This window comes from Haliotis cracherodii, unplaced genomic scaffold, assembly GCF_022045235.1.
Source record: "Haliotis cracherodii isolate W230 unplaced genomic scaffold, xgHalCrac1.p SCAF_6, whole genome shotgun sequence".
Taxonomy (NCBI): Eukaryota; Metazoa; Mollusca; class Gastropoda; order Lepetellida; family Haliotidae; genus Haliotis; species Haliotis cracherodii.
Genome location: NW_027266319.1, coordinates 31,845,777 through 31,956,653, shown reverse-complemented (window position 1 = coordinate 31,956,653; position 110,877 = coordinate 31,845,777). Strand labels below are relative to the sequence as shown.

Below are 110,877 nucleotides of genomic sequence, written 5' to 3'. Positions count from 1 at the left end.
CGGTCAGAAAAATTCCATCCCGTTCGATATGGCTGTGGTTAATATAATATTCATAAAAACAACATCTGAGTAATGCAAATGATATTGATATTTTTTATTAAAAATACATGTTTTGCGTATGCAAGCTCTATGTGACATATCTGAAGTCAATTCTAAAAATTGAAGGCCATAAATAAATAAATAAATAAATAAATAAATAAATAAATAAATAAATAAATAAATAAATAAATAAATAAATAAATTTAATTATTAATCATAAACATTATTAATCATAAAAACAACAATACGAACTCAATGATATGGTCGACACAGACGCTTAACAGTTTGATGACCATTAAGGCAAAAAATACTGTGTTTGAAGTGTCTTGTATCTTGCAGCACAGGTTCAAATAAATAACAACATTGCGAACAATGGCGTACTAAAGTGTATGTTTATATTGTTCCCAATGTGATATAATCACTTTCAAAATTCCTGATATATGCTGTTTGACATAAGTGTTTGCCTCAAGAACATGGCGATTTTTTGGACGCATATACAGTAAGTTACGGTTATAACGAACTCAAAGGGACCACTAATTCTAGTTCGTAATAACCGTGGTTAGTTATAAGCATATATACAACATATATACAGCTTATATACAACAAATGGCCGGGACTAAAAAATAAGTTCGTTATATCGGTCAGTTCGTTATAAGCGTGTTCGTTATAAACGTAGTTTACTGTATATACAACCATTTCCGTAATCATAAGAACTTCGGCAAACAGCAGAGGACATTTTGCGTTTCCGACTGTATCATAAGTATGGGTTTATGAATCACTAACAACTGGCAATGATATCAGGTTTCCGCGAATCCTGCCCAAATAGCGGCACCCGTCACAAGCACATGCAAAGGCAAGTCAAATATTCGCCTTAAAACAAACGGGAACATATGGCACGGGTAAAGAAGGGGAATTGCATTAAAAGGGCCTTGAATGATAAAACAACATTCGAGCAAAAGTCGTATGAACCTTGGAGCATGCTCCTTCACAGGCTTAAGTGTCTGGAATATTGCACAGGAGAAAGTTGAAGTCATCCATCTTGTCATACATTCTTGCGGATAGTCTTTTGTCACTCTGAATCTGTATGCATAGACCTAAATATGAAACACATTTTGTGGTTTCACTGGCCTCTGTTATTTCCAATTCAGGTTGGTAAATCAGTGGCTATCCGACCATTATTGAATGCTATGAGTTCATCGATATACCTGAAGGTTAATAAGTTAAACGTCTTTAATAAATTCCCTTGTTTTGCGTTTGATAATCCTGAGAAGAACTTCGGACTCGTATGTATAAGGAAACAGATAAGCAAGGTGTGGGAGCACACAGGTGCCCATGTGGATGTCTCCTTGTTTTCTATGATGAAGCACAACATTTCATACATTGTTTTCTCAGTAAACGTCAGATGACATGTGCTTTCTTGCGGTCGGGTTGCCTAGTGGTTAAAGCGTTCGCTCGTCACGCGGAAGACCTGGGTTCGATTCCCGACATGGGTACAATGTGTGAAGCCTTTTCTGGTGTCCCCCCGCCGTGATATTCCTGGAGTATTGCTAAAAGCGGCGTAAAACTCACTCACTCACTCACTCAGTTTTGACAAATTGTCTTCAACTTTTGCAGATAAAGATGTATCAATATGGCTACAACGTTGAGCGTCACATGTCCGATGGATCAAAGAATATAGATTTCGGCCTCTGGGATAGTGGTGTACAAAGTTAAAAAAAATAAAAAAAATGGCATTAAAATGAAGCTTTTAGAGTCAAGCCAACAGTTGATAACATTGATTTGGGTGATTTCTTACTCAGTTAACAAATGGGTGAGTCAGAGTGAGTTGTGTTTTACGCCGCTTTTAACACTATTCCAGTTATATCGCGGCGTGTCAGCTTAATGTGGGAGGAAAGCCCGAAGTGATGCAGGTCTCAGACGTTTACCACTTCGATGAAACCCACGAGCACGGGTATGGTGCTGACAAACCTAGAAACATAATCGGGGCGAACCGGGATTCGAACCCACAATCATAGGTTTCTGGCGTGCCCAAGGGACGCAACTCTGCACAGCGAATCGCGGCACCTCAGACGCCAGGGCCATCCGTGCCCCCCTCTGCAATAGAGACGTAACGTTTTATTATGTAACTATGAGGTTGGTACCAGTATGATGTGTCTTAGAGGCCACAAGTAGCCGAATTTCCATCATGAGCTGCCAAGTCCAAACTCTGAAACACATTCCTAAAACTGAACAATTTGGATGAGATAGTGTATTATAGGAGAATGAAACTGTTGGCAGTCCTTGAATTAATATTGGGAGCCATTTGTTTTTGTCTGCGAATGTTACTTAATATCTTACTATTAATTCTCTTTTTGCACATTTAAATCCAGGATGAATTGGTCTTTTTCTGATTTTTATGCAGTCTGTTTCTGGTTTGGCCGAACGTGTCAAGCAATATCAAGAACTATACCATCTTGTTGATACTGTGGTAGGGTAAATCTTCGAGTTTCATTTCGGAAATCAACTCGTAACAATATAACCAAAAGCCCATCTTCATCTCTTGACACAAGAGGCCGTATCTTTCTGCCTATGACACTATATGGATGGTATATCACATGTTAAAGAGGGCTAGGCTCAACAAGCCGGCACGACTAACAAGTTTGTGTCAAGTGCTTCAAACGGTGCTTTTTTCTGTGGATAAAAGCGACAAAACCCTTTCCACAGTCATAAGAAATCTCTGCCAAACGCAACGTGTACGATTAACTCAAATCTGTATGTAAATTTAGTAAGCCTAATCGGGTAAACCTTAACTAAACATGAACATCGGGCCATAGCCCGTAATCTCTCTATAATGAGTGAGTAAGTATGCTCTAACTGGTTCTGAAGCCGCTTTAAAAAGTATTTCATTTATCTCACGGCGTGTCAGCTAAACGTGGAGGAAGCCTGAATGATGCAGGTCTCAGACGTTTACGATTTTGGTGAAACACCCCTCTTTAAGTTACTGAAGACAGTCAGGGGGGTTGATAAACTTCTTTGTATTGCAATGACGCTTCGGCGTAGAGTCTAACACCGTCTTCAAGTGATAGAAACTGAGCATATACACACAGGAAGCGGTATTTGCAATAGACAAGGACATCATCACCTGGAGTGGGATCCACAGAAGATATTGATTTTCAGTGATCCATTCACCGAGATTCCATCGCAGTTTTGCCCTTTGTTCTCAACGGAATCTGTTTCGGCGTTGGATTTCTGACAAGAAATGATGAAATATGATTTCGTGTTAAAATGTTATTGCATTTTGCTGTACAACGTTTCTTCACGATACAGTTACAGTCAGATGTGTATATACCCAACGTCAGTTATATATATATATATATATATATCACAGAAGGACAGGTCATCAGACATGCAGTATGTCAGACATGCAGTAGATGTCAGATATGTTTTTGCATGCAAATTAACACTTGAGTTCTGTATTACATGCCAGCCATACATTCGTAACTTTTATTTCTTACATGTTTGTGATATATCAAATACATCTTCGTAATTAGTTATCACATGTTTGTTTTCTCTTCTTTAAAAAATTAGGGGTTACTAGGAGACAACTTAAAACTTCCGAAATTGTAAAGATATGAACGAATTGGGAGCACATTACAGCCGGTAGTGAGTGAGTATTGTTTCACGCCGCTTTTAGCAATATTCCAGCAATATCACGGCGGGGGACACCAGAAATGGGCTTCACACATTGTGCCCATGTCGGGAATCGAACCCGGGTCTTAGGCGTGACGAACTAACGCTTTAACCACTAGGCTACCCGACCGCCCCCCGGTAGTGAAGTATGACAGTAGATGTTATGATGCCAACGATCTTAAAAACGATAGGAATGAGATGGGAAATGTCGACGTTCTTGGATAGGTAGTGCGTAAAACCGACGGGATTTGTCAAACATTAATTCACGTGATGAGACATACTGCGTATGAGTCTGCCATGTCTGTTTGAGGGAGTTTGTCCCACTCCTTTTGCAGCGCCTGGACACGTGCAGCCAACGTGACCGGAGGCATACGACGATACAGTGTGTTCAGCCAATAAGGTTCATTCCCACGACGCCAACATAGTAAATATGCTTGTCGACGAAGAGCGACGATAACGAAAATAATGAACATATGTATTTTTCTAAAGGCCAGATCCAAATGAATGGTTATTGTATTGTATCAGCCACTCTTCTAAAGACCACACGTGTGACTGAGCTGAAAACGAAACATAGCATAGCGCGAGCGCAGACCCCACCCATCAAAACCCACCACCCTCACACGTAACACAAATAATCTAGGCCTCGACCTGACACTTATGAAACTACATTCGCGCAATGAGGTCAGAGTGAGCACTCCCCAAATCTCCTTGTCTGTGTTTCAATCCCAACCCGTTAACAACACTCAACACGGCCTTATTACTGGGGTACTTTCAACATATATATACAAGAAGCACCATGCGTCAGGAGACCACTGTGTATGGGAGGTCGCCTTCTGCATCAACAATTCCGGTTGATCTGTCCTTCTTTGGAACTCATGCGTGTGAATTAGGTACACATACTATCTATTGGGATTTTAGAATTGACTGGAATTTTGTGTAGCCATCTGCCGAGATTATTGGCGTACCCTGATGGTATGCACTTTATTTTGTATGTTTAGACCGTAAATGTGTTTAGATAGAACCCACCAAATGTATATTCCGTTCAGGATTTAAACACAAATAATGAGCGGTAATCCTTTGTTCTGGTTTTATTTGCCTGGTACCGGGAGCGCTGTATCCCGTGTCTGAGTCCTTCATAGTCCCGGGAACGCCACTGGGAATTTTCCTCTTGAATACCAACTTTGTCGTCCCCGGGCCGACACCAGGCGGACTAAGAGTAAAGTACACTACAACGGCGATGAGGATTAACTATGGGGATTAACGTCTTATAAGTAAAGGCAATTAAGTGTTTCAATGAAAACAAAACCTTTTTATGGATAACAACTTCTTTATTCTTTGTGGTGATAGGCGGACATTGTCCGTTTCTATATCACCTACACAAATCAATTTGGGCGGCGGATTATTAAACATTATTCTCTCCAGACTTGGTTGGTTGGTTGGTGTGTTGCTTAAAGCCGCACTCAGCAATATTCCAGCTATATGACAGCGGTCTGGACAAGACAATCCAGTGATTAATATAATGAGCATCGATCCACGCAATTGGGATCGATGACATGTATCAAGTCAGTGAGCCTGGCCAACCGATTCCGTTACTCGCCCTATACGACAGGCATAGTCGCCTTTTACGGAGAATGTCTTCTTCTTCCTGATTTTATTACTAAACCTTTATTATATCTTAAAACCAGTAATCATAAACTACCAAAATAAACAGGCCGGTGGGAAAAAGATCCACGTTAGCAAAGAATATGTGCGGTTAATTAATGACGCATTTCACTATCGGATGTAATTCACTTCCAATCTTATAAACTGACACCCCACATTTTTCATGGACTTGAATCAAAAAGATTACGATTTATATTGAAATTATTTGAAAATCTATAAGCTTAAAAATAAATAAAACTCTCATTTATCATGCCCTACCCACCCTTAATCTCTCCTCCCATTCCCCCTCCATCGAACCACAAGAAATGACTAGCCCCTTATTGTTTTTTTTGTTATTTTAGTCATATGTACTATGTTTGGTATAAAAGGATTCCTAACGCTCCTGTAACTAAACATTAGCCTCGAAGGTGCTCCATGGCATATGTTTGACAATACAGTGTTCTTTTCAAACGTATGAATTAATATGTGTCAATGTATTTTATATATGTAGAGTTCATCCTACATCTTGCTTTGGATTGCTAAATTTCATATGTTTAGCTTGAGCAGATGCATTGAGGAGTTATTTCGCAATAGTGAGACAGCAAGTGAGGTGATTTGGACGGCTCTTTAACAACATTCACACTCTATCCAGCAAATACCATTCATTCCAGCTATGGTTATGATAGAGTTACCCGGCTGGGTCCACAAATTCGACCAAAGTAATTAGTTTGAAGTTACATATACATGCAAAATATTATGCAAGATTAATTTGCCAGAGTTACATGGTACTTTGTAATAATTTCCAAGTACTATTATAGACATGTATTGTTATTTTATCATTACGTATGTACATGTACACATGTGTTATCAAATACATATATTTTCATTCACTTTTCATAAGTTTTTTTCAGTTTTCATTTTCATCTCAAAACACACTTGGGAGATCTCAGCGTAGACCAATATCATTCCATCATTGTAGGCGGCCCGAACGTTAACGTTGAAATTGCACAAGGCGTCCCAACCGGACCCGTTTTAATCTCATTGAGGGTACTCCCCTCTGGAAGATTTTTCCAGTAGAACTATATATTTTGTATGTACCTGTATACATTCAGACAACATGATTCAGTGAACTAAATAACAAATTGCTTTTGAATATATAACATGGATAGACCAACCAGGATCGATATCGATGACACCAGTTAAATTCACAGCACAATAGAAAATAGCGTTTGATAATACTGAGCACGTGATCATGTACATGTCCATTGCAGTATTGTACATACAAGTAAATTTGATCAATATAAATAGGCGACAATGTTAACATTGATATATCCTTACTTGTCATAGATATATTGACATTGGACAATGAAAGATAATTCGATATTCTAATTCTATAAAGAACTTCGTGAGGGGAATGTGCCAGAGTCAGTGGACTAACATTTAGTCCCAGAAATACAATTTTCGTAGTTAAAATTTAAAAGCTACTAAATAGAATCCAAATGGAGGGCAAAACAATGCTTGATTTCAGGGCCAGGACTGAGGGAATCTTGACTTGCCAAATCAGTCTTGACTTTAGTTGGAGTCCTTTTCAAATTTATCATCAAGGGTCTGGGAGACAGACTACGGTGTGAGTAACGCATGGAGAACTGACAAGTGGAGGAAATCCCGCTTGGGTCAGCCTGGGCCAGTGTAATCGGTATTCTCCCCTCAGCAACACGTCCCATTTGTCACACACCTTAAAACAACATGGTGGCTGAAGGCACTGACTGGTCTACCCTATGTTACCTAAGTATTAGAATGGAGAGATCCAAGAAAAGTAGAAAAGTAATCTTGTACTTTATGTTCTTATGTACTTTCACGAATGCTACACACACACACACACACACACACACACACACACACACACACACTCACACACACTAAATATATATATATATATATATATATATATACTGTAGAAAAGTAAACTTGTACTTTATTTATGTGAAGTATTTACACAAAGACATAACATGTTATAAATATATATAAACATTCTTTGTTAGCACTGGTAGTAGCACTGTTTAATTAATCATCGAACCCTGCATAGAAGCCTGCAGCAAAGTCGGTGAAGAACATGTTCCCTTCAAACAGACAGAGGCATATTTTGTATTTCAAACATGGTATATTAACATGGTCTCAGCTGGCAAACACGAGTTTTAAGAACTTAGTGTTTTGGCCTAACTTCATATATTCATCTGTGGCAACAACTTTTTTGTGCAAACAACTGCGTCATCACTGATTTTCAGTTATCCATTAAGATATTTTACGGCTATTGTTAACGTTAACGCAAAATGGAATTTGTTTCGTTGGAAAATTGAAATTGGTTATTCTCTAGCATTGATGTTTCATATTTCTATGGTTGTTTACAACATGAGTATTGGTTGAGAACAACACCTAGTTTGAAGACTCCCCAAGACTGCAGCCTTTTGCATTACACAGATTGTCAAAAGAGCTGTGTTCCTGGTAGCAAACCCGGGTACTCTCCCAATGTCGAGGACAATGCACCGAGGACAATGGTGAGTTGGACAACTTGGATGCAGGCGTGACTTTTCCAAAGCGAGGTCTACATATTTACCATGCTTTTCCTGAATCTTGTAAATCACACTGGTGTCAAAAGGGACAGAAAATTCAATAATATAAATGATTTCATTGGATTTATCAAAAAGGACAAGATCGGGTTTGTTGGCCTGGACACGTCTGAGGCTGTATACAGGCCTTTTCCAAAGAATTTTGTGTAATTTACCATGAGGCCCTCTACTTATTCTGGGACGTACCATGGATGAACCTCTGTGTAAAAACCACAAGCATGGCGAAGACGGTAATAGAATGATCGAGCCATTCCATCATGCCGCTTAAGAGACTGTGTTTGTGCCAAAGCTGGGCATTCACTCACAATGTGTTGGACAGCCTCATTGAATTCATTACATAATCTACATTTCATATTTTATAACATTTTGATGCAAAATCACACATTGACGGTTCTGAGTGGGAAGTGACTGGTCCTGAGCAGCAAACAGAAAGCCTTCTATTCCACTTTTCAGGCATGTCGACTTCAGGGTTGCTGATCTTCTCAACACACTGCACATAAACTCGATGCAGTAGTCCCTCAGATAGCCTCTCCTTAAAAAACTGAGTCTGAGCCGATTTGACATGGCACTTTGCTAATATCCAATCTTAAACAACGAAAAAGTTTACAATGGAAATATCTCTTTTCGGACTGATTTGACAGTGAGTAATTCAAAGACACATGCCTATGGTACATTCAGACTCTTCACTTAGCAGAGATTTCTTATGATTATGGAAAGGATTTTGTCGTTTACACAAAGTCATGTATTTTATTGTATAAAGACTTGTTGAATCATGAAAATTATGTTGTTTTGGTGTTATTTATTTTAGGTCGGCAATAAGTCGTTTCCGTTGCACCTCACAATGAAGCAAAACGGTATAATAAAACACCAAGAGAGTTGAGGATCTATAAAATATGTAATACTGGTTGTGTGGAAAATGAATTTATCACTTTTTATTAATTTATAAATAATATGTTAATTTTAGGCAACAATAAAAAGTATTATGTCCATTCTACACTAGATCAATTTAATATTTTAATGTGTGATTAATATATATGTGATCTCAAACTACAATTAAATATTGCAATGTATACTCCTCAAAAAGAAAAGGGGGCACGGGTGGCTCAGTCGTCTAAGGCGCCGCGATTCGCTGTGCAGAGTTGCGTCCCCTGGACACACAAGAAACCTATGATTGTGGGTTCGAATCCCGGTTCTCCCCGATTATGGTTCTAGGTTTGTCAACACCATACCCGTCCTCGTGGGTTTCATCGAAGTGGTAAACGTCTTAGACCTGCATCACTTTGGGCTTTCCTCCCACATTAAGCTGACACGCCGCGATATAACTGGAATACTGTTAAAAGCGGCGTTAAACCCAACTCACTCACTCAAAAAGAAAAGAAACGCAAAGCCTGATTTGTGTGAGGTAGGAAAATACATTTATACGAGGAGCCGTAAAAGGTATTGAGCCAAAATGTTGTGGAGAGAACACTTGGTGATTGTAGTCATCTCAGTTATCGGTACATAGGAAAGGTCCAAGGTGAAGGTCAGCTACCATCAGTAACGTGTAAGTCCCCCGTTGGAATCGATAGCGGCCTGACTCCTGTTCATGGAAGAGACGAGTATGCGAATAACATCCTGGGGAATGGTAGCCCACTCGGCCTGCAACGCCAACGCCAACTGCTGTAACGTCTGGGGTTGTGGTTGACGTCTGCGTAGCAGTCTATCCAATTAATCCCACAGTTGCTTTATCGGGATCAAATCCGGGGAGAACTTCACCGTTGTTGTTGTGTAGACAGGTTCTTGTGATCCGTGCTGTATGCGGTCGAGCGTTGTCCTGCTGGAATACACCGTTGCCGTTGGCTGCAATTGGGAGGATGTGTGGTAGGAGAATTTCGTTGATGTATCGTTGAGCCGTAAGATTGCCCTGGATATGGACCAAACCTGTCCTGCCATTTGAGAGATAGCCGCCCACATAACGCTGCCCAAATCAAACCTGTCAAATTCCTGTCCGCCGTTTAAGGGCGTAACGTTCTCCACGACGTCTGTAGACCCGTGCTCTTCCATCCCCTCGACGGAGGAGAAATCTTGATTCGTCGCTGAACCAGACATCTCTCCATTGCAGTTGAGGCCATACATGTGTTGACGACACCATTGCAGTCGTTGTTGACGATGTTTTCGACTCAATATGACGCGTAGAACAGGACGTCTTGCTTGTAGACCTGCTGCTCTTAAACCGTTTCTTATGGTCTGGTCGGAGATTCTGCGCAGTCCGGATATTTGGGATGCGTTTGAGGTGGATGTGGTCGTCCTTTCACGTAGGTGGCGCAATCGGATGTAGCGATCTTGGGCGGGAGTGGTTACTCTTGTTCGTCCCGAACTTGGCCGATCACGTGTTGACGCATGCTGTTGAAACCGATCCCACAGCCTTGTGATGGTGCTGGGAGCTACATTGAAAACCCTGGCTACAGCTGATTGGGATTCCCCTGGCTGCAAGCGGCTTATGACGTTGTTTCTTTGCACTTCTGTTAATCTTGGCTCGTTGTTCAACTGTCACTGTTCGATTGAGGTAGATGCCAGGCAATCAAAAAACCTGCATTTTAATACCGTCAATAGTGCTGCTGCACGTGTAGTATGTGCAGCTCCATGGCCTTTTTGTTAATGCACTGGGTGCGTTTTTCCGAATCGTACATGTTTCCCGACATATGGTTTGTATGTCCTTGTGATCATTTTGATCCAGGAAATTTGTCACTTATTTGTCACTTCATTTTGCACCTCTTGGTCCGCTAATGTTGCTTATATGGCCAAAAATATCCGTATTGCGTTTCTATTTTTGACGAGTATTATCGTGAATCTGCATTATATGCTGTGGACCGTTGATTGTACCATGGCCCGTTGGCCTACACATGTACGAATAAATAAAGACATGATAGCGGTGAGTCTGTAATGCCTGGGTTATGTTTGACATGGATATTTGATATTAACCGGGCCACACATTTCAGCAAGAGGTATGCTGGTGTAGTTTAAACAATTTAAATTTCATTCAGGAAACAATAGTTAAAATTAGTTACCTAAACAGAATAAATATTTATATCTCCCTTTAAAATACCATACGTTTTAATACACAAAAATGTTTAACAAACAAAAGTTGACGTTTACCGTTATACTTGTTTTCAGGACAGACGCGAATTTATTTTTTTAAATAGTCCATGTAGACGTAGTCTACATGTAAAATAGATAAATTTTGTGTTCAGTACTGTGTAGAATTGAATACGATATTGGTAGGGACGTTTCTAAACAATATGCAATATAAGGCGTTGAAGATCTTCTTTAGTAGACAACACAATAAAGTTGTGCACATACCGTTAGCTACATCAGAAATATTATATTTTATATTATATTGTTCTCTTTAAATACCAATATCGAAAATAAATCAACAGACACAAGACACACTTATAACTTCATAAGGAACTGTTTGTATTTGAATTATTTTATTTGAAACATGAATACTTTTCACAGATGATATTTGTAACCGTGAGACGGTGTTGGAAATAAGCGAAACGGGGATCAGCAGAAGATTGAAGCTAGAGACGGTACCGGGTCTTGGGTAAACACGACATACGTGTGTTGATTTTACGTGTGAAGAGTATCCAGTGTTTAATTATAATATCCTCTGATTTCTGATATTATGCCATCCAAATCAAATAATATATTCTCCTAAAGAAGGACCAGGAGAAACATAACATATTTTATTAAAGAAATAAACGACGAGTGGGAGTTGTTTAACGTACAATAAACACTGTAGGGAGAATAAACCATGAGGGGAGCATCTTTCTTATATGAAATGTCAACATTATTTAAAGCCCCATTTAGGATGATGGTAAAATGTACATTCAAGCTTTAAAAATATGTACCCGTATTTAAATAATGATGACTCCCTGAATACAATCCGAACTCGGCAATGTCGGACAAATCCACTTTATACAAAGGTGGTATTTCCCACATATTCTCACATTCCTCACGTCGATTACCTGTACGTTTCCGTCAAACACTGATTGTCATATCTCTCCCGCTTTTGGGTTCCGCGTTTATCTGCGTTGTCCAGCTTCATCAATGGGGAACAACTCACTCGACACCCCCCACTAAAAAATAACGTCGTCCAATATACGACGTTATCAAGTTGCGAGCGTATGTTCGAATCTCCAGAAATAACGTCATAATAGAACAATGTTTTATCGTGAAATAAACCCCACTTCGTTCTTCACTGTTATTTGCGATTTATCGTGTAGCCATCTTATATATAGGTATACACTGTTGATTTGAAAAAAAAAATATGAAAGTTTAATCAAAGTGGCTTATAACCTAACTGTTTGAGAAATCTAACACTTTTGGAGTAAAACATTCTTTTTCATATTGTACCGGGCGATTGATGTCACATGTTTATTTAACGCTACTATATATAAGATCACTTCGTCACAACTACCTACCTGATAATGTATGTTGACAATGGAACAATCAACAACTAACTGTTTAGGTAAGAAGCAGGTCTGATGAATGTCTGAAACCTTCAGAACTGTATGAGAGAACTGAATATGAGAAGTAGAATACTGACAGTGTTAACATGTAGGGGATTGATTTGAGCCGGAAACTTGCCCCACACATTTTATGATCGGGGGCACGGGTGGCTCAGCGTTTAAGGCACCGCGATTCGCTGTGCAGAGTTGCGTCCCTTGGGCACACCAGAAACTTATGATTGTGGGTTCGAATCCCGGTTCGCCCCGATTATGTTTCTAGGTTTGTCAGCACCATACCCGTGCTCGTGGGTTTCACCGAAGTGGTAAACGTCTGAGACCTGCATCACTTCGGGCTTTCCCCCCACATTAAGCTGACACACCGCGATATAACTGCAAAACTGTTAAAAGCGGCGTTAAACACAACTCACTCACTCTTACGTAAATCGGTGGAATAAAACTTTAGCGTAAGCATGTTGTTGTCATGTAGACTGACTCCTATAACTGGAAGTATATCTAAATATCCTTGCTTAATTTGTATCATCCGTTCTATTAACAGAGATGTTAAAAACAGAAAGGGGAAAAGTCACATACAAATTCTTTTCTCTATCTCTATTAAGGAAGTTAGGGGAAGGCAAGTGACTATATTATGTCGTAACGAAACCTGTCGGCCAAACAAGTACATTATTCCAACAAAGATTAGAAAGTCACCATTTTTAATCGGCGTAGCGAGTGTTCGATGAAGGACGTACACCCCCTCTCTGCCCAGATCTATATTTACTGAATAAACGCATTGACTTTTGTTCAGTGACAGAACTAATGCTGGTACATGGCTGCCCATGGCTTCGAGGAAATGTCCGGGCTTCCATCCACTGTGTTGTGTCGTGCACACTAAGATTATACACACTTACTTGAACATTAACATTATTACATGAATCTTACTGAGCCGTTAGTGTACATAATTTATATCCAATGTTGAAGCTGTTCACGTATGTATGTTACCGTATTATTGAGTTACACGAATTCATGACATAATGCGAACAAAGTCCTTGAAGCAATAATGTCATCAGTGACACTACTGTAACAAAGGTACAGTCACCCAAAACTACCTTTGAACCACATCTTCTATTCATGATATTGAGATTTAAGTGAATACAAAGGTGTAGCAATGATATTGACATTGATATTGAGATTTAAGTGAATACAAAGCTGTAGCAATGATATTGATATTGATATTGAGATTTAAGTGACTACAAAGCTGTAGCAATGATATTGACATTGATATTAAGATTTAAGTGAATACAAAGCTGTAGCAATGATATTGATATTGATATTGAGATTTAAGTGAATACAAAGCTGTAGCAATGATATTGGCATTGATATTGAGATTTAAGTGAATACAAAGCTGTAGCAATGATTATTGATATTGATATTGAGATTTAAGTGAATACAAAGCTGTAGCAATGATATTGACATTGATATTGAGATTGAAGTGAATACAAGGCTGTAGCAATAATATTGATATTGACATTGATATTTAAATGAATACAAAGCTGTAGCAATGATATTGACATTGATATTGAGATTTAAGTGAATACAAAACTGTAGCAATGATATTGATATTGATATTGAGATTTAAGTGAATACAAAGCTGTAGCAATGATATTGTCATTGATATTGAGATTTAAGTGAATACAAAGCTGTAGCAATGATATTGACATTGATATTGAGATTTAAGTGAATACAAAGCTGTAACAATGATATTGACATTGATATTGAGATTTAAATGAATACAAAGCTGTAGCAATGATATTGATATTTATATTGAGATTTAAGTGAATACAAAGCTGTAGCAATGATATTGATATTGAGATTGAAGTGAATACAAAGCTGTAGCAATGATATTGACATTGATATTGAGATTGAAGTGAATACAAAGCTGTAGCAATGATATTGACATTGATATTGAGATTGAAGTGAATACAAAGCTGTAGCAATAATATTGACATTGACATTGAGAATTATGTGAATACAAAGCTGTAGCAATGGTATTGATATTGAGATTTAAGTGAATACATAGCTGTAGCAATGATATTGATATTGAGATTTAAGTGAATACAAAGCTGTAGAAATGAACCCCCTTATCTGTCTGCCTTCATGTCACGCGAATGTTGTCACGTATAACAGGCATCGTGTATAGATGAGCAATGGTCCAAGCCAACGTGACATGAAATATCATCAGTTTAAATATTTCTAAAACAAAAACGCGAGTTTTGAGCAAAGGAAAATATTCTCGCCCAAGGGCCACTCTTCGCCCATGGACAGGCCCATGGGTAACATAATTTAAATTTTGAGCTTTCGAAACATTGTTTACATTTGTTCTTCTTTTGTATGTACCAATGAAAACAGTATGTTGAATTTTGGAAATACCTTTGACCGAGACTGGCCACAGCATGGAGAGTTTCTGGACAAATGGGTTTCCAGAATTACACTATTTATGTAAAATGTAATCAAACTCTATACTGGGTCTTTGCTTTGAAATCCCCACCCTGAAATACATTAACATCGCTTGGCTCTTGGCTTATACCAAGGAATGAGTCCTGAAATTACGTTTTCCACGCTAAGTGGGCTTTTGATTACACACTGAAGAACCTTCTCTGACGCATGTGCCTCGTTACTGCACAACTAGATATGCTCTGAGACAATTTGAGGATGATTAATTTCCATCATTGTTTCCCGTTGATAATGACTTTTCCGAAGTGCAATTGAAATTCAATATTTCTAATTTTACATAATACTTTTGGAAGAAGATTAGTGGGTGATTATGGTTTTACGCCGCTGTATTCCAGAAATATCACGGCTGGGGACACCAGAAATGGGCTTCACATATTGTACCCATATTGGGAATCGAACCCGGGTGTTCGGCGTGACGAGCGAACGCTTTAACCTCTAGGCTACCCGACCGCCCCGAAAGACGATTAATACAGGTATGATCCAATGTATACATGCATATACATCATCATTTTCATTACATCGCCGAGGAGGTTGTGACCTCGAAGTGTGTGTTATATACCAATTACTAAAGTCATCAATAGACGTCGTTGTATTTTTCTCGCCCCCAAAATGGACATATAACTGCCGTTAATATTAGGACCTGTTGATTAGTATTGTTGATGTATCATGCTTTTCCGTGACGCCCCCACTGTGGTGTTACAAATATGTGGGCATGTACAAGAGCTAGAATTGTAAGCAATCATGGTTCGTTGCAGGAGGCTGTGTCCTGTCCATGTTTGCGGACCTGCCTTGTCACGCCACGGTCACATTCAACAAGACAAAATGGAAAATATTTCAAGACAGCGACTTTTTCGAATCAGTGTTACTGACAAATAAATCGATTGATAGTTTTTGTTCCCCTAAACAATGCGTATTGTTGCACAGAATGCAAAGAAATATAGACTAGGCGTTGGAATAGATGAGAGTTGGGCTAACGCCACTTTGAAAGTCATGGTCAATGCTGCCATCTTACAGTGTGGAAATTGTCGTAAAGGGCGACTATGCTTGTCGTAAAAGGCGAGTAGCTGGATCGGGTGGTCAGGCTCGCTGACTTGGTTGATGCATGTCATGGTATCCCAAATTGCATGGATCGATGCTCATGATGTCAATCACTGGATTGTTTGGTCCAGACTCGATTATTGACAGACCGCCGTCATATAGCTGGAATATTGCTAAAACCATACTCACTCACTCACTCACTGTATTATTATATCGTTCACGACGATTTGTTCAGTCACAGAACATTGTGTAAAGCTATGAATTACCCATGAAAACATCAACTTGTAGCAAAAAAACTGTCCCTCAACTTAAAACTAGAATTAATAACGTTACACTTACTTCGGGCTCGCCCATCGAATATTTTTTCGTTTCAGACAGAATACTTTTGTCAGTCTGCGTTTCAAGCCCTAGAATTTCTTATTGAATGATTTCCCTTAAACATGTTTACAGGTGATATTTCTTCTTACAAGCTAGCGTGCGCCCTCTAGTTGGGATTCATGATTTATCTCAACTGAATTAACTGGGCACGTGACGGAAACTGGTTATATAATCCCAAGCGTAAGTCTTAATCATAACCATTAACGATGGCGCCAGCAAATATATCGCCGATAGTGGCAACTGAACTTGTTTTGTTCCATATTCCTAAAGTCTGTGAAATTGGGTTTAACGTCGCGTCCAAGGTTATTGACATGCATGCATGCGTGTGTGTGTGTGTGTGTGTGTGTGTGTGTGTGTGTGTGTGTGTGTGTGTGTGTGTGTGTGTGTGTGTGTGCGCGTGCGCGCGTGTGTGGTGCTAGATCAATGAGATACCATGCCGCAGTTTAAAATGAATACTTATGAATACTGGAATAAGGTTTGAAATAGTAAACTGTCCAACCTATTTGAAATACCATACGCACACGTGTAATTGTCTTTAATTTGGCATTGTGTCAGCACCACCTGGTGGTGAATATAGGGAATAACACACCCGCCAGGGACATTTAATTTTTTGTTTGTTTATTTGTTGTTTAACGCCGCACTCGGCAGTGTTCCAGCTTTATGACGGCGGCCTGTAAATAATCGAGTCTGGACCAGACAATCCAGTGACTGACATTATGAGCATCCACGCAATAGGGATACGATGACATGCATCAACCAAGTTAGCGAGCCTGACCACCCGATCCCGTTAGTCGCCTTTTTCGGCAAGCATGGGTTTCCGAGGACCTGTTCTAAACCGGATCTTCACGGGTCTTAAGGGATGTTGATGCTGATGTAACTGGTGCATTCCCCAAGTAGACACGTATGTAAATATAATCAAATGATTTAAAATACTTGGAAACATGTGCATTTACATTAATGTCAACACTTCCTGACGTCAGGAGATGAGTTTTTTCGTGGCAGTCTGTCAGTAGAGGTTGATAATACAAGGAGACTGCAGTGTAAACACGTTAATTAAATCGTTTATCATTTCCACAGAAATTATGTGTTCTCCCGACGGTCCGCCTGTGAAACAGGTGATGTGATGAGATCAGCTCAAACACGCGAGTTAGTGTGAGTCATCGCCTGGAGGTTTAGGAACATCATTCGGCTATTTGGAATAAATGATTGGATATTTTGTAACTATGGTAAATATGACAAAATAATATTAACGTATAAAGGAAAAGGCAAACAGGGTGTTCTTTTAGTGTTCGTGTTATCCTTTCCACAGATGGTCCTACTATTTATTCCGGGCGTTTCATAGCATTTGACGCGTTTAAGTGAGTGAACTTGTGTGTGAGCGAGTTAGTGAGTGAGTGAGTAAGTGAGTGAGCGAGTGAGTGACTGAGTGTAATCATTCAAAACATGAATCTTACGTAAGCCATGCAGTATTTTAAATGGCCTCATCTCTTTCTTCATTGTTTTCAATCTACATTAAACTACGTTTATAACGAAGTGACGGATATACCGAACTGTTTTTGGTCCCGTCCATTTGCTGTATATATGCTGAAAATGTGCTTATAACTAACTACGGTTATAACGAACTAAATGTAGTGGTCCCTTTGAGTTCGTTATAACCGTAGTTTACTGTAATTAAAATCAGATCTTAGTTCTCGCTATCGCTAAGCAAAGCTATCAGGGCACCCTATTACGGGTCACGTTAGAACGACCTTTTATAAAAGTCGTACAATGTTTTAAATGGTCTCATTTCTTTCTACATTCGGGGCGGTCAGGTAGCCTAGTGGCTAAATCGTTGACTCCTCACGCCGAAGATCCGGCTTCGATTCCCGACATGGGTACAATGTGTGAAGCCCATTTCCGGTGTCCCCCGCCGTGATATTGCTGGAATATTGCGGCGTAAAATTAAACTCACTCCCTTTCCTGTGAAGTCAGGAATTTAAATTTTGCAGATTGTCCGGCAATGGACGCGACCTGGAAGTATACTGCTCAAAAGAAGGTAAAGAACACATTCGACTGTAGTTAAGCTTGCATGGCCGTAGTCATATGGAAAGATCGCGTGTTCTTAAACTTCTTTTGAGTAGTATGTTTTGTGACTAAAAGTAGTTATAGTGAATACGACTTTTAACGAGCTGTAGCTTATAGTCAGTGTATTCCAATGTCAACGTAGCTACAATCTATGTGAAACCAAAGCACCATTCCTTTGTCTGGTTGCACGTACTACCTTAGACTAACATACCCGTGAAGATCCGGGGTAGAATAGGTCTTCAGCAACTCATGCTTGTCGTAAAAGGCGACTAACGGGATCGGGTGGTCAGGCTCGCTGACTTGGTTGATGCATGTCATCGATCCCAATCTCAACGTGTGCACTGTCACATCTCGTGAGGCCTCAACGTGGGTGGACTTTCACATCACGTGTGACCTCAATGTCTATACTTCCATATCTCGTGTGACCTCAACATGCGGGCCTCCATATTTCACGTGACCTCAACATGCGGACCTCCACAACACGTGCGAACCTCAACATATGGACCTACACATTACGTGTGATATCAGCATGCGGACCTCCACATCACCTGGATCTCAGCATGCGGACCTCCACATCACGTGCGAACCTCAACATATGGACCTCCACATCACGTGTGACCTCAGCATGCGAACCTCTACATAACGTGTGATCTCAGTGTGCGAACCTCCACATCACGTGTGGCCTCAAGATGCGGACCTCCATATCACATGTGACCTCAGCATGCGAACCTCTACATAACGTGTGATCTCAGTGTGCGAACCTCCACATCACGTGTGACCTCAAGATGCGGACCTCCATATCACATGTGACCTCAGCATGCGAACCTCCACATCACGTGTGATCTCAGCATGCGGACCTCCACATCACGTGTGATCTCAGCATGCGGACCTCCACATCACTTGTGACCTCAGCATGCAGACCTCCACATCACGTGTGATCTCAGCATGCAGACCTCCACATCACTTGTGACCTCAGCATGCGGACCTCCACATCACTTGTGACCTCAGCATGCAAACCTCCACATCACGTGTGACCTCAGCATGCGGACCTCCACATCACGTGTGATCTCAGCATGCAGACCTCCACATCACGTGTGATCTCAGCATGCGAACCTCCACATCACGTGTGACCTCAAGATGCGGACCTCCATATCACATGTGACCTCAACATGCGGACCTCCACATGACGTGTGACCTCAAGATGCGGACCTCCATATCACATGTGACCTCAAGATGCGGACCTCCACATAACGTGTGATCTCAGCATGCGAACCTCCACATCACTTGTAACTTCAGCATGCGGACCTCCACATCACTTGTGACCTCAGCATGCGGACCTCCACATAACGTGTGATCTCAGCATGCGGACCTCCACATCACGTGTGACCTCAAGATGCAGACCTCCATATCACATGTGACCTCAGCATGCGGACCTCCTCATAACGTGTGATCTCAGCATGCGAACCTCCACATCACGTGTGACCTCAAGATGCGGACCTCCATATCACATGTGATATGACGATGTGGACCGCCACACCACGTGTGACCTCAGCATGTGGGCCTCCATATTTCATGTGACCTCAGCATCAGGACCCACCTCGGCTGTAACATCAACATGTGGACCTCCACATGGTAATTCGCTCACAGCTTGAATCCATGGACATCTGGAGTGGTTTCTTTCACGACAACAGTAAATTCTCCAGTCAACATCAGTACAGATGTTTTGACTGAAAACTCCCAAGTTCATATCCAAAAAATAGCGAGTCTGGTTTAGAAGTGCGTCCATTACTGCTGATTGCTTGGCGTGTTTTCAACACAGCACAATCAGCCAACTGTTCAGCCCGTGAAAGGTGTGGGGGTCAATGCAGTAAAGAGTGTGTTTGCTCGCCTCTCAATCAGCAGTCCCTACCCACATGGATGTATGTTCCCATCGCTCCATACAGCCCAGTATCAATATGCGTATGGACAAATCGAACATTCTCCTCCCTACATGAACATCACCAACCAATCATAACATACCTACTTAATGAGTGAGTGGTTTGGATATAGCGCCGTCTCAACCCGAATTCCTATATCATGGCGTGTCATCTCCCTGTTACAACGTAAGCAAAAGTGACGCAAGTCGGATTGGGTGGGCCAGAGCTACCTCCCTTAGCTGGAAGGATTTGCTGGTCGAGGGTTCGAATCCCCAGTGTTTATTATTATGACCTATGGTCTATGCCATCATATACGTTTCGTTGGAGTGAGTGAGAAAATGGTTTAGCAATGTGTGCATTGAGTGAATGATGTTTTACACTACTTCCCAGAAATACTACGGCGTTTGAATACTGAGTCTGGAACAGACCATATAAACTAGTGATTGAGAGCTTGAGCAGAAATCCACGGAACCGGGCCACGGAGCTTAAGGCAACGCAGTTCACTGTGCTAGTGGGTTCGGATAATTTTATCGTGGGTTCGAATCCTGTTTATGTTCCTTGGTGAGTCAGAACCATACCCGTACTTCCGGGTTTCGCCAAGGTGAGTGAGTGAGTGAGTTGGGTTTAACACCGCTTTTAAAAGTATTCCAGTTATATCGCGGCGTGTCAGCTTAATGTGGGAGGAAAGCCCGATGTGATGCAGGTCTCAGACGTTTACCACTTCAGTGAAACCCACGAGCACAGGTATGGTGCTGACAAACCTAGAAACATAATCGGGGCGAACCGGGATTCGAACCCACAATCATAGGCTTCTGGCGTGCCCAAGGGACGAAATTCTGCACAGCGAATCGCGTCGCCTTAGACGACTGGGCCACCCGTGCCCGCCGCCAAGGTGAAAAACGTCACGTCAGAATTATCTCCCACATTAAACTGATAGCTGCGAAATAACTGAAATAATGTCCATAAAGTAACAAACAATTCACTCACTCATTATTCATTTAGCTCTCGTCTTTCTCTCTCTGGTCTCCAAAATAGAATAGATCTAAATAATGTGTTCATAGTTTGATTTCGTGCAGATCTTCCCATTCTTCCCACATGGTACTTTCTGTATCTCCATCCATCTTTTCTGTCATTTGCTCCCCAGGTCCTGCCGCCAGTCTCCCCCCACCTATTCATCTTCTCTTTCTTTCCTTTCACGAACAGGGGCGGTCGTGTAGCCTAGTGGTTAAAGCGTTCGCTCGTCACGCCGAAGACCCGGGTTCGATTCCCGACATGGGTACAATGTGTGAAGCCCATTTCTGGTGTTCCCCGATATTGCTGGGATGTTGCTAAAAGCGGCGTCAAACCATACTCACTCACTCACTCACTTTCACGAACAGCTGGTGTCATCACGGATCTTCAGTTATCCATTCATTATCATATACGTTTCGTCACTGTTTAGCCTTCAATGCCCAATGGAATCTGTTTGGGCGGATAATTGATACTGATTATTCTCTGTCGTTGACGTTTTATATTTACCCAACCATACCTCTTCTGCTGGCATCACACTGCTTCCATATCTGTTTACTCCTTGGCCTTTGCCAGACGAGGTCTCTCATGGCTTCCGTCCCTGGCGAATCCTTAATTCTAGGCTTTTGGTCAGCTGACAACTTCCATTCCCGCGTGCCATCGATTCTCTTCCTTCAAATTACAAAATCGATCAAACTATCTCCGTGCTAGGTCTTTAGTTCTTTAGGAAATACCGAGATCATTTGAAGATTAAAAACCTCACTGTCGACATACAAACTCAGAGGCGGCCATCCTCAATTTCGTCCCCACGTGCATTCTCCCCGTCTCGTGCTCTATGACTTTCCTGGACAAGCTGTCCGATCGATGGAAGAGCAGGCGATGGTAGCAGACGACCGGAGCAGACGATACTTCTCCTGCAGGGAGAGTTGAGTCCTCGTTCCTAAGTATGGCAACAACAACACCGTCAACGTGGAATACTGCATTCTGTTTGAGTATCGGTGAGTACATAACATAACATGTAGCCCTGCCGCAGTTATATATATTCGTGATACCGTGCTTAATGTGATTTGCTGTGGAAACCGTGCTGCCGTTTTCTGGCATAGCCAAACGTCTGTGAGATCCCGCTTCATATTTATGATACCAATGTCGAAAGCGGGATACGCTATTTTATCAGCAATGTCCTCGTCTGTTGTGAAAGCGGCATGGAAAAACTGAACTTGCATGCCAATTGCAGTCACGACGGTCCGACTGACTCCATTCCTATTGCAATTTCAGGATTTCGTTTTTTGTTTTTATATTTTGTTGATATTATTAGATGTAATTATAAATATCCATTTGGCCCACCTCAGGGCAAAGGATTTGAGGTCGCTGTGATCCAATGTTCAAATATCTCCTGAAACGTGTTTGGACCCTTCGTATTCCCGTCAGCTTGGCGACCTCGTTAACCTTTTAATGTGATTATGTGAATGGTTTGATATGGCAATGTCACCACATGTATTGATGTAGAATTATGTGATGCTATGACTAAGCAGTATCATTAATTGACGTTAAAACTGAATAGAATGGTCTAGTATCCAATGGTCGTCTTCCCGGGGAATTATAAACTGGGTTCCTAGTACCCAATACGTGCCTTTTGGAGAGATTCTTAGGTAGTATGATCCTGTATCCAATGCTCGTCTTCCCAAGGATTCCGTGGAACAAAAGGTTCCTTGTACCCAACACCTGCCGTTCCGAGAGATTCTTGGGTAGTATGATCCTGTATCCAATGCTCGTCTTCCCACGAGATTATGTGACAGAAGTGGTTCCTAGTACTCTAGAAACGTCATCCAGAGAGTTTCTGTGGCAGAATAGGTTCCAAGAGAATGATATACATTTCCCCCGATACACTCTGTGCAGAAGAAGTGCTTGTCTAAGCACCAAATTATAAGAAAAAGGGGATTACCGTGTGTGTCAGACTAGATGTTTGTCTTTTAAAGATCGATGCTCATCGATGCTCATAAACTGACCTAAAACCACATTCAGTCAATCAGTTTAATGATTATAAGCATTTCTATAAAAAAAATATTCTCCTCACACATATTTAATTGCAATTCATAATTTTTACTTCACCATGCATTGCATGAACAACTTGAGACCGATCTTTGTTTCATAAGGCTGACATTCTATCGACCATATGATTTCACTGGTAAAATAATTGGCGTTTGAGGACTTAAAGTATTAAAGATTCGTCTTTAAACTTTTATGGCAGGACAATAACAGAAGAGTCAATATATTTCCTAATTTGTTTACTTGATTACAACGTTAGAAGGTGAATATATACATGCTTCAACCCTTGATTGTGCAAATTTATAGTTATTATTCAATAAAAGGGAGTTCTTCCTTTCTCATTTTAATAATAATATTACAGTAAACTACGGTTATAACGAACGCCAAGGGCCCACAAAGTTAAGTTCGTTATAATCGTAGTTCGGCATACATACAGCATATATACAGCAAATAGTCGGGGCCAAAAGTCCAATTCGTTACATATGTCAGTTCGTTATATGCGTGTTCGTTATAAACGTAGTTTACTGTATCTGAACAATTCATCTTTAGCCTTCTTTCGGGGGCTTGGTCTGACATTAATACAGCGCAAGTTATGCTGTAACGTTTCTGAAAAATGTTCTTCTGTTTTGTATTCAGCGCAAGCTTTACAGTCAGTATTCAATAGCGCGCAAATTGTATACGTAACATTATGCCGTATTCAAATATGTGACGTCATCGCAAAATATATTTTGCCGTTGTTTAATCTAAAAGAACGGGTTTAATTCATTGTACGGTCGCGGCCCATCATATCATCGTTACCATTTCTCACACGAATATCTCATCTCTCACTATCCCCATTACCGCCAGGGTCTTCCTCCAGACGCCAAGCCGGTATTAGTTGACGACTTTGAACTGTACTTTCGAGGAACCTTGACTAAACATTCGTGTCTTTCATTAATTTCATCGTAAATATGAATTATGATTTATTGACATATTTGCATACCTTGCGTTGTTATTCCCATTTTTCTCTTGGCAATTTTGACGTTAACGACATACGAAGCATTTGGATAACTCGCCTACTAATGACTATGTCTTCCAGAGTAGGAGAGCAATCCACTTGTCAAGGCACAAAAATGGTATCGTTAATGGAAATGGGTCTCAGATTACAGAGCCGAATGTGAGGTACACTGTACCTAGTGGAATGCAACGTATGAAATAATAATATAGCGTCTGATAAGGTGTGTGTTAAATGTTGATGTTTTCTGATTTTACCCTCATAGTCAATTCTACATTCTTTTTCACGACGCCGTTAAATGATATAAATCGGGAGAACGTAGCACCTTGTTTTGAATCTGGTTAGTCTGCTTGTCTCGGTGATTGTTTGGTCCAACATAATGATACCTCGCGGGGAATCCGGTTAGAATACGTCCCCAGCTAACTATGCATGTCGAAAGAGGCGACACAATTAATTCAGTGGTCAGGACTTGGTTCATCGTGTGGCATGGCACCCCGGCCGCGTAGTACGGGAGTGAATGAGGGGATATGGCGTGACACGATATGCCGAGGGTAGTGCAGCATGGATAGATAGATATATTGTTTTTATTTTCTCCAGTATTGAAGATATATTATATAAGATAGATACGTAGAGGTTATCACGCGAGTGTGTTTGGGGATGGTAAATATCCTGCATTAGGAATAAACATTGTATTTAGCGAGCCTTTATCATATAATGTCATTCTTTAATTCTGTGCTTAAAAATCGCTTTCCCCCTCTCACAAACATAAATGAAACATTGCGAGTTTTCCTGCAATGAGCGCATTAATATTTATTACGTCAGAGGGTAAGTGACGTGTCAGTCGGACAGTGACAGTAGCCAATATAGTTCCAACTGAAATCTGTTTCTTATACAATGGCGAAGCAACATAAACGCAAAACAACAATTGTTTTTAATTGCCCTTTGCGGCAATCCATCGGTCTGTTCGCTGGAGTAACTGCCCTTTGTCAAAGGGAAGCTACTCTAACCCTGTCTCTGAAACGTCACGGCCATGGTCAGACCTTGTTGACAGTCGGTCCGTCCTGTCATAACGTTAAGAAGTGTAGTCAGATGTACACACAGCGACCAAACGCAACAAGGTAACAATTCACATACATTTCGGCCAAATCCAACTATTTTAATTTGTGGAGAATGTTTCAAGCCGCAGAGGTCTACAAGCACAGATATGGCTACTGATCCCGCTTGGCTAGGCCTCGTGCCCTCGCAAAATTGTTTCGAAATTTATATCTCCAAAGTTAGCAAAACTTATAAAATGCCTTAACTACGTCACAGTCAGACACTGATTTTCAGTATACAAGACTGTTCTTAATAATGATAGCAATTATCCCTGTAGTTTATCCAGATTGCTGATGGTTAATTCTGACTCGATCCCCGAATGACGAGGGTGACGCCATGTTTGTTTATAAACAGTGAAAGTAGTCCATACTTGACCTTTGATGTTTGCATCTCTATCCGCATATGACCCCAACGGATATCGTTTTTATCCGTTGGCTTTATCCTGCCGAGAAACCTACCCATTATATGAAAAATGAATATAAATGAAAACTAAACAAAGTAGTTGCATGTCCTAGTGAAAGTGGTATGGACACATGCTGCAACCTGTTAACATAATGAGAGACTAGTAACATAGTTGCGCCCCATATATCAAGGTCAAGGTTTTTCATGCAATCAGGCAGTCCGCCTAGGAGGAAAGACATGATAACATCATCATCATCATCATCATTCGGCCAAAGGTCAACAAAGCAATTTGCAGATTTAATATAAAACATATTTTCGAACATTTATTTTTCTTATTGTATGTTAATAGTACATGACATAAAAATGTGTTTGACTATGTCATGGGGTACTGTTCCGCAATGACATTCTCGCGATTCTATCTTAGGGCATCGAATTTTGACCATATTAGACAGAACATAAAACTGTGAAGGAAAACGTACAGAAAGTTGCCAAATGCTACTTTCATCACAACAGGCTAACCCTGACTGTGATCTTGCACGGATGGTCAGTCGTTCCTAAGGTGTCATAAACCTTTGTGGCTTTGAATCCCGGTTTGCCCCGATTATTTTCTAGGTTTTTCAGCACCATATCCGTTCTCTGGGTTTCACTAAAGTGGTAAACGTCTAAGACCTGCATCACTTCGGGATTTCCTCCCACATTAAGCTAACACGCCGACCACCCGATCCCGTTAGTCGCCTCTTACAACAAGCATAGTCGCCTTTTACGGCAAGCATGGGTTGCTGAAGACCTATTCTAACCCGGATCACGGGTCTCGTGGGATGTGGTCAGCTGGCATTATGGACACTGTTCCAACAAACTTATGCCCTGTTGTTTGGAAAGATGCCATCAGACGAGGAATGTCAGTAAATGTATGTGATATTCATAAAGACGCCATAGTATCTGACGATATAGCTATTTTTATAATGAAACACATCGAACTGATATTCCTTTCCGAAAATATAAGACTCCTGCAAGAAGTTAACATTCCTAGTCACTCATAAAGCGGATATAGTTTGTAATAATGATATAGAATTATTCAGACTTGTTCCAATGGTTGACAGGTAGCATTTCCGTTCTTCTACGTTCAAGTAAAAGTTGAACTCTGAGCAAGTGAGCCAAGATGAATGTTTAACCGTGTTTTTGCATGTCTTTATCTACATGCCCTTAGAGACTAAGGGGGCACGGATGGCCCAGTCGTCTAAGGCGACGCGATTCGCTGTGCAGAGTTGCGTCCCTTGGGTACGCCAGAAACCAATGATTGTGGGTTCGAACCCCGGTTCGCCCAGATTATGTTTCTAGGTTTGTCAGCACCATTCCCGTGCTCGTGGGTTTCACCGAAGTGGTAAACGTCTGAGACCTGCATCACTTCGGACTTTTCTCCCACATTAAGCTGACACGCCGTGATATAACTGGAAAACTGTTAAAAGCGGCGTTAAACCAAACTCACTCACTCACTTAAAGACTAAGCTTATGTAACGCTCGAGTCTACATGAACACATCTGCAACCAGCATTTTGACACATTTTATCTTAGCGTAGTTCAAGTGATACTCCAAGACCTCAACAAGTGAACAAAGTCTTGTTCTCATTCACAGAACATATGTGACTTTCATAACAATTTCAAAATGTATTTGCTCATTTCTTAAATTATTATTATTATTTTATTTTTTTGCCGCATATGATGGCGGTCTGTAATTAATCGGGTCTGGACAAGACAATCCATTGACTGACATCATGAGCATCGATCCACGTAATTGGGATACGATGACATGCATCAGCCAAGTCAGCGAGCCTGACCACCCGATCGCGTTAGTCGCCTCTTACGAAAGCATAGTCGCCTTTTACGACAAGCATGGGTTGCTGATGACAAATTCTACGCCGGATCTTCCCGGGTCATTTGGTAAATTAAGCAGAACGTAGACCATAAGGGCCCTTTTAATACCTTTTGAATACGATTTCTAAGATTTATTTCAACATATATGCACATAAGCCTTGGCCATAACACAGTAATCAATTATTCATCTAGAATTCCAATACCCTATGTTCAACAAGAAGATTATACTCCAAGTGTAAGCAGTACTTCCTGGTGGGTTTCCTGGCTGATGCTAACAGAAGCATGTTAAGGACGAAACCCAACATTTAGTTTTTACTTCCTACATCTCTGATGCGTACCTGCTGCGCAAATGCACTCACCAGTTGTGTCCTTAAGCCGAAAAGCATGACTGTCGTGGATGATTGAACAACATGGCAGTAGGTATGTCGTGTGTGCTTTTGTGTCGAAGTAAATAATTAATCTTAGTATAAATCTAGAAGTCTCATTCTGTGCAATCTGTAGTATGTCTTTGACGGAATACTGTATTAGTCAACAACTCTGGGAACAATAAAAACGTTTTAAAAAAATCTAGAAGTCTCAAGACAACTTGAGTAGCTCTATTGCACACAGAGAGCTGACACATTAGAATTGTCCAAGGTTAACATATTGTAGATACTGGAATTTCGGGTGGAGGCATAAGTGTTGACGTCGAAGGTGGGCGTGGCTGTGTGACTGAAGTCGTGGTTACTGTGGAAAACATTGTCACCCCAAGGTAAATGAGTGCAGACAGAATCAATAGACAAAAAGATTCCCATCATGGGAATTTTTAAAACTAGGCAGACCTGATATGGATTGATTGCATTTCTTAGTTTATGACATCTTGTACATACATGGTGGTTATGTGGGCACATATAAGTGAGATAGTTTGTGTGGGTGGGGGTGTGGGGGAGTTGGCGAGTGAGTGGTTGACAGACCCCAAAGACCGAAGACCGTATCTCGTTGGCATTGATGTCCGAGTTACCTGACACTCTCACTAAAACACTCCTCACAATGTAAAGCAATATTTTGCAAATCTAGAACCACTCCTCACAATGAATTTTTTTTTATCTTGCAACATCTACTCTTGAACCACTCCTCACAATGTAAAGCTATATCTTGAAACATCTAGAACCACTCCACACAATGTAAAGCTAAATCTTGAAACATCTAGAACCACTCCTCACAATGTAAAGCTAAATCTTGAAACATCTAAAACCACTCATCACAATGTAAAGCTGTATGTTGCAACATCTAGCACCACTCCTCACAATGTAATATTGTGCAACTTCTAGAGCCACTCCTCCCAATGTTAAGAAATATTTTGCAACATCTAGTACCACTCCTCACAATGTAAAGCTATATCTTGAAACATCTAGAACCACTCCTCGCAATGTAAAGCTATATCTTGCAACATCTAGAACCACTCCTCACAATGTAAAGCTGTATGTTGCAACATCTAGCACCACTCCTCACAATGTAATATTGTGCAACTTCTAGAGCCACTCCTCCCAATGTTAAGAAATATTTTGCAACATCTAGTACCACTCCTCACAATGTAAAGCTATATCTTGCAACATCTAGAACCACTCCTCGCAATGTAAAGCTATATCTTGCAACATCTAGAACCACTCCTCACAATGTAAAGCTATATCTTGCAACATCTAGAACCACTCCTCACAATGTAAAGCTATATTTTGTAACATCTAGAACCACTCACTCTTACTGAAGACATTTATCTTACAACATCTTGACCGCGCATCCCATCTCTTCAGAACGAAAAATGCATCTATGATAATTTCAAATGCTGCAGTTTATAGCAGTTTGCAGCATTGATTCTTCATGAGCGCTGGCTTCAGCTAAGTCCACACGATTGACTGAAATACGAAAGACAATCAAATCAGAGCTCTGATAACTTGATCGAGCAATTTCGATTTGCCATGGCAACGGTGTATTTTATCTTTCATGTTTAACCATAGAACGCACCATACGACTAAGCTCCAAATGGCCATCTCAGTATTTTTCTTTGATTTATCAGCAATCAAGAGGATTTCTTTCTGTACAGAGGCCGCGGCGTTAAACCCAAGTCTTGATTATACAACAGTTCACTCAGTCACAATATCCCATGTGATCAAGTCAGATTGCCAGCAATCAGTACGTGGTCATAGGACAAGCGATTATGTGTGCGCGATATATACTTTAACCCCTTGTCAATGGGATGTATGTTTAACATGGCGGATGGGCATTGTACTGTCTGAAGTACATATATAATTTAACCCTAAGTCAAAGGGATGTTTGTTCCGCATAGGCATTAAGGTGAGGTGAGGCGTATTCTTGTATCGCTCCTCAGTAGGATACATCGCCATTGCGCTTCCAGAAGGACCATACATATTTTTACAACCCTAAGTACTATATTATAGTACTATATATAATGTAACCCTCTTCAATAGGATATATGTTTCACATATCCAGGGGCGGTCGAGTAGCCTAGTGGTTATAGCGTTCGCTCGTCACGCCCGGGTTCGATTCCCGACATGGGTACAATGTGTGAAGCCCATTTCTTATGTCCCCCGCAGTGATATTGGTGGAATATTGCTAAAAGCGGCGTAAAACCATATTCACACACTCACATATCCACATTGCACTACCTGAAACACGATATACAATTTTACAACCCATTTTCATTAGATGTATCATTCACATATCGACATTGCGCTGCGCGAAGTGCTATATATTATTTAACCCTTCTGGAAAGGATACATGTTTCACGTATCTACATTTCGCTGCACGGTATATAATTTAACCCCATGTCAATAGCATGTATGTTTCACATAGATATGTAATGTATGAGCTAAGAGTGTTATTTAAGAACTCGCAGATGTTTGATAAGAGGTCTTGAAGCCATGTTGCCAACAGTCACTTCCTACCGAGACGTAATTACCGCGAGTACATTCCAAATGACAGAAATCAGAAGAGCCAGGCCATTTACAGGGTGATCAACTTCAACAGCCAGGGATCTAGATTAACTTGACAAGCGCAACCGGAGCGGATCTTAAAGCTATGACTAAATTGTAGATAAGAGTAAGGCCGTCAAATAATAAGATCCTATTTCACTTGCTCTCCTGTATGTACATTCATATGTACACTACAGTGTACGTACAATTGTAGATAACTTTTCATACCCAGTTGTCTTTGACGTGAAAAACGTATTTTAAAAATCTGAAGATATTTCCTCTACAATGAATGAATGAATGAATGAATGAATGAATGAATGAATGAATGAATGTCAAAACTGTCATCATTTGGCTGACCCAATGACTACAGAGTGAGCCTTGCCTTCAGTGAGAAATAAACAAGACTAGTTTGGTGTTTAAACCTTTATTCATTGCACAGTTTCAACAATAGCATCACAAGAAGTCCAATCTTCCAAAGGATCCATGTATAGAATTGTTTTAAACGATTGTTGACAACACCCCAACAATACATTAATACTGACAACAGATGGAGACGTTTGGCGAATTCTTTTTAAGTTCATAATTTACCAAATGAAACAGGCAGATGGAGGAATATACCATAAACTGAAAGAGAATGACCTCTCTACCGATTATAAGACAAAGGAGATGATTTTCACTCCTTCTTTATCTGTCCTTCATTTGAAATAGTGACTGCTCGGAAAAGGTGTTTATGACATATTGTTGTATGTACAAGTATAACTAAAGTTCACTTAGTTCATCTCTGGCTGCTAATAGTGTCAGATACAATTCCCTATTTGACTTGTGTCATATGTTCCCGTGTGATTTTAGGTGAACAATTGATTTGCCTTTGCATGTGTTTGTGACGGGTGCCCCCGGTGGGGCAGCATACGCTCTCCTTTTCGCGAACACTTGGGACATGTATTATCACTATTTGATAGTGATTCATAAACACATGCTCATGATGTAGTCGGAATCGTACAATCCACTCTCGATTTTTTTATGAATATGGAAATGGTTTTTCTCTTCGCTTTTATACGAGTAGAAGATAGACAAAATCAGTTTATTTGTAATTAAAACATCAGAGAAGATGGATTAAAATAGGTTAATCTCGTTCCATTCTCTCTTTGAAAGTAAGCTATGCTGTTGTTGTTTTTCTCGCTTTTCATCTCTCTGGCTGTTCAAAGGTAACTGACAAACACTTACATACTTTTTAAAATGAAAAACAAATATGTCAGTCATGTTGTTTTCAAAATATAAGCGAAGACGAGATTACAATATATTTGAGACACACTCGGTTTCCGGTTGCTATTGAAGCTGATAAAAGCTCTAAAGACATGAAAGATTTATGGATAGTAACGACGTTTCATGGCTAGTCCTTGTTCCTTCATCAGGCGTATGTGATGAAAGGGACAAGAAGTGGCTCTGAAACATTACAAGCAAGAAAGACATTGTCATCCATGAAGGTTCCCGGTCTTCATGTTCTTTCAAATTTAAGCTACTTCAAAATGCCTCTTAAAGACAGTGGGATAGCCAAGTGGATAAAACGTTCCCTCGTCACACCGAAGGCCCGGGTTCGATTCCAAAATGAATACAATGTGCAAAGCCTATTTCTTGTGTCCACTGTCGTGATATTGCTGAACTAGTGCCAACAGCACCGTGAAACCATACTCACTCACTCTCAAAGACGTAATACAAACGAGTATAAGATGGATCTAAGCACACACACTACTTAATACTTAGATACAAACAAGGGCTTATTCGAACCTATTTTAGAAAATCAACTCTGGCAATACAACTTGCTTTTATATGAATCTGTGCTGGCATTACAGAAACTCCTCCCAGTACTTAGATTCTTTGAATAGTCCAGTTCATTTTCGTGTAAACGGGATGGTGTTGGTCTTATGCACTGAAGATGTATAACACTGTAGACAAAGGGAGAATGTACCGTTACCATTTTTAGGTGACGTGGTGGGTTCTTATCGGCTCCCTGTCTACTGAGTGCATGTGTCATAGAGTATTAGGCGCTGAAATTGGAAGCGCTCACACCCGAAATAGAAATTACCTAGCACAATCAAATTGAGTGAGTGAGTGAGTTAGGTTTAACGCCGCTTTTAACAGTAGTCCAGTTATATCGCGGCGTGTCAGCTTAATGTGGGAGGAAAGCCCGAAGTGATGCAGGTCTCAGACGTTTACCACTTCGGTGAAACCCATGAGCACGGGTATGGTGCTCACAAACCTAGAAACATAATCGGGGCGAACCGGGATTCAAACCCACAATCATAGGTTTCTGGCGTGTCCAAGGGACGCAACTCCTCACAGCGAATCGCGTCGCCTTAGACGACTTGGCCACCCGTGCCCCCAGCACAATCTAAAGGAACATTCGTAGAGGAAACAGATTAAAATGTCATACCATAATTTTGCAGCTGGTGACATTTACATTGAGTGGGAATTTCCGTTGAAGTGTATGATCCAACACTTAAAACAATGGGTTGGTTATGACAGGCACCTGATGCCGTCTTCAGAACAGCGAAAGGAATCCCGGTAATGGATTTGTAACATTAATATTTACGATATCCTGTCTGACAACTTCTGTATCACCAGTCAATACACCTGCGTTCAAACAGCTCCCCCATATGGAACAATTCATCATTGGCTTCTTCTATTGACTGGCCTTCAACAATAATTACTATGTGAAAGGTTCGTTCCATTTCATACTGTAAATCATACGCTTGTGGTGGCATTTAGTTAGTTATCATCTTGACTGTTGTGATGTGTGCCATTATTCAATAAAGTGATTGAGCACTGTTGGCCACATTTGGTATGTCTGGACAATGTCATCATATATGTCAATGCCTACGTTAACATGTTCATCAATGGCCTTTCAAGAGTGAGTGTGTGAGTGAGTGAGTGAGTGAGTGAGTGAGTGAGTGAGTGAGTGAGTGAGTGAGTGAGTGGATGTGTGAGTGAGTGAGTGAGTGGATGTGTGAGTGAGTGAGTGAGTGGATGTGTGAGTGAGTGAGTGGATGTGTGAATGAGTGAGTGGATGTGTGAGTGAGTGGATGTGTGAGTGAGTGAGTGAGTGGATGTGTGAGTGAGTGAGTGGGTGGATGTGTGAGTGGGTGGATGTGTGAGTGAGTGAGTGAGTTAAGGATATTAAGGACGGAAACTCAACATTTAGTTTTTACTTCTCACATCTCTGATGCGTACCTGCTGCGCAAATGCACTCACCAGTTGTGTCCTTAAGCCAAAAAGCATGACCGTCGTGGATGATTGAACAACATGGCAGTAGGTATGTCGTGTGTGCTTTTGTGTCTGTATTAATCTACAACTCTGGGAAAAATAAAAACGTTTTAAAAAAATTAAAAAATCTACAAGCCTCAAGACAACTTGAGTAGCTCTATTGCACACAGAGAGCTGACACATTAGAATTGTCCAAGGTCAGCATATTGTAGCTACTGGAATTTCGGGTGGAGGCATAAGTGTTGACGTCGAAGGTGGGCGTGGCTGTGTGACTGAAGTCGTGGTTACTGTGGACAACATTGTCACCCCAAGGTAAATGAGTGCAGACAGAATCAACAGACAAAAAGATTCCCAACAAGGAAATTTTTAAAACTAGGCAGACCTGATATGGATTGATTGCATTTCTTAGTTTATGACATCTTGTACATACATGGTGGTTATGTGGGCACATATAAGTGAGATAGTTTTTTTGGGTGGGGGTGGGGGTGGGGGTGGGGGTGGGGGTAGGGGTGTGGGGGTTGGGGAGTAGGCGAGTGAGTGGTTGACAGACCCCAAAGTCCGAAGACCGTATCTTCATAGATCGTTGGCATTGATATACGAGTTACCTGACACTCTCACTAAAACATGAGTGAGTGAGTGAGTGAGGGTGAGTGAGTGAGTGAGTGAGGTTCCCGCCATATCATGGCGAATTAGGCTTCACACGAGGGAAATCGAACCCTGGCTTTCGAACGAATGCTTTAACCACCAGGCATATTTATAATAATCATACCTTCAACCAGGTTAAGCGTTGGCGGTGGGGGTAGTCTAGTTGTTAAAGCCGTGATATTGCTGGAATATTGCTAAAAGCGTCGTAAGACCATACTCACTCATTCAATGAGGTTGGCGAAGTACATAAACTTCCACTGCAAATAACATGGCTTGTCTGTAAAACTAAACGATCGACATTGCAAGCACCTTTGTGTTTGGTTTGACTATGTCAGGTTACACCCATGGCAACAGTCAATGTTCTACACAATCAATCCTTGTGTTATTTTCTACGATGAACCGGGCCAAATTGAAAGGGACACATGCAGAAGTATTACGTAAACCAAGCTCACTAAAACCTGACCAGCATCTTCAAGAGAAACCTCTCGGGAATACATAACGTTGAAGAACCAGATAACTAGGGACACAATCGTAATTGCAATTTACTCAAGGGCAAACACAAAATAAAAAAGCCAATTTGCTCGGAAACCCAATGAGAGGATGCGCAATGGGTCTTCGGGCAAGACGTGGTCGTGATCTTCCGGTAATTATAAGACGTCAACGCAAGAGAATCACCAGTCTGGAATTTCCGCGGAAACAGATTACACTGGGCGTAAAGGTAAAATAGCTGTGAATAATATATGAATGGATCCCTGAAAATCAGTGATGTTACCATGTGTTCGCGAAAAGGGTAAGCATGTCCTGCCCTACCGGTAGCACCCACTCACCCAATTTGCAAGTGTGTGTTGCCCGATGCCTCACTGCAACACACCAACAGCCTTAATCCTAAACCATTAAGGCTAAAATACAGTCATTTTGCCAATTTCGGCCAAGCATATGATACTGTAAACGGACCTTGTCTGTGGCATAAATCATTGGTGGAAAATAGTGAATGCTATTCCATAATCAAATATCCCACACACTTTAACGTTTCTTTATGTGAACCTTCGTGTAAGAAATGCATTGTTTCATTGCTTCTTGTCTGAGGCAGTCCAGAATTTTTTAGCCATGTGACGGCTGTCTCTTGAGAGAACAGACATTCAAGTGATCGACAAGAAAATGCAGTGACACGATAGCGCATTAACTGATATTGATGAAACTAAAAGCCCTGGGACTTGAGTCCACAAGCAGACACGCCTATAGTCTACAAGCAGAAACATCGACCCAGTTCAGGAAAACATAAAACTTCAACGCCAGATGATAACTACGTGCCCTGTTGAAGGTAGGATTGAGCTCTGGATTTCATTTTATTTATTGGATTCGAAATACTTATAGGTATCGGCACGCATAAGGGACGCAACTCTCCACGACGAATTGCAGCACCTGGGGCGACGTGGTCTCTGGTGTCCACGTCACTTAAAGACATTGTGCCCCTTCATTCGTCGATCCATATAAGCGTTGGGCGTCAACTCTCTTGTTTAACCTATGAGTGAGTGAGTGAGTGAGTGAGTTGGGTTTAACGCCGCTTTTAACAGTAGTCCAGTTATATCACGGCGTGTCAGCTTAATGTGGGAGGAAAGCCCGAAGTGATGCAGGTCTCAGACGTTTACCACTTCGGTGAAACCCACGAGCACGGGTATGGTGCTGACAAACCTAGAAACATAATCGGGGCGAACCGGTTTAACCTATGAATTCACATGTTAACATCAGAGGGTTCTTTGGGCCATTCTTGACAAAAGGCCATGCATTTTTCTCGTAGTAGCAGTAAAAGTAGTCGAAGAAGAAAAGTAGTAGTAGTAGTAGTAGTAGTAGTAGTAGTAGTAGTAGTTGTTGTTGTTGTTGTTCTGTCAGTTTGTTTGTTTGAGGCAGATCCAGCAATATTCCAGCTATATGACGGCGGTCTGTATATAACCACGTCCGGACCAGACAATCCAGTGATTGACATCATGAGCATCTATCCACACAATCGGGATACGATGACATGCATCAACCAAGTCATCGAGTCGCACCTTCCGATCCCGTTAGTCGCCTCTTACGACACGCGTGTGTTGCTGAAGACCAATTCAAACTCGGATCTTCATGGTTGGTAGCAGCAGTGGTAGTGGTGGTAGTAGCAGTCACAGCAATAGTAGTAGCTAAGTAGGTTGTCATGTGTGTTGGCTTATTGGGCTTCACACACAATATTGTGCGGTATGTTTGGTTCCAATGTGAGGATGGCAATCCAAAAACCATGGACACCTCAATTCGGGAGTCATCATTTTGTTTGCTCTTCAATTGCCAATTCGTCGAATATTCTCCAAGAAACTTCATTAGTATGCATCATTTCAACGATCTAGGAATATTGCATTGCAACGACGTACCAAAGAATCACAAAACATGGTAAGCCACCATTTACGAATATTCATCTACGTGCATTTCACCACGTAATTATGCCGCCTATGATAGGAGTGAATAGCAATGAAAGAGGTGGCATAAAGAATATATTGTGTGAATGTTGTTTTAGAAAGAACCGCCTTCTCATTTGTAAAGGATTCATTTCCCGAGGCATCGATTCAAAGAGCTCATTAAAATTCTGAATTCAGTGTTGATGGCTAAGGCGTCACATTTTATTAAACGTTTGGAACTGAATTGATACTTGTGAACCCAATTATTCAACGCAAACTTGAAATTTTAAACCAGGCAATGCGGCAGTGAGAGAGAATGCCTCATGAATGAGTTCTATTGATCTTTCATATACTGTAGGACTGAGAGTATTGTATAGCAGCGTTCAATGTAATTTAGACTGGTATCGAGAAGAGGACTATTTGTCATATGGCATCCGAAAATCGTTTTAGCATTTTTCTCTAGATATATTTTCAACTGATCGGAAAAGAATATTATTTACCGTTTTCTAACATGGACTTTCGGACATGGTAGTCAGTAAAACCATATAGTAGTCAGTTTAGTGACAAAATATTGAGTAAACAAATGAAAGCATTTCGAAGTGAACAATTGGCATATGCATCGAAACGTGAAGGGTGTCCGAATTACGTTCGTGAGTAATTTCTTGAGTTGGAGTTGGAGCTTTTCAATACACTTTTCATATTGATAGTGAAGCTTTTCAATTCCAGTCAGGATGAAGTTTTCTGAACCCACCCTGAAAAACCCATCCACGGCAACTTTGAGGTCATCGTTGTCGTCATAGTGCTTTCCACGAAGGTGTTCTTTCAGTTTAGGAAACAGGTGGAAATCACTTGGTGCCAGGTTTGGCGAGTATGGAGGGTGAGGAAACTCTTCCAACCCATATTTGCAAGTCGAGAGGTGTAAGAGGCATTGTCATGAAAAAGTAGAACTCCGGCAGGATCACACCCTTTGAATACAGTGGCCCTAACTCTCTTCACTGATCTTAAAGATTTGAATTATTTGGTGCCGGAGAAGTGGAATGGAGCCATTCCATGGATTGACGTTTTGACTTGGGATCATTGTGGTAGACCCGTCTTTCATCTCTTTTTTTAATTTGACGAAATCCTCCTCAATTTGCTTTAACTTTTCTCTGGCAATGTCAGTTCTTTTTACCTTAAGATCAGAATTCTGGCACCCAACGCGCAGATATCTTATTCATCTGTAATTCTTCATGAATAATACTTTCAGTGGATTCATGTCTTAGACTTGTGTCTTTCTCAAGTACAGCAATGGTATTACGTCTAACTGACAGTAGAAGTTTGTCCATCGCCTTGATTGAATCATCATTGCGGAACGTCCAGACCAATGGTCATCATTTAGGCTTGTTCTCCCAGCCTTAAACATAGCTGCTTAACAGTGGAATAGCTAGGGCACTTATCCCCATACACTTGTGACATGCGGTCACGAATTTCTTCGGGAGTACTTTTCTCTAAAGTCAAAAACTTGGATGACTGTTCGAGACTCGTACAAACAAACGGTCTCAACAGACCAAATACACTTGCAATGAACTGCTCAAATAATGTACTACTTTGACTAGTTCCCTTTGATATGGCCCATAGTAGAAAATTAGTCAGGCTTAGAACTTTTTACCAGGACTCGTATGTCCCCAATATTAGTCGGTGAATCAAGCATGGTGAAACAAAGTTTGAAGTGCTTACGTGGGTAACCCTGAAATTAATGTTTTGAAAGTTCAAGACCTTCCTTAGTAAGTGGATTATAGAATCCAAGACATGACTTACCCAGCCTACAGTGTCAACCATTAACATTTAACATGCTAGGCAGGGCCGTGCGTGGTAGACTGATGTGTTGCTCGCAGGGCAAGAATGGGCAAGGCGCATTGCGTGACTTCTTTGAAGAAAGTCAGAAAACAAACCTCCCGTTCGTGATGGTGTCGGTCGTTGTCTGAATGATTGAAACTCTTTGACGTCTTCTAACCACAAAACAACAGGGGAGGCGATTTAATTTTCAAGTGTCATTGTTAATTAAGGAGAATCTTGAACACTGACAATGAGAGTTTGTCGAATGTGTATGTTCAGAGTCTTAGGAGCGGCAGGATTCTGAGTCAATGAGTCACTGAATTTTAATAGGATTCGTGTTCTGTCATGCTATAGGTAATTGGCGCGACGCGTTGCGTGTTAAAGAAGGTTATGACATCGAAAGTTTCATTATTTTCAGTATGGAATAGATATTTCATCACAGGATTTGTGATTGACCTGACCTGACAAAGCTCACTTGTGTTTGAGCAGCTCGGATAATGTCAGCTTTGTCAAATCATTCGATGAGGTGAGGAGAAATCGGGTTTAACGTCGCATTCAAGTCTATGCACGTGTATGCTCGTGTGTCTGTGGCTGCTTATAATAATCTGGATTTATGCCGTTTTTTAGTGCTAGTCCATTGAGACACCACGCCGCAGTTTAACATGGATACCCCACTCACACACAGTATACTGACTCCGAGCCGACCAGTCCTTGTTTTAGCCATGTAATACCGAGCGCCGGAATGGTAACAACAAGTACCATCTTTTAACGTCGTTTGGTATGACGCGGCCAGGAAATCGAACCATAACCCCTTTCATGGCTGACGCCTTATCCACTTGATGAGATAACAATTCTATTTCAGAATAATATATTCTACAATATGACTGAAATATTGCTGATTATCAAGCATACATGTTGATGTGACATCACTTAAATATTGCTGACTACGATACGACTGAAATATTGCTGATTATCAAGCATACATGTTGATGTGACATCACTTAAATATTGCTGACTACGATACGACTGAAATATTGCTGATTATCAAGCATACATGTTGATGTGACATCACTTAAATATTACTGACTACGATATGACTGAAATATTGCTGATTATCAAGCATACATGTTGATGTGACATCACTTAAATATTGCTGACTACGATCTGACTGAAATATTGCTGACTATCAAGCATACATGTTGATGTGACATCACTTAAATATTGCTGACTACGATATGACTGAAATATTGCTGACTATCAAGCATACATGTTGATGTGACATCACTTAGATATTGCTGACTACGATATGACTGAAATATTGCTGACTATCAAGCATACATGTTGATGTGACAACACTTAAATATTGCTGACTACGATATGACTGAAATATTGCTGACTATCAAGCATACATGTTGATGTGACAACACTTAAATATTGCTGACTACGATATGACTGAAATATTGCTGACTATCAAGCATACACTACTGCCTAGAAGTTCATTCCCCTTACACGCATGGGCAACGCGTTACGCAACCAGTGTGCATCGGGTTGGTCACGCGTGTGATACCCGTGTGCAACGCGTTGCACACGGGTGTGCACCCCGTCCGCCACTCGTGTGCAACGCGTGACACACTCATTAGAGGGGGAACAAACTTTTGATCAAAGGAGGACCCGTCTTAAAGGGGCACTGATCTAACGCAATTCCCCGGGACTGGTTGTTGCCTTTGTTATTGTTTTTTCCCAGTGAGTACCCGGATGTAGAGCAGAAATCTAGACTAGCTCGCGACCTCTGTTGCGCCATTCGTAAGCGCATTAGTCACTTTTATGGATACCGGTAGTAATAAGAGCGTATGGTCACATTGATCAACAAAATGAAATACAGTTTTCGAGATAATAAGGAAATGTAGGTATTTTTGTGGGTAGCATCGGTAATGGTGGCGAAGTTTTGATATGTCACTTGCTTGGTAATTTTGCGATTTTCGTTTACACTATTTTGACTTGCAACACAAAGTAAATATTTCATCTGAGCATTGCTTTTTTTATAGTGTGTATATTTTTTTACTGTCAAAATGTGTAACACATTTATTAAACGTATAAATATTCAGTTATTTTACAAAGTGACTGAAAAACATTTCCATCTGTATTATTATGATAACGAATTCCAATCATTTTGATGTTTAATGTCATCACCAAGAGACTGAAAATGTTACGTTGAAAAGTACATGTCTATGTTGTTTGGCTTCTAATCCTACATAATAATCTGTTGTGATGTTTGTAGGCCCTTTTGATCGTCTTAATCAATCTGGACAGATCTTTTAGTCAAAATGACTGAAATATTTACACATTTTATAAATTGCCTGAGAGAATCACATTTTACAAATTGACGGTAATCTATACAAGCTTACAAAGGAAATGACCTGTGAAAACAACGTCTATCGCGCATTGAAGAATTTCCCAACCAAGACGTAGAGAAACAAGAACGAATCGGTTCAAATGAAGGAAAACAAAATGCAAATACCATAATTACAACTTACCAAATTTATGTGTATAAATAGGCAGCTTCCTTGTTCGAGGAATGTATCCGTGAATATCCACACAAAGGAATAATGTCCCACTCATCTGCAGCTATACAAAATAACTTATTCGATGTCACGTGTCTCTGTAACTATCAAATATTCTAAAAGATATATATCGTTTCGGGATATTATAACCCGTGTTCGTTTCTCAACTGATCACTTGGATTGTTTCCAAGGGTTGGCTGAGAAAGGCCACGTGACAACTATTTTCATAACGTCCACGGTTCTTAAAAAATCCACTGAGTTTGATAACAATGAGCAACCAATCAACGTATTATCAGTTAACCCTTTGAACAAAGTATGTTGTTTTTACATCGGCACTTCACGCCATGATATGAGTGTATTCCCTTTGTTTTAGTAAACCTAGACATGTAAACACTCACTTTTGACATATCCACTGTGCAAGATAACAGTGATTAATCAATCAACGTTCTTTTCTGTTAATCCTTTGATGACTAGGAACGATCCGTTGATTTACCTAAAAAAGTAAATCAACTGATCATTCATCTCTTGCTGGGCTGCCACGTGCATATTACATAACGCACATTTCACCTCACTTCAAACCTGGATATAGATTGAATAATTACCCCAGACACAATAAATGCCAAATGAGAACCTTTGTCAGGTAATCTAAGTGGTGCTACCACTAATTGTACCTGTAATAAATTCATTAACTGAGCATCAAGTGAATGACGACAAATACACAAGTGTAGGGTTATACGAGAAAACGTTGATGACAACAAGGGAGTAGTAATCGTATTATCGACGCAATCCGAAATCCGAAAATGCTTTCACTGCATGGATACCTTTTTTTTAGTATTAAACTATAACCATCTGGGGTATTTCCAAATGACGACTTCCGATGAGCTCCGCCGTTCTTTTTGTCTGTTTGTTTAGGCTGAAGAAATTAATTAACATGCGCCCTTTGTCGAATCTTTATAGATCACATTTAACTAATCAGTGTTTATTCAAAAATGCGTAAAACAAATATTGCCTCCAGCCTCCAAGTTTATTTAGCTGTCCTTGCAGACGGTAGCCCAGTCTCTGGTCACGCTCAGTTGCGTTGCGTATCATCCGGGTACTCACAGGGGAAAAAACAATAACAAAGGCAACAACCAATCCGGGAAATGGCGTTAGATCAGTGCCCCTTTAATGCGAATTCTGATTGGCAAGCGCTGGATGTTTCGACTCAAACCGTAATAAACGCGAGAATGCGAGATCGCGACACCTGACCAATGTTGGTATCTCGCGATCTCGCGTTCTTGTGCTTTTGTGTCAATTGCCTTTTCAGTCATATGCAACTATTTTCAAAAACGCGAGAACGTGAGATTGCGACCCTTGACCAATGTCGCGATATCGCGTTCTCGTGCTTTTTCTGCCAATTACCTTGACAGTGACCTAGTGGCTCAGTCCTCTGAGGCGTCACAATTCGCTGTGTACGTAAAGTTGCGTCCCTTGGGCGTGCCAGAAACCTATGATGGTGTGTTTCGTCCCATTTAAAGCTGACAAGCCAGGGAATAACTAAAATATAAATACTGTTCAAAGCGGTGTTGAGCCAAACTCACTCACTTATTCAGAGCCATGCCGGTCCCTCAGGCTGGATATTGGGGGTACTTACTCAGTATAAAGATGTTATTGTTTTCTTGTCGAACTATTTAAAGGGGCACTGATCTAACGCAATTCCCCGGGACTGGTTGTTGCCTTTGTTATTGTTTTATCCCAGTGAGTACCCGGATGTAAAGCAGAAATCTAAACTAGTTCGCGACCTCTGCTGCGCAATTCGTAAGCGCATCAGTCGCTTTTATTGGTAGTAATAAGGGCGTATGGTCACATTGATCAACAAAATGAAATACAGTTTTCGAGATAATAAGGAAATGTAGGTATCTTTGTGGGTAGCACCGGTACTGGTGACGAAGTTTTGATATGTCACTTGCTTGGTAATTTTGCGATTTTCGTTTACACTATTTTGACTTGAAACACAAAGTAAATATTTCACCTGAGCACTGCTTTTTTTTAAAGTGTGTATATTTGTTTACTGTCAAAATGTGTAACTTTTTCAAATTTATTAAAAGTCTAAATATTGAGTTATTTTACAAAGTGACTGAAAAAAACATTTCCATCTGTATTATTATGATAACGAATTCCAAACATTTTGATGTTTAATGTCATCACCAAGAGACTGAAAATGTTACGTTGAAAAGTACATGTCTATGTTGTTAGGCATCTAATCCTACATAATAATCTGTTGTGATGTTTGTAGGCCCTTTTGATCACCTTAATCAATCTGGACAGATTTTTTAGTCAATATGACTGAAATATTTACACATTTTATAAATTGCCTGAGAGAATCACATTTTACAAATTGACGGTAATATATACATGCTTACAAAGGAAAAGACCTGTGAAAACAACGTCTATCGCGCATTGAAGAATTTCTCAACCAAGACGTAGAGAAACAAGAACGAATCGGTTCAAATGAAGGAAATCAAAATGCAAATACCATAATTGCAACCTACCAAATTTCTGTGTATAAATTTTAGGAGCTTCCTTGTTCGAAGAATGTATCCGTGAATATCCACACAAAGGAACAATATCCCACTCGTCTGCAGCTGTACAAAGAAACTTATTCGATGTCACGTGTCTCTGTAACAATCAAATATTTTAAAAGATCTATATCGTTTCGGGATATTATAACCCGTGTTCGTTTCTCAACTGATCACTTGGATTGTTTCAGGTGTTTCACATAGGTGTCAAGTCTCAAGGGTCGGCTGAGAAAGCCCACGTGACAACTATTTTCATAACGTCCACGGTTCCTAAAAAATCCATTGAGTGATAGATAACAATGATCAATCAATCAACGTATTATCAGTTAACCCTTTGAACAAAGTATGTTGTTTTTACATCGGCACTTCACGCCATGACATGAGTGTATTCCCTTTGTTTTAGTAAACCTAGACATGTAAACACTCACTTTTGACATATCCACTGTGCAAGATAACAGTGATTAATCAATCAACATATTTTCTGTTAATCCTTTGATGACTAGGAACGATCCGTTTATTTACAAAAAAAGTAAATCAAGTGATCATTCACCTCTTGCTGGTCTGCCACGTGCATATTACATAAGACACATTTCACCTCACTTCAAACCTGGATTTAGATTGAATAATTACCCCAGACACAATAAATGCCAAATGAGAACCTTTGTCAGGTAATCTAAGTGGTGCTACCACTAATTGTACCTGTAATAAATTCATTAACTGAGCATCAAGTGAATGACGACAAATACACAAGTATAGGGTTATACGAGAAAACGTGGATGACAACAAGGGAGTAGTAATCGTATTATCGACGCAATCCGAAATTGCTTTCACTGCATAGATACTTTTTTTAGTATTAAACTATGACCATCTGGGGTATTTCCAAATGACGACATCCGATGAGCTCCGCCGTTCTTTTTGTCTGTTTGTTTAGGCTGAAGAAATTAATCAACATGCGCCCTTTGTCGAAATCTTTATAGATCACAGTTAACCAATCAGTGTTTATGCAAAAATTCGTAAAGCAAATATTGCCTCCAGCCTCCAAGTTTATTTAGCTGTCCTTGCAGACGGTAGCCCAGTCTCTGGTCACGCTCAGTTGCGTTGCGTATCATCCGGGTACTCAAGGGGGAAAAAACAATAACAAAGGCAACAACCAGTCCGGGGAATTGCGTTAGATCAGTGCCCCTTTAAGGCATCTGTGTACAATTGCTGTCGAAGGATGCGATTCACATGCAACATGCGTGTTCAGTGGGGCTACGTGCATGGAGTAGGAACACACATATTAGCGATATTTCTATTTCTAGGAAGTTTGAGGCAATAGAATAATGTAAGGCGGGATGTTTTGTAGTCAGGTGGGAAAGGATGATAATCTATTAATTAATTTTGAATGGCCTAAAGTAGCGACTATGGTGTCGTGTAAAAACATCTGACAATCTCATTTAGGCCGAATGCTACAAATTGGTCTTGGAGAATTTTGTTTAGATGAATAATAATGTGATTATTTCTGTAACTGTTACAGCAATACTGCTGATGTGGCTTTAAGCAATATTTACTCTATCACTGACAGTGATATATATTGTTTCCAGGTTCCTCACACTTTAATGTTTTCACTATCCATGAACATTCATGTACACAATTTCTTTTGTTAAATTATGTTTAGCATGTTGAGGGTTTTAATTTAAAGTACATAGAAAACAGCACCAAAGGGAGAGGAGTCTACTCTACTCTACATGGGTCTTTGTGTATGTAAATTACATGATAGCATTTTCAAGCTCAAGTCATACATTTTCTAAATGCTACTTGGAGAAAGAAGAGAATGATAGAAGCATGACCACTGTGCAGGACTACTAATGTGCGCATGCGCCTTGACCTTCTGATATCACGCATGCGCACGGACAGCGTCTAAAACACTAGAACACGAGAATGCGACATTTGGACATGATGCAAGGGGTTACTAACTCTGACTATTGTTTCCTGAATAAAATATTATTGACTTCAGATATACCTCTTATCTTTTGGTGTCATGTGACACCAGGTGTTGTTATCAACCAATACTCCTGTATAGAAATACGAAACATCAATGCTTGAGAATGCTAGTGAATAACCAATTTCGATTTGCCAACAAAACAAATTCCTGACAACGTTGACAATAGCGGTAAGAATATATTCATGGATCAGTGATGACCCAGTTGTTTGCAAAAAGAAGCTGTTGCCTCAGATGAATAGATGAAGTTATGCCAGCTGGGACCACGTCAATACATCATGTATGACTTTGCTGCAGGCTTCAATGCAGGGTTGGAGTACACAAAAACTATTCAGAGACAATCAATTCAATTCATTAATCAGTGTAACTACCAGTGCAAATGAAGAATGTTTATTATAATATGTCATTATTATTTTCCCAAAGATTAAAGCAGTTATCAAGATTTATTTTCCATATCTTTAGAAATACTTAATCGTTACATTGAAACTGCCATCATGATGTATTATTATTATGATTATGATTATGATTATGATTATTATTATTGATGTACATATGGTTCGCACCATATGAATATATATCAAGTTTCCTTTTGCAAGAACATATGCATGCTGTTGTGTTTTTTCAAGGTAATCTTCGTTCTCTCATTGATAACAATATCAAAAGAACAAGTATTATAAAATATGATACGGGAATATATTACACACGTTATTTACGCATCCGGTTGCTCATAATACAATGCTAGTAAACAATATTTTTGTTCCAGGGAGTGAATACCAATTAGACCAAGCCAGCTCAACGTCTCATTCACTTATAAAAGACAACTTCATCATAAACATAGTCATCATCGGAGTATTAACAGTTTTTATGTGTGACGCCACATTCCCCGCTATAGTGCAAGTATCCATGATAGAAAACGTATGATGTCTGGAAACGTAAGATCCGACGATTGAGTTATGAATAATAATAAAGGCATGTTTGATGCTGAACGCTCTGAACGAAAACAGGACAATCCGCCATTGTAGTCCGGCAACACAATGTTTTCGTAGTATTTTTAAAAAATAATCTTTGATAATATTTTGTAGATGATTTTTGCAAGGACTACCGTTTTACGAAACGCGATTTTCCGCGTTTCCGCCGATATTTCACATTATAACAATGTATATCTACAATGAAACCGACAGCTCAGAACAAACCAAATTCAACATTTTTAAGTAGTGATATCATAACTTGTTTGATAGGCATTACTTAGAAGTTGACGGATGACAAGATAGACACAATTTTTATGGATAACAACTTCTTTAATACTGTAAAAAGGCGACGTTTCGGTTTGGATCCTTATACCGTTGTCAAGCAAGACTGAATGAGGGACATAGTGCAGAATATATATAGCAAGTGGATGATTAACAATAGAGGATTAACAGCAACAACAAGGGCATACTTACTTACTTACTTACTTACTTACTTACTTACTTACTTACTTTGGAGATTTAACGTGCGCTTTCCGACTGATGCGTATTTCGCACACGGGCCCGGCCAGGCCATTTAATGTGTTTCCGAAAGGGGCGAGGGTGGTCTGTGCAACCCAAGAGGGGGCTTTAGGGGTTGCTTATAAAGAATTTGGGAATTTTGAGATTTGGAATAGATGCCGATGGGGTTGGGGAGGAGAACTAAGGGAGCTGGGTATGGTGGATGATTGTTTGTTTATGTGATTTTGATTTGGTAGGTTATTATGGTTTTAGATGCGTTTTATTAGTTCCGTTTTGATTAAGAATACGCCTCAGGCCTTGAAGTTTTCTAGTTTATTTTGTGGGTTTAGTATTGCTTCTAGAGTGAGAGCCTTGTTTAGATTGAGGGTGGTTTTTAATGCGGTTCGAGGTGTTAGGTAGTGTGTGCAGTGGATGAGTGCGTGTTCTGGGGTTTCTGGTTGTTTGCAGTGTGGGCAGTTACCTGTAGTGTGTTTTTTTAATTTTTTTAGGTGGTTATTTAGGTTGGTGTGTCCTGTTTGGAGTTTAGTGATTACTCTGTCGATTTTTTTTGATGGATTTTTTTGGTTTGGTTAGTGGTTTGCTGAGCACTCTTTTGATTTGGCTATTTGAGTTTAGATATAGGTTATGCCATTTTTTTGTGATTTTTTGTTTGTTTACACTTTTAATTTCTGATTTTGAGATGGGTAAGTTTAAGCTTATTTCTGGGATTTTGAGGGATAGTTTAGCTGCTTTATCGGCGTTTTCATTACCCTATATTCCTACGTGGGCGGGTATCCACAAGAAGGTTATTTGTTTGCCTGCCTTAGTTAGGTCGTTGGAGCTTTTAAGTATTTGATTTATTAATTTAGGTCGGTTTTTGGTATTTTTGTTTTGTAGGGCTTGTAGTCCACTTAGGGAGTCAGTAAGTATTAGGATTTTTTGGTGGTTTTTGGATTCTTGATTGTGGAGGGCTGAGGCCATGCCCATTAGTTCTGCCGTGAATATTGATTGGTTATTTGGGAGTCGGAAGGATTGTGTGGTTTTAGTTGGTTGTGTGGTATGGACTCCGAAACCCGTGTGTTTGGAGGTCGAATCTGAGGATCCGTCCGTGTAAATGTGACACCAATTTGGCCAATTTTTGTGTATGTATGCTAGTGTGGTAGTTTTAGCTATGTTTGGGTCGGTTTGTTTATTTATTTGGCTAGCTAGTGTTGTGTCTATTTTGGGTATTTTAAGTTTAGGGGTGAAGATATTTGATTGTTTGCAGTTTTGTTTAAGATTTTTAATTTGGTGTTCATTTAGGTAGTTTGTTATTCTTTGGGATATTGGGGTAAGTAAGGGGTGTTTACGAGCTAGAGCTTGGTTTTTAGGGCTGATGTTTTGGTTTATTAAGTTTTGGATGAGAGGGTTTGATTGGGACGCGGCCCAGAAATTTAAGCTTAGCTGTTCCCTGCGTAGACTTAGTGGCATTTCTCCTGTTAAGGCCTGAAGTGAGGTGTAGGAGGTGCCATGTTGGGTGCGTGTAATGAGTTTGAGAGCCTGATATTGTATTGAGTCAAGTTTTTTAGATAGAGAGTTGTTTAGGGTGTTGTATATGGCGCAGCCGTAGTCTAGTTTTGATCTAATTAGGGATATGTAGAGAGAGAGGAGAGTATCTTTGGAGGCTCCCCAGTTAGAGCCAGTTAGGCATCTTAGGGTGTTTAGGTCTTTACTGCATTTAGTTGTTAGGCTTTGGATGTGAGCATCCCAGGTGAGATGTTCATCGAAAATAAGTCCTAAGAATTTGGTTTGTTTTTTAAATTTGATTGTTTGATTGTTTAGCTGGAGGATTGGGGAGGCGGGTTTCATGTTTTTATATTTGAATACTATTCCTGTTGTTTTTTCTGAGTTAAGGGAGAAGCCCCATTTGTCAGCCCATTGTTGTATTTTATTAAGAGATTTTTGGAGTAGATTTTTGGCCATTTTCATGCTTTTAGTGCGGATCCAGATGGCTCCATCATCCGCGAATTTTGATGTGTTTACTTAGGGGATAGACCCTCGAATAGATCGTTTATCATTATATTGAAGAGGGTGGGGCTGAGGATACTGCCCTGTGGAGTGCCATTTTCTAGGGGACATTGGTCCGATAGAGTTTGGTCTATACCCACGGTTATTTTACGATTGTTTAGGAAGTCCTGGATGTAGTTTATTATCTGACCTTTGAGTCCTATTTTTTAAAGTTTTTGTATTACCCCATCGTGCCATACCATGTCGAAAGCTTTAGAGAAGTCTAAGAAGATGCCTGTGGTATATTGTTTATTTAGTTGTCCTGTCTTAATATCTTGTTCTAGTCGGGCGAGGTTATCTAGGGTTGAGCGGCCAGGAGTGAAACCGCTTAGGGCATACAAGAGTGGGATAACATAGGTAGGTGTGACAACAAAGGGATTATGCTGTCACAACACGATGGACAGAAAACACATAGCTAGAAGCCAATGGGGGCATGAAGCCAATAAACAGGTGATTATTGGTTGATGAGTTCATGGTAGGCGGATGGGATGAAATAGCCTTGATCTCTGTTGATTGATGGCTTGTGGCGGCGAATATGGACTGCTTCTGTTAGTTTTCTTTTGGTGAAGTCATGGAGGTTGTTTGCGAGGATTTGGACGTTGTCCCAGTTGATGATGTGATTGGGACAGTTGATGATATGGTCCGAGATGGCTGATTTGCTGTCGGATTTGATGGTGGAGGTTTTATGCTCTTTGATTCTGGTGTTGATTGGGCGGGATGTTTCACCTACGTAAGATTGCCCACAGTTGCAGTCAATTTTGTAGACTACACCTTTAGCCTCTTGGGGTTTAGATGTGTAGTCTACAAAATTGACTGCAACTGTGGGCAATCATTACAAGGCTATTTCATCCCATCCGCCTACCATGAACTCATCAACCAATAATCACCTGTTTATTGGCTTCATGCCCCCATTGGCTTCTAGCTATGTGTTTTCTATCCATCGTGTTGTGACAGCATAATCCCTTTGTTGTCACACCTACCTATGTTATCCCACTCTTGTATGCCCTTGTTGTTACTGTTAATCCTCTATTGTTAATCATCCACTTGCTATATATATTCTGCACTATGTCCCTCATTCAGTCTTGCTTGACAACGGTATAAGGATCTATACCGAAACGTCGCCTTTTTAAGTATTAAAGAAGTTGTTATCCATAAAAATTGTGTCTATCTAGTGATATCATAGTTTTCATCCTCTGTGCAATCCACTCTGTTGGCATATGAGCACGAGCATGTTACAAAACACATCGCGGCCTCCCCGTAAAACGAATCCAAGCTCAAACACTTTCAATACAGAAGTTACCGCCAATGCAATCGCCCCCGACAGCTAATCCTCTCTGTGCATTTGACCATAAAGTCTACTCACATACCAAGCACCGCGCCAGGAAAAGTACCAGACGCCTAAACCGCCCACCCGTCAATATCATTGCAAGGACAGTATGTACTCCGCTAACAGTGTGGAGTACTAATTAAACATTCCAGTAATGTTACCCGCCACTATATCAGTTTTTTGTAACTTGCTGATACTATTTTGCACATACAAAACAATTATAGAGCAATACATAGCAATTATCCTCCTTTACCAACATCTACAAAGAAACACAGTGCTTAACTTAAAACACTTCAATTTGCACATATATAATAATTATACACAAATACATAATAATTATCTCCCTTTACCAATATATACAAAGAAAACAAATTTGGATACACCATATATACAAATTTGTATATTTTTGTATATGTCGTATATACAAACTTGTATATTTTTGTATATATCATCATTCCAATCTTGTATATCCTTTGGAAATATTATCTTTCCAAAGGATATACAAGCTTGTATATATGGATTTTTTTTGCAGTGAATTAATGCTGCACTCAGCAATATTCCAGCTACACTACTGTCTAGAAGTTCATTCCCCTTACACGCATGGGCAATGCGTTACGCAACCAGTGTGCATCGGGTTGGTCACGCGTATGATACCCGTAGGCAACGCGATGCACACGGGTGTGCACCCCGTCCGCCACTCGTGTGCAACGCGTGACACACTCATTAGAGGGGGAACAAACTTTTGACCAAAGGAGGACCCGTGTTAAGCTGAACCTGGGGGTGGTAACAAGGAGAGAAAATTTTGTTATCCTGACGAAAAATGATGATACACATGTATTTGCTAATGTCTCCTTTCTTTATGTGATTTTGTGGGAATAACATGAATACTGTTGTGTTTAAATAGATCTGTCTTGTTTTATACGACCATTGCTTCTAAATCCGATGGTGTTAAGAGAATACATGGTCCTGGAACATGTTATTGCAATTGAAATGCTTTTATTGTGATTTGACATTAACCGTCTGTAGTACGACTTTCAGTGATAATATGAGGTTTGGCGGCGCATTGTTTTTATCGGACCCTAATTACTTTATGATGACTTGGACTCTTTACCTCAGCTTCATAGCCGTGAGGCTGGAAAAGAGCAGCATGTAATTAATGAGGGTGGGTTATATCATTGAGGATACACTTGAGGGAGAGAATACTAATTACCGTACTACAGGAAGAGACCTGTAGACGTAAGCGCGGGGTGGTGTTTTAGCTGGCCATTCGATAATGGCCGCCAGGAGAAGTGAGCTTTGACTGCGTCATCTAAAATAAATAATAAGATACAGCAGTGTTATTTTCACGGGTCTGTTGAATAAACTCCCAGCGCTACGGTCAATGTATCTTCTACTTGATCCTTGATACATCATTTTGGCATTCACAATATATTAGTATATCAACGTACTAAAGAGCACTGATCTAAAGCAATTCCGCGGGAGTAGTTGTTACCTGTGCATTACTGTATTTTCCCAGTGAGTACCCGGATGATATAGCAGAAATCTAGACTCGTAAGCGCATTTTTATTGAAAGTAGAAGGACGTATGGTCACATTGATCAACAAAAATGAAATACAGTTTTGGAAATGTAGGTATATTTGTGGGGAGCATCGGTAATGGTGATACAGTTTTGGTAAGTCACATGCTTGATAATTGTGCGATCTTTGTGTACACTATTTTGACTTGCAACACAAAGTAAATATTTCATCTGAACATTGCTTATTTTACCGTGTGTATATGTTTACATTCAAAATGTAAACAGATTTCACTAAGGAAATTTATTAAACGCCTAAATATTCAGTTTATTTTACAAATTAACTGAAAAATATGCCCATCTTTATTAATATGATAACGAATTCCAAATATTTGTTTATATTTAATATCATCACCAAGTACAGTTCTGTATTGTTTGGCTTCTTTTCTTAGCATAATTAATATATTGTGATGTGTTTAAGCTCTTTTGGTCGTCTTTATCATTTTTAGTCAGTCGGTTAAATAAATGAATGGATTATTCAGTCAATTTGTAAAATGACTGAAATATTTAGATATTTAATAAATTGCCTGAGTGAATCATATTTTACACATTGACTGTAACATATACATCTATTGGTAAATTGTATTAGTATCCACGTATCCTATTTTTATTATTTTTGTTAAATTGTACATAATAAAATTGTAGATAATTGTATGTCATGTTATTCTAAGAATAAATGAGTTTGAGTTTGAGTCCAACACCCGAGAAGAAGCCAGAGATTAGTGCCCCTTTTTGAATAGTTTACAATCATGTGTTTTAGGGTTAGCTGTGTTGGCTTAAACGTATTTTTATTTCAAAAGAAATCTGGATCGGTAAACAAGCAAAACTTGCTTATGTAATACCTCTCCAGGTAACAACTTAACAACAGCTGGATATATATAAGAGAGTGATGAACATAAACATACAAAATGCACAAATGAAATACACGAAGACAATACACTGAAGCAAGTGGTGTCTGTGAAATAAGGTAATGCAGTTTTCCTTTACTACATGCATAAAATTAAGCTACTCAAACCTTTTGCTATTGACAATGATGTCGTGAACTGATTTAAGAAGAGTCATGTTTGTAGAACTGCTTAACTACTGCCACGTAACATCATTTTTAGACCATACCCATGTGTGTAGAAATACACAGTGTTTCTGATATTAGCGTATTTTTTGACAGTCATAAAAAAATTAATTGCATCTTCAAGGTGATATCCACAAGTGCAGTCTGGTATGTCTGATACATGTCGTCTAAACTTATCAGCGTTTAAGTCACTGCAGCTGAGCCTAAGGCGACAGTGGGCAATTTGGCAATCTATGAAAATATTTGAAGTCAAAATTATTAGTAATTGCATCAGAACGATTAATTAATGATTTGATTTCTTTTAATGAGCGAGCATTAGTTACTTCATCGGATAGAGGGTTCCGCAGGTTGATAATATCCAGAAGAAATTATTATTAAGCATAGGTCTGTGTTCTACATTTGATTGTTTGTATGTTGAATCTATTTCTAAGGTTATATGTGCTGTTATCAGAGAATTGAATATACACTTTTCAAATATTTTGGCTAAGCAACTTGTGAGTGCTACAGGTCTATAATTTGAGCATTCATGTTCATCGCTGACACTGACACCGTATCAGCCCGGCAGTGGACTTGACACAGTTATTTGCGCACCGATTATATAACTCCTACAGACAGGGTGGGGGTGGTTGTTTAAAGCGAAACGGACGACCCCGTCTGTTATCTAATAAATGCTGTGCGGCGCCTTTGATCTTGCCTCAAAACATACACCTTATAGTAGTAAACGACGATCAGGATGGCCTGGAAATAAACACAATTCTGTCTGCCCAGTGTATCCACAATTAACTAGAATGCTTCATATCCACAAATATATATATAGAAAATAGATATTTGCCCACAGCAAATATTCATTTGCTTAATTGCATCAGTGTGGTTTATCAGAACATATACAATGCTTTCTTACGCTTGGTGAGGCAGACTGAAATTGAACATTAGGATAACGTCACCAGGGATAAAAGAGGTCATACCAAAGAACTTTATTTACTAGTGGAAAATTCAGACATTCCGATCAACCACTACAAGCCTCGGCCGGATCTCAAGGTTGACCAGATCAACACCCCAAAGGAACATCTCTACGCCAAACAAGGAGTCATGGTGCACAAGAAGGGGGGACAGGACATCGAGTACGACATCACAAACTACACATACTTGTACCACTTCTTCCAGAGTAGTGGCGTACCGACCTCAAACCACTTCGTCGCCAATACCGCCGCCCTCCTTGCCAAGAGCCTCTAACAGAATCCCGACCCCCAGGATGAGAAGCTGACCAAGAGACTACTAGAAGGATACCGCCGCTAGACTTCTAGCCACACATGCTCGCCAGCCGACGCCGTGCCTTCCCACGCTTGCCACCCCCAACCCCCCCCCCCCCCCCCCCACCCCCCCCCCCAGGCCCAAACTTTTCCATATTATTGAATATTCTTTTATCACCCACTCCCACCCAGCCAAACCCCAACCCCCTTAACTTTATTAGCAGAGGCTGTAAACTTATACATTTTTTGGGGGGGGTGCACTTCTTTATTTAATCATTACGCTTTTTTACCCTAATAGTATAAGTGCTTCCCCGTGTGCGAGATAGGCTTAAGTCGGAAAGCACACGTTAAATCTCCGAGGTACCTATCTACCAGAACTTTATTTGCTGTTCTGGTCATACATAAATATATGTAAGTTACGTACATGGAGAGGCTAGATTATTTACAGCTAACAGCAATATAGTGCAAATATTATGTTCAATAAAAGACAACGTTGATATATCTATAACACACTTTTTGTACTATTAAACAAACTGTGGACTTTTAAGACATTTTCGCTTATTGTAATAACATCTAGCTAACAAATCATGTCTATCTCTGAAATCCACAAGCATAGTTGCTGTCAAACCTAAAAAACATATTCAGGGAGGTCAGTTTTGACTTGCCAAGCACCTAAAGGTGAGTTTATTTTTAAACTGTCAAAAGCGATTGTCCCTTCAATGCTAGTATATGGCTGGAAGCTGTTTCTCGGACTGTTATGAGTTATGATGTATTTTATGATAGTACTTGGGAATGTTCAAATTAGTTACTGTCATTTAATCCAACGTTCTAACTGTCAACTGTCTCAACAGGACCATAGGTTTGGTTATATATCTCCTCCCTGTCTCTATGTCTTAAGTTGTTAATCGGTAACTGCGGTCCAAATGTATCAACTTATTCATCTATTGTTGCAAACTTGACTGATTTAAACATATCTAATTGATCATGAACTACTGTCAGTCAAGCACCTGTATCAGAAATGTAAAACCAGCCATGTTTCATGTAGTCCCAATATCATTGAAAAATGCCGATGAAACGTGACATATAAATTTACTCACAGACAATATATTTTTCGTGAGAGTGAAGCACAATTTTATTAAAGTTTTATTAACAATTTCATAAACTATAATAATATTAATATCAAAATTCATCATCACTTGCCAAGTTTATGAAAATGTCCCCATTTGGGAGATGTCACATATAAACAAGGATTCGAACTAAGTTTGATCGTCTTTGACACTGAGGTTTATCCCCACTTTGTTTATACAAGAAAAGATGTTACGCCAAAAACGCTCACAGTAGTTAGTGAGTAAACTCACGGCCTGTCATGACCTGGTTGAGTGACTTCCTCCAATCAACGTGAAAGGATTACCCACAGAGAAAGAAAAGGATTAATGTCACCCATAAATCTTATCCTAACGTAGTACTCCAACTTCTAAATGCCTCTCAAAGAAGGATTAAAATCCTAAAGATATCCTATCTACGTGGTATAGGTACTCACAACCTCTAATAATAAACTGTTACGTTTGGTATCCCCAGCAATACTCACTATGGTCATTGGGCAAATGTAAAAATCACAAAACCTAACGAGATTCTGTCTACATGGTCACACCCGGTGATTGTGAAGATCTCAAATTCTATCAACAGTCAGACAGCATGGCTGTTCATATTCATTTACAAAATCCTCTTATAATTAGTATAAAAGTGTCCCACACAAAACCTTCTTTTATTTATTCTTTCAAAATACAAAACAGAAAGTGGGGTGTGGGGAAATGGGACATATTTCTACGTGAAATAATGAGACATTAGTAGTGATGGCGGCTATATCATAATTGTACTGTCTAAAGCAATAATTTGGCGAACGAAAACGTTACATTTGCAATCAAATGGAATGACTCGTGAGGGCAAATGAATATGTTCGCAATCCACAAACAATCATTTTATTAATGGCGAACATTTACCAACCCGCGACAATCGTGTCAACACTCGGGGGGTTCCCCTAGCAATAAACTCGCATCTAAATTCACTACTGTTCTACTGTCGGCTAGCCACAATGGCTAGACGGGACCCTAGTGGAATGGTTCATGCCATAAAAGTCTAACAACCGAACACTAATTAAGACGGGCCAACCTTGTATTTACGGTCTAGTGAACACAGCTCAATGGCCGCTCATTAACTCAAATTTCACATCTCACTGTTTTGTTTTATCTCACTATTCATTTGATAATTTTGTCAACTTCAACTGGAACCCGGTCCCGTGTTACACGCGTGGCACACGCGTGTGCAACGGGTTGCACACGCGCTGCACACCCGTTGCACACCCGTGGCCAACGGGTGCTCACCCCGTGTGCAACCCGTTGAGCACCCGTGTCACATGCGTGTTACACGCGTTCTCAACGCGTGTTAGGGGAATGAACTTTTAGGCAGTAGTGTACATGTTGATGTGACATCACTTAAATGTTGCTGACTTTGATATGACTCAAATATTGCTGACTATCAAGCATACATGTTGATGTGACATCACTTAAATATTGCTGACTACGATATGACTGAAATATTGCTGACTATCAAGCATATTAGTTGATGTGACACAGGACACATGTCATAAAAACCCGCACCTTGTCGATCTTTTTCGACAGCGCAGTTTTAAAGGCATTGTAATAGTATGTGCCCGTTTTGTCCGGGGAAGCTCTCAATGCCAGAAACAGCACTCAGTCTTTCCTCTTCCTAGTTGGAATGAGGCCAGACCCATGGTCATGGGGCCACCAACAATTCGGGTGTTTCCGGACAAGCCACGACAATTTACGGAATTAGACGAACTGTACCGTACCACGAATGCAGATGGAAATTGATTATTCTGCTCTCCTGGCTTCCCACTGTTTTCAATTTGATATTGGGAATCTTTCCGAGTTTTGTCCCTAATCTAACAAGGTTGCAATTAGCATTTCAGGCAGTTCTTGACTCGAGTCTGGAAATAGTCTGGTGGAGGTGCCAGTCGATGAGGTCATTAGGTCGAGTAGGAATACAGACACATTGAACTGTATTAACGTCTGCTAAACTTGATTCTGTCTGCAAGACATAATTAACAGTTCCTGAACGCGGCTGGAGCCGTAGGGTTGGAGGATGAACGGAGGGTGGGAAGATGGTGTATTGAGGTGTTGGTAGCGTCGGGATAGTGGGTGATGGACGATATGGGGGAAAATATGGCTTTTGGAAAGGTTGTGGTCTGAAATTATAGATATTATCCGCGTCCCGTCTGGTCGATCGATACAATGTGCTCGGACACCGGTTTTTCAGTAATGCCACGCAGAGCAGCGACGTGCTTATTTTGAAGTCTGTGGCGTTCTGTGGTTTATTAACAACGATACTTCAGAGAGTGTAATATAATGTTCGCATATTTCCACTCGTGGAAACAGTGATCAGACGTTCAGGGTCAGTGAGTAAGTGAAATGTTGCGACAATTTAGTGAAGATGGAGATCCCAATAGACACCCAAGACTCATAATTCCTCCTTTTAGGTAGAAGGGGCGGTGGGATCGTCCAGTGGTTAAAGCGTTCGCTCTTCACGCCGAATAGCCGGGTTCGATTGCCCACATGGGTACAATGTGTTAAGCCCATTTCTGGTGTCTCCCTGGCATATTTCTAAAAGCGGCGTAAAACCATACTCACTCACTCACGTTTAGGTTGAATCGAGCTATTAAGAAATAATTATTAGGTTTTAAACGATCGGATGTGTATGTCATACAAACTTCTAAGTTCCACTTTAAGAATACACAGTATTATAATACTATTCTAATAGTTAACCTCGGTATTATAATACTACTTTTCAATGACAATAGACAATATTGCGATACATTTGTAATGTCCGATACAATTCCCTGTTTTGACTTACACCATATGTTACCGAGAGGTTTTTGGAAGCTGAACAACTGACTTGCCTTTGCATGTATTTGTGACGGATGTCACCGGTGAGGCAAGATACGTTCATATTTTAGCGAACACCTGGTATCATCACAATTTGATAGGGATTCATAAACACATGCTCATGATGTAGTCGGAGACGTGCAATCGACTCTGTTTGGGCAGAGATTTCTTACGGGTTTTATCACTATCATTATACTCAGTATTATGATACAATTGTCATGGTTATACAACGTGTTTTCTTCAATGGCTACAGTTCTATAATAGCAGGCTTGAATTTTCACAATATTTGTCAAATATGCTTAAAATAGGAGTATCCAATTTCCAGGTGGAATCAGATCCAGAAAAAAAACCATTTACATAATTACTCGCATCATCCGGCAAAACTGATTTATTCTGTATAATGGCAATAAATGAATTATTTTTTTAAAAAAACACCTGTCAGTGAATCATTACTCTTACATCATATAATTCATAGCAAGATGTCACAGCGGGGCCTTTCCTTTTAAAATCCTAGTTTCATGACTGGATGACGTCAACATTGTCAGATATGCATAAAGAGCCCATGCTGACTGCTATCAATATAATAGTTGTTATGCATGCTAACAACACGACAACACGACATGTTGTGAACGCCCAAGTGTCAAGGTCACATAAACAAGGGAAATATTTCTAATGTTTCTTATTTCAAAAGTCGATGTGTATTTTAAACACATGGACTTGCTGCAACCGCTCATTACTGTAAACTACGTGTGATTTTGCTAATTATATAAAGACATGTAATGGAAGTAGAAATGAGAGCAAAACAAGGGCCATAACTATGTTAATCAGGTTCTGATCAGTCCAATTTTCGATCACGATGTGTAATGAGTAGGAGAAAGGCGTCTGTCTAATAACAAAATAACCGTATAATAACATGTATACTAACATAACATGTATAATGAGCATGTTAAGATTTCAGAAAAGCAAATTATTATCCTATAATTTTAGTTTTCGAACTCCGTGCGTATTTTCTTTCCATTAATACACACACTGAAATGTTTTTACCACAAATAGTTATGTGTTTACAGGTATTTGAGCCAACGTGAGCGAGTGAGAGAGTTAGGTTTAACGCCGCTTTTAACAGTATTCCAGTTATATCACGGCGTGTCAGCTTAATGTGGGAGGAAAGCCCAAAGTGATGTAGGTATCAGACGTTAACCACTTCGGTGAAACCCACGAGCACGGGTATGGTGCTCACAAACCTAGAAACATAATCGGGGCGAACCAGGATTAGAACCCACAATCATAGGTTTCTGGCGTGCCCAAGGGACGCAACTCTGCACAGCGAATCGCGGCGCCTTAGACGACTGGACCACCCGTACCCCCGACACAATATGAAGTTTGACCAATATCTATCGACAACTTCAGGATTAGTCATCACAGAAGCACACGATGTCATTTCATTCCAGAGTGACAGTCATGTCTGTTTCAACTGTGAGAGTTCACGTAGGGAGTAATTACTAAGGAACATTACTGACAACTTTTGGATTTCAAAGTCATAATGATAATTATGTTTTCCGATTTGCGGGTGGTATTGAGTATTCAATGCCCAGAAATATTACTATTTGACACCTCCATCTAACATTGTGCATTTTAGAGTGGGATTATAAATTGAAAATTAACGCCTACATAATTATCTCTACATACAGAGACCACATGTTTATCAAAGTCATTCGGGACTTTCTGATCACACTTATTCGTAGCTGGGGACTTGATACCGTGCATAAGTCGACCAATGTTCTGTTCAGATGTCGCAAACGATACCCTTGCCAATACCTTGACTTCGGAATGATATAAATCTTGTAAGTAACAAATGACCTTATAAGGTTACACAAGTCTTCCTATTGTGTATTATTTGCATTAGTTCTGAGACGTTTTATGTTCAGACAGATGTTAGTGTTTGACTGTTAATTATGCATGCGCAGACACGCATTCTTGCATACATACGCGCCTGCTTGAACCATGACGTTTCCCAGGGGCTGTGATATCCAATTAAGACGGCAACAATGCGGCCTGTGATATCATTTATTGAACTGCATGCTACCTAAATGAAATGCATATATAAGCGCCCTTGCTGCGTTGCCATTGCTTCCTAACGTTCCGAGTGCAAATGTACAGTGTCACTTACATGTAATTACGCCTTATTGACTATCACGAACGTGAAACCACCTCGGTGCATGGTGTTAACTAATATGAATGATTTGAAAAGACACATGCCTAAATACATGGAATAAGGCATTTGATACAGACGAGTCGTGTCTAGCTGTATCGAGGAAAGCTTACGTGAGACATCAACGACAGATGTGTTTGACCTGGCATTACCCGTTCATTCCCATGAAGTAGATCCGGCGAGGGATGTAAATACATTGTGCCTGACCTGATTGAAATTATAGTATTTTGGTCCAAATTAACTCTAACAATAGTCGGGGGTACGGGTGGCCCAGTCGTCTCAGGCGCCGTGATTCGCAGTGCAGAGTTGTGTCCTTTGGATACGCCAGAAACCTTTGATTGTGGGTTCGAATCCCGGTTCGCCCCGATTATGTTTCTAGGTTTGTCAGCACCATACCCGTGTTCGTGGGTTTCATCGAAGTGTTAAACGTCTGAGACCTGCATCACTTCGGGCTTTTCGCCTAAATTAAGCTGACACGCCGCGATATAACTGGAATATTGTTAAAAGCGGCGTTAAACCCAACTCATTCACTCACTCCCTCACTATGTGTAACTTTTTGGGTGATATTTTTTCCACAAAATTACTGAATTTGAATCGCCAAATCACAAAATCACACCAGGCGGGCAATGAGATTATAAGCACTAGAGTGAATCCGAAATAAAGAAGGTTAAAAAACGAAATAGTATACATTTGCATTTAATTAAAATGGTCTTGCACGGTGACACAGACAGTACATTAGGATAATGCTACCCCAATATCATCGGCACATGGCATGAAATACAAACGAATATCGACCGTACATAGTAAAGTTGACAGATTTAACAATAAACAATTTTCTTTTCCTTTTCTCTCTCTTTTAAATATAACAGTTACTTAATAACATGTAAATCACATCACAACAACTGACTCGTTTCAACAGGGCAACTATTGCAATTTTCAGTTGATCTGAATACAAGAATATCTTCGCGAAAAGGTTAGCGTTTCCTGCGCGACCGGTGGCACCCGCCACAACACATGGCAATCCTCACACACGATAAAAACACTTTCGCCTGACTTACTGACATTAGTACATCCAGTTGGGTTAGAATAGGTCCCAGCACCCTATTGCTTGTTAGAAGAGGCAATGGTAATGCTCGGTGATTTGGTTGATCGTTTATAATCGCCCCCTGACGAAGCACGACGTTATTCAGTCATGATCACTTTTATATATACTCACACGCAAAAGCACTGCAAGTGGTTTTAAGCAAATAGGTAACAAACACGGAACCATAAATTGATACGAGTTTTAGCATGTAGTGAAGTCTGATGGTGTTATCAATATTTTTGGTTGCATTTTGGAAGCCCCGAGTAAAAACGCAACATAAAATACGAATCGCCAAAACGCACCATTTCAGTGAACTGTCACGAACTGTAGTGGGTATAAAACTGTGCCGATTCTTGGACCTACCACTCCTTGGTTAACAATGCCACGCCTAACTCAAATTCAGAGAAACAAGGCTGTCGGACGTTTGGAAGCTGGAGAGTCTGTCCAAGATGTTGCCCGTCATTTCAACGTTAACATAACCACAATTTAGCGTCTCCTGCATCGATACAATGCTACACAGACCACAGATGACCTTCATCGGAGCGGTCGTCCTAGGGTCACCACACCTCGACAAGATCGGCAGATTACCCGTCAACACCAGCGACATCCGTTCCTAACTGGAAGTGAAAGTGTTCGACAGACCATAGGAACACATAATCGACACATTAGCCGGGACACTGTGATCCGACGTCTCCGTTCCAACAACCTCAGATGTCGCCGACCAGCACGTCAGCACTTCAGTGGGCACAGGGTCATCACAATTTGCGTCATCGTGAGTGGAGGCGTGTCATCTTCTCTGATGAAAGTCGCTTTTGTGTCTCCCATGCAGACGGAAGAGTCAGAATTTGGCGGCGTCGAGGTGATCGTTTCGCTGACAGAAACGTTGTGGAAAGGGATCCATGGGGTTGACCTAGCGTCATGATATGGGCAGGTATTGGACTTAATGCGAGACTTGGACCCATGTGCTTTCTGAATGTTGGTCAAGGTCGGGGACACGGCGTCATTGCTCAGCGGTATATCGACCAAGTGATCAGACCCCACGTTGTTCCATTTCTTGCACAACATCAACAACACATTTTCCAGCAGGACAACGCTCGTCCCCATGTTGCCAGAGCTACCATGGCCTTTCTGCAACAACACAATATCCGTGTTCTACCGTGGCCAGCCCTCAGCCCTGATCTGAACCCCATCGAACACTTGTGGGATGAGGTTCAAAGGCGTCTGCACAATGTGCGCCCAGTCCCTAGAACTGCCGATGAACTACGCACAGCTGCTCTGGATGTGTGCAGGAGGATCCCTAGGGCCTCCACAAAACGTCTGAGCCACTCAATGTACAAGAGATATGTGGCAGTGATCAATGCTAATGGTGGTCACACCAGGTATTGACTGACATTTTGGGTATTGACCCGAAACTGTGTAAGCCCTTAACATTTGAAAAAAACACAATTATGCCATCTGCCTTTTAATCCATTAAACTGTCTTCAGTCAAATTTTTGTCAATCTTGCCCAATTGGCATTTCTTGTCTTGACTGTTGAAAATAAATAACATCTTTACTGCATACTCGACTTGCGTTTCTTTTTCGTGTGAGTATACATGCCTCCGTATAAGCCCTCCCTCATCCATGTAGGCTCATCCTCAGCATCTACACCCATCTTCATCCATCCTCGCCTATCTTCACCCACTTACGCCCTTTCTCGTCCATCTACGTCCAGCTTCATCCATGTACGCCCTTCCTCACCTATCTACGCCCTTTCTCCCCCATCCTCACTTATATACGCCCTTCCTCACTCATCTACACCCTTCCGCACTCATCGTCACCCATCTACGCCCTTCCGCACTCATCTTAACGCATCTACGCCCTTCCGCACTCATCTTCACCAATCTATGCCCTTTCGCACTCATCTTCGTCCATCTACGCACTTCTTCATCCATCCTCACTCAACCCGTGAAGATTCCGGGGTTAGAATAGGTCTTCAGCAACCCATGCTTGCCGTAAAAGGTGACTATCCTAGTCGTAAAAGGCGACTAACGGGATCGGGTGGTCAGGCTCGATGACATGGTTCATGTATGTCATCGATCCCTATAGCGTGGTTCGATGCTCATTATGTCAATCACTGGATTGTCTGGTCCAAACTCGATTATTTACAGACCGCCGTCATATAGCTGGAATATTGCTGAGTGCGGCGTTAAACAACCAACCAACCAACCATCCTCACTCGTCTTCGCCCATCTACGCCATTTTCACTCATATTCACCAATCTACGCCCTTCCTAACCCATCTACGTCCTTTGTCACTCATCATCACCCATTTACGCCCTTCTTCACCTATCTTCATGCATCTACACCCTTCTTCACTCATCTTCACCCATTTACGCCCTTCTTCACCCATCTACGTCCTTCTTCACTCATCATCACCCATCTACGCCCTTCTTCACCTATCTTCATGCATCTACGCCCTTCTTCACTCATCTTCACCCATTTACGCCCTTCTTCACCCATCTACGTCCTTCTTCACTCATCATCACCCATCTACGCCCTTCTTCACCTACCTTCATGCATCTACACCCTTCTTCACCCATTTACGCCCTTCTTCACCAATCTACGCCAATATTCATCCATACTCACTCATCTTCGTCCTTCTTCACTCGTCTTCACCCATCTGTGCTCTTCTTCACTCGTCTTCGCCCATCTACGCCATTTTCACCCATCTACGCCATTCTTCACTCGTCTTCGCCCATCTACGCCATTTTCACTCATCTTCACCAATCTACGCCCATGTTCATCCATCCTCACCTATCTTCACGCATCTACGCCCTTCCGCACTCATCTTCACGCATCTACGCCCTTCCGCACTCATCTTCACGCATCTACGCCCTTCCGCACTCATCTTTACGCATCTACGCCCTTCCGCACTCATCTTCACCCATCTACGCCCATATTCATCCATCCTCACCTATCATCTTTCTCGCCCATACTCACCCATCTACGCCCTTCTTCACTCATCTACTCCCTTCTTTGCTCATCTTCATCAATCTACGCCCTTCTTCACTCATCTTCGCCCATCTACGCCCTTCCTCTCCATTATCGCTCCATGGATAAGGAGGCAAGTACCACAAAAATGCAACAAAGCATTTGGTTTCAATTATGTCTGTGGGTATGCTGGGCATAAAGATTGATACTACTGTATCATGTCAATGCACTGGTGTAACCACCATGGCACTAAGAAGACCATTGCACCAAGTGGAAAAGTCAACGATCGACCTCGTTCAGGTCGGGTGAGAGTGTTTGGCCGCAGAGGAGATAGGTTTTGAAGTCAGAGAACGGGACCGGTTTCGATGTGGCTAAGGGCTGGTATGGGGATGCTCCAGTTTGAATCACAGAACCCCACTTTATCATGTCAATAGAAATCTGACAGGTATTCAATATAGGGACGAGATTCCTCAGCAACTTGTTCTCCCTGCGTTGACTGCTATTGGACCTGGTGCCACACTCCAGGAAGATAAGGCTCGGCCTCACCGTGTGGTTACTGACTTCATGCAGCGGCCTCCCTATTCCCCAGATCTGTCACCGATCGAACACCTGTGGGACGTACTGGGACGACGTTTGCATGCAAATCCCCCTCCTCTTGTCAACCTCGACCAGTGCCTGCAAGCTGATTGGCAAGCAATACCTTAGGACTATTGTAAGGTCCATGAGACAGCGGTGCAGAGACTGTGTCCATTCCAGTGATGGTCATTCACGTTATTCACACCCTGATCATTCTTGTGACTTTATGAAGTGCCAGTACTGGTTTAAAAGGTGGTATCTGGGTTACCTTGTTCATAGGTGTGACCACCCGACGTACAAACTTGATCGTTACTTGGTGAATTATATTAAAATCATCATTATCTGTCGATTGTATTTGTCTTACCGACCCCATGTACCCAAATACACCAAACCCTGGGTGTTTCCATACTTGTTTCCCCGGCTGCGTCATACCAGAAGATGTTAAGAGATGGTACTTGTTGTTACCCTGTCTGGCGCTCGGCATTAAGGGGCTAAAACAAGGACTGGTCGGCTCAGAGTCAGTATACTGTGTCTGAGTGGGGTATTCATGTTAAACTGCGGCATGGTATCTCAGTGAGCTTGCACTATAAATCGGCATCAGTCTGCACTAGTACAAGCAGCCACACACACACACACACACACACACACACACACACACACGTGCGTGCAATAATCTTGGAGGCGACGTTAAAACCAATTTCACCTCACCTTCCATACTTGTTTGAATGAGTATATAAAACCAAATGCTCTCCACGCAGTGCTAAGACTGTCAGTAAGTACTCGGATACAGATTTCCCGTCATATTTCCGTTAACGCATATCGATCAGTGTGAACACTGCTGTTAACAGTGCATCTGTGTTGTGATGGAGCTTTTGATTCCTGGAACGCATTCACAAGCGCCATTATTTACATCGTTGTCAGCTACAGCACTGACATAGACAAGCGTACGAAGCAGCATCAAGTATCACTTCTAAGATCCAAGAACGGGGTTTGGTAAGGGACACGTTGAGTATGAGAGACGGTGGCAAACTGGCCGCGCGAGTCGAACCCAGACCTCGGTGTATTTCGGTCGTTAATAAAGACTGAATATAGTGTGAGTCTAAATCGCAACATGTGAGCTGACACGAAGTAGCGAAATAGAAGTTATCTGGCCTTGTGTGTTGATGCGAGTTCTACATCATAGCTTCTCCATAGCGCCTTGGTGACTATTGCAGTTACCACGTCACAACGTTACGTTCTGGTTCAACGCCCTCTTTACACACCTCTGTTCACACCAGCCAAGGGAAGGTATGTGTATTTGAAACTGGTAATGCTTTGCTGAATGATTGTGTATTCGGAGATTAATTAGCTTAAGAGAACAAGTAGAGCTTTGAGCTTCATACGACCCGCAGCCAAGTGAGTGAGTGAGTGAGTTAATATTTAACGTCACATCGGCAATATTGCCGCCATATCGTGACGAGACAAAATTTGACTTTAATAATATATATGTAAACTGTATAAGATTCTGTCGACGAAGGACAGTAAAACAACTAGATTATCACAGATATATGTTTAAAGCTAGTACATAACCATAAAATATGACAATTCATAACATTACGGTAGATAAAATTGGGCTATATATCACCAGCAACTAAAGTGAGGTCACCATACTGAGGACCATGGGGACTTACAGTACCTTTGCTACCTGCATGGACCCCAGCAGGATTTACACCAACCCTTTAGTCACTGGCGACCATTGACAGGATTTAGCCGGAGATTTAACAAACAAATATTCTACGATTAAAACACTGGCAGATGTAAAATTACTTTGATTTATGTGGGCTTACATATCCTCTCCTAATTTTTCGCTACTTCAACCGGCAGCCAAGAGTTTGGTAATAACGTTATAGGCATCCTTCAAGACACTCCGCAATGTGTGACGGGTGCTGTTACTTCAGTAGTACACTTGTCAGTTCTGTCGGTGCCGGTGGAATGGCAGCAGAATTAGAAGTTTGAAAGTTAGTTGATGAAATCAGCCTCGATAGTGTCGGTCAGGCTGGTTGTATGTTCCCTTCAAACCATGGGTAATATATGGAATACTACAAGGGACATTGTCGCGTTGTCGCAATGTCGCGCTTTGGCTAATTTGGACAGTTTTTGCTTGTTTTTGCAAGGGCGACGCTGCGACAACGCTACAATGTCCCTTGTGGTATTCCATAGAAATGGCAGTGGCCCCGTGTAAGCCAGCCAACCTCGTAGTCAATCATGTACACTGTGCCAGGTCAAGATTACCTGCAACACGCACTCCCGGTCAGCTGTACAACGCAGGTTCAGAAAGTAACAAAGAGGTTCTAAGGTAAGGTGTGTTCAGAGAGATGGGTTGTAGCCGCTACGTATTGCTGGAGGTATCAATCTAGACATCCAGACACACTCTCCTTCCTTGTACTGATCATGCGCGCACCTAACGTCGCAATGCATTGTTGGTAATTTGACACTCAACACTGATTTGTTCTTTTCTATATTGTAAACATGTGAATACGTTTTGAATAGTCTTTGTAAAATTCGTGTGGAGTGGCCCTTAAATGTATTAATTTTTATAATGTAAGAACGTTGTAGTATATTGGATTTAAAATGAAATATCTGTTTGTGCAGGTCCAATGTGCGTCAAAGTCCGCCCCACATAATGATCAGTGACAAGCAGATATGCGAAACGGGTTGAGCTTTATAATCCAAAGTATGCATAAAGTCATATCGATTCATCTCCATCGAATTACGTCATATGAATATCATTTCAAAGATGCTGATCGTGACATTTCTCGAATAACGCGAAACAGAAAACGTTTGTTTTTTATTATAAACTGACTGAGCTGTGAGATATTTTGCTATTTAAGTACAAAGAAAATGTGGTCAGCTAATAAAGGATGTCGCTGGAATGGTGGACTGACGTTAAACACCATTCACTCACTCACTCACTCAACACGTTATTGTCGGCGTGATGTCGCTGGAATGGTGGACTGATGTTTAACACCATTCATTCACTCACTCAACACGCTATTGTCTCCGTGATGTCGCTGGAATGGTGGACTGACGTTTAACACCATTCACTCACTCACTCAACACGCTATTGTCGCCGTGATGTCGCTGGAATTGTTGACTGACGTTAAACACCATTAACTCACTCACTCAATATGCTTTTTCCGCCGTGATGTTGCTGGAATGGTGGACTGACGTTTAAGACCATTCACTCACTCACTCAATCAACCCGCTATTGATGTCGCTGGAATTGTGGACTGACGTTAAACAAATTGTTTGATAGGCATTACTTAGAAGTTGACGGATGACAAGATAGACACAATTCTTATGGATAACAACTTCTTTAATACTGTAAAAGGCGACGTTTCGGTATAAGGATCTATACCGAAACGTCGCCTTTTACAGTATTAAAGAAGTTGTTATCCATAAGAATTGTGTCTATCTGGACGTTAAACAAAATACACTCACACATTAACTCATTCCGCTACAACGTCTTTAGATATACTGTGTACGACTTGAATAGAATCTCTGCTTGGGGATTTCTTAACGTAATCATGCATGTATTTTGGGGACTTTAGCACACAGGCAGGTAGAGTCAGGCCTTAATCAATACAGTCCAAGACAATCTGGTTATAATGCACATTGGAGAATATGGCATTATATCAAGGTTGACATCATGACCATATTAGTGAAATAATGACCTAATTGGCATAATATAGAAAGGTATAAGAACCTAAACACATTCACTTCACACAACGTGATTTATCCAAGTTACATCTATACACACTGTACAATTCTGAATAATAATTTGGCTTGAAAAGGTCTTTGACTGAAGTTGGACTAGAGCCAGCAGATAACCTAGCTAGAGTTCCAAATATGTCTCAGCATTGCTTCCGGCTTGTCCTTAGGATTCAGTCTCACGACATCTCATGATTTCGAGCATATAGAATTTGCAGACAGGCACTGATGGCAGAGTACTAATTTGTTTGTTATGTTAGAAAAGTTAATGCATTTTAATGTTTCCCGGAAGAAAGAACTTAGTCGCCGCTACCTTTTTAACTGTTTGTAACTAGTTAACCACTGGACAACATTTCCTTTCACGGTTACAATTACTTTGTAATGAAATACAATACAAATATAATGTACCTAAGTGCTTATGACTTTGTAATTCTTTGATTTCTGTGCCATTCCTATACAAGTTAGGTTTCCGGCTAGGGTTCACATAATGGATAAATTGACTAGATTCAGTTTTTTTCGAGACTAGATTTAACTTGCATCTTGCATCCTATTCTGAAATTTTGTCTAAGTCATTACTGATATTACAAACGCCGCAATATAACTGGAATATTGTTAAAAGCGGCGTTAAACCCAACTCACTCACTCACTGATATTACAAGCAGCTTTATCCGGATCGTCTATGGTCAAATAGAAAGATGTGTCATCAGCAAAAAGTTTTATCATACTATTCATTCCTTCAATAATATCCCTGATACAAATAATAAACAATAACGGTCCTAAGACCGAGCCCTGTGGTACACCTACCAAGACTGCCTTTTACTCGAACTATAGCCATTCACAACTTAATGTCGATTTTCTAAGTAACTTTCAAACCATCTCAATAACTTTCCACTGATACCAAACAATTGTAGTTTATGAATTATTCCTTTGTGCCAAACTTTATCAACAGATTTACTCATATCACAAAATACAGCTCTAACTTCCCTACCTTCACTAAAGCCTTTGCAAGATAGTCTCTAAATATGTCAACTGATTTGAGATGGCATCCTGCATAAATCCACATTGTAGGTTATAGTACGTGTAACATTATTATTCATTAAATAGTTCTACACATATTTGGATATACATTTTTCAATTATATTTGCTGAACAAGTTTGGAGTTGTACCAAACAGTACAGTAAGGCAAAACATGTATTATTTCGTAAAAGGCTACGATTTAAATTCAATTCTAAATGGTAATTCAAATGTAACGACAGTAACAAATCTTGAAATTTTGAAATCGGTGCACAGTTTTATTCTATCGTCTTGCCGATTTAGAGATTGTGTCTGAGATGATGGCTTTGCTATATGATACTGCGATGTTGTTATGACGTAAATAATAATGTAACTGTAGTTATGGAAGATAATTCAGTAATTAAACACTTACAGAACAATACTTACCTTTAATGCCAATTATACAATGTATGCTATTGCTATGTCTCATGTTACTATCAATATATTGCTATTTGTATATGTATCATGTTTGGGAAAGTCATTCAGAAAAGCAAAATTTGCTTGTTTGCCAATCCCTCCACTTTTATAGAAATGAATATGTTTATATCACTTTGGAGCGCGACTAGTCTGTACATTGTATGTTCATTCACGCTATTTTGTTATGAATAGGAATGACAAGAGTTTCTTTCCATAGTGATGGTAATAGTGCGCGCTGCAGAGAAATTGAAATGTTTAGACAGGTTTAGAGCTGAAGAGTAAGCTGTACTTTTAAGTATACTGGTGGAAATGAATAAGGGATGATTAAGTATTAGACACAGTAAAATGATGTGCTTTCATGGGTTAGCAGGCATATCTACCAAATAGGCGTTGGAAACAATGCACACAAACACATCTCAACATTTGTTTCTGACATGTGTTGAATTTTTATGCTCGCTATTTCAAATGTACCAACAGTGAAGCTATTTCTCCTACATTTTTCACTGTTCACTTATTCGTTTCCGTCGGTATATTATATTTCCAATACCATCAGAGTTGCCTTTGCGGTGTCCACGGGCAGAGGTATATCCATAACTTCACCAAAATTACATTTACTTATAGATTTTCTTATTTAAGGGTGGGCGGTCCATGTCACGGTTACACATGCAGGATAGGTCCTCAAAGAAAGTTGTTTTTTATTTATTTTTCAACTTTTATTGTTCCCAGAGTTATAGATTAACACAGTATTCCGTCAAAAACATATTTTGGATTGTATAGAATGACACAATACACTCTTTAAAAAATCTCGATGAGAATAATAACTCACTATCAATTATCAGCAAGTCAGTGTTCAGACCATCTAGTTCTGCTGAGGAATAATGACACACGCTACGTTTAAAGGAATGACATTTAGGGATTATGTTTTTTATGGTTACAAATATTGGACAGTGGTCATTACAAACTGGATCAAGCACACCCGAGCACCGTGCACTATTAACGTCTGTCACAAAACAGTAAGTCTATCATCGTTGAAATGTTCGGGGATCCTCGTAGGCTCTCTAATAATTTGTGAAAGTCCATGCACCATTTGCAAATACAGTAAACTACGGTTATAACGAACTCAAAGGGACCACTAATTTTAGTTCGGTATAACCGTAGTTCGTTATAAGCATATATACAGCTTTAATGCAGCAAATTTTAGGGACAAAAAATAAGTTCGTTATATTCGTCACTTCGTTGTTGTTTTAAACATATTTTATTGACATATATGGTCAACGGGATTGGGCAAAAGTTATCCAACTTAGGTGGCCCTTTCCCTACTCTATATGTACAGACATTGATTATACATACATATACACATATACATACGTATAAAGAAATACAAACATATAAACATAATCATATATACACACAATCATACATACTCATACATACATACACATACTCAAATACATATGCACATATTACATTTATAGTAACAAAGAGAAATATATATACACAAGAACATAAACATAATGTTTGCAAGAATAACATAGACATGCATAAGAATTGCCTATAGACACAGTTTACTTGTATATACACATTAATCCAAAATACATGCAAGACTACATATATAATTACACAATCATACATACACTTATGTACATTTACATATATGCTTACATACACACACTACGTGTACATACATACACATATACCCTTGAATACGCATGCATACATATATATACATACACATACACATATTTACACACATACACCAGGATACATATACCCGTAAACATTATGTTTACAGAAGGAGGTAGAGATACACATGTATTCATATACATGCATGCAGTTTATTCACTGATGGCGTAATTAATAATAAATGGTCGCAGAGCGATATTCTGTATTAATGATAAAGGGTTACTCGAATCTATTAGTCGACAGTATATATTTTTGAACGCTGTTGAAGATGAGGTTATTTTGACTGTCAGATAGGGATACATCACCGTCAGTTCGTTATAAGCGTGTTCGTTATAAACGTAGTTTACTGTACTCCATTTCGGGATTATTCTCGAAGTATATCAATATTGAAATCTGCTGCAATTACAGTGTACATGTTCATATCAACTGCGTCCCCTGTCGATTGATCAGTTATATACGCTTCTTATCTGCACGATACACAATACCGATTAAGTAGTCGCGAGTTTTACATTTAACATGTATTCATATAGCCTCTAGCCCAGCTATAAGAAGCTAAATCATTTTTTGGGCACACATATTACCTCTAACTATATATTTACGCCTTCCCCTTGAGTTGTCCTGTCTTTTCTAAATGGAACCTTGAACCAGGAACAATTATCTCGCTTTCATGTATATCTGTGTGTAACCATGTTTGAGATATGCAAATTACATCATAATGTCTAACTCCACTTTCAAGGATACAGTAAAGTACGGTTATAACGAACTCAAGGGGACTACTAATTTTAGTTCGTCATAACCGTAGTTCGTTATAAGCATATATACTCGTACAGCATATCTACAGCAAATAGTCGGGACCAAAAGAGTATGTTCGTTATATCTGTCTGTTCGTTATAAGCCTGTTCGTTATAACCGTAGTTTACTGTATTTCGTTTGTCTTTCATACTGCGAATGTTTCAATACCTCACTTGGGACTGCCAGGAATCTAAGATAGTGGGTTCGAATCCTGCGAACATTCCTCACATGCTGACGTATTAAACTGAAATACTGTTGAAATCAATCGTCACCACTCGCCCATTTCCGTAGCCAGCAAGAAGACTCGCCCCCCTATCGATGAATGTTATGTGCAAAAATACGACAAACCAATCCGAATGCGAATATGACTTCGGTCAAAGAATCCCTCAGGAATAATTTTTGATTTTATATATGTCTTGCATTTAAAAATACACCCAAGATACAGTTACATGCGTTCAATCATCACGGGGGGCACGGGTGGCCCAGTCGTCTAAGGCGCCGCGATTCGCTGTGCAGAGTTGCGTCCCTTGGACACGCCAGAAACCTATGATTGTTGGTTCGAATCCCGGTTCGCCCCGATTATGTTTCTAGGTTTGTCAGCACCATACCCGAGCTCGTGGGTTTCACCGAACTGGTAAACGTCTGAGACCTGCATCACTTCGGGCTTTCCTCCCACATTAAGCTGACACGCCACGATATAACTGGAATACTGTTAAAAGCGGCGTTAAACCCAACTCACTCACTCACTCAATCATCACATATAAAACTGTTAGTCCCGATGTGTTTTCAATAGCATCTGGAATATTCGTGACATATGGGGAAATATACGTGAATCATTACGCAACGAGTTGACAATTCTTTTAGCTATGGGGGCGGTCGGGTAGTCTTATGGTTAAAGCGTTCGCTCGTCACGCCGAAGACCCATGTTCGATTACCGACATGGGTACAACGTGTGAAGCCCATTTCTGGTGTCCCCTGCCGTGTTATTGCTGGAATATTGCTAAAAGAGGCGTAGAACCATACCCACTCATTCATTGTAGCTATGCCCGTTTGCGCTTAGACGGAACCCAGTCTTAAAAATGGCCACAAGTGGGCACGAATCCCTGTTTCGCTTGTCCGGGAATAACACGAGTTGGTAACGAATACTGTTGAAATCGGTGTTACGCCCAACTCGTTGTGGTCATATCGTGGGGTTGTATCTTTTACGAGCGCTTCATTTTATATATATTTCTGCATTGCCTGCTTTGTCAGTGCACACACACAGGTTGTACCGACATTACTCGGAATGTCACGAAGGGATTAAATTGCACCTAGTGCGGAGTGCTTTTCAGTGCATCCAAGAAACATAATCTACACCTATTTGCTTACTCACAGTGAAGGCTGTGATAGCGAGCTACCCCGTCGTTTGTTATGGCTTTTTTTCGGGCCATGTATGTATTTACTGTTTTATTGTGTCTCATGAGCCTTGTGGCTGAGCGCTATGTTTAGATTATACGTTCATTTTCATTGTATACACAGCTAATGTACCGCGTCTCAAGGTGAACTGGTTGCCATCTGTTAACTGCGCCGTGTTGTAAATACAACTATGACTTCTTTTCAATGCGACTTTGCAGTATGCTCTAATGTAAGTAGGAGATACTAAGTCCTTCGTAGGAGATAGTAAGTCCTACGTAGGACATACAAAGTCCTACGTAGGAAATAGTAAGTCCTACGTAGGAGATAGTGATTCTAGGCCACACTAAGTCCTACGTAGGAAATAGTAAGTCCTACGTAGGAGATAGTAATTCTAGGACATACTAAGTCCTACGTAGGAGATAGTAATTCTAGGACATACTAAACCCTACGTAGGAGATGATAAGTCCTACGTAGGAGATATTAAGTCCTACGTAGGAGATAGTGATTCTAGGCCACACTAAGTCCTACGTAGGAAATAGTAAGTCCTACGTAGGAGATACTAAGTCATAGATACTAAGTCCTACGTAGGAGATACTAAGTCCTACGTAGGAGATGATAAGTCCTACGTAGGAGATATTAAGTCCTACGTAGGAGATAGTGATTCTAGGCCACACTAAGTCCTACGTAGGAAATAGTAAGTCCTACGTAGGAGATACTAAGTCATAGATACTAAGTCCTACGTAGGAGATACTAAGTCCTACGTAGGAGATAATAAGTCCTACGTAGGAGATACTTAGACAAAAAAAATCACCGTGGCCCTACTACGCTTCCGTACTAATGCGTTCAATCTGGCATGTGACGTGAAAGTTCAAGGCAGTGGCAATCGTTTATTTGATCACGGTCCCAGACAAGCCTGTGATTGTCATCATGAGCAACGACCTACGCAATTGGGATACCATGACATGCGTCAGCCAAGTCAGTGAGCCTGACACCCGATACCGTTAGTCTCCTCTTACGGCAACCATAGCTTCCTCTTGTTGGGTTGCTGAAACCTATTCTCACTCGGATCATACTGAGTGCGGCGTTAAACAACAAACAACATATAGCGCATGCGGTAAGGAACAGTCACTACGATTCGCACGTCATTTCAAATTACTATGTTCCACCGACTTACCCAACCGAAATCCTTTTTCCTGATCTATTGAATATATATATATATATGTCGTTGAGGAGCTGGCAAATGGATCACACATAATTAAACAGGAGGAAAAATGTGAATTCATCAACACGGAGACAGAAAATCAGTGTGTATATGTGTTGCATTTGCGTATATTTTTCTATGAGAGTTGCTTTACTGAAAGCCAAAAAAATCCCATTATTACATTGCTGACATAAAACATAAACCGCCATGAGGAGAAACGTGTAAAGGTCCAATCACTGACGGTTACGTCACGAATCTATTTGTCATGATGGTGTAGTAAAAATTATCGTTAAATATATGTAACCTCCATCAAAGATTTGCACATTTAATCCTATCGTGTCGGGCGAGAACACGAATCTCGTGAGACGAATGTCACGTGACTAAATGACCCATAATCCAAGGTTGGGGCTTCGCTTGCTGCAGGTGTTCTGTGTTTATCCGCGGCTGTTAATACCCGTTCGTTACCGGTAGAAGCAGGAGAGGCGATCTACAGGTAGGCTCTGTGTTGATTTATGCCGTCGTTATTTGGTCGCTTACCTTCTACCTGTTTAGGATCAATAACGGGTGGACCAAGTGTGGACGTCAATGATGACCAGAGACCGGCAAACTTACTATAGGCGTGTATATGTGTCTTTAACCACAAGTTGATAGTTTCACAGGGTCGAGTGATAAGCTTAGGCAATCGTGACATTTGCCTGTTCTCTGGACAGCGTACACGTTACTATGAAGCGTTAGAGGTGGACATAGATCTGCACTTGCTGTAAAGGCCTATTTGAGCTTTTTAGGGTGGAATTATCACTAATACATGATAGATCAACTTCTTAATTACAGGTGTAACGTTATGTCAGAGTTGTCAAATACAATGTAAAATATATATTCTGTTTGTTCGGGCTGAGAATTTCACAAGTCAATCATTTATTCCTCTAAATATATAATACTTCAATTTTTGTCTTAATATTTTCATGGAAACAAGCGTTATAGGACATAAGTATTAAGTATCATAAGGAAATTGTACTATAGTGTATACTATGGACTTGCATTTGAAACAGTGAAGTTCGTGTTTGTTCCCACAATACATTGCAATAACAGTACATGTAATAACGGTGCATTTGCCTTATGGCTGTTATAGTGATTGTAGTTTCCGACACTCTTGGATTTGGAGTTTGCTGATTAGAATCTGTCGACAGCTTGCATTCCATAGATTTATGAGACCGGTGGGAAGTGAATATAGAAGAGAGAAGAAGAATGATAGTTTATTTAAGTGTCACATGTTGTATATAAGCAGGTAAATTACATTTTATTCATATTAAAAAAACATACAACGTCCGACCAAAGAGGCCCACGAGACACACGTGTCACTAAGATAACAATAAAAATGCACAGAGTGCATGTAGTTAAATAATTGATAAAATCTTTAAGATTTAAACACATTTTATTAAGGATAAATGTTAACACATAATTTACGACGCTGAAACATTTGATATACTAGGGCAGATAGGATTTTACATAAATAACAATCACAAATTTGCATTAAATAAATATACTGTTATAGTGATTGTTGTAATAACAATGCGATAGAGTTGTGGTTTCCGACACTCTTGGATCTGTGGATTGGAGTTTGTTGATAAGAATCTGTCGACAGTCTGCATTTGATAGTTTTATGAGCCCAGAGAGAAGTGAATATAGATTTTGTTGTAGTGTACAGAGGACAAATTGAGCTGCATTGATTCCCTTACAATATTGCAATATAATAATACAGGTTAAATAAATCCAAAAAATATTTTACAAGCATATAGAAAGGCCTATCCAACAATTAACAAATGCCTTACATACAAGTCACAGCAACCTCCCTCTTTTGCATCCTCATCATTGTTGTTTGCTACATTATTCCCACACCGTCTGTGGTGGTAGCCGGGGATTTTTACTAATAATCACTTGATCATGCTCACAGTGTTGATATCCGTGAAGATCCAGGCTAGGCTTGGTCATGAGCAACCCTTGCTTGTCGTAAGAGACGAATAACGGGATCGTGTGGCCAGACTCTCTTACTTGGTCGATGCACGCATTGTACCCCAGACAGACAATAGTTTAATAACGTCTCACTTCTGTACATACATAAAACAGCTTTGTACAACTTGACATAGATAGAATGTACAGACCATTCAACAGAATTATGAGAGACAAATTATCATAAAATTTATACATAAATGATATAATGATGACATAGTAAAAAGTTATCCATATATAAGATGTTGTTTTAGGATTAAGAATTAAAAAACAGACTTTGGCAAGTATAAAACACACACTGGAGTCACTGAAAATTAAACAAAGTATGTCGATATCAGGTATATCTAAAACATTATAAGATTTAGCAATACATTCATTATAATGAGTTTTCCCATTTGCGTTGATCGATCGATGCTTGTGATGTCAATCACTGGATTAGAGATCGATGATGTATAGCTGGGCAATTGCTGAGTGTCATGGCGTTGACGTGGACTTCAGCCTCTGTATGCTTTGGGTACAATAACTGCTACCGGTACCTTTCTTAATCAAGTGAATAAAATATGTTAAAATCTGTCATGTAATCAATGTAAAAATAATACCGAGTTAAGATGTTAAGGGTTTCAAATGCCAATAACTTAACCATTATAATACTAATCATTACCGTGTCCAAACGCTTTGTAAGCCATTTAAAGTCATTTGTACGTTTAGATATACATGAATATCATGCTGAACGCTTCATCATCCACTGTGTGTTATTAATTGTAATTATAATACATTGTGTACAAAGTAGTTTTGTACGGGAGAGGTCTTCAGACATGACCGCCATTACGAATTTTGGCGAATCCTATTTTCAATATTTATTAAAAATAATATATTGTTTAAAACATGAGTCAACTCTGTCCCCATTGTTACTACAGCTTCTGAATGCCAGGGCAATAACTAAAATTGTTGAAAACACACCTCATCCGGGTTGTTTATGCAACCAAAGAATGTAGTTCATACAACCACACCCAGCTTTAGATTTTGTTGCTCAAATAACACGCTGTTCAAAGGTTAAACCCTGAACAGTGAGTTCTGCAACGTCTCGTGTACCTGCCGCATTAACAATTGCTGATTGTTGTGTAGGACCTGTTCACCCGTTGGAGTTATATAGTTGTTTCAGTAAATGGAGGTGGCCTTTTGTGCTTACCTGGGGTATTATTCAGTAACAATGCCATAATTAGAGACGGTGAACTGAATTGTTAGAATTAGATTCACTCTATGTTAACCTTGATATGTATAGTATAAACAATCTGGTATGCGTGAATGTATTATAAACGTGTTTTTAACATGATTTATGTTCTCATATTTTTTGATATTTTACAATATGTTACTGAATTAACTTTTTTGAGAAGTTGGAGTACTAAGTAAGGATATGATTTATGTATGAACAATTTCTTTATTACAATAAGAAGCGATAACGGTGTTAGAACCTACACCGAAACGTCGTGCCTAATTGTAATAAAGTTGTTCGTCCAAAAATCTTATCCTTAATTGTTACTGAAGTGTTTTAATGAAAAATGATTTTCCTCTTCTTGTTTAACTTCAATGACAGCTTAGGATATTTACACCTTAGTTATCTATAACCTGCTTATTCATGATAATTTAATAGGAACGCGGAAGCATGAATTTATAACATGCATGAACCTGTCGAACTCGACCTTAGTATATAACATGTAGATATCACACAATTTTCAAAGTCAAGGCTATAGACAACGATAAGCTAAATGATATCCAGTAGAAATTCTGGATATCTGCAAGATATAAATATTCCTAAGGATCCATATATAGAATTGTAAAAAATGATTGTTCAAATATTTATTAAAACTATTTATTAAATACAGATAGAAACGATTGGATAACTTAAGTTCAGAAAATCTAATCAGTATTATCATATAAAACCAAACAGTGCGACAAACACTGTGCCAATAGTTTTAAAAAACACTCATCGAACTTATAAGGTTGGACCCGTTGTATTACCTTATATTCACAAATACAAATATTTTATATTATTTGTTTCTGATTAGAAGCACATCGAACATGCCTCGTTCCGTCATATTGATGACGGTGATGATGATGATGATGATGATGATTATACCAAGTGAAACCTAGTAACGCTGCAGGACACTCAAAGATTCCCATATGACTTCCAATTTTTATTAGTTAAATAGGAGGTATGTTTTATCAAAATATTACAAAACATGACAAGTGTAAATTTGTCATGGTAATTTGTAAACATATTACATGGTAAAACAATATAATTATGTATGATTTTGTCATGGCCATGTCGTCACTAACGACATACACCTTGATGTCTTATAGATACAGTAGCATCACCATCCCGAACGCATTAAAAACTTGCTCACGCTGACATCATCAACATCGTATACTGTTTCATTAAAATAAAATTTAATTTAAACTCATCGAAAACATACTTTGAAATGAATTCCATTGAAAACAACACTGCAAGAAGACGATGTGGGTGGCTAAACACATCTTCCCGAGGCAAGAATTTCCACAGCCTTCATCACATTTCCACCAGCTCGGATATAGGGTCGTGGGCACTCTTACCTCGGAAAGATGGAGCTACAGTACTGTTCAGAACACACGTCCCCTCGATCGCGACCAGGGCGCGAAGGGAACATAGTTTTGCATAGTAGTGTACACGTGGTCCTTTTTTCTAATGAGGACCAGTCTAGTCTGAATAGAGATAGTACAATTACATGTTTGCATGTAATACCGAAAGACACGAATCTCTGTTGAGCGTGGAAATTAGCTATTCTTAATGACGGTCTGTATACTGTGATCCACAAGGTACTAAACCGGGGTTACCAAGGTAACAACACTACAACATATTTCCCGTTAGACACACACAAGGAAATATTACTTGGGATTTTCTGTTCATATGAAGTGGGGGCACGGAGTCTTCAGTTTTCTAAGGCGCCAAAATTTGTTGTGCAGAGTTGCGTCCCTTGTGCGTTCTATAAATGTAATTTTCGTGGGTTGAATCCAAAATGTGCCCTGAGTTTGTTTCTGGTTTGTCAGCACCATACCCGTGCTCGTTGGTTTCACCGAAGTGGTAAACGTCTGAGACCTGTATCACTTCGGGCTTTCCTCCCACAAGCTGTCACGCCGGGTTATAACTGGAATACTATTCAAAGGGGTGCTAAACTCACTTATTCAATAAAACCCGGTGAGTGAAACTGCCTTACGTTGTGTCGGTAAAGGACAATCAGATGAGAAGCGTTTCGAAATTTGACGTTGTCCCACTGTCAAGCGTATACCTCGTATTTAATTTGGAACCGGGCGCTTAAGCGCTTTCTCCTTTTGACTCGGTGTGTATTGGGGACCCAATGTGAAATATAGGAAATATCCATACGTTTTACAGTTCCTATGGGTGATCGATCGGCAACCATTTTTTAATGAATCGACATGTAGGCTATCGATGTATAATCATACGCACGTTATTGTGCGTGAAAAGCCTTAACATATTCAAAAAGGGTTTCCGTAGCAAGAAGGGAGAGCAATCTGAATCAAGAGTTCTTCAATGTCATGGTAGAATGAATTATAATGGCCCTTTTCAGCGACCAGAATGCACATATTGTAAGAAATCAACCAATCAGAGGACCGCCTTGTACCGGATCATCATATGTTTATATGAATAAGAGCTAGAAATTGTTCATTTCAACAATTGCATGTTTATGAGGATGAAATGTGTCACAAAGGCTGATTTTTTTAGTTTTTCGGGAAGCGTTGTTCTATTATATGAACGTGAGCAAGTCTTTGTTCCCAAGCTAATATTCTTACGAAACAAAACATTCATCGTAGCTCACCCCATAACTCATTATATTTTGTCATGAAGATGGGGAAAAAAACGGAAGAAAAAAGGGCTAGTCGTCAGCCGTTTAATCATTCCATAATTGTCAAACCATTTTGGTATATTTTTCCGCAACTTTAAAATTTGACATTTCGAATGAAAGGGACTCTTTTCCTTAAACGTACGGTCCCTTGCAGGTACAGCTATTCACGATATGAGCACAGGTGAGATTGCAAAGCGTTATTAGGGCAGGTAAACATTACAAAGATGCGTCAAGCACTCAGATGCTTCAGGATCCCGGCATGGCTTATCCAGGGTTCAAAGTACAGCGTGAAGGAAGATCTCGGATAGTTATCATAATATGAGCGAATCTTTCATTGCGACCTACGCCCAGCAGATCCTGGCACGATAAAGGGACGCAACTCTCCGAATTTTCAACGCGTTGCGGCGCTATGGACAAGTGTTACTCAGACACAAAGTAAATAAAGATCGGGCGTTAAGTTTTTGTCAAAACAATATATGTACTATTAATCTTGGCAGCGGATATAAACTAGTTTTTAGACCAACTTCTTCAATAATATATACGGGGTCACGAGTGGCCTAGTCGACTATGGCGCCGCAATTCGCTGTGCAGAGTTGCGTCCTTGACACGACAGAAACCTATGATCGTGGGTTCGAATCCCGGTTCGCTACAATTTGCTTCTCGATTTGTTAGCACCATACCCGTGGGTTAAACGTAAACGTCTAAGACCTCTATCACTTCGGGGTTGCCTCCCAGATCAAGCTCACACGCCGTAATATAAATGCATTACTGTTCAAAACGGCGTTAAACCCAACTCACTCACTCAATAATCTATACTACATGACACATGAAATCAGATAATACATTGCAATTGAGGTGATGACATCATTTCTCGAGTTATTAAAATAACGCAATAAGATATATAACATGTTAATTCACTCTGTCAGCTACGTTGGCCCATAAGGGACATGGAGTCTGTTTTTCCATATTTTGATATTTCACATACTTTTATCGTAACCTTTTGCAAATTAACACGATTTGTCTTACAAATATGTGATAAATCATGTGTAAAGAAGATATTGAATCGCTGAAAAGTGAAACGAAAATGTCAAAAACTAAAATGAAAACGTCAAAAGCCAAAACGAAAATGTCAAAACGATATAATATCTAAATATAACCTGCAATACAATGCTTAAAGACGGCCCGCAGTGTTATATTCGGATACAGACCGCTGGAAACAGTTTTGCACAAGGTAAACAAACTGATTATTGTTGGCTAAACTGAGAAAATTATGTACACATATATGTTGGGTATTGCTACGCCGGGGGTTATGACGTTTAGTATTTTACCATTCAGTGGTTTATGTAATAGATACACATAGGTCCAGTTTCAGTACTGGTACACGTTCTCTGTCTGTCTTAGCTTAGAGCACAGGTCAATACTCGAGTTTCACGAACTATATTTACACTGGTGATGGCACAAACTTCACCCTTGACATTCGATTACACGATTTTCAATATGTTTACGGTTCGTACAGTCAAATGCGTGTGGTTCAAGTCCTGTCATGCTGAATGTACGAGTTTCATGAAGCACGAGATTTTCATACCTATATACACTGAGTGAGTATGGTTTTACACCGCTTTTAACAATATTCCAGCTATGTCACGGCGGGCGACACCAGAAATGGGCTTCACACAGTGTACCCATGTCGGGAATCGAACCAGGGTCTTCGGCGTGACGAGCGAACGCTTTAACCACTAGGCTACCAGACCTCCCCCTATATATACACTGTATATCTTACAGCACTTTTTATCAGCCTATCAATGTATTCCATCTATCCGATGTAGTGAACACACAGTGGACGAAAATATTGACTATTTTGACTTGTGCCATATGTTCCCGTGTTTTTTAGTTGAACAATTGACTTGCCTTTGCATGTGTTTGTGACGGGTGTAGGTTTGGAATTCTTGTAAAACAATAAAGAACCAATGTAACAAATATAACTTTTGTTACATTTGCTCGACCCGTTAAGATCCGGGTTAGAATAGGTTTTCATGTAACCCATGCTTGCCGTAAGAGACGACTATGCTTGTCGTGAGAGGCGACTAACGGGATCGGGTGGTCAGGCTCGCTGACTTGGTTGATGAATGTCATCGTATCCCAATTGCGTGGATTGATGTTCGTGATGTCAATCACTGGATTGTCTGGTTCAGACTCGATTATTTTTAGAGACCGCCGTCGTATATATTGCTGAGTGCAGCGTTAAACAACAAACAAAATGTTAAATTTGACCTCTTTCTAAGTGGCATTGTGTGTTCACAAAAAAGAACCAAATTGTTAAATTGGAAGCGTTGCACATTTTAATTTTGATTATAATAGATGGCACTTGTTACTTGTATTTATTATAATGGTTATGTTTCTGATTAACTATATATAAGGAGTAGGTTTGTAAGGCCTACAGCAATCGTGTGTTTCAATTAGTATGGCACAACCCGATCAGCTCAAGATTTGAATGCATGTATTCTATTGTTAGTATACAAAGCAATCTGTTTAATCATAACAAACTTTGTTTAACTGGGTTTTAATGCAGATCACGGTGTCATATTACATGTGCCGTTAGAATGCAGAGATTGTCAAATGCAGTGGCGTGTATGTAGGTCAAGTTTAAGCCAGGTATTGCTTGCATATATCTTGGTATTAGTGAATAATTTTTATTATTATTATTTTATGTCAGTTTCAAACCAGAGTTATTCAGTTCATCTGATGCTGGGATCAGTTTTCGCAGAGACCATATACAGTAAACTACGGTTATAACGAACTTAAAGGGACTGCTAATTTTAGTTCGTTATAACCGTAGTTCGTTATAAGCATATATACAGCATAACTGCAGCAAATAGTAGGGACAAAAAAGTAAGTTCGTTATATCCGTCAGTTCGTTATAAGCGTGTTCGTTATAACCGTAGTTTACTGTATGCAGGAAAGACAATTAATGTGTTACTGAAATATGATCCGGTTGGAGCCAGCTGTAACATTTTTTATAACAGTATCCTTACTTTGATATCCTTAAAACTGACTACACGTATTATACCATGTATAGCTGCGTGTATGTTTAATCGACGGTTATCCATAGTGTGTGTCAATGCAAGGGAATAATCAGTCTGGATTACCCGCTGAAACGGATTCCGTTTAAGTAAATGATTGGATAGATATATATAGGTAGGTAAATAAAATAGATGGATACAACTACATGTGCAACAGTCATAACAATGCGAGACAGACGACGTGCACCCTGACCTATGACATATTATATTACTATTTTTTTGTCAAATGCTTTCTACGCTCAAACATCCGGTTCACCCGTGTTCAGGTAGTTGAACAAGGCCCTGCAGTCAAAACGGTCTCATATCAGAACGGCCTCATGTCAGAACGGCCTCAAAACTCAAAAGTCAAAACGGCCATAGAAACGTCATATAACGGACACATGTAAAAACTCAAATGTGTACAGGGTCCAAATTTACTACCCGGGTACCCACCACCCTATTACCCGACGATACCCGGCTACCCACTGTAGGTCTCGGGAGATTTCTCAAAATGTCCGATCGGGAACATTTTAGCATAGCCCTGGCAAAACGTATTAAGATTGTATTAAACAATCTGGTCATTCATACACTGAAGTGTTATTAAGTTACATATTTATTCAACCATATGAAAAATCAAAAGGAATGGGTGCATAATCAGAAAGAAATGCGAGGGTCTACTCAGTACCCACCCGATCCGGGTACCCGAGTTACCTGTCCCAGCCCTAGTACAGGGTACATGTAAGATGTTATTACAATGTTATCTCTTCCAGTAGAGTTGTTTTAACCAATCTCATCAAATTACTTTGATCAAATGGGGATAGATCTTTCAAGTGAAAATAAGTGTTGGAGTTCACAAGAGAGAAGACGGTACGATACCCCGTCTGTCCCTAAAAGGCAAACCAATCAAATATGAAAATCCGCGAAAACTCCGCCGCTACATCCAAAAGAATGGAAGCAACCAGCAAGTGGAAATTCAATATAGCTTTTGAACCCGGGGTGAACAGCTCCCACGACACAGTACTTGTCGGATTTTTACTCTGTGTGACCCGAGTGAGTCAGTGAGTACGGTTTTACGTCGCTTTTAGCAAAACTCCAGCAATCTTACGGCGGACCTGGAAGGGGGGGGGGGAAAGGGAAGCTTCACACATTGTACCCATTTGGGGAGTCGAACCCGGGGCTCAGCGTGACGAGCGTTCGCTTTTAGAGGACAGGCAGTTTTGCAAAATAACAAATAATAGTACCTACAAGACATATATAGTGTAGCATGTCTAAAATTTTGCACGTTAACTTTACAAAAGTTATTTATATTTTTAACATTACTATGCACACTACGCACAAACACAGACTACAGAAAGGCCTCTTTTCTCCGAACAAGAATAATGCTAGACAAAGGTTATAATAACGTCTTTATTATACTTAACTGTGATACCGTTTGGGAAGAGCGATAGCGTTGTCAAGCAACCTTTGTCCACTTTGTCACCCGTAAACTTCTATGCATTGCCTACCACACAAGTCCCGAGAAATACTGGCGATGACACGACCTGACTGAAACATTAACAAAGGCAACAACCAGTCCGGGGAATGGCGTTAGATCAGTGCCCCTTTAACGTAAAGGGCAAAATAGCTGTGAAAGTTAAGCGAATGGCCAGTCATGACACCAGGTGTTCGCGAAAATGCAGATGATGAAGTCATTAGAATTTTTGATGCATTTGCAGCGAATATTGTGGCAAAGGGCTTTGTGCATGCAGTGGTGTATATGTTACAGTCACTGTGTAACGTATGATTGCCTGACGCAATTTATTAAATGGCTAAATATATAGTGTATATTTCAGTCATTTTCCAAACTGACTGAAAATATGTCCATTTATTTGGGAAACTGGCTAGAAATTATTAAGAGGTTCAAAGGGGCTTCGAAACATTACAATATGCTGATGATGCAAGGATTAGAAGCCAACACATTTTAAAACAAGTATACATTGACTTTCGTTTCCTTTTAATCCTATAATTTTCAGTCACTGGGAGAATAAATTAAACATCATTAGTTTAGAATTTGTTATCATAATGAAATAAATTAAAAGATTATCCAGTCATTTTGTAAAATAACTGACATATTTGGGCGTTTTGTGATTTGCCTAAGCGAAAGTTTCAGCCATTTTACACATCAACTGTAACACATATGATGCTGGGAACAGTGAGAATTTCTGGTTTTGATTAAAAAATATTTCGTGGTCATTATGTGATATATATCAGGCATAAACAACAACATATTTATAGATGTTATCACGGCATGGTACATTATCCTGTGTGTGGGATGAAGAGTGGTTTGGCTATTATTCCTCATACAGCACATGTACCGTCCCCAAACACACAAACGTGAACCGTTTTAGCCAATGTCATTTTTAAATTATTTTGTCGAAAATTGTATTTCTCATTTCTCACGAACGGTATCTAAACATCACAGATGTTCCTGGAAGTGTCTGGACACTGACAACCGTCAGTATTGTTACACCTGAGGCTTGTTTCGTGGATCTGTTAGCGCAGACCATATCCCTTGATGGTCAATTCTGACTCGATCTGGTGTTCACACCAGCTGTTAGCTTTTCCATGGAAACAGCAGTTTGAATGCTTTTCTAACAATTTATAACATCACTGACGTTTCCTATCTTACCAAAGCAAATTTATCACATACTAGGTTACATGGGTAGTCATGCAGGTGGTTCACTACACAAAAAACACTATTTTTAGTCCGAAATGGACCCTAATATATCCTGTTACGGCCCGTAATACTAAAATGTCTCATTATTTTCTTCCATGCTATCACAAGTTCTAATGTCTCAATTGGGATTGGTTCATTAAATTTCATTCAATAGAAATTGATTTTTATCACAATGAACATTTCTTAAATTTCGTTCAATAGAAATTGATTTTTATCACATATATGAAAATTTCAATTTCTGTGTTAACTCAAACCACCATCCGGTGGTATATGAGCAATACATATATATAATAACACACATATATACAAAAATACAATGTGATGAAATGGCAACAGTGGTTTACTTTAATACAGAGAGTATTATTTTTACAAATTTACATAGATTTGTAAGATTGTAAGTTCTCATATTTGACATCAAATGCTTAAAGGAAATATTGTGTGACCAGTTTTGATATCTTTTATCAATTAATGTTTTTCTTTGCTGATCAAAATATTCACTTCTAAAGAGGTGATGCAACTCGTCGGCTATGGCTTGGGAGGTGCAAAGCTTACATGTGCGATATTCACCCTCCTAGCGGCCAGTCTCAGTCGGCAAATTGTTGTTAAGGTTCTGAATTTTAAAATTGGAGTAACGATTCCTGATGATAAGAGAAGATATTGTTCAAGTCTGAAATTAGTTTAGTAAATTCTATAATTGCAAGCTGTGGAGCTTGTAGTTAAATCGGTATTCCATTTTTGAAAAAAAAATACATTTTTAGACTAAACATTCGTGACTTACAGAATCCGGTTGATTAACTACAAAAAGTCTACACCTGTTTCATAAGCTCTTAATGAACAACACCCAGTCGTTTCTATTGATATTAGTATTAGTTATAGAATTTATGTATTTCAATATTAGCGTTGAATTTTTTTATAATAGGTCGATTATAACTTATATGTTTGTGCCCAAACGAAAGCATTCTCTTCTATTTGATTATTCTTTTTAGAAATCTCCCAAATTCACCATCAGTTTTCCAACTATATGAAGGCGGTCTGAAAATAATTACACCTTGACCAGATGAATGTATTTAAATAGCAGGGAGGCATAAATATAAGTAATAAGTAAGGCTTGTTTTCCGACCCGATGACTAATGGCTTAAAGATATATAGACCAAATCCTTTATCAGCACAAACCACTAGTAAATGTTTAAATCAATCATTTTGTGTAATATGTGATTGTATGCGTGTGGGGTATTATGTCTTTTGGCATTTTAGATTTTATTATTGATAATTTAACTTTCTCTTTTAAAAGTGTAATATTCCGATTCGGCTATTTTATTGTATTATTTATGTAACTACATTATGTCAGAAGCAAACTCGCTACATCTTTCAATACTTAATTAATATCCTCTTCATGTTTTATCTTTAAATTAAACTCCCCGTGTAGTTACACAGAATGGGGCGTTACGTGTTTCTTTACGGTAGTTTAAAGCTGAATAAACACAAATGTATAGACTTACTGTCGGCGTTCCATGAGCTTATAATTAACTATGAACTGTACACAATTACAGTCGCTTGTCTCATAGATATATGAGATACGGTAGGAGCGGTTGCAGTAACAGACACCTTAAGTCATCGCCGATTACGTCACCGATATTGTTCTCGAGCAGGCAAAATGATAATGTGTACATACAATAATTAAGCAGGATGATCTGATGGTATAAACACAAGGTGGGTATGTGATATTACTTCCTAATACTTACCGACTCCCTGATTGGACTGCTAGCCCTCCAAAACAAAAATACCAAAAACCGACCTAAATTAATAAATCAAATACTTAAAAGCTCCAACGACCTAACTAAGGCAGGCAAACAAATAACCTTCTTGTGGATACCCGCCCACGTAGGAATATACGGTAATGAAAACGCCGATAAAGCAGCTAAACTATCCCTCAAAATCCCAGAAATAAGCTTAAACTTACCCATCTCAAAATCAGAAATTAAAAGTGTAAACAAGCAAAAAATCACCCAAAAATGGCATAACCTATATCTAAACTCAAATAGCCAAATCAAAAAAGTGCTCAGCAAACCACTAACCAAACCAAAAATTCTCCATCCATCCAAAAAAATCGACAGAGTAATCACTAAACTCCAAACAGGACACACCAACCTAAATAACCACCTAAAAAAAAATAAAAAACACACTACAGGTAACTGCCCAAACTGCAAACAACCAGAAACCCCAGAACACGCTCTCATCCACTGCACACACTACCTAACACATCGAACCGCATTACAAACCACCCTCAATCTAAAGAAGGCTCTCACTCTAGAAGCAATACTAAACCCACAAAATAAACTAGAAAACTTCAAGGCCTTAGGCGTATTCTTAATAAAAACGGAACTAATAAAAAGCATCTAAAAACACAACAACCTACCAAATCAAAATCAAATAAACAAACAAACATCCACCATACCCAGCTCCCTTAGTTCTCCTCCCCAACCCCATTGGCATCTATTCCAAATCTCAAAATTCCCAAATTCTATATAAGCAACCCCTAAACCCCCCTCTTGGGTTGCACAGACCACTTTCGCCCCTTTCGGAAACACATTAAATTGCCTGGCCCGGCCCGTGTGCGAAATACGCATCAGTCGGAAAGCGCACGTTAAATTTCCAAAGTAAGTAAGTAAGTAAGTAAGTGATATTACTTCAAAGACTGTTGGCAGTGATGTTCTATTGTGTGGAGTGACTCCAGAGGGATTGTCTCATACAGACCCGGAAACAAATATATACAGTACAGCCCATGCAAGAATATAATTTTTGGCAAGTCTAGATTACAGCAATGAAAATGAAGAGTCTCTGGGCTCCTTTTTATTATAATGTTATAACTATAATTTAACATCTGTTTTTATCTGCAAAATGTGTTGAGAGACTAGATTTAGATAGAGGAGATAGCGGTGAGTGATATATCGGTAGGGGGCCACAGAGATCAACGTGAAACCGTTATTTGTTTTGTACTTACGATTTGACCTATTTTGACAAGCTTATGGTAGTGTTGTTATTCCACTTAACGGACATTGCTTCATCTCTGTTCGACTACAGTGCATTTCGCGTGGAGTGGCGATCGCCGACAATAAAGCTGTTTGGGGGCAACTTTGCCTATTCTATGAAAAACGAAATCCTTACATTAATTGTGGACTAGTTCAAAGTATTTTGCATGTTATTATTACTTTACTCTGTTGACAAACCTGAGAGTTGCTTTGAAACATGTTGTTGTTTACATATTTCCTCTCCACACCCAGTAGATGACAGTTGAGTTGAAACAAAAAATTGTGAAATGAAATTTTAAGATTTTGTGACCTAACTAGAATAACTGCACCTTAACAGAATACTACTATACACATATGGAAAACGGAAGGTTATGTAGCCTAATGACCGCTACATCAGACTCAAAGAACATCTACTATTCCTTTTTTAAAGATTCACTATGTTTTTGAAAGTATTTTCAGACATTTCTAAATCTTTATTTTATTTTAGAACAGTGTCTAACATTTTTCAGTGTCCGTGATGATAGAGCATTTTAAGAATTTTACTATGATAAATACTTTTAAGTTTTAAAAATGTATTTCATGTTCACATTATGAGGTTATTTATATATTGTGAGAAGTGTCAAATATTTATTACCATCTTTGTATAAAGTATATATAGATATACAATAAACCACACCTAAAAAGAACGAGAAGAATAATTTTTTTATCAATGTGTCACACTTTGCGTTTACAGTTTATAAAATCATGATAGTAACATAGGTAAAAGTCATAATTGAGATACAATATTAAATAAATTACATAAAAAAATATTCTTATTAATTGTTAAATGTCCTTTGTAGGGAGAGGGGTTTAAACAGGTTTTAACTGTTCATCAATCCCATTCCTTTTTTTGGGAAATAAATATTGTTTAAATGACATGAAAATATTCCTTGTTTGTTGACAATGGCATTGCTTTGATAAGTTCTTTACGGTAGTGGGTGTTTTGCTGTTGCGTGCCCTGAGCCATAAGGATGTTTCGATAACACTGCAGGCATTAGGAGAAGTTACCCCGAACAGCAACCACGCTCGACATGTTTGTTTTGCAATTCATCACCTGGCATTCAACATCAAAGGGCGTTAATTAGTTTCATGCATATGTAACGGTACTTAGTTTGTCAGTCATTGTCTCATTTGGCCTTGAGGTGAGGTTTCAGGTGATCCAATCAATTAACATGCAATAGAAAGGCGACCCAGAGTCAGCGCTACACACTGTGACACAGTCAACATGTATGGGTAAACTGTGTCAATGGAAGCAAGTAAGATTGGTAAATGGCTATACAAAATTCAACCCAAAATCCACTGAAAGACACACTCACACTCAATTAAAAGGAAAGTTGAAGCTGCCATCTCACGTCTCGGTCACAAAAAGCCCTATGACAAGGTATGTCCTTCTTGAATCCATTGCTCACTTGCTACCGGAATGTCACACCATGTCCGAGCGCGGGCTCGGTTAATACAAGAATTGCAGTTATCTACTATTGGTCGTGGAATTCCTAAGGCCAAGAGGTGCTCTATCGAAGGCTAACACTTTCGGAAACATGGTTATCTACTAGAACGTATATAAGACCCGTGAAGATACGGGGTAGAATTGGTCTTCAGCAACCTATGCTTGCCGTAAAAGGCGACTATGCTTGTCGTAAAAGGCGACTAACGGGATCGGATGGTCAGGCTCGCTGACTTGGTTGATGCATGTCATCCATCCCAATTGCGTGGATCGATGCTCATGATGCCAATCACTGGATTGTCTGGTCCAGGCTCGATTATTTACACACCGCCGTCTTATATCTGGAATATTGCTGAGTGCGGCGTTAAACAACAAACAAACTAGAATGTATATAGACAGAGCAGCCTAAGACTTTTTACAAATGAAATCTTATCAGTAAGATAATAGAAATCTTATCAATAGGAAACAGATTTTTTCAATTCTAGAACCCCCTACGTATATACTCCAATGACACACATGAGCCCCAAAGAGGGAACATCAATTTGCAGAGGCATCAGGAGACATATTTAACCCTTAAAACAACGCCAACATCAACATTTAGGAGTGCGGTGTTTACAGGGTGAATGTGCTTGTAAATCATCACATCAAAGGTCAACAGATGCACCCAAGAAGTTGTAAAATCAAGAACACCCTGCTTTTGACACTGCACGTGAAAACATTGGTGGAAAATAGCGATAACCCACACACACTTGTTCAGGAGAAAAGGGAATTTGGAATGTTGTGGTTACGTGAAAACAATGACTGCATTTGAAATGGTTATAAATTAGATATACAGAAGTATATTTTATCTTACAAGAACGATTCAGAAAAAAGTGATAAAAATCATGTCCCTGAGATAATTATGACTACCAACCGTTGCGATATACAGTGGGCTATCACCGTCTACCCAAACTGGATTGTCATTACTGAAACTCGAACAAGGAATGACAAATGTCAATAAAAAATACTTTTAGAACTGCTAACTAACAGCCTCAAGGTTCTTAAAATCAAAGCTTACAAGAGAATAACAAGGAAACTCTATCATTTAAGTCATTTGATAGGAGGTAACCTGATATTTGCACATGTGTAGAGAACTTCGAGAGGTCTCGCATTACACGTTCATCGCTAAAATAGCGACATGTAGATTTGAGTGTAATGTTCACCTGGTTTATAGGACGCATCTTTACTATTAAAACACGTTCGAACTTTGAATGTAGATAAAGTTGGATGATAATTAATACTATTTACAAGCCGCCTTTTTATACATTTAAAAAAAGTATAAGTTAAGTGGGGTTGTTTAGCATATATAAAATTGATACAAGCTCTGCTGTACTGTCCAATGAATTAGAACTAGTTTTTTCTTGATGTTAAAAGGTTTGTGAAGAAGATCTGAATAGAAGATTCAGTAATGTAAGAAGTCGGCTTCATCTTGTGTCACAATGTATTACTTCAATTCAGTTCAGAACTTGGACATGATGTAGGGGCCCGGGACTTTCTGCAGCTGTCTTGCTCAATCAAGCTCCTCACAGCGATAGCCCGTTCGCGGAGCTCTCTATACTATCGCTGCCACCAGTCAAAACTCCCCACTGTGATAGGTGGCCACAACCATGCTTGGAGTTGAACTCGCAACCGAATGACCGTTATGTTTACAAACAAGTGACGACTGTCGTGACGTGACGCCGAATATACTTATCGCTGCTAAATTACTTTCTTTGTTTGTCAATTTGAATTTATGTTTCTTTAAAACTATCGTGTTATTGATATAGTAAGAATGTAAGGGAGAAGTTAGTTGGTTTTCTGTTAGTCTGCAATCTCGAATTCATCTGGAAAACATGGTCAGTCGTAAACCTTTTCAAAATAAAATATCATGGCATTCCCAAAGACATAAACAAAAGTATAAACGTTACTACATTTGGGGTTAGAGGGCAAATTTTAAGATTCTTGTAATGGCCGCGCCCACACTGGTGGCAGCGTTGTTACCGAAAGCGTAACGAAGGTGTCACGTGCTGGAAAGGAGCTTGTTGCTCATTTGCTAAGGGGAGGTTACTGCGCATGAACTTCGACACCACTCAACGGTGGCCCAGATATCTGACAGATTGTACACGTCCATTCAAAACTGGTTCACTGTTACACCGCCTGTATGTTCGTAGCTTGTTGCCGTTATCTTTGTTATGACCATCCCATGAATCGCGAATCCACTTTTTACAGATAATTATATTTTTTAAAACGTCTATGTTAGCAAACATTTTCCTCGTTTCGTTTCGTTGAGTGAGTGAGTTAGGGTGAAGTTAGGGTGAAGCTGGAGAAATCACAGAGGCTGTAAAAAGGTATCAAGGTTGATGAAGTTCACCGACATTCACCCGCAGACAAGGACAGCAAATGATGAACACAACAGAAAATGATGGTGATCATGGATGACAAAGGTATATATATTAAGAAGGCAAGGAGGTATGAGCGAGTGAGTATGGTTTTACGCCGCTTTTAGCATTATTCCAGCAATCTCACGGCGGTGGACACTAGAAATGGGCTTCACACATTGTACCCATGTCGGAATCGAACCCGGGTCTTCGGCGTGACAAGCGAACGCTTTAACCACTAGGCTACCCGACCGCCCCTAAGGAGGTATGAAGAAGATGGTACTTATATGGCTAATTAACTCATTCAGATTTAGCACCATTACCCGGCTATTCAGGTTTACCACTTTGGTGAAAAAAAACCGAACACGGGTATGGTGCTGACAAACCTAAAAACATACTATCTGGGCGAACAGGGATTCGAACCCACGATCATTGGTTTCTGGCGTGACTAAGGGACACAACCTTCTTTGAATAGCTGTACTGGAAACCAACCCTTGTGTGTATGAGGATCGTCTGCTAAATGTCTAACACGAGCTAAACGAGCATCCATGTTAAAACATGTGACAAATTCCCGCCGAATTATTTAGCAGCTAGTAGCCACCTCGTACAGCTCGTATCGAGATCGTTGTGCTCGTATGCAACTCCCATTAAACTCCTTTTAGACTTCTATGGGGCACTCATAGAACACACTCGTAGCTTACTCGTATGGTACTCGTATATATGTAGTCTCTTCCCGAGACCTAACTGAGTTAGGCTCGGGAGAGATCGGCAACCACCTCGGCAAAGTATGAGAGCTACTTTATCAAGTGGCTTATTGCAAATACCATTACATGACCACGAGAGTAGTCTGACCTCAAAGCTGGGACATTGTGCAGTATTGTTGCAATAAGTTTGAGATAACAACATGCTTAAAAGCGGATGTGAGTTTCCTCCTCTCACTATGTCAGTATTGTTTGGAAGGCGGGACTGATAGCGAGACCCAGACGCTCGTCCAGTACGTCCAGCGTGAGTATTACATAATACATGAAGACGCAAACAAAGTAATAAGTCAGTTCCTCGTTTGAAGTTTTAAAATAATATGAATCCATTTTAATTTCATTTGCGGAGTTCGCTTAGAGAAAGAAACACTTTGATGTGAACAAGGATGCTTGGAACGTGTGTATAGGTGGGATGGGTCCGGGGTAAAGCGGAAAGGGTGTGGCGTGAGGGAGGGGGTGGGGATCTTGCATGGAGGAATGCATATGGCGATGTGGATTTGCCAGGTGATACACTGTAGATATCGCTGCAATGAAATTGCATCACAATGCTTTCAGGACATTATGACGTCAATGTTACCACGACGTCACTATAAGAAATCACTAATGGCTCTGCTACTGAAGCTGTTAGCAGCACTTTATACACTTAAGACACTGCTTATTACTGTCTACAAACTGAAAATTTGGAAGAATGATGTTGGATGATAAATAAAATCTCACCCTAGTGTCTTTTGATATCAAATATATCAACACACACACACTCTCTCTCTCTCTCTCTCTCTCTCTCTCTCTCTCTCTCTCTCTCTCTCTCTCTCTCGTACATATTAAAGGGGCACTGGTCTAAAGCAATTCCCCGGGACTGGTTGTTGCCTTTGTTATTGTTTTTTCCCAGTGAGTACCCGGATGAAGAGCAGAAATCTAGACTAGTTCGCGACCTCTGCTGCGCCATTCGTAAGCGCATTAGTAATTTTTATGGTTAGTAATAAGGGCGTATGGTCACATTGATCAACAAAATGAAATACAGTTTTCGAGATAATAAGAAATGTAGGTATCTCTGTGGGTAGCATCGGTAATGATGACGAGGTTTTGGTATGTCACTTGCTTGGTAATTTTGCGGTTTTCGTTTACACTATTTTGACTTGCAACACAAAGTAAATATTTCACCTGAGCATTGCTTTTTTATATATATTTTTACTGTCAAAATGTGTAACATTTTCAAATTTATTAAACCCCTAAATATTCAGTTATTTTACAAAGTGACTGAAAAACATTTCCATCTGTATTATTATGATAACGAATTCCAAACATTTTGATGTTTAATGTCATCACCAAGAGACTGAAAATGTTACGTTGAAAAGTACATTTCTATGTTGTTTGGCTTCTCATCCTACATAATAATCTGTTGTGATGTTTTTAGGCCCGTCGGATCGTCTTAATCAATTTTAGTCAATCTGGACAGATTTTTCAGTCAAAATGCCTGAAATATTTACACATTGTATAAATTGCCTGAGAGAATCACATTTTACAAATTGACGGTAATATATACACGCTTACAAAGGAAAAGACTTGTGAAAACAACGTCTATCGCGCATTGAAGAATTTCCCAAACAAGATGTAGAGGAACAAGAACGAATCGGTTCAATGCTACAGCAAATGAAGGAAAACAAAATGCAAATACCATAATTACAACCTACCAAATTTATGTGTATAAATTTTAGGCAGCTTCCTTGTTCGAGGAATGTATCCGTGAATATCCACACAAAGGAACAATATCCTACTCGTCTGCAGCTGTACAAAGAAACTTATTCGATGTCACGTGTTTCTGTAACAATCAAATATTTTAAAAGATATATATCGTTTTGGGATAATTATAACCCGTGTTCGTTTCTCAACTGATCACTTAGATTGTTTCAGGTGTTTCACATAGGTGTCAAGTCTCAAGGGTCGCCACGTGACAACTATTTTCATAACCTCCACGGTTCCTTAAAAAACCATTGAGTGATAGATAACAATGACCAATCAATCAACATATGATCAGTTAACCCTTTGAACAAAGTATGTTGTTTTAACATCGGCACTTCACGCCATGTATTCCCTTTGTTTTAGTAAACCTAGACATGTAAACACTCACTTTTGACATATCCACTGTGCAAGATAACAGTGATTAATCAATCAACGTATTTTCTGTTAATCCTTTGATGACTAGGAACGATCCGTTGATTTACAAAAAAAGTAAATCAACCGATCATTCACCTCTTGCTGGGCTGCCACGTGCATATTACATAACACACATTTCACCTCACTTCAAACCTGTATTTAGATTGAATAATTACCCCAGACACAATAAATGCCAAATGGGAATATATCATGTTGGTCATGGAACTCTTTCTAACACGTCACAATCAACTTACAACAGTATAGGGTTCGCCGTACTCGTAACATACCTATCTGAAGTATTTGTTTCCGTAATGAAAAACTGTGTCACGCGGTCTCGTTATAACGCGATACTCAACTGTTACGGAAGTGGCCAGTTTCAATCGGCGCCTTCAAGGAAATATTCAATACTAGCGCATGTCTGGCTGCGCGCATCAGTATTAGAACCAGTTACATCCAAATTCCCGTTATGCGGCTCTCATACCGTACGTTATGCAAACGAATTCAATTGAACAAATTGTTCATTTAAACATGTTCATAATATATTGTGTTCATTAAGGATTCTTAGTAATACGAGATGAATATGCAACACTTTCAGAAGCCCAATATATGTGTATAAATGATGTTGCTCCACCCGGAAAGTATGTCCTTCACAATATATTCCACATACATCGCATGTAGGTCTAAGTTAAATCGAGGAATTACGGAACTTGAAAGGTTGAAGAAAACGTTGTTACATTTTGTTTAAATACTTCTAAAACTATTGATACACGCCATGGTGGGCGCCTTACACATGTATGGATGACAAAATCTCCTTTGGCTGTTAGGGACGCGGCTCACTACGCTCTAGCGATAGTCAAATGTCGTTTAATACTGTTATACATATGGGTTCGACCCAGCAATTATATTATGCAAATTGTAAATCCTTTTCACGCTGACTCGAAAAGTTAGTGGATTCATCCCTAAAGTCTCTTTCGAGTGTCCCCCGCCGTGATATTGTTGGAATATTCTAACAGCGGCGTAAAGCCACACTCACTCCATGCTAATATTCTCATTAACTTCTTTATGGATAAATCCCGTACATATAATCCTGATATTCACCTCCCACCATTTAAATTAGATAAAGTTGATTATCTATTAGTAAATGAAATTTTGAGGGATGATGAAGTTAGGGATATACTACTGTCCATTTGATGGTTTGATAGTTAAATAGAAAATTAATTCAATATCAAAAGGTAGTCGTAAATGGCTAAAGTTCATATCTAAAAGCAGTCTTGGCAGGTGTAAAATAGGGCTCGGTCTTGGGACCGTTATTGTTTATTATCTATATCAATGACATTGTTGAAGACTTTTTGCTGATGACACATCTTTGTATGTGATTGTATACGTAGAAGATCCGGATATAGCTGCTTGTAATCTCAATAATGCTAGATGGCAAGTTAAATTTAGTCCCGATAAATCTGAATCTATTCAATTTACCCGTAAAATAAACCCCATAAGCAAACCTAATTTATATATAAATGGCACAGAAATCAAAGATATGTCCTACTATTACATTACAAAGTAATTGTTCATGGAAAATGCACACAAATGATATTGCAAGAAGATGTTGTGCTATGGTTAATTCTAAGAAGTTATCCAACCTTAGGATATATGTAGAAATAATTTATCTTATCAATTTTTGATTATTGATGTCATTTTTTGAATAACTGTACTAACGAACAAGCTAATTTATTGAGAGAAAAAAACAAAAAAACTTAGATACTCTTGGATCATATGTGGCGCTGTCCCGGATGCGAGTCATCAGAAAATTTACAATGAAACAAATTGTAAGTCATCAAAAGACATGAGAAACAATTCAAAATGAGTAAAGTTTACAAAATGAATAATCATCTCTCATCCGAATGTCTATGTAGGCTTATTCCTAATACAGTTTCGGAAAGCATAAACTATGACTTACGGAATAAAGTTAATCTTCAAACAGCGAAGTGTAAAACAAAAGCTTATGCAGATTCATTCATACCGGCTACAACACAACTTTGGAAAATGTTACCGAAAAAACTTAACTGGGGCCTAGACCTTTACACAATTTAAGAACTTGCTACATGGACGGGGAGATAATGGTATACATTGGGATTTAAATTATAGAAACAGGTAATGTCAAATTATTTACAGTCGCCTCTGGCTTGGTTGCAGTGGTCATAACGCAGAGACCCGTGAAGATCCGGGGTAGAATAGGTCTTCAGCAACCCATGCTTGCCGTAAAAAGCGAATATGCTTGTCGTAAGTGGCGACTAACGGGATCGGGTGGTCAGGCTCGCTGACTTGGTTGATACATGTCATCGATCCCAATTGGATCGATGCTCATGATGTTAATCACTGGATTGTCTGGTCCAGACGCGATTATTTACACATCGCCGTCACACAGTTGGAATATTGCTGGGTGCGGCGTTAAACAACAAACCAAACCAAAATCATAACGCAGATCAGTATCATAAACATATTTTGGATAATAATGACTTTTTCTGTGGATATCATACCGAAGACGCTTTACATTTTTGTGTGTGTACAAATTAGTATATTCTACGAAATGAAATGCACTTTTGCAAACATTGGTCAATGGTTACTCATTACAAACAGTGCTAAACGGAGATCAAATCCAAATATTAAATTCTATTCAAAACTTCATATTAAAAAATGGCAGATTTTCAATTAAGAAAATGAATCGATTAATAAAAACTACAAATATATCTATTATATATATATATATCTATTATATATATATATATATATATATATATATATATATATATATATATATATATATATATATATATACACACACACATCTAGCTTGGCATGTAGAATTCATTTGTTATATTCAGCCGTCACTGATGTATCAATAATATCATGTATCATGTGTGATGGAGCTGTATTAACATAACCGATTCGATTGTTTTCCAATCCATTTTCATATTTTTGTGAAAATAATTATGTTTAATCAGAAAATCATACACAAATACGTTACAGAAGACGTAAATGAGCCATTCCACGCGGAATTATGCGAGACTATTTGTTAGTGGCACATACTTAAGGATGCAAAGACATACGAAAAACATTAAGTAAGAGTTATCCCAAATATGACATCTGTTACATCTGACCATCTTCTGAATGGCATTGTGTGTTCATAACTTTCGGCCATGGGAGCCGTGCCACTTTACACTCGTCAGAGACTTGATCTAGACTACCAGTTGTCGGACTCTCACTTTTGTGGAAGCCTCGGTGGCTGAGTAGGTTAGATCGCTGAATTTGTGAGCTGGCGATAAGGTTTCTTACTCTGGTTCGAATCTCGGACGGAACTCAACCCCCAAAAGTACCAGAGTCTGTTCTTTTATGAGAAAGTATTATCCCAAATATAACATGTTACACTTGACTAACTGACATTGAGTGTTCATAACATATATTTTAGTACATTCAATCAGGTTTGGTCGGTTCGAAGACACACATCAGGGCTAGATAAAATAAACTGTACTTTCTCCATGGCAGTAAAAGTACGGAAGTTATCTAAAAGTTCATTGCAATTGTAAAATAGACAATCTCTTTTACGTGTATGTAAGGTACAGTGGCGTATGTTATGGCATTCACCCTCAGTAAAACCCTTACAGATGAAAAACGTTCTTTAGCAGTGAAGAATAACATTTTATATCTTTCAGTTTTAACACCATCTAAAACAAGATAATCCCCCCCCCCCCCCCCGAGGGACGAGACATATATCAAGAGTAACATATTGTTCCACACCAAAAAGGCAAACTGTTGACTTATTGCCTCCTATACCCGTACCACTGTTGCTCAGTTGTGATCTGAAACAAAAGCCTAACTGTAATACCAGGTCTGTGTACAAAACAGAAGAAGAAGAAGAAGATATTATATTTATTTATGTGTCACATGTTGTTTGTGTACACATTAGACATAATAACTACGTGCAAACATTTTTGAAACAATTGCGGCAAGAGGTTTTATATACGTGTTACAATTCATTAAGAACACTGTCTGGTCCACAGAAGAGATTGAAATAAATATAGGATCACATTTTAACCATAAATCATATCTTAAGTCAGATTAAAACATATCCCATCTTCTACTGCGTTATTCTTACATAATTTACAAATTCTATCCTGTAAAGGCGTAATACACACACCCACAGTTAGGGCATATGTACCTTTCCATATGGAGATTGTATTCTCACTGATATATCGTGGTGTCAAATTCTATGATATCCGTTAATTCTAATACAATGCGTTACTTCATCGCTAAGCCGTGGTATTTAGTAATGCACAGACTGTCACACTTTATAGAAGGCAGCTCCCTCTCAGTGATCGGCTCCGGGCTAGTGAATGCAATCCGACTGAGATCAATCGGCGCTGTTCTGTAGGTGGTTGACAAGTTGAGGACTTCGAGAAAGGCAGGTGCACACGTGTGTGTAGGTTAGATTGTTCACTGCACAGGATCATTTTGCGACCTATTTGACATAAAACATATCAGCGACTAAGTTTGGTTTAACACCACTTTGAGCAGCAGACATATTAACACCCCCCCGGTACCCTTGGTTATTTTCCACCTTTTGATGTCTTATTAATTTGTTGTTAATTTGTTGTCCTTACATGTACATATATATATGTCCACGTTAGTCCATCATCTTCTTTATATCAGTTTCATACATAGTACTTTCGCTGTCTTATTATTTTATTATATATTACATGTACACCGAGTGAACATTTACCTCATTTTGGTGTATATATATATATATATATATATATATATATATATATATATATATATATATATATATATATATATATATATATATGCTCTCTGCCTCATGGCATTCATTCACCTGATGAAGGAATAAGCATGTACTCCGAAACGTTGTGTTCCTCATAATAAAGAAGTTGACATCCATTTACTCTCTTCCTTATGTGTATCACTTCTAAATGCCTTTCAAAGACCTAATAATAATTATGCAAAACCAAAACATGCAGCGTATGAATTTTTGAACATGTAATCACTCACACCGGTTGAATGTGAACGTTAGAAAGTTTTTGAGAATGCCAAAAAGCAACCACTCTTTCTACTATGGCCATTATCACAATGCTATCTTCCTACCACGGCCAGGGTAGCCTGACGTTACGTCACAGGGGTGCAATAGTCCCAGTAATGTCCCATTGTGGCCCTCTAATCAAGCGGAGATATCTGCAGATATGTGCTGTGTGGAGTGGAGTGAGATTAAGTGGGTTTCCACGCCTCTTGTAGTGATAGTCCGCCATTACGTGACACGAGAATGGGCTCACACACTTTACTCATGGGGGGGGGGGGGGGGGGGGGGGGGGGGATCTATATATCCATGTTTTTCAGTCGTTTCAATGTTTGCATTTAACCCGCCGTTCTACACATTTTACCGTTTTTTACTGTTTCTACCATGCGTGGAGTTCCGCCGTTTTACCAAGTTTCAGTATGAATGTTTAATTCTCCATGTTTCGCAATTCTAAAATTAATGTAGGATCCATGGACACCAGCGGTCCAAAACAAGTAAAGGATTTGACAATCAAAGTCCAAACAGTAAAAGTAATTAATTAATCATGTAATTAATCTTCACGCTGTGTATAATTGTCCAATAGTAACTATTACCTTCCGTTCGCCAATCATTTGAAATAACAGGTCCATCCCTCGAGAATGCATTTAAAAACAAAATAAATCGAAACACATCCTTGACATGTACACCTGAATTAAATTGGCAAGTTGAAAAGACAACAAGCGACTGCCCGTACTGATGATGTAATTCTATATCCGCACCCTGAAAAACGTGGGGTGGGGTGGGGTGGGGCTGTACATACTTGTACAGACATGGACACTAACGCGCTGGAAAAGGTTTCAATTTCCGGTCGTCAATTATTGAGGAGATGGATGAAAGTGTTTTGAATCCTTCACGAAGGCCAGAGAAGAAACACAATTTATCATAGCCGGGAGAAATTAAATTGTGGACTGTGCGAAAAGAAGAGAGCTGTGGGAAATGTTACTCAACACATGCTCTACCGTTCTTTGTATTCTTCTGTAGATACCAGGTGCGTCCGTTCTTGTAACAACCAGATGGTGCTGGTTGCACTCGTCGGCAAACTGTCGGTTCGATTTGTCAGTTTAATATTTAATAACATTTATTAATTATTGTCAGGTGGTTGGGAGGGTGAGTGAGTGAGTGAGTTTGGTTTTACGCCGCTCTTAGCAATATTCCAGCAATGTCACGGCGGGGGGGCACCAGAAATGGGCTTCACACATTGTACCCATGTCGGGAATCGAACCCGGGTCTTCGGTTTGACGAGTGAACGCTTTAACCACTAGGCTACCCGACCGCCCCCAAACTTGCCCCGGAATAATGATTGATAATAATAATAATAATAATAATAATAATAATAATAATAATAATAATAATAATGCTACAGACTACGGATACATTAAAATTTGTTTGCCACCAAAAAAACCCCGTTGAAAGTTTATAAAATTTAACCAATATCCAGATTCCATACAAAATCCCAGCCGGTCGAACCTACACAGGTAACGTGGCCTCTCAGTGGGGTCCTTAATTATCGATGAGTGACAACTTTGTCCTTGAATATTCTCTCACACATTGATCCCTTTTGCTTTACAAATCAATGTTAGCAGTGAAACAAAGGCTCCTGGAATGGCCAGCTTTGATTGATCGGAGAACACAGATGGCAGAATGTCGATACACCTGTTTACTTTAGCTCTGCTTGTAACAGAAGAGAGCGACACTCGATAGGATGTTTTTGTTTTCAAAATAAATAAAATAATGCATGTAATGACATATAATTGTTAAATTCTTAGATAACTCTTTGTATAACAGTATTTAGAGTGGCCCCTCGGCCAAAACTGGCCTTGCTCGGTCCGTGTTAACTGTTTGCCCCCATGTCTACGTGTACGCCATATGTGACAATCAATTCATTCATTCAGGAACACCGAGCTGCAAGTGTATTATTCACCATTTATTTTTTAATATGGGAAAACACATTGCCCAGGTTATTGGGTTCCAACCCAAATGGCACTGATGAACACAGTTTAAAGGTGTTTTGCAGGAAATTGCATTAAACTAATAATCAATATGGCTCCCAAAGCACGTGATCTTTAGTAAGATCTACACTGGGACGTTGCATTTTCGAAGTTTAATTTTTCTGGACGAATTGTTCTGTGGAGAACGAAATTTTATCGACATTTTCCACCTGGAAACATGCACATCTTAATCCAAATGACAAATAAACACGTACTTCTCAGTATTTCCTCGAACAATCGTAAGGAATACATAGAGATGTATAAATATGTCAACATAATTATTATGTAGTCCATTTTCATTACACATTTTTCATTTCGCTTTCCAAATACTGCTTTTTGAAAACACCAAGGGGAACCACTCTCGCATCGTTGTTATTTCACAAGGGCTCGATGCGAAACTTGACTATTTCTTTCAGGCAACAATACGCAAGACACTTCAGGAAATGTACGTCTGGTCAATACGCTGATCTTTAAAAATCTGTTTTGATACATTTATACTCATAGTGGTCATTGAAAAGGTGTAATCTTCGGATAAAACGCATGGAGCTTCCGTAGGCTAACGCGAGGTCCAGATTCATTATTCAAGACATGTCACATGGTAAATCTATATTCTGTTTAACAAATGTCTATTGTCCATCTGTTCAAGCAAATACAATAACCACATGTGAAATAAGCATTTGCTAGACAGAATTTTGATAATGTTTAAATCTTAGACAAATATTGGGGAGTCCAGCCAGGACACCAGCTTTTCACGGCCTCGTCTGCGAGTTCGTTGGTATAGAATATTTGTTACATGATACTGTGGTTAACAATATCACTTTTTAATAATAAGATAAGATATATATATATATATATATATATATATATATATATATATATATATATATATATATATATATTGTACATGCATATTCGTTCCCGGCAAGGTAAGAAACCTCTCACTAGAATACCAAATTACTGTACGGGAAATTGGTCTGTAGACTTTTCATACAAGTTATTCAAACTCACCTGAAGATTGTTCTAGACTCTATATTAAGATTTTAGTGGTGAAATGCTGTGTTTATTTGAAAATATAAAATCTTATGTTTAACTGCCGAGATCCAGATATTTGCGTAAAGTACACAAAATAGATCACAGTTACCCTATTAATGTTGAGTTGCTTGCATACAAATACGCATGAAACATTTAGAAAACCATAGTAACTGCACTGTGCATACTTACTCAAGTTAGCATTTCAGTTGTCTTTACAAATCTGATTTACTGATCGACTACAGGCATGATATGCACATCCCCTCTGCTGCATTCAGTAGAGAAAATGCAAAACGTGCTGCATCTCGCTTATTGGAAGTTGGACGTATTGGTATAAAACTATATTGAATACCCCGTGAAAGCAATGCCCAACGTGAACGATAACATCTGAGTAAATACTCAATGGCTCAAAATGATATCTCGATATTTGAATTTTTATCGAGTGATATGACACCAGAGATATCACCCTCACACCAGGGTTATCGCCCTCCTTGGTGATATCACACATGTCTTAGATGAGTCCTTATAATGATAACATAGAAACCCCCTTAAAAAAGACAAATTTCTACTAGTCCTTATGATACCTTAACTATAGGGCAGTTTGGTCAGGACCAGTGCACATTTCTAAGGCTGGGTCTTAGACTATATGGACCTTGAACAGTGGGCCGAATTCATAAACAGAAATAAGTTTATGGAACCTAACATCTACGCTTTTACCTGTGAAAGAATATCAACAATGTAAATAATTCAATCCAACTTATCTTTACGATCAAATTTTTTTGTACATACATGTAATGTATTGTGTTAACATTATTATCATAATTGCACTTTCCCACACTATTGGATTGAGAATAGTTTTACGTCGTGTTTAGCAATATTCCAGCAATATCACCGCGGGAGACACCAGAAATGGGCTTCACGCAGTGTACCCACGTGGGGAATAGAACCCGGGTCTTCGGCGTGACGAGCAAACGCTTTAACCACTAGGCTACCCCACCGTCCCTACACTATTGTGGGAAATGAAGAACATTCATTACAATTGATTATTTTCACTTTGAAAGGTCACCCTCTATATATTCTGTCCGTAGATCCACACCTTCAACTTGTGACTGGTATGTCTTCTTTATCACTACATCATCTTGACACTCTCTTTTCTCTTTAGACAGATGGCCGGACGCTGAATCCTGGAGTCGGCCGTATGTCGTCCGGCGGAGAGAAGAGACCTTTGGTCTGACAATATGAATCTGCAACTACTCTAATCACCACATCTTCTTCCACAACATCATCGTCACTAACCATGGCCAGTTTCCCCCGAGTCCCATATCGGAAACTGTTCAAGTTCATTGTCTTGTTTTACGTGCTACTGTTGGGGGCATTGCTATTTGCATGGAAGTCGTATGGGACAGTGCCGCTGCAGGATTTTCTGTCTGACGGGCACACTGTCGGCAAGGTTGGCAACGTTGTCACGCAAGTCAGGGTGGCGCTGCAATCGGGAATAATAAAGATGGCGCAAGCGGAAGGTCAGAGAGGATGTGATCTTAAACATAAAGTATCGTTCATGAATCAGACAATGATTATAAATCAGGACCCGGTTTGCGGCTGGTTGAAAGCTGCTAAGGTAGAGAGCCAGGGTCAGTTTGTTAATTATGGCAATCAGTTTGCCCGATTGCATAATGTTATCATTGACCCTTCGTTGGGCGTTGGCAGAAAAGGTGGAGAAGCCATCTCCTCTGTGCTTAACCAACGAGAAGAGGAGGAGTATCTGAACCTGAAGAAAGGATATTTCAGTTTAAACTGCGACACGACACCAGGTGTAGGATTCGGTGGCAAAGACCACCTTCTGAAATGGAACAATGTCGTCAGCTGTGAAAAAGATAGGGCAGAGACAAAGCGAGTGAAAGGAATGACTTTAGCCGTGATGAGATATGAATATGTCAATCTGTATCACACAATGACGGATTATTATAACGCCTTCTTGATGATGTTGGTGTTTGATCAGCACCCGGATAATATCACAGTGCTCTGGGTAGATGCCCACCCTCAAGGCGGCCTTGACGAAACGTGGAATGTGCTGTTTGGGGAGACTAAGAGGGTGGGGCTTCTAGAGGCACCCACGCAGTTTGATGATATGGTGTGGAGTGTTATGGGTTACAACAGCCCCCTGAATTCTCATTACAGGCCATTTGTGCCGTACCTGGAACTGTTTCGAGAATTCTTCCTTTCTCGACACAATGTCAAGACTAGTAAGCAGTTAAACTGCGATAAACTCAACGTCATGTTTATTTGGAGAAGGGATTATGTTGCCCATCCGCGAAATCCAAAAGGTTTAGTCAAAAGGAAAATTAAAAACGAAGATGAGATCATTGCCAACTTGCATAACATCCTCCCAGGCCACAACGTCACGGGTGTGCAACTTGATATACTCCCCATGAAACAACAACTGGAGCTTATTGCAAATACTGATATTCTACTAGGTATGCACGGTGCTGGCATGTCACACACGCTCTTCCTTCCCAAACATGCCGGTGTTCTGGAGTTTTACCCGATATACTGGACCCAGGCCAATCGGCATTTCCGGGCAATGGCGTCATGGCGAGGGCTTCCGTATCAAACATGGCAGAACTATGATGGCCAGAATGAGAAGGAGAACTACTTCACTTATATTCCCCCTAAAACTGTTAATCAAATGTTGTTGGAGGTCAAGGGAAAAATCTGTTCCCCCAGTAGCAGGTGATTTTAGTTGTTTATTAAATTGTTCGGGTATTACAATAAATTTATTTTCTATATTTGCGGTATTGTCTTTGGTTGTGACAGATATGCATGGATTGTGACATTGTGGGACCATTACAATAAGACTATATTTAGTGTTTTACATTGGAATAAAAACCGACAGCTCCACTGACTCCCACCCTCACATACCTCCTTCCTAATTCAAACAATTCCTTCACACATCCAGAGCCTCACACACTCTCTCAACCATACACTATTTCACAGCTCCCCGACCCATACACTGTCTTACCTACTTCGTCAATCACCCCGCCCCCCCCCCCCCCCCCCCCCCCCACCTCCCCTTACTCATTCACTATCTCACGCTTTTCCTCACGCTCACTCATTCACACTCCCTCACTCACACATTCATTTGATCGCCTCTATGTCTCACAAATTCCCTTGAATCGAGACTCGATTATTTACAAAAAGCCGTCATAAAGCTAGAATATTTCCAAGTTTGGAGTTAAACAACAAACAAACAAACAAAAATACAATTGCCATGGTATACAATATATTATTCATTTCCTTATTATTTCAATATAAACTTTTTAGAGTTTTTTTTACGGTTTCATGTGCATGATGGAGTATTTTTAAATTACATTTTTGGGAAATTAAGAATAGTTTTCAAGTTAAGCCGCTCCAGGTTCGTAATAAACGCCACTGCCCCACCCCCTACTCCCACACTCACAGGCTTACTCCAACAATAACTCACTCCGTATGTGAAATGAATAGCAAAAGAGTGATTTATGAAAAATCGTCTGATTCATGAATAAAATACATCGTGCTGTACAGACCTACGCGGAGTGCTGTGACCACGCCCTTGATTGAAACAGCTGATGTAATGCTTGTTTAAACTATTTAGATAATACATGTACACAATAATAGGCAGGTTTACGACGCTAAGGTTATACTCGTTCGTGTGACAAAAAATGTCATTGTAGGGTAGATGATTGTTCTCAACATCACGAGTGCGTATTAATCCTCTGTTCGATAATTACGAAAAGAGTTCCTCTGTGGGTGAGATGTTCGAATAAGTGAGTGAGTATGGTTTTACGCCGCTTCCAGCAATATTCCAGCAATATCACGGCGGGGGACACCGGAAATGGGCTTAACACATTGTACACATGTGTGTAATCAAATCCAGTAGTGACGAGTGAACTGTCCACCTCACCTTTAGAGGCTTAGAAAATAACAAATATTAACCTTTCGTCACGAGTCGCCCCTTCCCGTAACCTGCAAGAAGACTCGCCCTACTACTGAAAATACCTACAGACCAATCGGAATGCGCATATGACTTCAAGTACGTCGGTCAAAGAATCCCTCAGGAATATTTCTTATTTTACACAGATTAATGTCCTGCATCTAAAAATATACCCAAGATACAGTTAAACGCGTTCAGTCATACTGTATAATACCGAAGTCCCGTTGTGTTATAAATAGCATGTGGTATATATATGATACTGTCAAGTCCCGTTAATCCGACATGGTTGGTTGCATATGATTATGTCGGATTAAAGAGTTTGTCGGATAAAGGAAACTTAGTTGTGCACACTGGCGATGTGTGCTTAAGTCTGGTACTGGTACTATTGGTGATTACGTCAGGACAACTTCAGACCACAGTCATCCTCCAGAACAGCCTGAGAAGCTCAGGTTTGTCACCAGCCTGAGAAAACGGACCAGAGACGAAACAACCCATATGCAGTCACTCTATGAGGAGATAGCCACCCGAGACGAACGTCAGATTCCGTATCTACCATCATTCCCCAGCATGAGCAGTTGCCTCTATAGACATCGCTATAAGACTAGTCCCGTCCTCCCGCAGACCAGAGCTGACTTGGATCTTGATGGTGGGTGGGCAAAGACCACTGATAACAGAGCCTCTCTCTTATTCAGTGATGGAGATCACTAGATCCTGGCCTTCCCCAGCCTTGAATAGCTGGAAGCACTGCAAGCTGCAGACGTCATTTACATGGATGGTACCTTGAAATCAACCCCAGCCATGGGGTCAAGTCTGCATTCTAATTTATATGCTAGAAGTGGATCTGTCACCTATCCACTTGTCTTCGTCCTTCGTCCTGCTCCCTGATCCCCACGCCACAACCTACAGAAGGCTGTTCGGCAGACTGAAAGCTGAAGTTCAACAAAGACTACATCGACCCTTGACTCCTCAAAAGATCCAGACAGACTTTGAACTTGCTGCCATTCGAGCCGTTCAGACCGAATTCCCTGAGTTAAAGGGATGCTACTTACACTTCATTCAACCTATGTGGAGGAAGACCCAGACCTAGGATTGGCGGTTCTATGCCGAGAAGACCCGCAAGTGAAGAAGTGGATCCGGAAAGCAGCTGGTTTGGCCCTTCTCCCACCAGGCATGGTCCAAGACTTGTGTCTAGAACCCATGAACTCCACCCCTGGCGTGAAGCTCGAGCTGTGCAGCTCAACGATTACATGGTAGTCAACTTGGCGACGATGCCAGATTCCGGATATCAATGTAGAACCATCATGATATTCAAGGCCCCAGAGCCAACAACAATCTGATTTTGTACCAGTTGTCAGACAGTTGTTGGTGACAAGACTAGTCATTAAGGATTTAAGGGAGACGAGCTGTATCAACGTTCGTGTTCGAAAATCGGAGA

General features: G+C 39.8%; 1 protein-coding gene across 3 annotated transcripts; it reads left to right on the top strand.

Annotated features, from left to right (window-relative positions):
- The first annotated feature begins 22,089 nt into the window (after positions 1–22,089).
- On the top strand, positions 22,090–108,227 carry LOC139444618 (uncharacterized). 3 transcript variants are annotated; one of them, XM_071225528.1, is made up of 2 exons: positions 22,090–22,379; positions 106,635–108,227. In XM_071225528.1, the coding sequence occupies exon 2, from the start codon at positions 106,770–106,772 to the stop codon at positions 108,204–108,206; it is 1,437 nt and encodes a 478-aa protein (XP_071081629.1). In that variant the 5' UTR covers positions 22,090–22,379; positions 106,635–106,769; the 3' UTR covers positions 108,207–108,227. The 3 variants fall into 3 exon arrangements, with proteins under 3 accessions (XP_071081629.1, XP_071081627.1, XP_071081630.1); XM_071225526.1 differs by lacking the exon at positions 22,090–22,379 and adding an exon at positions 76,214–76,319; XM_071225529.1 differs by lacking the exon at positions 22,090–22,379 and adding an exon at positions 95,369–95,420.
- Positions 108,228–110,877: the final 2,650 nt, after the last annotated feature.

Excerpts from the sequence above, each read along its gene's own strand:
- LOC139444618 (XM_071225528.1), top strand. The coding sequence starts at position 106,770 with ATGGCCAGTTTCCCCCGAGTCCCATATCGGAAACTGTTCAAGTTCATT.